Below are 142,038 nucleotides of genomic sequence, written 5' to 3' on the forward strand. Positions count from 1 at the left end.
TTATTTTATGAAAAAATAATATATATATATTTTTTATTAAAAATATTTTTTAAAATAATATAAAAATATTTTTTATTATTTAATTATAATATTCAATAAATAATATATATTTATTAATATATAAATATTTTTATATTTTAATAAGATTATTAAATTTTAAAAAATAAAAAATAACTTAATAAATTTATTTTCTCTAAAAATCATTTAATTTTTTTAATTAAAAAATATTATAAAATCAGTTTAACTGTTAAATCAAATGCATAAAAATTGAAGAAAATGTTTATGCTAACAATTTGATTTAAAAAATTGTTTACAGGACCGAAGCGTGCCTACCTTAACCGGAATCAGAATTTATATGGGTTATCATGTAATTGGAAAAAATTGAAAAACGTTATCGTTTTAACCATCCTTGTCAAGCCACCGTTTTGATTCCAATTCCTTGCATTGCACGTTGAACCAAAACCGGTAGATGATGGTTGAGGTCTTGGGTCTATCTCAAGCCCAGCTCTCTGGTCTTCTTTCTATGCAAACAAAAGGGAAATCTAGCCTCTCTGGTCTTCATTCTATGCAAACAAAAGGGAAATCTAGCCGAAATTTACATTTCACAGTCCATTTCCACTAAAAGCTCAAAATCTTTTGATACAAATACTTGTAATTCATATATAGCGATGGAAGACATCAAGATTTCACCGACGAAAGAGGATAAACAGCCGAAAGAGCAAAAAACTGAACAGAAACAAGAACCTACAACAGAGGAATCTCCCTCACCGCCGCCAACGGAACCTAAGAGAGGAGGAGGAGGATGGGGAGGGTGGGGTTTCTCTCCTTTCTCCGTTCTCTCAGATCTCCAGAAGGCTGCTGAAGAGATCTCCCGCAATGTACGTTTCATTTGTCACTCTTTTTCAGTATTGGCATTGGATTTTTTGGTTTTTGGTTTTTGAAATTAGGGTTTTGGATTTAGATTTTTGGGTTTTTGCTCATGGGAGTGGGAGGGGGTTAGTTTTGTGTCTGATCTAGTTTGTAGGTTGGATTAATGTGGTGGTTTGGAGTCCAGATAGATTCGTTTTGATGCTTTTTTTTCTTTTTATGACGGTTTTTCATTTTGGTCTCGTTTTTACATGCTGTGTTGTGCTTGGTGTAAATGTGGCTATGTTGATTTTGTGGTACTTATTTCTTCCTTAATTAAATGTGAATGTTGAGTTTGTGACTTAAGAACAATTATTATTTAAAAAAAAAATCATATATTGGGACTCTAAGAATCATGCGAGCATCTATCAATGATGAACAATTGTGTTTTTCTTTATGAGTAACGAAAGAGATTAAATTCAAAATGTGGGGTTTTGGAGTTTTTGGAGTTTGCATTCTAGTATTTCATAATTGATCGCAACGCAGTTTGTTTGAATTTCTTAAGAGTGGTTCCATCTGGATGCAGGCTGCAGTGGTTGCAGAGAAGGCAGCAAAGAGCATTGCAGACATGCAAAATGTTGGTGAGGATTCTGAATCCTCTAGGGGGGAGGAAGAGCGAGAAGAATCTGAAAGTGATAAGGAAACTGAAGCTGAAGATGAGACTGACAAACTGCGCAAATCTGCGTTAGATAAATTGGAGAAAGCAAGTGATGATTCCTTTCTAGGCCAGGCAAGTTTTGCTTGTACATTTGCTGTTTCGAATTGAAATGCACCATTGCTGTTCCACTGTGCATATATAGGGTTGCTTTGTATTCTGTACTAAAGGTGCATACCATATGATTGTGGAGGTCGAGTCATTGCTTCTAGTTTTCCTTTACTTGATATTTGCTTGTGTAACTGAATCTTGTTGAATTTGTTTCAAATTAATTCACCTGTTGCAATTCTGCCTTTTTTTCTTAACATCTCTGTTCACCTAGGCTTCGTTGCTTTATTTTCACTAGTATTTAAATCACACCTCTCTCTCTCTCTCTCTCTCTCTTCACACACACACTATTGGTTGAGTGAGAATAATGAGTTTTAGAAAGTGCATATTTTTCAATCATTCTTTGAGATATGCCAGATAAGTTGATTATTTCATGGTTTCCCAATGAGTGGTTATTATTTCATGTTTGCCAATGAGTGGTTATTTTGTGTATGGTCCATACCATGGTATTAAATTGCAGTCGCGGGTAACAAAAACAGGCCTGTAATGTAATAATAACGACTTGGCGCTACGCAAATTTTTTTAAAAAATTTGCGAAGTTTATGAAATGAGTAGATATTGGTAGATACAAGTAAAATTAAGATACACTACTATATATTAAGCATAAAGACATCAAATTAGATGTTATTTTGTAATTAATAATGTATTTTGGTAAAATTAATTCTAAAAAATAGTTCAAATTAGAAAGTATTATTGAGGTAACGCCGTTACCATTACTTAACGGTAAATAATGGCCATTACTGTTACGTAACAGTGATAACGGCCGTTACCTGTGCAAATCAATATATGCCTTTAAATAACTGTCCAACGGGAACGGTCCCTCTAAAACTTGTAAATAACGGCCATTACGTTATGTAATGGCAATTATTTAAAACCATTGTCTGTACTTGCCATTGCAATATGATGCTCTTATTCGCTTGGTTATAGAGTTATTTGCATTCGTTAATTCTATAACCATCACATTGTTTCTTCTTGTTTTCAATGTATGTAGGGTTTGAAGGTTCTTGATCACTCTGTGGAGAATTTTGCATCAGGAGCATGGCAAGCATTAGGAAGTGCATGGAAAGGGGGTTCCAATTTAGTTCAAAAGTAAGTAGTTTTGTAGTTGAACTTATTATTGTTTTGATTATTAATACAAGACAAAATGTATTATAGTGCATACTTAGCAGAGTTTGCTGGTGGTGCCTCCTAATGCGCCTAATCTTTATTACAAAAAGAATTAACTTTATGCAGTCTTAAGATGAGAGAGAAGATGTTTCACAAAATGTGGCTTCTGTCTTTGTTTTTGTTGCTTTTGCAAGCAAGGAAACTTTGAATGAGTTTAGGATGTTATGGCTGCTTAGTTTAAGCTGAGAAGAGCGTACGTAAAAAAAATATCTGTTCCTATGGGATTCTCTTGGGCATTTAAAGTTCTCTCTCCTCTCACTTTAAGATCTTCTGTAGCTTTGTCTGTATCATTTGCTTTTAGTAAATTCAGTTGGGTTTTGCTTATGTGAGGTCTGCCTTGACCTTTGTGCTTTTGCATAACTCTGAACTTGAATAAAAAAAAAAATGAAAACTCTAACATGCTGTAAGGATTAGTTTACCTAGCTAATCCCAGCCATCTATGTAGAAAGAGTCCTCAAGGGATAAATGAAGTGGGAAAATGGTGCAGTGGTTTAACCTTGCAGCTATCTTAAAATTTTTTAAAGAGAACTACTGTCCTTTTGCAATCATTTGTTGGAAGTTAAATGAGTTTCTGATTTCTGGCTACTATTCTTTCCCTTTTTCTTTTCTTCATTTCTATTCTTTCTTTCTTTTCTTTATATAGACTTGAGCATTCAGCTGTGAACCTTGCTGAATCAATCCAACATGGTAGCATACCAGGAGGAGCTGGTGCACCATCCTTACTAGAGGTTAGCATCAACATCATCTTGTTGGTCATGAATGTTGTCATTATTATTTATTTTCACCTTCATGTTGCAGACTGGAAAATCTTTTACTGCGAAGGGAATGCAAGTGCTTGAATATGTTGGCAAGGAGACCATGGATCTGCTAATCACAGAGACTGGTATTGAAGTTGAGAAAAATTCTAAAGGCTCTGAACGAGAAGCTGATGAGGATCAGTTAAATGAGGAAGTAACATTTGATCGATGCTTCTATATATATGGAGGTCCAGAACAATTGGAGGTCACTTTCTTATCGTGTATCTTGAAATTTGTTTGTTGAAATAATAGTAAATATTGAAATTGTTGGACTGTTATGCTGTAGGAGCTTGAGGCATTGTCCAGCCATTATGCCCTCTTATTTAACCGGAGAAAAGCAAAATTACCTTTGGAACTAAAGTCTGTATATGACGGAAAGCTTAAACTTGTTCAGCAAATGTTCAATTTGAGTATTGAAATGGATGAGAATGATACTGAGTCCAGCAAAGGGAAGAAAATAGAGACCGGAACTGAAGGAAGTAGCTATGAGATGAAAAACTTACACGATTCAAGTGTCAACAAAGCTGCTGACATGGCCGCAGGGTAATTTCGCTTTGTACTTAAAATATTTTTTTATTTAGAAATTTTATGTATCCAAAAACTTTTTCAGTTAAATGTGTTCTCATCAGACTTTCGATTCCCATCTCATCAACTTACTTTGTTAAGATATTGGGATCTCTGATGATATTTTAAGTTTTTAACTGTTAACTTTTCTATTTAATGTTGGTCTATACCTTCCAATTGGTCACTTTCACCTGCTAAAGTTGTCTTTAAATCATGGACATTGCTTGTTCAGTTTGTTATTTCAGTTATAATGACATGTTGACAAAGGTTGCTGTGATGACATTTGCAAGATGCTATTTGAGAGCTGAAATTTGTCAGCTTATTGTGATTGATATATGACTGGTTTCCTATGCTTTGTCTTTTGCTGTTTCCTATAATTTACTCTAAATGTTACAGGTTTACAAGTGCCCTAGCAGGACTTACTGCAAATGACATTGTTCAAAGAACTGCTGGGAGATTAGAAACTCTTCACTCAGAGGGAGTTCATGTATGGAGATTTGTTGGATTTCGTGGGAACATTTATCTTTTATATACTTAGTTCTGGTTGTTCTTACTTTCCTGAGTTGGAAAAAAATTGATGAAAATGCATTTTTGTTTGTGCAGAGGCTTTCTGAAATGTGCAGCTCAGCTGTGTCTCAACTTCTGATGCTCGGAAAGTCCATCATATCCACTGCTAACAAAGTGCAGGAAGAAGATGTTGATGGGGATATCGTGAACATTGACTGGCCTGAAGATTCTGTCGAAAAAGCTAAGGTAATCCGAACAAAGGCACAATCCATGGCAGGATATGTTGAAGCAGTTTGCAACGGTTTTGTAACAGGTTAGTTTTGTAATACTTGGTTATCTTAACGATGCTGCTCAGATTAGCTGAACATTTTATACTGGCATGAGAATTGGATTGACCCATATGGTGTTTATTTGAGATTTAGTAAAAAAAAAAAATGCTATTTCAACATCATTAAAATAAGCAACATAACTTCCTGTAGTTGTGAAACTGATTGAATATTAACACTACACAGCTAGATCTGTGCCTCAAAAGTTCTGCAATTTGGAATGTTGAACATAGTAAGCTCATGATTTTGTTAATAAATTTTTGTGTCGAAGATCACACAATAGGATTACAGCCACTTCTGATTGCATTCTGAACTGTGTCAATAAACACTGAACAGAAGTATTGTTATTGGCTGTAATACCTTTTCATTGCAGATTAATTTAGCAATTATTTTCTGATGATAATAAATATTTTTACTGAATCATTTGTGAACTATTTGAAGGCATATGATTCTATGATGTAATGTATGGCTTTAGAGGTGCAAGTTTATATATATATGCATGTCACTTGCATTCTTGGTGGCATTGATAGAATGATACCGACTAGTCTCTAGTGAAGGAGCATTTGCTAAAACTGAGGATCATTTGCCAGTGTGACTTATTTTAACAAATTATTATTATCATTCAGTGAAAAATAGTTGATTTAATCAATTTTTGTTTCACCTATTTTGAGACTCATTGACAGCATGGTCTTTAAGGTTGACAGTAGTTGAATACATCATGTATACAATATACTCAAATGCATAGTTGTTAAAGGCTCAAGGCGCACCGAGGAGCCTAGGGTCCTGGAGCCTAGGCGCAAGGAGCAAGGAGCCTAGGCGCACCATGACTCGGTTCGATTTTTCGGTTTGAACCGAATTTTGCTCACCCCTACTCAAGTCTTACATTACTTAATAGGCTGGTACTCATTTCATTGTTGGAACAGTGCTATCATTATTTGATAATTTGAATGATTATCAAGCCATCATCCTCTCTACTTTTAGACGGGGTCCTAGGCATTTCACATACTTGCAGATATTCCTGATTGATGTATTTGCTTTCTATGTTGGCTGCTTCCTTGATGTGATTTTGTAGTTTTTTATGATTCCATATAAATCTGTTTTCTCTCACGGTAATATATTTCACCTCTGCGTTCTTTATGGAGGTGGTCTTGTATGATGACTATTCCAGTGTCTTGAACGCATGATTTGTGTGCATGTCAACAACTAGAAGCCGATGACTGTAAACCTCAATGTCCGAGAGGCAAAGGACTTGAGATGAAACATTGGGTTTGCTGGCAGTGTAGATGAGGACCTGGGTAGGGACTAGGCCCAGCCCAAGGTTTGAAGTATATACTGTGAACCATTTCAAACCCAACTCAGGGTTTTAAGTTTAACTGTGAACCACTTCTATTCTTTATAAAATATTAATCTTAAATTATAATAAAGCAAGCTTCCTGTTGAAAGTTTGATCATAGTTTATACAGACTGTATCAGATGTGATGATTGATAATTATATGATTGCTTTGTGGTCATATGCTTTATATTTTCACATCAATTCTTCCATCTGTCACTCTTTCTCACTGTTGCTCTACGTTCTGTTCGTATTTTACCATAAATAATGCTGGCAAGAAGCAACTTTATTTGATTGCTTGATTCATGTGATATTGTTCAGGCATTTCTGATGTAGCTGAGGCTTATGTAGCTGCCATGAAGAGTGCTACTGCAGATTCCCATGATAATCTTCCAAAGACATCGATCCATGAAAAAGCTAATACCTTGTCAGAACTTATCCGTACTGACCGGACCACTGCAGTGAGCACAATCCAGGATGGGTTACAATACTTGTCATATGTAGTCACCTCCGCATCTATGCCATCTGCTTGAGAACTCCTTACACTGTCATATCTTTTCAATCATATTTGTAAATAGTTGTTCTATTTTAGGGCGGGTATTTTATTCTGTCTGAAAATGAACTCAAAACAAATTTAGATGAAACAATTTCTTCTTTTAGATATTTGAAGTCTTCAATTTCAATGTTAGTTTCAAATACTAAGCCGTTCAACCGAGTGGGAAAGGGCTTCTGTTGGTGGGTCTGGGGTAGAATATCTTGCGTGCGACTGGGCTTTATTGAAGTTACCTTCGTCCCCTTCTAATCCTAGTCGGCACTGCAGCTCCGGATGCAGGAAGATAAGCGGCGTCCTGAAGATGGAGGCTGTTCTCAAAGATGTGGTCTTTGGTATCTTGGGGGCTGTTGGATGGCGTATGGGGCGTGGGCTTGCTGTCTGGACTGGGTGCTGCTAGGCCTCTTGAACCTTTTTTCTATATTGGAGGTCAGGCCTGTAATGTTTAATCTTATGATTAGTGATGATGATCATTTGCCTTTGATTAAAAAAAATCACGTGGAAAGAAATCATGAGATGAATGGAAAAGGGAAATTAAAAGACCGTTTGGATTTGAATGGTGGATGATACAGGTACGTTTAAGTTGGCCACCTATTTTTTGATGTGAATAAGTAAAATGATGATTAACTTTGCCACCTAGCAATTAAACGAAGATCAAGGGAGGAGATCCATCGAGGCAGGCAACCATCAGGATGTTTTCCTTCTCATGCATTTATTGATGAACGGGACAATGAGATTACAGAATTCAGAAAAATAAAAAAAAGTGAGGTATTATAAATAAAATCAAGTTTTTTTTTTTAATTGAATTCGACAATTATATTTTGTAATTTTAAAATAATTTTAATATAATTAAATAAAAACTTATTATTTTCAAATTGTAAGCTTTACAAATATATCCTCTATGATTTGATAACAGAATTTAAGGCATTATCAATAAATGTTAAATAAATTCAATTTTATCAATTTAGCGGTTGAAATTGATTATAAAAATTCCAATTACCATACATGGTTGGAAATTCCTTTTCATTTCTTTTTCAACCCAAAATAATATAGATTTTATCTTGAATTGGGCTGACTGTGAGTTCGCCCATCTGGATTTGTAGTCCGCATCAAATGTCCCAGATACAAAACCCACATTTCTATTCAACGATTGCCTGTTTCAAATCTCACCTAGCCTAAAGAGGCAGCAGCCATCTCCGTCTCCTTATTCTTTCCGCGAGCCGGATCACCCAGCAACAAAATGTCAGGGTAAGATTATGCAATGCTATTCCACGTTCTGCAGAAAATGCTTGGTTTCTTGATTTAAGCTTCATATATGCTTTTTATTATGCGGATGTAATTTATTGATTTGGGCAGTGAGGAGGGTACCGTTGCTGTTGAGACACCTGCTCCTCTCGGTGAGGCCATGGACTTAATGACTGCATTGCAGTTAGTCCTCAGAAAATCTTTGGCTCACGGTGGCCTTATTCGAGGTCTTCATGAAGGTGCAAAAGTGATCGAGAAGCATGCCGCCCAGCTCTGCGTATTGTGTAACGGTTCGGAAGTTCCCCACTCCTATTCTTGGCCACTCCTATTATTGGCAGTTGGAAAGGCCGTCACAAGCTGTCTCTTGCCCTATGGAGCTAACCAATGTGAATCTGTACAGGTACATGCCAGAAACCTCGAAGATGCTTATTATTTGGGCTTATGCGAGCTTGACAGATAGGGGGAGGCTGACCTAGGGGCCCTGGCCAAGGGGGACCTAGGTGCCGCATGGGGCTAGAACTCCCGTCCTGTGATAATGTTGTAGACACCGCAATGGTCTGGTGGCGCAGGAGGCTACTAGACATTGAAAGATGTACGTGCACTATCTCCACCTGGGATGATTTTAAGAAAGAGTTAAAGAAGCAGTTTTATCCGGAGAATGCTGCACACGAGGCAAGAGCCAAACTGAGGCGTCTATCACATAAGGGGAGTATTCGGGACTATGTGAAAGAGTTCATGGAGACCCTGTTGGAAATCCCGGACTACCTAGATACGGAAGCTCTCTTTGCCTTCACTGATGGCGTGCAGAATTGGGCAAGGTTGGAGATTGAGCGGCGTGGAGCACGAGACTTAGCCACTGCTGTCTCCATTGTTGAGTCCCTCATAGAGCTCCAGAGGCGTGAAAGGAACTCAAGTCCAAGAAAGGAGAGGAACGAGGGAAGCTCCAGCCATGGCAAAGATGGAAGCTATAAACCGTACAAGCCGAAGGAAGGGCACAACAAGGTTCAGAAGGAAGACCAAGGTATGCAACGCCCTCCTCTTTCGTGCTTTCTTTGTGATGGACCCCATAGAGCCCGGGAGTGTCCAAAGAAGAGTAGACTCTCGGCACTGATTGAGGAGAGGGAGGAGGCCCCTTTCCCATAAAGAGAGGCAACCATAGGCTCTTTGTAGTTATGCGCCTTGAAGGTCGAGGGGCAGAAAACCGAGGAAGCTAGGAAGGGGCTGCCTTTTGTCCAAATGAAGCTAGAAGGACAGGAGGTGCTAGCATTGATGGACACAAGGGCGTCTAACAACTTCCTGAAGGAAGAAGAAGCCAAGAGGTTGGGTATCCCATATGAGAGAGAGACGGGATGGTTGAAGGCAGTCAACTCTACACCCAACTTGGTACATGGCGTAGCCTGAAATGTCAAGGTACGCATCGGTGATTGGAAAGGTACCTTAGACTTCTTTATTGTGTCCATGGATGAGTATCAGTGCGTGCTTGGGGTCGAGTTCATAGATCGGGTCAAGGCGATCCCAATGCTATTTGCCAATAGCATATGTATCACAGAGGGAGGTGGTACCTGCATGGTTCCTGTGTTGCGGGGGAAGTCCTCACCATCGAAGACCCTTGCAACCATGCACATGGAAGTGCAGAAGCCATCATCAACCACAACTGCTGTCGTCCATGGGAAGGAGCAGCATGGAAAGGGAGGAGGTACTCCCAAAAGTGGACCAAAGGAGTGTAAGGAGGGAAACACTTCAAAGTTGCTAAAGGGGCATCCACCAAGAAGGAAGGTGGACTGTGCACGAGGGAAGTCAGTAGCCAAGAGTCCAAGGGATGTGGCATCACCAAGGCAAGAGAGTCCAAGGCAAAATCGCTCATGGAGGAGCAGACGGAGGTGCAAAGCCAAGGGGAGAGCTGATGCACCAAGCCACAAGGACGAGGGAGGCACTGAAGCACAGTTGGAGTAAGCCCAAGGCAACCAAGTCGAGTATGGATGGAGACATGGGAGGAGGTCCAAACGACGAGGGCGTCGTTGGGATTGAGTGGGGGAGAATGTCACTCCACAAATGTTAGCTCCCGAAGAGGTCCAATTTTTTTCGCAAGGTAGCCTACGGAGAGAGGTTCAGTGGGCGTAAGTCCTTGCGGGGCAAAGGGGTGGTACGCATTGTGTGGCAGGCAATGCGGGCGGAAAATGAGGTTTTTCGGCTAAACAGGCTCATCGGGTGAGCTGGGGAGCAATTTGGCAAGTGCAGGCCGAAATGAGGTTCAAGCTGCCAAGCCGGGCCCAAAATGAGGTTCACTGTGGGCTGGAGGCCTACTGGCGCCTGCGGAGCATGTTGGGGAGCTACGCGGGCCAAAACGAGGTTTAGGAGGCCTAGCGCGGGCCCGAAGGCCAATCGGGCGTGTGGGAGCAACCTGCAGGTGAGACAGGCCCAAAACGAGGTTCAGAGTGCAAGGCGCGGGCCTGAGGCCCAGACGGACGTGCGGGAGCAGTGGGCAGGCAGCGCGCTCGGAAATGAGGTTCAAACTGGCAAGTGGGCAAGTCAGGCGCGCGCAGGATGCCAGGCGCGGGCGAGGTTCAAACGCGCGCGGAAACTGCGAGGGGCTCACGGGATGCCAGGCGCGGGCGAAATGAGGTTCAAATTGCGTACGGAGGCGTGGAGGCGCGCTGGAAGTGTCGAGCTTTGCGGCGTCGAGCGCCACCGCCCAAATAAGGTTCCCCGCATGACCCGCCAAAACGAGGTTCACCCGCCAGAAATCTGCAGCCCACCAATTTTCGAATTTTGGCCGCCAAAGGGAGTTCCAACTCGGCCAAAACACTATAAATAGGGGTCCTAAGGCTTATTTTCATGCATAGAGAGTTCCACAAAGCTCCTTGTACACTTAGCCAATTTTTAGCTCACTTGTGAAGTTTTAGGCTTATAAAGCTATTTTTCTTGAGTTAATAAAATTACCTTCCCTTTGTCCAAATTCTTCCCACTACTATCTTTTGTTTTCTTTTGTACCTTCTCACTTAGGCATACTTTTGTCACCCTTATTAGTCTATTACATAGACTAAGTGTGTTGGAAGGCTGACTTAGTCTTGGGGGAAGACTAAGGCCGCACGGGTTGCTAGAGTTTGGTGTTGATAAACTCTTAGTCCGTGACAATTGGCGGAGGACTGCAACCAGCCGGACTATGTCAAACTGGTCAAAGGCCTTTGTGCTGATCATGATGTGGGTCTCTTAACTATTCCTAGTCGTAAGACCCTCAGCGAGTGGGCTAGTGTACGTTTTTTCAATTGAAATCTATACGCTTCTTCTTTTATTATATACATTTTTCTAATGATAAACTTATTATTGGCTAGTTAAGATCATAAAAGTTTTTTTTTTCTAATGTTTTTATAACTAGATAAGTAAGCACAAAATGGGAAGTCCATTACCGATCTTGGGGGGCTCCAAATGTGTGCATTGCTTGGTCTTTGTTTTCATATTGGATCTCTCATTGGAGTAATGATTGATCTCTCATTCCTTGTTGACCTTATAATTTGAAAAAAGATATGTTTTAGGTGAAAGGTTTGTGTAAGAATAGACAATGCAACGAAATTCGGCTTCCTTAATGCAATTAGTTGTGATTGTGTTGTACAAATACTATTATCATTATCTTGTTTCAATTTCCATTGCGCAAAAACACTAGCATCCTGTCAAAAGTTCCTAATGTCAAGAGTTAAGACCTTTGTCGGTTGTGTAGGCTGGCACCTGCTATAAGGTGTGTCTGTTGGCTAGCTTTTAGATGTGTGGTTTTGTTCTTGATATTATTTTAAATATTTTCAACTGAACTCTATATTGGTGTTTTTCTTTTTGAATATTATTTTATGCATTCCTCATCAAGTTTCTTCTAACGGTAAAAAGTTTGTTAACTTAGTGAAATCATAAAATGTGTTGGTTACTGACGTCTTGATTTTTAACTGGGAGCAACTAATATATGCTTGGGCTTTCTTTTTATCTTGAACCTGTTTTTAAAGTAAAGATTGACTCTCATTCCTTATTGGCCCTATAATTTGAAAAAAGATGTGAGTTTTGTGAAAGAACAAAAAGTGTAGCAAATTTTTGGCATCCTTTGTGCAATTGATTAACTCCGCCTAAGTAGCTTGCGCTTAGCCGGTCTCAAGTCCGGATAAAGGATAGCGTGAATATAGACTATAGAACAATAGAAAAGAATGTAAATTATACTAAAAGGATTAGATCTTTAGAAGTAAAGGAAGCACTTAAGAGAATGAAAGTGAGTAAAGCCTGTGTACCTGATGAAATACCAATTGAAGTGTGGAAGTGTTTGGGAGATATGGGAGTGGCATAGTTAACTAAATTATTTAATAAGATTCTAAACTCAAATAAAATGTCTGATGAATGGAGAAGGAGTATTTTAGTACTTATTTTTAAAAATAAGAGAGACATACAGAGTTGCTCAAACTATAGGAGAGTTAAACTTATGAGTCATACTATAAAGTTGTGGGAGAGAGTTGCGGAGCATCGACTACGTCATGATACTTCTATCTCTCTCAATCAATTTGGTTTCATGCCCGGTCGTTCAACTATGAAAGCGATCTTTCTTATTAGAAGCTTGATGGAGAAATATAGAGATGTGAAGAAAGATTACACATGGTTTTTATTGATTTGGAGAAGGCTTATGATATTGTTTTAAGAGATGTCTTACGGAATGTGTTAGAACAAAAGAGGGTATCTATTAGGTACATACAAGTATTGAAAGATATGTATAAAGGAGCAACTACTATTGTGCACACAGTGGGAGGGGAAACAAGAGATTTTCCGATCTCAATTGGATTACACCAAGGATTAGTCATAAGCCCTTACCTTTTTACATTAGTTTTAGATGAATTGACGAAACATATACAAGAGAGTATTCCTTGGTGCATGTTGTTTGCGGATGATATTGTTCTGATAGATGAGACACGAGAGGGAGTCAATAGAAAGTTAGAGTTTTGGAGAAGTACTCTAGAGTCAAAGGGTTTTAAGTTAAGTAGAACGAAGACAGAATACATGCATTGCAAGTTCAGTGAAGGCCAAACTGGTGATAGGGAATGAGTTAGTTTGAATGGAGTAGTACTGTCCCAAAGTAATCACTTTAAATATCTAGGCTCTGTCCTTCAAGTAGATGGGGGATGTGAGGAGGATATTAGTCATAGGATTAAAGCCGGATGGTTGAAGTGGAGACGTGCCACGGGAGTTTTATGTGATCGTAAAATTCCCAATAAGTTGAAAGGAAAATTTTACTGTATAGCCATACGACTGGCTATATTATATGGTAGTGAGTGTTGGGCACTGAAAGAGTCGTATGCGTCTAAGATAAGAGTTGCAGAGATAAGAATGTTAAGGTGGATAAGTGGCCATACTAGACTAGATAAAGTCCGTAATAAGAGTATTAGAGAAAAGGTAGGAGTGGTGTCAATTGAAGATAAGTTGAGAGGAGGGAGATTGAGATGGTTTGGTCATGTGAAGCGTAGACATACGGAGTCTCCAGTTAGACAAGTAGAGCACATTAGGTTAGAGGATAGAAAGAAAAAAAGGGGTAGACCTAAATTGACTTGGAGAAGAGTAGTACAACATGACCTAGAAGCATTACACATTTCTGAGGATTTAACCCAAAATCGTTTAGAGTGAAGAAAGCGAATCTATATAGCTGACCCCAAATCTTTGGAATAAAGGCTTAGTTGAGTTGAATTGAGTTGAGTTTGTGCAATTGATTATGATTTTTGTATAGAAGTACAGTTAGTCATAATCTATGGATGTAATATTGTTTATGTTTGTTCATGTTTAGAGATATGCCGTACTAATTGGCTATTTAAATGTATTGATTTATTCTTCACAAAACACTTGCTTCCCTGGTGGTTGGTGTGAGTTTTAAACCTATTCTTGAACTTTCTTGGGTTATGGCTCTAATAGTAGTGGTGCTACTTTTTCTTCTCCCAAATTGAATTATTTGGTGGAGTTGATGATCTGTTATTTTAGGTTATCTGATTTGTTTGCTCAAATGAAGTACTTTTTTTTTCCTTGAACTATTTCATAGTTTTTGTTGGAGTTTCTTTGTTGCTGCACTACAAATCCCATCTCTCTCCCTCACTCTCTAGACTAATTTCTTCACTTTCTCAAACCGGTTATGATTTGGTAATTTTATGTAAATGTCATCTCATGATATTTCTTGGGTACTTACTGCAGTTATGTAAGATTGATTCTGAGGGCAAGGCTAGGAAGGTAGTTGGTTGCTCTTGTGTTGTAGTTCAGGTGTGACAAGTTAGATTCACACCTGAACTACAACACGAGAGCAACCAACTACAACACAAGAGCAACCAACTACCTTTGCTCTTGTGTTGGTTGCTCATCAAGTTGATCACTTTTTTGCTTTTCTCAGTCTCTCAGATAAAATGACAAGTTAGTCTTATCCACTCTTGCTTGTTATGAAGGATTATGGTGAGGAGAGTGAAGCTCTTAGTGTTGTTCAGCAACACATCAAGTCTCACTGAGCAGAGGTGGATGTGAATTTGTAGAGATTATTTTTATTTATTTATTTATTTATTTTTATTGCTTTCATAATACCCTCATTCTTTGGGGTTTTTGTGTTTGCTAACTGCAGTTACTTTTGAATGAGTTTCTTTTTACCATGGTGGAACACCTTTCTTGATGTATGACAGACGGAATTAGCAACATTCTGAGCATTCAAAATTAAAGCTGTGGTTGGTTTTTTTAGATGATAGAATGGAGGTTATGGTTAGCACTTCAATCTGACAAGGAATCTGCATTTGGCCTGCATAGATCCTGATTACGTCCCTAGATAAATTCTATCTCTATGGTTAGCAATCTTTAACTTGTCATATGTGGCCTAACCAAGACATCCAATTTGAGATTATAATTTCCAAGGGCTTTGCACAAGAATGTAGCCCATTCGGTCACTGATTAATTTTTTTTTTTCGTATTTTTGGGGATCAGAAACTATTATGAGAAAAAGATGAGAGCCAAGTGAATGAGGAGGTGACCGAGTCAGAACAGGTTGACAAAGAGGAAGTACTCGCTCAATCGCGTGTGTACGTAGACCCTGTTTTTAAAATAAAATATAGTTTTTATTAAATGAATATTTGATCTTCCTTGAACCTTTTTTTTTTTCCCGTTGTTTTGCCTAAAATAAAACTGGGGTCGCAATTTGAGTAGAAGCTTCCATGCTATGGTCCACCCATCTACCAAAATACCTACTCCTCAAAAAATATTTTTTTCGTATTATCATTTTTCTTAAAAAAAGGAAACTGTCTATATTCATTGAATGTGAATTAAACCTTAACCCTCTTATAAATCATCATATGAGTTACGACCCTTATATTTTCTTTTTTGGCTGAAGTCGTACCCACTCATTTCATTTTCTGCAATTATTGTGAAGCAATGGGAGATATTGATCCATCTTTCGTTCAAGACCTTCAACATAGACCTAATTTTAAAAGCGTAGAAATTGAAGAAATCCCAGTTATTGATCTCTCAGTTTCAAACCCCAGTGAAACCCAGCAACTAGTTTCAAAGATTGGAGAAGCTTGCAAGAAATATGGGTTTTTTCAAGTGATTAATCATGGAGTGCCACTGGAGCTGCGTCAAAAGACTGAGAAAGTGGCCAAAGAATTCTTTCATCAGTCACTGGATGAGAAAAGGAAGGTGAAGCGAAACGAGGTGTATCCTATGGGGTTCTATGATAGTGAACATACTAAAAATGTTAGGGATTGGAAGGAGGTTTTTGACTACTTGGTGTTGGACCCAACTCTGATCCCTGCCTCAGCTGATCCTGATGATAAAGAGCTACGGACTTTGACCAATCAATGGCCTCAGAACCCTTCTGAATTCAGGTACTCATTTCAAATTTTTCATGTTATGGAATTCAATTCAACACTGAAACTAATTGGTTGTAATGATCATGAACAGGGAGATATGCCAAGAATACACTAAGCAAGTTGAAAAACTAGCTTTCAAGTTGCTGGAACTTATTTCTTTGAGCCTAGGCTTGCCTGCTGATAGGTTGAATGGCTACTTCAAGGACCAAATCAGCTTTGCTAGGTTCAATCACTATCCTCCATGTCCTGCTCCACATCTAGCTCTTGGTGTGGGTCGACACAAAGATGGTGGTGCCCTAACGGTACTTGCTCAAGATGATGTTGGAGGACTGGAAATTTCCCTTAGATCAGACGGTGAGTGGATTCCAGTCAAGCCAATACCAGATGCCTTCATCATCAACATCGGCAACTGTATGCAGGTATTATCTTGGCTCATTTTTAGCCAATAGTCAATTGATAATATGAATTTCGCCATACATGTTGGTCTTGGGATCATGGATAGAATATAGACAAGAATTTTTCCATTTTGTTTAATAATCTTGATTACAGGTATGGAGCAATGATCTGTACTGGAGTGCAGAGCATAGGGTGGTGGTAAACTCAGAGAAGGAAAGGTTTTCTATGCCATTTTTCTTTTTCCCTGCCCACTATGTCCAAATTAAGCCATTGGAGGAGCTGGTGAATGACCAAAACCCTCCCAAATACAAAGAATTCAACTGGGGAAAGTTTTTTGCTAGTAGAAATCGTAGCGATTACAAGAAACAAGAAGTGGAAAATGTCCAAATCGATAATTTTAAGGCATCAGAGTAGCTTTAGCTGTTTCAAATGGCTTCTATGTATCTCCCAGAAAATAATGTGTTTTGTGCTATGTTTGGGAGATGTTTTATAGAATAATAGAAAGATGTTTTATAAAAATTGTTCCAGGTTTAGCTTTGCACGTTAATGTATCAAATGCCTATTTGAATGAAGGATTATTGAGAGCCTTGCTACTAAATATTTAAACTTTCCCTAATATTATGATTGTAATACATTTTAAGAGCTAATTACTTAATGCTAATCATCAAACATTGTGGAGCATAATGATAATAATTTTTTTAAGAAACTGTCAGGAGTACTAAATCAAGTGAGCTAAGCAGATTACAGGTCTATGAACATGTACAATTCAGGGTGAACTCAGAATGAAGCAAAAAAGCATCTGGAAGTGCCGGAAGGATCAGAAACGTGAGTAAACGAATTAATCTTTTGTTTTAAGAAAACAAATTATTATTCCATCATTATTGGTCCGAGTTTCAATTTAAGGCTAAAGGGGTCCATCTGCATATGCCAACAAATGTTGCCATAGGAAAGCACAAACGTCTTTTTCTTTGCTTGCTCAGGTAGCCCCATCTGATACCGCACCAAATCCTGTCTTGATTCATTTTGCATTAACCCCTTCTTCACAGCATACGTAAACCGCACATTTAAGCCCCCAACATCTTTTTTCACCAAGAACAAAAAAACCCACTTCCTCAATACTCAAATCCAAAGATCACCATGGGAGAGGTGGATCCAGCCTTCGTTCAAGAGCTAGAACACAGGCCAAAACAGGGAATTATTGAAGCCGAAGGTCTACCCATAATTGATCTCTCCATACTAAGCTCTTCTGATGCCACCCCAGATCACTCTCAAGCACTTGAGGGTCTTGTTAAGCAGGTAGGCAACGCATGCAGGGATTGGGGGTTTTTTCAAGTGATAAATCATAGGGTGTCCATGGAAAAGCGAGAAAAGATTTTCAATGCATCAGGGAAATTTTTTGCTCAGCCTCTTGAGGAGAAAAACAAGATTAGGAGAGATGAAAAGAGAGTGTTGGGTTATTATGACGCAGAGCATACCAAAAATGTTAGGGACTGTGTTAAGAAGTTGACTTAGCTGCTGCACTTCCTATTTAGCTGCTGTAATTTTCTTTTTTCTGTTATGTTTTTTATTAATTGACTTGTTCTACTGTATTTTAGTCATTATTTCCATTTTTCTAGTTAAGTTGTTAAACATGGAGGCATGTTCCATGGTTGAGCTGAAATATAAGAATTTATGTTATATTTTGAGCTGTATTTAAGCTCATTTGCAGTTAATAAAAAAAATAATACACTGAAATATTCTTCTCTTTCTCTGTTAATTCTTAGTTTGCTCCATCAAACTGGTATCAGAGCCCTCTTCTTAAGGGACTTGTGAGGAATTTGAGTGTATTTTTTCCACCAAAATGGAGGCTTCGAGTGCTGAAAGCCCTTTCAATGCCATTGCACCTCCTGTGTTCAATGGAGAAAATTATCAAGTTTGGGCAATCAGAATGGAGGCTTACCTGGATGCAAATGATCTCTGGGAGGCTGTTGAGGAAGACTACCAAGTGCTTCCACTACCCGACAATCCTACAATGGCTCAAATGAAGAGTTTCAAAGAAAGGAAGGCAAGGAAGTCCAAGGCCAAAAACTGCTTGTTTGCTACAGTTTCATCCTCAATTTTCACCAAAATCATGTCCTTGAAAACAGCCTTTGATATATGGAACTATCTCAAGAAGGAGTACGAGGGAAATGAGAAGATCAAAGGAATGCAAGTGTTGAATCTGGTTAGAGAATTTGAGATGCAGAAAATGAAGAAATCTGAAACTATTAAAGCGTATTCAGATAGACTTTTCAATATCGTAAACAAGGTACGATTATTTGGTACTGAATTTGCTGATACAAGAATAGTTCAAAAAATTCTTGTTACTGTCTCTGAGAGATTTGAAGCTACCATCTCTTCTTTGGAAAATACTAAGGATCTATCAAAGATTGGCTTGGCAGAATAGATACATGCTTTGCAGGCTCAAGAACAGAGAAGGCTCATGAGAAGTGAAGGTTCTGTTGAAGGAGCATTGGCTGCAAAGGTGCAAACTAATCAAGGAGGGAAAGGGAAGTATAAAGGAAACAAGAAGGAAGGTTTAGATTCATCAAAGTCTGACTTTCCTCCTTGTAAGCACTGCAACAAAAAGGGTCATCCACCATCAAAATGCTGGAGGAGACCTGATGTGAAATGTGAGAAGTGCCAGAAAATGGGACATCATGAGAAAATATGCAAGAGCAACATTCAGAAGGTTGTAGCTCAAGTTGATCTTCAGCAGAAAAATGTTGTTCAAGTAGCTGATCATGAAGAGGAGCAACTATTCGTAGCTACCTGTCTTGTAGCAAGTCATTCAAGTGACAAGTGGCTCATTGACAGTGGTTGCACCAACCACATGACATTTGACAGGGATCTATTCAAGGAGCTGGATACGTCATTCATTTCCAAAGTGAAGATTGGCAATGGAGAATGTATCGCAGATGAAGGGAAAGGCACAATTGCAGTGGAAACTTCAAAAGGTACAAAGCTTATCCGAGAAGTGTTATTTGTACCTAACATTAACCAAAATTTGCTGAGTGTTGGCCAGCTTCTTGAAAATGGTTTTAAAGTGGTTTTTAAGGGTAATCATTGCTTAATCAAAAACTCAAAAGATGAAGATATGTTCAAAGTGAGCATGAAAGGGAAGAGTTTTGCACTAGATCCTCTACAGGCAAAGCAATCAGTCTACTCTGCAACAACAGTGAATGCAGAAGTGTGGCATAGAAAGCTGGGTCATTTTCATCATAAAGCAGTGGTGAATATGCAAAAGAATGAACTTGTTCAAGGTTTGCCTAATCTTGAAGTTGAACTGCCAGAATGCAAGGCTTGCCAATATGGAAAGCAATCAAGGCTTCCTTTCAAGAAAGCTACCTGGAGAGCATCAGAAAAGCTTCAGTTGATTCATACTGATGTGGCTGGTCCATAGAACTCCTTCACTTAATGGGAGTAAGTATTATCTGCTTTTCATTGATGATTATAGCAGAATGTGCTGGATATATTTTCTCAGGTTCAAATCAGAAGTGGCTGGTGTGTTTTGGAAATTCAAGAACTGGATTGAAACACAAAGTGGCTGCAAAATTTAGACGTTGAGGTCTGATAATGGGAAGGAGTACACATCTGAAACTTTCAATGAGTTCTGTGAAGAGGCTAGAATTGAACACCAACTCACTGCTCCATATACTCCTCAACAAAATGGAGTCAGTGAACGTAAAAATCGTACAGTGATGGAGATGGCCAGGTGTTTGCTTCATGAAAAAGAGTTGCCAAAAGAATACTGGGCAGAGGATGCTAACACTTCTGTGTTTCTGCTAAACAGACTTCCTACAAAGGCAGTTGATGGGAAGACACCTTTTGAGGCTTGTTATGGTTACAAACCTTCTTTAAAAAATTTAAAAGTGTTTGGCTGCTTGTGTTTCACTTATGTGCCTCAGATCAAAAGAGACAAGCTCGACAGAAAAGTTGAAGCTGGAATCTTTGTCGGATACAGCTCAGTTTCGAAGGCTTATAGAGTTTTTCAACCTAATACGAGAAAAATTCTGATAAGCAGAGATGTGCATTTTATGGAAGATGCTAAGTGGAATTGGAAAGGAGATCAGGCTGGTACAATTCCAAGTCAAGATTCAAAATTGCTAGAGCTGTCCGAATCTGATTTGGTTGATGATGAACCTATTAGAGGTACAAGATCACTTTCGGAAATCTATCAAAAGTGCAACGTTGCAGTTCTGGAACCAGAAAATTTTCAGGAGGCAAAAAGAGATCCAAAATGGGTAGCTGCAATGAAGGAGGAGTTAAGCATGATTGAAAAAAATAAAATGTGGCAGCTGGTAAAAAGACCTGATGATAGAAAGGTGATTCGAGTAAAGTGGGTATTTAGAACAAAGCTCAATGGAGATGGCTCTATAAACAAGCATAAAGCAAGGCTTGTTGTGAAAGGTTATGCCCAAATCCCTGGTGTTGATTTTTCTGACACATTTGCTCCTGTTGCGAGTGAAACAATCAGATTCTTTGTTGGCCATTCTTTGCTCAAAAGGGTTGGAAAGTGTACCAGTTAGATGTAAAGCCAGCGTTTCTAAATGGTCTTCTTGAGGAGGAGATTTACGTTGAACAACCTGAGGGTTTGTTGTGAAAGAGCAAGAAGAAGATGTGCATTTGCTCAAAAAAGCATTATACGGCTTGAAACAGGCACCAAGGGCACAGTATAGCGAGAATTGATGAGCATTTGATGCGGTTGGGATTCAAAAAGTCTCAATGAAGCTACCCTCTACATTAAAGGTGATGAGATCAATTTTATTGTTGTTTCCTGTATGTGGATGACTTACTTATTCTGAGGAAGCAACTTGGAACTTGTAAACAAATTCAAGAAAGATATGCAACAGACATTTGAGATGACTGACTTGGGAGAAATGGCATATTTTCTTGGAATGGAGGTTCAATAAAAGGAGAAAGAGGTGTTCATTTGCCAAACCAAATATGCCAAAGAAATTCTGAAGAAATTCAGAATGGATGAGTGCAAGATTGCTACAACTCCTATGGGTAAAAATGTAAAGCTCAGCAAGAAAGATGTAGCGGAAAAGGTTGATGAAACTCTTTACAGAAGTCTAGTGGGTTGTTTGATGTACTTAATAGCCACAAGACCTGACATCTTACACTCTGTGAGTCTGCTATCTAGATTTACGAATTGTGCTACTGAAACTCATTTTTCTGCTGCTAAGAGAGTTCTAAGATATGTGAAAGGAACATTGAAGCATGGATCAAGTTTTGTGCTAGTCAGATTCATGTTCTGCAAGGCTATTCTGATAGTGATCATGGTGGTTCTGATGATATGAAGAGTACTTCAGGCTATTGTTTTAATCTGGGGTCAGGAATGTTCTCTTGGTGTTGTAAAAAACAAGAAGTTGTTGCACAATCGACTGCAGAAGCAGAGTTTATTGCTGCTACAGCTGCTGCAAATCAAGCTTTATGGCTCAGAAAGGTGCTATTTGATCTGAACCTGAAGCAAAATGAAGGCACAGATGTGTTTGTGGATAATCAAGCAGCGATAGCAATCTCAAACAATCCCGTTTTTCATGGAAAAACGAAGCACTTTAATATCAAATTGTTTTTCCTTAGAGATGTGCAGAAAGAAGGTTCTGTTGTTCTGAAATATTGCAAAACTGATGACAATGTTGCAGACATCTTTACCAAACCTTTGGAAAGAAGCAAATTTGAATTTCTAAGGGAAAAACTTGGAGTTTGCAGCATCAAAGCCAAGGAGGAGTGTTAAGAAGTTGACTTAGCTGCTGCACTTCCTATTTAGCTGCTGTATTTTTCTTTTTTCTGTTATGTTTTTTATTAATTGACTTGTTCTACTGCATTTTAGTCATTATTTTCATTTTTCTAGCTAAGTTGTTAAACATGGAGGCATGTTCCATGGTTGAGCTGAAATATAGGAATTTCTGTTATATTTTGAGCTGTATTTAAGCTCATTTGCAGTTAATAAAAAAAATAATACACTGAAATATTCTTCTCTTTCTCTGTTAATTCTTAGTTTGCTACATCAGACTGGAAAGAGGTGTTTGATTTCACTCCGCAGAATCCAATTATAATGCCTGCTTCACATGAGCCCGATGAAAAGGAGATCACTAAGTTGTACAATCAATGGCCGGAGTACCTGAACTAAGGTAAAGAAAATTAGATGCAGGTTCTTCTCGCAAAAACAGCACCCTCCTGCTTTTCTTTTAAGGTAAGTTCTTGAAAACTGGCCAAGAGATAGGATTTAGAATCTCCAACCATTGGAATGATTTAGTTAGTAATATATCTGAAACAGAATTGTCTAACAAAGTGAATAACAATAAAATTTAAGTAGAAATCTTGAAGTTTGGAGAAGTTAAATTTTGATTAATATACAGTAAAATTAAGATGGAATCCGAATATTAGCAATTGCAAATGTTGTTTAGCTTTGTTAATAAGTTTGCAATTTCTTGACTAAACTAGTGAGTTTGGGGGACAAGTTTTTATGCTTTGAATGATTTCTTTAGGCCCAATAATGCATGTAATATTGTAATTCAATGCACTACCAATCTGCCATGACAGGGAAGTCTCTGAAGATTATGCTACTGAAATGGAAAGACTTGCCTTTAAGTTGATGGAACTTATTGCCCTGAGTCTAGGCTTGCAACCAGATAGGTTCCATGGCTTCTTCAAAGACCAAACCACCTTCATTAGGCTCAACCACTATCCGCCTTCCCCTTTTCCTCACCTAGCTCTCGGGGTCGGTCGACACAAGGATGCTGGTGGCTTGACCATCCTTGCCCAAGATGAGGTGGGAGGACTTGAAGTGAAGCGTAAATCTGATGCAGAGTGGACTTGGGTCATGCCAACGCCAAATTCTTACATAATCAATGTTGGCGACATTATTCAGGTACCATATCTCAATCTCTTACATGAGCTTGCCTATTTCACAATATTCAAATAGTCCGAAGTGAGTTGATGCAAATAATTACTCCAACTCAACTCAATTAGAAGACTCAATGTTCAAAACTCAACTTGAACTAGATTGAGTTTTATTTTCCATGCTTGAAACTGAAGCTCAGGATCTAGTGGAACTTTTAATGTCTTTGTTTGTGGAGGTATGGAGCAACGATGCTTACGAAAGTGTGGAGCATAGAGTGAAGGTGAACCCTGAGAAGGAAAGATTTTCCATTCCATACTTCTTCAATCCAGGACACTATACCATCGTGAAGCCCTTAGAGGAGATAGTAAATGAGCAAAACCCTGCCAAATTTAGGCCTTACAATTGGGGGAAGTTTTTGGCCAACAGAAAGCGTAGTAATTTCCAAAAGCTTGATGTTGAGAACCTCCAAATCTTTCACTTCAGCGTATCACAATTAGCTGACTAATAGACGGTGCATTTCCCATCAACAACTAATATTACTACACTTCCTGCAAATGTCATTCTGTATGTAACCAGAAAAGGACTTCGATTCTTGGTGGCATGATGCTTCTTTTCCAAGAGATCCATTTGTATTACTATGCATAGAAGCTACTGAAAAAAAAAAGTATGTTGCAGGTGTTGCGGTATGATATCAATTTGGACTATATATTATGTCAGATTTGGAGTGTAGTAATTGACAAGAATATTGGACTATAAGGAAGAAAAATAATTGATAAAAATTATAAAAATAAAATATTTTTTCCTTGTTTTTCTTAGATGGCAATGCTAGTATTTTTAAGTAAATGTTCGGGCGAAAAGGAATGAAACAAAATCAAACCACTATCGCATCAACATGCATGACTTTCTCTAAATATTTACATGAAGCCAATAAATCAAACTCAATGTAAGATGAGAATGAAAGAGGATTTACAGCATAAGATGTGAAGTAAAAAACAAATAATAATAAATAATTGATTATCTTATTTATCTAATTTATTATCAAAATATGCTATATAATAATTGTAGAAATATTTTTTTTGATACATCAATAAATATGACAAATTCAGATATAAATAATGTCAACAAAATTTTCAAAAAGGAAACAATTTCTTTAGGATTAGAATATTTAAGAAATATAAATGAATATATTTTTATTTACTTTTATCATAACATTTCCAAAATATGAGTTGCTTTACTCCGTCTCATGAAATTTTATAAAAAAATTTCCCCCAAGTAATGTGTATGCAAAATAATTAGCTAAATTTATGAAACTTATATTTTATTCTTAAATTAATAATTTAATACTTACAAGAGTGGAAATTCTAACACCTTCTTCCTCTAAAGATTTTCAACCCATAAAGATCATCGTGAACGCTGGTGAAATTCTATTGTGTCCGTATTGGCCCAGTTAGAGTAGGCCATTCTGGTGAGACGGTGAGGGCTACCAAAATGTCTATTGCACATAAAGTTCAAGTCCATTCCAGTGGCTGTGCAAAGGAACCCAGAAGAAAAATGGAGCAAAGAAACAAACAATTGATGTCAATTTCCCTTCTTTTCTTCCTTGTCCCAATTGTCAACAGGATCTTACCTGAGTATCCAGCACAGAGTCTAGCCATCAAACACTTTGTGCCCTGGTCATGGTATAAAATTGTGGCGCTACTAAAATACTTAGCTGCTTTGGGTATTAATCGATATCCAAATATCACCGGCCATTGATGGATCTGATGGCATCTCTACCGGCATATCAGAAAGTGATCCTGGTTGGTCATGGCTTGTGTTAAATCCAGCATGCTATCGTGACAATGTATCTAGCATACTGTCTAGTATACTATATTCTTTGTCTGATGCAAGTGTTAGTGAGGAAATTATTTTGTCTTGAAGATATTTTGTTTTTATTTTAATGTATTTTCTACCTCATATCTATATTAGTTTGCATTAGTTGGGGTAGTTTAGAATGAATGGAGAAGCTTAAGTTTGAGAGACAAACTTCCTTAAATTATGGAGGTTTGGTTAGCAAACTTTTGACTTTTGTAATGTATTTAGTCTCTATAATGGAAAAAGAAAAATAGGTCCTTCCTTCACCGCGTTTTCTGCTCTCTCTCAATTCTTTCATGATTTTCTCTTTCAATTCCCTACAAGTGGCATCAGAGCATCCATGATCTTTAGGGACTGTGAGAGAGTTTGAGAGAAAACCAGTGAGAAACCACCAAATAAACCACCAATCACTCTTTTTGTTGAAGTTTTTTTCCATCTCACGTGGCTTCTGGTAGCATCATTCTATCACCTCATCATTTTAATGGTGAAAATTACCATGTTTGGACTGTGAAGATGCGAGCTTATCTCAGAGGTTTGGGATTATGGCAGTATGTAGAGTGTTGTCCCAAAGAAAATGACCAAGAGGGGGTGAATTGGACACTTTAGACAATTTTTCAGTCCTTGCTCAAGACTTAATGAAAAATTGAGGCTTTGCACTTCTATGTATATGTATAACTCTGTTCCTAGGATGTAATTTAAGTAATCAATCAAGTTATGCACAAATACTAGCTCATACACAAAATAATTACTTGATATCAAGTGTATTTTCTCACATATAATTCAAAGTTTGCAATATTAGCTCAATAAAACAAATTCTCAACACATTCAATATATAATCAGAAAATCAAAGTGCTGAAAATTAAAGAGTTAAGGGAAGAAGAGAATCAAACACAATGTTTATAGTGGTTCAGCTCTCTTGGCCTACATCCACTCTTCCCAAAGTCCCACTTTGAGAGTCACTCCACTATTTGATCTTTTCAACAGGCAAGATTCAAAGCCTTTATAATATCAACAAGCTTCTCAGGTGCTTGAGGACCTTTACAACGTCTTTGCTTCCCACAAAAGACCACAAGCTTCACAAGGTGCTTGAAAACCTCCCACAAGCTTCACAAGGTGCTTGAAAACCTTCCACAAGTGTGTCCTCACACTTACACAATCTTATATAGGTTTTGGTGTAGAAGAAATCACTCTCAATAACTCTCAAATACATAATTTAATGCTAGAAGATTGAGAGAGAAGATTTGCCACTCAAGCTCAAGAGTAATTGAATGAAAGCTTTAAAAACCACAATAAATTCACTATGAATAAGAACACTTTCATTAGTTAGAATTGTAGTAAATGATGCCTTTTATAGGTGCTTTTCATTGCCAAAAACGTCTGCTGGAGAGTGTGTCCAACGGCTCTTTAATTTTCAAAAAACTAGCCGTTATTGCTTAGAAAGTCATGCAGCAGAGTTGAGTCAGGTCAGGTCATAAAAATAGTTAACTAAAATTTTCACTGGTTAACTAGTTTTGTAAGATAGAGAATTTTAGACATCAAAAATAGTTAACTAATTTTTGCAACGGGTTAACTAATTTCGCTACTGCCTGACTTAAAAATTGAAATTTTGAGTTTTTGAAGAAAGGTTGTAAAAATTATTTTGACCATTCAAAAACCTTAGGAATGATATAAAAACACTTTTTAAACCCTTGAATCTAAAAACAAAATTGATTTTAGGTCTCAAATGGCATAAATTCTCCAATCTTGTACAATGGACCTAAGAGCTTAATTTCTATCATATTTCTTCATGGACTTTGATTCGTCTTGTATTATACAAGATGATAAACTCCTTTTATATCAGCCATGTCAATAAAATAGTCCTTCCATCAATGTCTTTGCATATCATGACCTATAAAATCACTTCAAATACTTATGCACAAAAGGTTAATGTATATTTCATTAAGTTTTGTTATCATCAAAATCAAGCTCATTTTAGCTTACAGGGCCTACAATCTCCCCCTTTTTGATGATGTCAAAACTTAATGAATCTATGAAGATCATAAAAATTCAATTGTATAACTATCTACATATGTCATGTATGCAAGAACTTGCTTTTAGACAAGCTCCCCCTATATGTATGCACATAATCATTAAGAATGTTGAGAAGCTATAAAATAGCTCCCCCTAAATCTAATATTCAAAGCATCTTGAAGATAATAACATGTTAAGCAATTTCCAAGATTAATTCATCCAAGATCAATTCAATCATCATACATAAGATATATCAACCATAAGTCAATCATAAAGGATCATCAACATATCTTCAATAACTTTCCAAAATAAGTCCAAAATATCTACATCAGAATGTGAACCATATAACCACTGATCAAAATTAGTTAACTAAAAATGTACCCAGTTAACTAATATAACCACTGAACAAAATTAGTTAACTAAAAATGTACCCAGTTAACTAAAAACATTCTGTCAGTTAAAAAATTTCCTTATCTTCTCCAGATTTCTCCCCCTTTTTGACATCAACAAAAGGATAGGCTTTCTTCTATTTTCTCCCTAGTTTAAAAAACAAAAAGAAACAACTTTGAAAGTCAGAATGCATATTTCAAAAAATCTCAAGATTTTTCTTTGTTGCTAAGAATTCTGCCACTTCTCCTAAGGTGAGTGGGATCAACAAGTTTGGCTTGTTTCTGCTTCTTTGGGGGTTCTTTTTTAGTTATGGGTACTTGAATTTTTGGAGGAATAGGTAGAACTGATTTTCTGGCTTGTGTTTTGGTTCTTCTAGGTCCGTATTGCATGGGTAAAGAGATGGTTGATTTAGGTACTGGTTGAGAGGCAGTAGGAACAATGTTTGGGTCTTGTGACTGCTCTTCCTTCTCCTTTTCTTGTCTTGAACCATTTCTGCCTTCACTTTTTCCATTGTCACTGCTGCTGTTGCTTGTAGTATGAGATGAGGAGGATTCTCTTGATGTCTCATTGGCAGGTTCTTGTTCTGTTTCTGATGCCTCTTCTACTGATTTTTCCTTCTCATCATTTTTCTCTATTTCTTCAACCTCAGCTAGCTTACTTTCTTCTTGTACCTTTTCAGCAGCTTCTACATGCTCCTCTTCTTCTTCTTCCACTTCAGAAATTTTTACGCCACTTGATCCAGTAGCCTTTGCATTGCGAGGACCAGCAGTGCCCTGTGGGTAGCTTCCAAAATCTCCAAACTTTCCAAAAGATTCACCAAACAGCATTTGAGCCATCTTCTTCATGAACCACTCTTGTCTATCCAATCTATTAATCAACATATCCATCTTTGCATTGTGTTCAGCCATAATTCCCTTCTGCAATTCATGAGATTTTTCTAAAATATTCAAGGTCAGTCCACTCATTTCTTTTATTTCCTTCATCATGTCCAGATTTGCTTTACTGATTTTCACAAAATCTGACATTTTCAGCTTCATTTTCTCTTTCTTCTTAGAGCTTTCCCCTTCATCTATCTTAGAACTCTTTTCTTTCAACTTGCTTAGTGGGATGTCCGATTCTGTTTCAGAATCTGATTCTGATTCAGATTCAATCTCAATCTCAGTCTCTTCTTCTTGCTTTTTGTCTTCTTTCTTACTCCTTTTTCTACCATCATCAGCCTTGAATATCTCCTTAATGGGGATAGGATTGCTAAATTTCTTTTCTTTGCTCAAATCAACTCCCATAGCTTGAAATATAAGAGTCAAAGGCATAGCATATGGCAACCTTCTATGCTTACTAGACTTAGCAATCACTTTAAAAATCAAAAATGGCAAATTAAATCTGATTTTGTTAACCAAGTGCCACATAATGCATAAGTCAAGGCTATTTGCATATGAGTGACTACCACTCCTAGGATTGAGCAAATATCAAATGAAGGATTGTAGAATCCTAAAATTTTGAGGCACTAAATTGATATTGGTCATTTCATTTTCAGGTGTACCCTCCGGAAAAATTGATAATTGAAATGCCTTCTCATCATATCCATCAAGCTTCCTAGAATCTTTGAAGGTTCCAATCCTATTTCCATCATTTGGTAGGTTTAAAACAGAGGCTAAGAAATCAACATCAATAATCTGACTTTTCTTCTTGACTCTCACACTAAAACTTTCTCCTTTAACAACTTCTTTCATACTTCCATAAAATTCTTGAATCAAATAAGGATAATAATATTCATTCAACTCAGAAAATTCCATCCAGCCTTGAAAAGTAAATAATTCTTCAAATTCATAAGGCAAGTCAGAAAATGAATCCCATTTAATGTACCTTGGCTCAAAAATATTTTGTTGCACAAAAGGTTTCGAAGCAGGGGCCTTTTCCATTTTCTTCTTTTTCGCAGAGGGCTCTGACCCAGCAATACCTTTTCCTTTTCTTTTTCTTGCTCGTTCTGCCACTGTCTCTGTTTCGTCATTACTGTTCTCAACTTCAGTTCCTTCTTCTCTTTCTTTTTCGGAACTAGCAGCAGCTTTCATAGCATCACCCATGAATTTTCGAGGTTTGGTAGACACTTGTTTTACCCTTGCCATCGATTCTTGAAAAATTTCAGTGAGAAGTAACGGGTTGAGAAGGAACGGGATTTTACCGTTTAGGGATTTTGAGAAGGAAAATTGGGGATTTCTGGTTTTGAGAGAAATTTGAGGTTTCTAAGAGAGTGGAGAATCAACTTGCAGCAGAGAAATGAGGGAGTTTTAGATTGATTGAAGTGATATGCAGCAGTTACAAAAAAAAAATTTTCAAATTTTGAAATTGTGTACAATTTTTCATGGAGAACCGGGAATCCCTTTTTGCCAAAACCCAATTTTACCCTTTGAAGACATAAAAAGAGCATAACTATGGTCAGGGGTATATTTGTCAAAATAGATTACAAAGAGAGCGAAAATACCCGTTAGAAATAAAGTAATTTTAAATCAGGCGCGTTTTGTCACATGTACACAGAGGCAAAATTAGTTAACTAATTTTGAAACCCAGTTGGCTAAATATTATACAGGTATAAAACTAGACAACTGCAGTGAGAAAGTAGTTAACTAAAAACACATGTACGCAGAATATAGTACTAACAACATATTTAACCAATTTATGCACCAAATTCATATCAAATGCAATAAATATCATTCAATAGCTTCACTCATGCCAAGTTCTCTTCTAATCCTACAAAAGTTTTCCTCATTTAGTGGTTTTGTAAAAATATCTGCAAGTTGTTGTTCTGTAGGAACAAACTCTAACTTAATGTCACCGTTTTGAACATGATCTCTAATAAAGTGATGTCTAATTTCTATGTGCTTTGATCTAGAGTGTTGGACTGGATTTTTAGTTAGGTTGATGGCACTAGTATTATCACACCTTATAGGAACATGATCAACCTTTATACCAAAATCTTCTAATTGTTGCTTCATCCATAGAATTTGAGCAACACAACTTCCTGCAACAATGTATTCTGCTTCAGCAGTAGAAAGAACTACAGAAGTTTGTTTCTTACTATGCCAAGACACTAAGGCATGACCTAGAAATTGGCAAGTACCCGAAGTACTCTTTCTATCCAATCTACTTCCAGCAAAGTCAGAATCACTATATCCAACTAGATCAAATGTGTCGCATTTAGGATACCATAAACCAATTGAGTGTGTGCCAATAAGGTATTTGAAAATCCTTTTGACAGCAATTAAATGAGATTCCTTAGGACATGATTGAAACCGAGCACACAAACACACACTAAAATGAATGTCAGGTCTAGATGCAGTTAAATATAAAAGCGAGCCAATCATGCCTCTAAATAGCTTTTGATCAACATCTTTACCTTTTTCATCCTTTTCCAACTTGACGGTGGAGCTCATAGGAGTTCCAGTACTCTTCAAATCATCCATCTTGAATTTCTTTAGCATATCTTTGATGTACTTGGATTGATTAATGAAGATGCCACCATTGAGTTGCTTAATTTGTAGTCCAAGGAAAAAGGTAAGTTCACCCATCATGCTCATCTCAAATTCATTTTGCATCATCTTAAAGAAGCTTTTACATAGAGAAGCATTAGTAGCACCAAAAATAATGTCATCAACATAAATTTGAATGATAAGCATATCATGTTTATGTGTTTTTGTGAAGAGTGTGTTGTCTACTTTTCCTCTTTGGAAACCATTATCTAAAAGAAACTTACTAAGCCTCTCATACCAAGCTCTAGGGGCTTGCTTCAATCCATATAAAGCCTTAGTGAGTTTATAAACATGATTAGGAAATTCATAGTTTTCAAAGCCTGGTGGTTGTTCAACATAAACTTCTTCCTCAATATAACCATTTAAGAATGCACTCTTAACATCCATTTGATAGAGCATAAAATTTTTATAACATGCAAATGCACACAACATTCTAATGGCTTCAATTCTAGCAACAGGAGCAAAAGTCTCATCAAAATCAATACCTTCCTCTTGATTATATCCTTGAGCCACTAATCTAGCCTTATTTCTAATGACATGTCCTTTATCATCCATTTTGTTCCTAAAAACCCACTTGGTACTAATGATAGAATAATTTATAGGCCTAGGAACAAGTTTCCAAACTTTATTTCTCTCAAATTGATTGAGTTCTTCTTGCATAGCAAGAATCCAACTCTCATCACTTTGAGCTTCATTATAAGACTTTGGTTCAAGTTGAGAAACAAATGCAACGTTACCAAAGTATTTTCGAAGTTGAGCTCTTGTCATCATCTTTTCTGAAGGGCTATCAATTATGTCCTCCTTTGGATGATTTCTATGATATCTCCATTCTTGAGGTAGGTTATCATGATGTGGTTCATCAATTTGGAGTTCTTCAATATTGGGCAATACTTCTTGATCACCTTCTTGATCTTTCTCATTAGCATCTTTATTGTCAATATCATTCCCAAATGCACTTTGGGGCTCAATAGGTTGACTTTGTTGCTTTTGAGTCTCATCCTTTTTTCTTCCAAAAATTTCACCTAGTTCATCATCATCACAAACAATCTTTCTTTCTAAGAAGTTGTTAGTTTCATCAAATATAACATGAATGGTTTCCTCAACTAACAAAGTTCTCCTATTAAAGACTCGATAAGCTTTGCTATGCATTGAATATCCTAGAAAAATACCTTCATCTGATTTTACATCAAACTTTTTGAGATTATCTTTCTTATTGTTCAAAATATAACACTTACAACCAAATGCACGAAAGTAAGAAATGTTAGGCTTCCTCCCTTTCCATAATTCATAAGAGGTTTTCTTTAAGAGTGGCCTAATCATTGCTCTATTCAAGATATAGCAAGCAGTGTTTATGGCTTCTGCCCAAAAATATTTTGGAAGACTATGTTCACTAAGCATTGTTCTTGCCATTTCTTGTAAAGTTCTATTTTTCCTCTCTACAACTCCATTTTGTTGTGGGGTTCTAGGAGCTGAAAAGTTATGAAAAATGCCATTGTTTGAACAAAATTCATCAAAAGATTGGTTTTCAAACTCTCTCCCATGATCACTTCTAATGGAGGAAATGGCTAAGCCTTTTTCACTTTGTACTTTCTTACAAAAAGATATAAATATACTAAAAGTTTCATCCTTATGTGCAAGAAAATATGTCCATGTATACCTAGTGTAATCATCTACTATGACCAAGGTATACGCTTTACCACCAAGACTAATAGGTGTAATAGGACCAAACAAATCAAGATGTAACAACTCAAGAGGTCTAGATGTTGAAATAACATTCTTTGATTTGAAAGAAACTTTGGTTTGTTTCCCAAGAGAACAAGGCTTGCAAACATGGTCTTTTTCAAAGTTAATTTTTGGCAAACCTTTAACAAGGTCATATCTTAAAAGTTTTGAAATCACATGCATACTAGCATGACCAAGTCTTCTATGCCACAACCAACTATCTTCTTCAAGAGATACAAGGCATCTTTCATTTCCATTTTCAATAATATTCGAATCAAGCAAATATACATTTTCACTTCTAGGTGCAATGAATAATGTATGATCATCATGCAAACTTCTAATCTCACAATGTGTAGAATTAAAAGTAACTTTGTAACCTTTATCACATAATTGACTTACACTAAGGAGATTGAATTTCAAACCTTCAACTAATGCGACATCCTTTATGCTTGGATTTTTCCCAATAGAGCCACTTCCAATGATGTAAGCTTTGCCTTTGTCCCCAAATCTCACATGTCCACCACTTTTCAAGGTGAGGTTTGAAAATTTTTCTTTGTCTCCAGACATGTTTCTTGAACAAGCACTATCAACATACCATTGTTCACACTCTTGCTTGCTTCTAAGACATACCTGAAATTTATTGACTATTTCTTAGGTACCCAAGCAAGTTTGGGTCCTTGAGAGTTAGAGACACTAGGAATTGTTCCTTTAGGCACCCATATCCTTTTTACTTTTGAGGAACCTTTCCTTATGGGACAATGACTAACCATATGACCATTTTGGTTGCAGTAAAAGCAAATGACATTTGATAATGAATGAGATGAAGCTTTTACAAAGAAATTTTTGTATTTTCCATAGTGCATGAATCCATCATAACCAAGACCAGATTTTTGATTTGATAATCTTTGAGAACCAAGTAACGTATCAAGAATTTGTGTGCTATTTGTGAATTTAGCTAAATCATTGGTCAAAGATTCCACCTTAGTTTCTAAAATCCTGTTTTTCTCAATGAGTTTTTCACAAGCAATTTTTGAATCTTCTAACTCCTTATTTAGCTCATCAAACAAGAGCATTTGATTTTTATAAAATTTATTTTCTTGTACAACAATGCTCATAGAATCATTTTCAGCTCTTAAGGAAGCAATTTCTTTATTTAAAGCAGAACATTTTTTCTTATAAACTTTGTATTCTTCATATAATTTGGCAAATGCTTCTTTATAATCCTCAATACTAAGAGAGTCAGAATTATTTACCTCAGTGTTGATTTCTCTTTGTTGGGAACTTTCTAGTTTATCCTCTTCTAGAGCCATGAGACAAATGTGTGCAACCTCCTTGTCACTAGAGTTATCACTTGAGGAATCATCACTATCCATCCAGCCAGCAACTAAGGCTTTCTTGCTCTTGTCTTTTGAATTCTTCCTTTTTAGTTTAGGACAATTTAGCTTGATGTGACCAGGTTTGTTGCATTCAAAGCATTTAATCTCACTTTGATCTTTGCTTGTTTTACCTTTGGGAGAATATTTCTTCAGGAATTTCTTATATTTTGAACCTCCCTTTTTGAATGCTTTCTTGAATCTTCTTGTAATCATGGCAAGATCATCTTCATCACTTGAACAATTGGAGCTATCACTTGAGGCAGCCTTAAAAGCTATAGTTTTCCTTAATTCATCCTCTTGGCTTGACTTTAAGGCAATTCCTCTCTTTTTCTTTTCATCATCTACATTGCTCTTGCTCTCGTCATAAAGCATTTCATGAGCAATAAGAGAACCAATCAGGTCATCATAAGCGAATTTGGAGAAATCTTTGGTGTCAAAGATCACCGTAACTTTTGTTTCCCATGATTTAGGTAGTGACCTCAAGACTTTCTTGACTAACTCTTCTTCAGTGAATTCTTTTTCAAGAGCTTTAAGAACATTCACCAGATCCGTAAATCTTGTGCTCATTTCTGAAATGGTTTCTCCAGGTTTCATCTCAAATAGTTCATATTCCCGAACAAGCCTATTTGCTTTTGATTCCTTCACTTGATTAGTCCCTTCATATGTGACTTCAAGTTTATCCCACACTTCTTTTGCAGATGCACAACCTGAAATACGATTATACTTAGTTGCATCAAGTGCACAATGAAGAATGTTTAAAGCTTTAGCATTTGAAGAAACTCTCTTCCAATCAAGTTCATTATATTCATCTTCTAGTTTTTCTCTATAACCATCAGCATGCAATTCTAATGGAATTTCAGGACCTTTAACAATTCTTTGCCATGCTTCAATATCAACAGATTGAATAAAATTTCTCATCCTCACTTTCCAAAAAGAATAATTAGAACCATTAAACTAAGGTGGTCTAGTGATAGAGTGTCCTTCAGCTAAAGGTGTAGGGATACCAGCTGTGTTAGATGTGCCAGCCATTATAGGATCTCTCTAAGGTGTTTAAACCTCAAGCAAGAGAGACAAGCTCTGATACCAATTTGTTGTCCCAAAGAAAGTGACCAAGAGGGGGGTGAATTGGACACTTTAGACAATTTTTCAGTCCTTGCTCAAGACTTAATGAAAAATTGAGGCTTTGCACTTCTATGTATATGTATAACTCTGTTCCTAGGATGTAATTTAAGTAATCAATCAAGTTATGCACAAATACTAGCTCATACACAAAATAATTACTTGATATCAAGTGTATTTTCTCACATATAATTCAAAGTTTGCAATATTAGCTCAATAAAACAAATTCTCAACACATTCAATATATAATCAGAAAATCAAAGTGCTGAAAATTAAAGAGTTAAGGGAAGAAGAGAATCAAACACAATGTTTATAGTGGTTCAGCTCTCTTGGCCTACATCCACTCTTCCCAAAGTCCCACTTTGAGAGTCACTCCACTATTTGATCTTTTCAACAGGCAAGATTCAAAGCCTTTATAATATCAACAAGCTTCTCAGGTGCTTGAGGACCTTTACAACGTCTTTGCTTCCCACAAAAGACCACAAGCTTCACAAGGTGCTTGAAAACCTCCCACAAGCTTCACAAGGTGCTTGAAAACCTTCCACAAGTGTGTCCTCACACTTACACAATCTTATATAGGTTTTGGTGTAGAAGAAATCACTCTCAATAACTCTCAAATACATAATTTAATGCTAGAAGATTGAGAGAGAAGATTTGCCACTCAAGCTCAAGAGTAATTGAATGAAAGCTTTAAAAACCACAATAAATTCACTATGAATAAGAACACTTTCATTAGTTAGAATTGTAGTAAATGATGCCTTTTATAGGTGCTTTTCATTGCCAAAAACGTCTGCTGGAGAGTGTGTCCAACGGCTCTTTAATTTTCAAAAAACTAGCCGTTATTGCTTAGAAAGTCATGCAGCAGAGTTGAGTCAGGTCAGGTCATAAAAATAGTTAACTAAAATTTTCACCGGTTAACTAGTTTTGTAAGATAGAGAATTTTAGACATCAAAACTAGTTAACTAATTTTTGCAACGGGTTAACTAATTTCGCTACTGCCTGACTTAAAAATTGAAATTTTGAGTTTTTGAAGAAAGGTTGTAAAAATTATTTTGACCATTCAAAAACCTTAGGAATGATATAAAAACACTTTTTAAACCCTTGAATCTAAAAACAAAATTGATTTTAGGTCTCAAATGGCATAAATTCTCCAATCTTGTACAATGGACCTAAGAGCTTAATTTCTATCATATTTCTTCATGGACTTTGATTCGTCTTGTGTTATACAAGATGATAAACTCCTTTTATATCAGCCATGTCAATAGAATAGTCCTTCCATCAATGTCTTTGCATATCATCACCTATAAAATCACTTCAAATACTTATGCACAAAAGGTTCATGTATATTTCATTAAGTTTTGTTATCATCAAAATCAAGCTCATTTTAGCTTACAGGGCCTACATAGAGGAAAATAGAGCAACACCTCCATTACGTCAAAATCCAACTGTGAATCAAATCAGGCAACACGAAGATGAAGTTGTTGAAGCTCCAAAAGCTTTGTCCTACATCCACACAGCCATGTTAGATTCAGTTTTCACAAGAATCATGGCTTGTGACACCAATTATGAAGCTTGATAGAAGCTAAAAGTGGAATTTCAAGGGTCTGATAAAACCCGTCAGATACAGGTCTTCAATTTGAGGAAAGAATTTGAGTTGCTAAGGATGAAAGATACTGAGAAGGTGAAGGATTACATTGACAGGATGATGAAAATTGTGAATTAAATCAAGTTGTTGCGAGAAGAGTTGGAAGAGAAGAGGATTGTGGAAAAAGTGATGGTGACTCTCCCTGAAAATTTTGAAGCTAAGATTTCTTCACTTGAAGATACTTAGGATATGTCTCAGATCACTTTGACTGAGCTTTCCAATGTTCTGGAAGCTATTGAACAGAGCAAGGCTTACAGAGAAGAAGACATTACAGGGGAGAAGGCACTGGTTGCAACTTAAAAATTGAAATCAAATGAAGGAGGATCCAAGAATAAGCAATCTGACAAGAAAGATAGGAACAAGAAAAACTATAGGAAGAAAGGGAAAAGGTTTGATAAATTTCCTCCTTGTCCTCATTGTTAGAAGAACAATCACACTGAGAACTATTGTTGGTTTAGACCTGGAGCTCAGTGTAAGATCTATAGACAATTTGGTCATACTGAGAGGGTCTGCATAGCAAATCAGAATCAGCAACAACAACAGCATGCTAAGCTTGCCCAAGCTACTGAAAATTCGGAAACTTATGAAGATAATGCACTTGCTGCTCCTGAAATTCACAAATGTGATGTTTCAATTGAAGCTAAGGATGTGTGAATTGTTGACAGTGGTTGTACACATTACATGTCAGCAAACTTGAAGAGTTTCAAGAGCTTAGATAGAGGTTATTCTTCAAAAGTGAAAATTGGAGATGGTAAACTCATTGATGTTTGTGGTGCAAACTTTTTCAGGTACTAAGCTAATTTCTTATGCTCTTTATGTTCCTAACCTGAATCAAAATTTTCTTTCAGTTGGTTAATTGCTTGATAAAAACTACACACTAGTTTTTAAGGATAGAACATGTGAAGTTAGTAGTCCTACTAGTGCGAAGTTATTTAAAGTAAAAATGAGTGGCAGAAGTTTTCCTTTGGATTGGAAAAACACTCAGATTGAATCTTGTTTTACTCATAATGTTGAAACTTCTTTGTGGCATGAGAGATTTGGTCACACCAATCTCAAAACATTGAAGTTACTCGAAAGCAAAAGCTTAGTTGCTAATATGCCACATGTGATTGAAGATTATGCTGTGTGTGAAGCCTGTCAATTTGGAAAATCTAGTCGGGCTCCATTTCCAGTTAATCAAGCTTGGAGAGCTACCAGAAAGCCTGAATTGATTCACACTAATGTGTGTGGACCAATGAGCACATTTTCTTACAATGTAAGCAAATATTTTCTATTGTTTATTGATGACTATAATATTGTTGGGTTTACTTTCTCTAGTAGAAATCTAAAGTTTTTGGCATGTTCTAGAAGTTTAAAGCCTTTGTTGAGACTCAATCTGGTTCATTGATCAAGATCTTGAGGTCTGACAATGGAACTAAGTATTCTAATAATCAATTCAAAGAGTATTTATAGAAGGCTGACATTCACCATCAACTCACTGTCACTTACACACCTCAACAGAATGGAGTGAGAGGAAGAACAAGTTAGTTATGGATATGGCCAGGTGTCTCTTATTTGAAAAAAGTTTGCTGAAGATTTTATAGGCTGAGGCAATAAACACTGCAGTATACTTGCAGAACAGGTTACCTACCAAAGCATTGGATGGCAAGACTCCATATGAAGCTTGGTTTGGAGTTAAACCTTCAGTTACTCACCTCAAAGTGTTTACCAACATATGCTACTCTTTGTTCCTGAAGCAAAGAGAAACAAGTTAGATCAAAGAGCTAAAAAGGGAGTGTTTGTTGGCTATAACAATGAGTCAAAAGGCTATAGAGTTTTGAATCCCATCACTCAGCAAGTGTATGTTAGTAGAAGCATCAAATTTGATGAAAAAAAAATGAGAGGGATTGGAATAAGATGGAACTTGCTTAAAATCAGCAAAGTTATTTTCAAGAATAGCAAACTATTTTTGAAGATGGTATCCAGCATCCTATAGTTCCAGCTGCAATTGATGCAGATTATGATGATGAATTTGCAGTAAGAGGAACCAGGTTATTGGATGAAATTTATAACAGGTGCAACATTGCTTCAGTTGAACCAACTCAGGTGAGTGAAGCCTTAGAGATTCCTGAGTGGAAAGCTGCAATGGAGGAGGAGTTGAAGATGATCATGAAGAATGAGACCTGGACTTTGGTTCCTAGACCAGTAGACAAGTAAGTGATAGGAACAAAATGGGTTTTGAAATTGAAATTAAATTCAGATGGCACCATCAGCAAGCATAAAGCAAGATTAGTTGTGAAAGGATATGCTCAACAACAAGGAGTGGATTTCTCTGAAACTTTTGCTCCAATTGCAAGGTTTGACACCATTAGATTAATTCTTGCATTATTAGCTAGTCAAGGGTTGAAAGTGTTCCAACTTGATGTCAAATCTACTTTCTTGATTGGTTTTTTGGAAGAACAAGTCTTTATTGAGCAGCCTGAAGGCTTCAATGATGGAAGCAATCATGTGTGTTTGTTGAAAAGGGCACTTTATGGTCTTAAACAGGCCCTAAGGGCCTGGTATTCCAGAATTGATGGCTATTTGTTGAACTTAAGTTTCAAAAGAAGTGTAAATGAAGCTACTTTGTATGTGAAACATCAAAGTAATGAAATTCTTATTGTCTCCTTATATGTGGATGATTTGTTAGTAACTAGAAGCAACCAGAATTTGATTGAAGATTTTAGATTGAGGATGCAGCAAGTTTTTGAAATGAATGGTCTTGGGAAAATGTACTATTTCCTTGGCATGGAAATCTATCAAACAAGTCAGGAATGCTTTGTTTCTCAAAAAAAATATGCTTAGGAGCTTCTTAGGAAGTTCAATTTCAGTAAATGTAAACTAGTTAGCACACTTGCTGTCCATGGAGAAAAATTGCAGAAAAATGATGATTCTATGCCAGCTGATGCATTAATTTATCGAAGCATGATTGATTTATTACTCTATCTCCCAATTTCCAGACCTGACATCATGTATGCTATAATCATTTTCTCAAGATTTATGAATGCTCCATCTCAGATTCATCTTGTGGCAGCCAAGAGAGTGTTAAGATACATTCATGGCACCCTTGATCATGGTTTGCTTTATAGAAGATCTGTCAAAGTCAAGTTACTTGGATTTTTTGAGAATGATTGGGCCGGTTCAGTTGAGAATATGAAGAGCACCACTGGTTATTGTTTTTCTCTTGGATTAGGAGTTATTTACTGGGGAACAAAAAAGCAATCACTGGTGGCATAGTCAACTGCTGAAGCAGAGTATGTGGCTGCATCTGCTGCTGTTAATCAAGCAATATGATTGAGAAAAGTTCTAGTTGATTTGGGATTTTAGCAACTTTATCCTACTGTAATTCTTTGCGACAACAAGTCAGCAATAGCAATGGTAAAGAATCCAGTTTTTCATGGACGAACTAAGCACATTAAGATTAAGTATTATGCCATTAGAGAAGCTAAAAGAGAAGGTAAAGTTTTGTTGAAGCACTGCACAACAGAAGAGCAAATAGCAAATATTTTCATTAAGGCGTTGCAGAAGCAGAAGTTTGAATACCTCAGATCTTGTCTTTGTGTTTGCACCAACACTAGCATCAAGGAGTATTAAATCCAACATGCTATCTGTGACAGTGTATCTAGCATATTGTCTAGTATACTGTGTTCTCTGTCTGATGCAAGTGTTAGTGACAAATTTTTTGTCCTGAAGATATTTTGTTTTTATTTTAATATATTTTCTCCTTCATATCTGTATTAGTTTGTATTAGTTAAGGTAGTTTATAATGAGTGGAGAAGCTTAAGTTTGAGAGACAAACTTTCTTAAATTATAAAGATTTAATTATTAAACTTTTGACTTTTGTAATATATTTAGTCTCTATAATGAAAAAAAGAAAAATATGTCCTTCCTTTACCATGTTTTCTGCTCTCCCTCAATTCTTTTGTGATTTTCTTTTTAAATTCCCTGCGGTGTGGATGGATTGGCAATATCTCAAGCTATGGAAATGTTTTTTGAGAAGATTTCTGTAGCTGTTTTTGTGACTGCCTTGATGTCTGGACCATCACTAGGCATTTCTGCGCTTACCAATGAGGTAATTCTCTCTTTCTTTGTTTTCCATTTAAATCTTTTCTGTTCTCAATCATCAAATTTAGGAATTTTTGTGTCATGTCAATTGGCCACTTGAGTTAGGAAGCAAAACTTAGATCTAAAGATGGAAAAGGAATACTAATAATTTATGTTTATGATTTGAGATATTTGATAATCATGGTGTTTAGAGCTACTTTTTTTTTGAAATAAATAGTTAATATTTTTTTTATTTAACTTAGATTTCAACTAGTAATTTCACAATTTTAGAAAATATTTCAAAAGTTAAAATTCTTAATAAACAATTAAATAGTTAATAATTAAAATTTATAGTTGTAATTAAAAAATTGTTATAAAATTATCAATTATAAATAATCAATTACTATTCATTATATAAAAAGATCAAGTGTTTGCTTATCACTTTATAGTGGATATTTTAATTTTTTTTTTTTTGGCAGACGTAAATTGACTTGTTTCATTTTGTTGGAGTAGATTCAGATTACAAATTGTTATAAAAAAAATAATTTTAAGTTATTTTTATTAAATTTAAAGATTGTAGATTATTTTAAATTAAAATAATAATTTTTATAAAAAATTAATTTTTTTATTAATTTAAATTTTAAGCTAAAATCGGATGAGTCCTTATAAATCATCTTTCATTTAAGATCATATAAATAATTGAGTTAGTTATCGATTAAATTGTTCATCTTAAAGAACATTAGAATTTAAATCATTTTAAAATTTATATTGGTTAAAATGAAGAATAAATCATTTTAAATTTAATAAATTAAAAATCAATTTAAAATTTATTCGCATTAAAATAATTTTTACAATTCTAATTACTCATAGGATGTGGCACTCAAGAATTCAAGAATAAGTAAAAAAAAAATTCCCTATATATATATATATATATATATGTATTGTAGTCCCTGAGTAGGTCAGGTCCTCCACTGGATTAGGAGTTTTATTTACGATGACGGGCCGCCAACCCTCCAACAGCTGCTCGATTCCCGCCCTTTGTTCTTATCATCCATAACGCACAAGCTTAACCCAATTGAGGTCAGAACTTAAACTAATTTATATTTGTTAGTGTGTATTGAAGAAATGGTTGCTGCTTTGCTCTAACTATGGATGATCCAAAGAAATCCACCAAATGAAGTTACAGAAACATTGGGATCTCATCATATGCTAATGATGTCTAAGCCAATTGAGCTTTGGGATCATTTGGTAATATTTGTTTTGTCAACCCTTTAGGCATTTGCTCCATAGATGAGCTTAGCAATGAGAGATTGGTTTTTAACAGTTACCCATTTATTTTTTTTATCTATTTATTGTGGCTTCTGCAGTCACGGAAGCTAGTCATCCATACAAATACATATAAGAAATATAAATCCGTATATTTATATAAATAGGTGTCCATCTGCATATGTCAACAAATGTTGCCATGCGAAAGCACAAACGTCACAAAACTACTAGATGAAATTTGTCTTTCCTTGCCTGGGTAGCCCTATCTAATACGATACCAAATCCTGTCTAGATTCATTTTGCATTAACCCCTTCTTCATAGCATACATAAACCGTATACATTTAAGCCGCTACCATCATTTTCTCCAAAAAGAAAAACCCATTTCCTCACACTCAAATCCAAAGATCACCATGGGAGAGGTGGATCCAGCCTTCGTTCAAGAACTAGAACACAGGCCAAAACTTGGAATTATTGCAGCCGAAGGTATACCCATAATTGATCTCTCCACCCTAAGCTCTTCTGATGCCACCCCAGATCACTCTCAAGCACTTGAGGGTCTTGTTAAGCAGGTAGGCAACGCATGCAGGGATTGGGGATTTTTCCAAGTGATAAATCATGGGGTGTCACTGGAAAAGCGAGAAAAGATTTTCAATGCATCAAAGAAATTTTTTGCTCAGCCTCTTGAGGAGAAAAACAAGATTAGGAGAGATGATAAGGGAGCGTTGGGTTATTATGATACAGAGCATACCAAAAATGTTAGGGACTGGAAAGAGGTGTTTGATTTCACTGCGCATAATCCAATTATAATCCCTGCTTCATATAAGCCTGATGAAAAGGAGCTCACTAAGTTGGGCAATCAATGGCCTGAGCACCCTCCTGATCTAAGGTAAAGAAAATTAGATGCATGTTCTTCTTGCAAAAACAGTACCCTCCTGCTTTTCTTTTAAGGTAAGTTCTTGAAAACTAGCCAAGAGATAGGATTTAGAATCTCCAACCATTGGAATAATTTAATTAGTAATATATATATATTTGAAACAGAATTGTCTAATAAACATGCTTTTAAATGACGGCCGGATTTTTCAAGGAGACGATACCTTTTATCCCGTTATTAGCAGATGTTAAAGTTGCATTAGTAAGGCCGTCCGTTATGCTTATATACTTAAGCACGGTATCGGTCGGTACCTCGACAATTCATGCATGCAATTTTTTTTAGTTTGTGTCTCAGCCTTTCAACTAATATTTATATCACTTTTTTTTCTCAAAATATCACCTAAACTTTTCCTTCTTTCTATAAATTTCTCCCTCTTATTCTTTTTTAAAATAAGATCATTAAATATTTCTATTTACAAATTTTTCAAAAAAAATTACATATTGCCAGGCTGTTATCATTGCATGACCGTGACCATGACCACAATTTAAAACTATGCTAATCAAGTCAATGACAATAAAATTTAAGCAGAAATCTTGAAGTTCGGAGATGTTAAATTTTGAATAATATACAGTAAAATTAAGATAAAATCATATTAGCATGCAAATATTGTTTAACTTTGTTACCAAGTTTGCAATTTGTTGACTAAACTAGTTTATTTGGGGGAAAAGATTTTACGCTGTGATTGATTTATTCAGGCCCAATGATGCATGTAATAATGTAATTCAATACACTGCCATGAACAGGGAAATCTGTGAAGATTATGCTAAAGAAATGGAAAGACTTGCCTTTAAGTTGATGGAACTTATTGCCCTTAGTCTAGGCTTGCGACCAGATAGGTTCCATGGCTTCTTCAAAGACCAAACCTCCGCCATTAGGCTCAACCACTATCCACCTTGCCCTTTTCCTCACCTAGCTCTCGGGGTTGGTCGACACAAGGATCCTGGTGGCTTGACCATCCTTGCCCAAGATGATGTGGGAGGACTTGAAGTGAAGCGTAAATCTGATGGAGAGTGGACTTGGGTCAAGCCAACCCCAAATTCTTACACAATCAATGTTGGCGACATTAGTCAGGTACCATATCTCAATCTCTTAATTCACAAGATTTAGATGATTCAATTCAAATAGTCGAACTGAGTTAATTCAAATAGTTACTGGAACTCAACTCGAGTAGAAGACTCAAGGTTCAAAACTCAACTTGAACTAGATTGAGTTTTATGTTTCATACTTGAAACTGAAGCTCAGGATCTAGTGGAACTTTTAATTAACAAATTTTACCAAATTTTGTAGCAATGGATATGGCTTGGCAAATGTCTTTGTTTGTGCAGGTATGGAGCAACGATGCTTATGAAAGTGTGGAACATAGAGTGAAGGTGAACCCTGAGAAGGAAAGATTTTCCATTCCATACTTCTTCAATCCAGCACACTATACCATCGTGAAGCCCTTAGAGGAGATAGTAAATGAGCAAAACCCTGCCAAATTTAGGCCTTACAATTGGGCGGATTTTATGGCCAACAGAAAGCGTAGTAATTTCCAAAAGCTTGATGTTGAGAACCTCCAAATCTCTCACTACAGGACATCAAAATTAGCTGATAAATCAGAGGGTGCATTGTCCATCAACAATTAATAGTACTATACTTCCTGCAAATGTCATTCTGTATGTATAAACCAGAAAAGGACTTTGATTCTTGGAGGCATGATGCAACTTTTCCAAGAGATCCAGTAGTATTACTGTGCATAGAAATTAGAATAATGTAGAATAATGGAATTTGCTACAATTAAAAAAAGTGTGTTGCAGCTATAACTTTTTTTTAATGCTGAGATATTTTTAAATTATTTTAATTTAATGCACACTCTCTGGTATATCGACTTGCATTTAAAATTTCATGAAGTACTCTTTAACAAAATCAAATTTTAATTGATAACAAAATTAGCCTTTCATATTTAGTGATTACTTCTATTATTACTTTTTTTTTTTTTTTGATAACAGAATTCTTTACCTACTTAAAAAACAAAACCTCATGCCAAACAAAGCAAAGGAGGTTGTACATCATCATAAAACCTAGATGAGAGGGGCTGTGGTGGTCTCTTCAGCGTATCGCTAGCACCTTTCAGAATCTCTCTATCAATGGAGTCCAAGGAATTGCGCGCCAAAGCTCCTCCGTCCTCTTATGCAATGGACCTTCAACAACGATCTATAGCCTTCCTCTCGTACCTGCAAACACCAAGACATGCAGGCTTGAAGCAAATTACATATAACCTAAAAAAGCATATCAATAATGGCATTCTTTCAGCGAAGATCAAATCTGCCATGGTATAAGGACAAAACACTTATCCCATTCAAAGGTATAGAGAGTGACCCACAACTGAGTGACGGGAAGGAAGAGCCACTCCTCCCTGGAAGGGGATGGGTAGCTGCTATTCAACAGTGATGGAGGAACTACACCTTAGGGAAAAGGAAAACTTTCTACGAGAAAATTCTCTCTCTTAGCTTTGTACATTCATGTATCAAATGCCTGTTTAAATGAAGGATTAAGAGCGTACCTGCTAAATATTTACACTTTCCCTAATATTATATTTGTAATACATTTTAAATTCAAGGGCTAAAGATTAAAATTATAATTAAAATCCAAGATTAGTAATCATCAAATTTTATGCACTATGATCATCAATCGTTGACAATTTTTTTTGTAGGATTCAATCATTTACATTTATTTAACAACTAATTACTTACCATTAATTAAGGGTGTACGAAGAAACAGATAAACCGATAAATATAATTAATCCTAATAAATTAAAATCAAAATTGATGGTTTTATATATTTAAATATTGAATATGGTCTGAAAATAATTATAAACTGAATTTTTTATTTGAATTTCAGATTAACATAATAAAAATCAAACCCAAACACTATATATATATATACATGTAAACAACTTTATTTTATTTTTACTAAATAATATATTTTAAATTAATATTTTATTTTTTAATTAATGCATGATAATATGCATACGAAAAATGTTTAATAAAAGTTGAATTATAAAAACGAAAAAATTATTAAAACAAGTAAAAACTGCTTAAATCTAACTCAACTCACTTATTGTATATGTGGTTTTATAATTTAGTTTGTTAGTTTCGATTTGAATACTATTAAAATTGACTTTTTGGTTTAGTTTGACAAAATACATCAAACCCATCCAAATCGACCCATGTACACCCCTACCGTTAATCATCAAATATTATAGAGTATAATGATAATACTTTTTCAAGAAACAATTAGGAACTACCAAATCAAGTGAGCTAAGCAGATTTCTATGTAGACCCAGCCATGGCCAGTTTGGAATTGGAACTGGGTCAATTTAAAGTGGACTAGAATTGAACTAAAACCCATCAAATCAATGTTTGATTCAAATTATAAATTAATCAGAACCGTCCGGTACAGTTTTGGAACCGAAACTAGAACAGAAACCTTAAAGCAAGTTCCAGTTCTGATTTCGATTCACCTTTTCAGTGAAACTAGAACCAACGATTCCTAGCTGGTTCAAACTATAATCATCTCTGTGGCCGAGTCTAGGTCCATGAACATGACCATAACCAATGGTTCTGAGCTAGTTCAAACCAGAATCGACTCCACGGCCAATCTAGGTCCATGAACATGTATAATTCAGGGTGAGCTCAGAATGAAGCAAAAGAGCATCAGGAAGTGCCGGTAGAATCAGAAATTTGAGTAAACAAATTAATCTTTTGTTTTAAGAAAACAAATTATTATTATTATTATTATTATTATTATTATTATTATTATTGCCTTATTGGTCTGATTTTCAATTTAAGGCCAAAAGGGTCCATCTGCACATGCCAACAAATGTTGCCATATGAAAGCACAAACGTCACAAAACCATCAATCGAAATTTGTCTTTGCTTGCCCAGGTAGCCCCATCTAACACCACACTAAATCCTGTCTTGATTCATTTTGCATTAACCCCTTCTTCACAGCATACATAAACCATACATTTAAGCCCCCACCATAATTTTCTCTAAGAACAAAAACCCACTTCCTCATGCTCAAATCCTAAAATCACCAAGAGGTGGATCCAGCCAACGTTCAAGAACTAGAACACAGGCCAAAACTTGGAATTATTGCAGCAGAAGGTATACCCATAATTGATCTCTCCATACTAAGCTCTTCTGATGCCACCCCAGATCACTCTCATGCACTTGAGGGTCTTGTTGAGCAGGCAGGCAACGCATGCAGGGATTGGGGGTTTTTTCAACTGATAAATCATGGGGTGTCACTGGAAAAGCGAGAAAAGATTTTCAATGCATCACGGAAATTTTTTGCTCAGCCTCCTGAGGAGAAAAACAAGATTAGGAGAGATGAAAAGAGAGTGTTGGGTTATTATGACACAGAGCATACCAAAAATGTTAGGGACTGGAAAGAGGTGTTTGATTTCACTGCGCACAATCCAATTATAATTCCTGTCATACAAGCCTGATGAAAAGGAGCTCACTAAGTGCCACAATCAATGGCCTGAGTACCCTCCTAAACTAAGGTAAAGAAGTTCTTCTTGCAAAAACAGTACCCTCCTGCTTTTCTTTTAAGGTAAGTTCTTAAAGACTGGCCAAGAGATAGGATTTAGAATCTAACCGTTGGAATGATTTAATTAGTAATATATTTGAAACAGAATTGTCTAATAAAGTCAATAACAATAAATTTTAAGTAGAAATATTGGAGTTTAGAGAAGTCAAATTTTGATTAATATACAATAAAATTAACTTGGAATATAAATATTAGCAACTGAAAATTTTGTTTACCTTTGTTAATAAGTTTGCAATTTCTTGACTAAACTAGTTCACTTGAAGGAAAAAGTTTTTATGCTTTGAAAGATTTCTTTAGGCCCAATAATGCATGTAATACTGTAATTCAATGCACTGCTATGAACAGGGAAGTCTGCGACGATTATGCTAAAGAAATGGAAAGACTTGCCTTTAAGCTAATGGAGCTTATTGCCCTGAGTCTAGGCTTTCAACCAGATAGGTTCCATGGCTTCTTCAAAGAACAAACCTCCTTCATTAGGCACAACCACTATCCACCTTGCCCTTTTCCTCACCTAGCTCTCGGGGTTGGTCGACACAAGGATGCTGGTGGCTTGACCATCCTTGCCCAAGATGATGTGGCAGGACTTGAAGTGAAGCGTAAATCTGATGGAGAGTGCATTTGGGTCAAGCCAGCCCCAAATTCTTACATAATCAATGTTGGTGACATTATTCAGGTACCATATCTTACTCTCTTACATGAACTTGCCTATTTCACAGTATTTATATGATTCATTAAATAGTCGAACTGAGTTAATATTGTTGGAAAATGGATACTTAAAAACACGTATTCAAGAACATAAATTCTACAATAAAAATTTTGCAGTATGCAGAATATGAAGAACAGAAATTTGGTAGTAATTTGTAAAAACATTAGAGGGAGAGCTAGATTTTTGACATTCACAAAACATAATAAAAGTTTAACATTATTTAATAACAGGGAGATCGGAGATGAGAGAGAAAACACATTTCATCATAAAATAGAGGATTTATAAATACAAACACAATGATTTATAAATACAAATACAAAGATTTTTTTTTTTTTTTCTCATTTTCTTGGCTCCCTCAAACTCTCTTTTCAGCTTTCACCCTTTTCTCTCTGCACACTCTCCAGCACTCTTCTTTTTTATAAGCAAAGGAATGCCTTCTTCAAGTTCATAAAATGCAATTCTTACACTATGCTTAGATATGGCTTTTATAATGTCTTGCACACATATTTCTCCTCCTAATATTCACCAAAAACTCATCAACTCCAACAAATACAAATAATTAATCGAACTCAACTCAATTAGAAGACTCAAGGTTCAAAACTCAACTTGAAATAGATTGAGTTTTATTGTTCATGCTTGAAACTGAAGCTCAGGATCTACTGATCTAGTGGAATTTTTAATGAACAAAAATTTACCAAGTTTTCTAGCACTGGATATGGCTTGGCAAATGTCTTTGTCTGTTCAGGTATGAAGCAACGATGCTTATGAGAGCGTGGAGCATAGAGTGAAGGTGAACCCTGAGAAGGAAAGATTTTCTGTTCCATACTTCTTCATTCCAGCACACTACACCATGGTGAAGCCCTTAAAGGAGATAGCAAATGAGCAAAACCCTGCCAAATTTAGGCCTTACAATTGGGGAAAGTTAGTTTTTAGCCACCAGAAAGCGTAGTAATTTCCAAAAGCTTGATGTTGAGAACATCCAAATCTATCACTTCAGGGTATCAGAATTAGCTGACAAATTAGAGGGTACATTGTTCATCAACAATTAATAATACTTTACTTCCTGCAAATGTCATTCTGTATGGACAAACCAGAAAAGGACTTGGATTCCTGGAGGCATGATGGATCTTTTCCAAGAGATACAATACTACTAATGTGCATAGAATAATTGAATTTTCTACAAATAAAAGAAAAATTGCGTTACACCCATAACCCTTTATTTACTTATTTTTATGCTGATATTTTTTTTATCAACTTGCAATATGAAAATTGAGTTTTTTTTTTTTTTTTCATTAGAGAATTTTAAAGCACACTCTCTTACACAGACTTAATGCAGCTACTATTACTCATAAAATACTATTTAGCAAAAATTAAATTTTAATTGATAACAAAATCAGCCTTTCATCTTTATTGATTATTTTTTGTTATTTTTATTATAAAATTAAATATATTATGTGATATTGGGAGTGTAGTAATTGACAAGAATACTGGACTATAGGAAGAAAATTAGTGGATAAAAATCACACAAAAAAAAAATTCTTTCCCTTGTTTTTAGATTCCGATACTCGTCTTTTTAAGTAAATTATCTGGCGAAATGGAATGAAACAAAATCAAATCACTATTGCATCGACGTGCATGATTTTCCCCAAATATTTCCATGTAAGATCATAAGAGGTAAGGTAAAAAAATAATAATAATAATTGATTATCTTATTTATCTAATTATATTATCAAAAAATGTTATATAATAATTATAGAAATTTTTTTTGATACATTAATAAATATGATAGATTCGTATATAAATATAAATAATGTCAACAAAATTTAAAAAAATAAACAATTTCTTTAGGATTAAAATATTAAGAAATGCAAATGTATATATTTTTATTTACTTTTATCATAAAATTTTCAAAATATTAGTTGTTTTACTCATTCTCATAAAAAAAAATATCAATTTTTTTCCCAAGTAATGTCTATGCAAAATTATTCACTAACTTTAACTATTATTTATTTACGAAACTTATATTTTATTCTTAAATTAATAATTTAATAATTAAATTCTTATCTCACAATATAAGATATCAAGACAGGAAATTCAAACATTTTCTTCCTCAAAAGATTTTCAACCCATAAAAATAATGATAAATGCTATTGAGTCCATATTGGCCCAGTTAGAGCAGGCCATTCTGGTGAGGGCTACCCAAAATGTGGCAAAATGGCCATTAAATTTAAGTCCATTTCAGTGGTTGTGCAACGAAACCCAGAAGAGAAATGAAGCAAAAAAACAAACAGTTTTTGTCAATTTCCCTTCTTTTCTCCCTTGTCCCAATTGTCAACGGGATCTTACCTGAGTCTCCACCGCAGAGTCTGGCAATCAAACACTTTGTGCTCATACATGGGTCATGCCATGGCGCCTGGTCATGGTACAAAATTGTGGCGCTACTAAAATCATCTGGACACAATGTCACAGCCGTCGACTTAGCTGCTTCGGGGATTGATCTACAGCAGGTCAGCAATCTCCGATCGATATCCGATTATCACCGGCCATTGATGGAGCTGATGGCATCTCTCCCGGCACATGAGAAAGTGATCCTGGTCGGTCATAGCTTGGGTGGATTGGCAATATCTCAAGCCATGGAAAGGTTTCCTGATAAGATTTCTGTAGCTGTTTTTGTCACTGCCTTGATGCCTGGACCATCACTAGACATTTCTACTCTCACTAATGAGGTAACTCTCTCTCTCTCTCTGTTTTCCATTTAAATATTTTCTGTTCTCAATTATCAAATTTAGGGATTTTTTGGTTCATGAAGCACGAGGATAGGAGTTATTGGGTGATTAGTGTTTTTATAAAAATTATTAAATTTTAATTTTTTTAATAAGATTTGCTATTGTAGTTAAAAATTAAAAATTTTTATATTAGTTTATTAATTATTTTATAAATAAAATTATCTAATTAATAATTTTTTTTTTAGAATAAACAGATAAAAGGAGAGATGTTTGATGACAAAAAGATAGTTATATGTTTTATGCAATTTTGTTTTTGAGAAATTCAACTCAACTCAACTAAGCTTTTATCCCAAAAATTTGGAGTCGGCTATATAAATTCGTTTTTTCCACTCTGAACGATTTTGGGTTAAATCCTCAGAAATGTGTAATGCTTCTAAGTCATGTTGAACTACTCTCCTCCAAGTTAATTTAGGTTTACCCCTTTTTTTCTTTTTATCCTCTAACCTAATGTGCTCTACTTGTCTAACTGGAGCCTCCGTATGTCTACGCTTCACATGACCAAACCACCTCAATCTCCCTTCTCTCAACTTATATTCAATTGCCACCACTCCTGACTTTATCTAATCTAGTATGGCCACTCATCTACCTTAACATTCTCATCTCTGCAACTCTTATCTTAGATGCATATGACTCTTTCAGTGCCCAACACTCACTATCATATAACATAGCCGGTCGTATAGCTGTACGGTAAAATTTTCCTTTTAATTTATTGGGAATCTTACGATCACATAAAACTCCCGTGGCATGTCTCCACTTCAATCATCCGGCTTTATTTTATGTATAAAATAATTAATAAATTAATAAATTAATTTGAAATTTTTTAATTTTTGATAATAATAATTTTTATAAAATTAAATTAAAATTTAATAAAATTAATAAAAAAATCATACTCAACTACTCAATTTTATAAGTATTACATAAAAAATATTAAAATTTAATATTTTTTATGTAATACTTATAAAATTGAGTAATTGGGTATGATATTTACTAGAAAATTATTATATGGGTTCGATTTATAAGATTCGATCTGAACTCAAATTATAAACACGAGAAATATATAAATATATATATACAATTTTTTCCTTCTTGCAGTCGCTGAGTAGGTCAGTTCCACTACTGGACAGCAGTTATGTATACGATGATGGGCCCAACAACCCTCCAACGGCACTCAATTTCGGGCCAGTGTTTTTATCATCCATAATGTACAAGCTTAGCCCAATTGAGGTCAGAACTTAACCTAATTTGTTTTTTTTAAGCAAAACCTTATTTATTGTATAGAAGAAATGGCTGCTGCTCTGCTCTAAGCACATGTAAATCTCCACAGGATTATGAACTGGCAATAACATTAGTGAGACCATTACGGTTGTTTAGTGAAGAAGACATGGCAAAGGAGATTGTTCTAACAACTGAAAATTATGGATCAGTTCGTCGGATTTTCTTGATTTCCGAAAAAGATGAGGTCTCTAAAAAGGATTTTCAACTATGGATGATCCAAAGAAATCCACCAAATGAAGTTATAGAAATATTGGGATCTGATCACATGCTAATGATGTCGAAGCCGATTGAGCTTTGGGGTCATCTGTTAAGTATTGCTGAGAAAGATTCTTTGACACTACCCTTGTAAATGGAAGATGCTATGCGTTTTCCTCATCCCCCATATAGCAATTTATGGTGCGAAACCAGATTTGCTTTTAGCTTTTTTTTTTTTTTTTTATAATTTGCTTCATTGAATTTCAACAGAAACCTCACAGCTAGAATAGATTTTTTTTTTTCTTGCCTTGTTTGGTTGGGTTAAGGATACATGGATCGGTCTTAGCGGTTTCAATATATTTCGTCAAATCAAATGTAAAAGATCGATTTTAATAGTATTCAAATTAAAATTAATAAATTAAATTATAAAATCACCTAGGTTCAATTTTTACAATAAATGTGTTAGGATTAGGTTCAGTTTGAGCCATTTTTACTTATTTTAATATTTTTTTATTTCTATAATTCAACTTTTGATAAATCTTTTTCATATATATGTTATTATGCATTAATTAAAAAATAAAATATTAATTTAATATTTATAATTCAGTAAAAATAGATAAAAATAAAAAATAAAATAAAATTATTTACATATTTCTCTTTTATATATATATATGTGTCAACTGAAAATCCAAATAAAAATTTTGATTTATAATTATTTTCAAATCATAAATAATTTTTAAATATGTAAGGTTTATCGATTTCTTTTTACACTCCTAAGTTAGGATAAGTAGACTATAAAAAATAAAACTTTTGAGAAGAGTAAAAAAAAAGTCTTATTTAATTTATATTATCAAACTAACTTTTCGAAAAAGTAAAGAATTGAATTTTATTTGTGTGTAACAAATTTACTAATTTATCATTTAATTTGTTATATTTTAAATTATTTAATGAATATTATTATCTTTTATAATTTAAATATAAATTACCCTTTGAAAAATTAGTTTATATATCAATACATTTATATCATATTTTATAAAAAAAAAATAAGTTTTCTGCAAGTGTTTTTTCTGATAAATATATTTCTTACTAAGTAAAATATTTTAAACGAAACGGGGCATTTGCTATAGGTTACAAAATCACAAAAGCTAGTCATCCACTCAATGTAGAAAGCTCGCATTATTTAATAAGAGAAAAGTTCATAACATGGCCAAATTCTGTGCATCTTTTTTAGGCGTGTATTCTAAGTATCAAACCATATAAATTGGTAAATGTAGGAGTGGATTTGGTTCATGCACTCTCTGTTTTTTTTTGGTCAAAAACAGCCCACATGTTCCAATGGCCAAACTAGGGTTGGACGCAGGATTATGTATGGAGGGAGGTGAGAATTTAAGTAGCTATATAATTATTATAATTAATAAAAATTTATAAATTATATTTTTATTAAATAATAATCGATAATAATTAAAAAAAAACTTAATAAAGAAGGTCTATACCTTACTAAGTCAGTACACTAATTCTATAATTCTAACTCATGGTATAAAATGTTGAAGTTAAAAAATCTAAAACAAAGGACATTAAATATATTGTTTTTAATAAATAAAATATTTTATTAATTTTAAATTATTAAAAAAATTTAATATTATTAAGTACACTCATCAAATCTTCACATAAGTAAAAACTTAAGTCACAGAGATTAAAATAATTTCCTTCCCAGCAAATGGGTCGTGCCCATGAGAACATACGGTCCTTGCTTCAGTAATTAAAGTTAAACCTAACCTTTTAACGTAATAAAAAGGAGTGGAGCCAAACTTATATATTTGTGCCTTTGCATGTTGCATTGAACACAAAAAGCAATCTGGTTAAAAAAAAATAAAAGCAAACAAAAATGGAGCAAATAAAGAGAAAACTTTCTTTAGTTTCCTTCATCTTCATTCTCAATATGGTGCACAGGACCCTATCACAGCCTCTTTCTGCTACTCCTGGCAAGCGCTTTGTTCTAATACATGGTGCGTGCCACGGTGCCTGGTCATGGTACAAGCTTGTTCCACTGCTAAGATCTGCTAGCTACAATGTCACAGCTATATGTTGTCTCAAAATAGTCCAAGAGGGGGATGAATTGGATTTAAATAATTTTTCGGCCCTTACTTGCAGCCTAATGAAAAAATTATGGCTTTATTCAACTAGGTGCTCATTTATATATAGTGAAAGTGATATGTGTTTCAATAATGTGTCCCTAAATTTCAATTCAAGCTTCAATCAATATTTATAGCAATTTTTTACATAACATGCGTCACAAAATATTCAACTAATTTCTCAACCTACTCAATATATCTCCAAGTATATCAACTCAATCTATTCAATCAACATTCAATATCATGCATAGAAATTAAATTTCACAAAAGTAAAGAGATTAAGGTTAGAGAAATCAAACACAATGATTTTTATAGTGGCTCGGCTTAACTAGCATACATAAACTCTCTCAAAGAACCCTCTTTGAGTCTTCTCTCCACTATTTGCTCTTTTAATGGCAATAGACCAAAAGCCCTTTACAACTTTTTCAACACCAAGGCTTTACCAAGGTAGCTTGAACCCTTGACAAGTGCTATCTCAAGCACTCACACTTTCAAGCTTCAATAGGTACTTGTACAACCTCTCTTAAATGCAATTTACTGTTTTAACACTCACTCTCACTCAATACAAATCAAACCATAAAGAAGAAATGAGTTGATTTGCCAATGGTAGCTCAAACACTTTAAAGCTCTTGAATGAAAGCAATCTTTTAACTGTTGAACTCATAGGAGTGCCCATGCTCTTCAAATCTTCCATTTTAAATTTCTTTAACACATCCTTGATATACTTTGATTGATTTATGAAGATGCCATCTTTCATTTGCTTAATTTGAAGTCCAAGGAAGAATGTGAACTCCCCCATCATGCTCATCTCAAATTCATTCTGCATAATCTTAGAAAATTTCTTGCAAAGAGATTCTATAGTAACACCAAAAATTATATCATCAACATATATTTGCACAATGAGCATATCATTATGATGCTTCTTAACAAAAAGTATTGTATCCACTTTGCCTCTTTGGAAATCATTTTGTAAAAGGAATTTACTAAGCCTTTCATACCATGCTCTAGGAGCTTGTTTTAAACCATATAACGCTTTAGTAAGTTTATAAACATGATTTGGATACTTATGATTTTCAAAACCCGGAGGTTGTGCAACATACACTTACTCATCAATATAACTATTTAAAAATGCACTCTTGACATCCATTTGATAAAGCATGAAATCCTTGTAACATGCAAAGGCACACAACATTCTAATAGCTTTAATTCTAGCAACCGGAGCAAATGTTTCATCAAAATCAATACTTTCCTCTTGGTTGTAGCCTTGAGCCACTAGTCTAGCTTTGTTTCTAACAACATTGCCTTTTTCATCCATTTTGTTTCTGAAAACCCATTTAGTACCAATAATTGAATGATTTTTGGGTTTAGGCACTAAATTCTAAATTTTATTTCTCTCAAATTGATTGAGTTCTTCTTGCATGGCAAGAATCCAACTTTCATCATTTTGAGCTTCTTCAAAACATTTAGGTTCAATTTGTGAAACAAAGGCAACATTACCAAAATATTTTCTCAATTGTGCTCTAGTCATCATCCTTTGAGATGGATCATCAATGATGTCTTCTAGAGGATGATTTCTATGGAATCTCCATTCTTTAAGTAAATCTTCATGTTGGGGTTCATTCATTTATAATTCTTTCAAGTTTGGCATTTCTTCACTGATTTGATCATCGTTGGCATTATGGACATCTATTGTGGTATCTCCTTAAGTTTCTTCATCTTTGTCATCAATTTGTTCCATTTCTTGACTTGATTTTACATTATCTTTTCCAAACACCTGCTCATTATTATCATCAAAAACATCTTTCCTTCTAATAGAAGGGTTAGCCTCATCAAACAAAATATGAATAGTTTCCTCAATGACTAACACTCTTCTATTAAATACCCTATATGCTTTACTCTTTGTTGAATACCCAAGAAAGATTCCTTCATCGGATTTAGCATCAAATTTCTTCAAGTTATCCTTATTGTTATTTAAGATATAGCACTTACATCCAAATGCTCTGAAATATGAAATATTTGATTTTCTTCCTTTCCAAAGCTCATAGGGGGTCTTTTTCAAAATTGTTCTAATCAAAATTCTATTCAACACATAGCAAGAAGTATTAATAGCTTCAGCCCAAAAATACTTTGACAAATTATTTTCATTCAACATGGTTCTAGTCATTATTTACAAAGTCCTATTTTTCTTTTCTACAACCCCATTTTGTTGTTGTCGACACCATATTTTGGCCGACCCCTAGAATCAATAAACTTTGAAACTGATCCCCAGCACTAAGTCTCCCTTTGCCAGCCAATTACATTTTCGATCTCTCCTTGCCATTTAACCACATTTCCGATCTCTCCTCACAAGGGTTTGAATCAACGCTAAGTCCTCATGTCAGTTAAAGCCTTACTGGTCTCTCAAATCACTCACTGAGCTCTCAAACCCATTGTCGAATCTCCTGACCAGTCAAGTATATTCCTGATCTCTTTTCACAAAAGAAATTGAACTGACACTAGATCTTTGTTACCAGTTTTATTGTCGATCTCTCTTTCAAGAGTTTAAGAATAATCAAAGGTTCCGTTCCGGTTTAATGATGATTCCGATCTTAAATGTTCAAGCCAAATTTCCAATTTTAATCAAGTCCCATTTAGCGTTGGTTCTCTGCCGATCTCGTGCTCATTTTGTTTTCCGATCTCTCACACTTGGGTTAATAATCACTTTCAGTTATTTCAACATACTCAGACAATCAAGTGTTTAATAATTTAGAAATTTTTCTGATCACAACTATTCATCGAACAAAAGACGCATTTCATTTCACTTCATTTCAAGAATTTGTACAAGTCATTCAGCTGGAGGATCGCCCCCAGCCTGATCTACATTTTGTCCGTCTCCCCTCTCACCCTCAACCTCCTCCTCACTCTCCTCACCTTCATCCTCGGGAGCCAGGTTGGCCATCCAGGAGAAGTCCTCTTCAGGGTAACACTTCTTGAGCTCAGCCAGGAGATCTCTGTGGGCATTCACGTAAGCGCCAGCCACTCCAGTCACCATCTCTTCTTCTTTCGCCTTGAGTTCCTCAGTAAGGTGAGCGATGTGAGCAGCTTCATCGGTCCGAAGTGCTTGAACTTCTTCTAGAACACGGGTTCGCTCGGCCAGAACACGAGACTGTTCGGCCAGCTTGTCTTCATAGAACTTCATCCGCCCCTCAATTTCACATATGTAATCCCGAGCGGATGAGAGTTGGGATTGGAGAGAAAACATATCCTGACTCATCTTCTCGACTTCCTTGCCCAGGCGATGAGCTTTCTCCCGAACAATGTGCTGGTTTACCAAGCACTCCACGTTCAGGCTCATGGATCTGGTCAAAATGTTATCAAGAGTATCCGGAGATAGCCTATCCCGGTCTTCCCGAAGGCAAATGGATGACCCCAGGACCTTAGCGAAGCCTGGATTTTCTCGAACCGTCCGGTTCTTCTCCAGTGAAGTAAGCAGGACCTGGGCGCCCCGGGAAAGGGGCCTCACAGGAGGCTGAGAAGGACCCCCCTCGGTGCTCGGAACAACTGGAGGAGGTGGGGGCGGCTCTTCTTGGTGAGGAGGAGATCGGATCACTTCAACATCAGGGATTGGCTGCACTGAAGGTTGAGATGAACCCCCTTGCATCTCCTCAGCTTCATGACCAGGGGTCTGGAGCAGTTCAAATCACTTCATCTCCCATACTTTCCGAGAGATCTCTCTCTTTCGCTTCCGGCTCTCCTTGGAAGCTTCGTCTCTCGCCATACCTGCACAAAGAAAAGGTCAGTGAGATCGCTAAGGCTCAAGGATCATAGATATAGAAAGTACCAAGTCCGAGGTCAGAGAGCTGAAGCCCCTGATCTTGACCAGTGAGCAGCTGCATGGTCCAATGGTACAGTTCAGCAGTTACTGCATCTAAACAAGAGAACTTCTCTTGGCCCGCCTGATCCTTCAGCTCCATCACTATCAATTCTTCCTCCCTATTCAATACGAGACGCTTCAAAATTAAGGGGCCTTGGTGTAGCCAGCTACGAGGGAAACCCTCAAAGCCGTTCAGAATTTTGCTTCTTAAAATGAAGAAGGGATTCTTCCAATTTTTCAGGGAAGAAGGCAGGTCGGTGAAAAGCCAGCAATGTGGCTTCGCCTGGAAGAACCAGTACTCGTCGTCCTTTCGACGGGTTAATCTATGCAGTTCGGCGAACACTTTAGGCGTAGGACGGAATCCTTTAGCTCGGCAGAGGCCTCGGAAGGCTACTAAGATCTGCCACAAGTTCGGATGAACTTGGGCGATACACACTTGGAAAAATTTTAGAACTTCTTTGAAGAAGTCATCGAGAGGGAACCGCAGTCCGACTTTTAGTTGTTCCTCGTATATCATGATCATATCGTTCTCTTCAAAGAAGTGATCGGCTCGGTGATCACCGTGACACCGGATAAGTTCGTATGAATCGGGCCGGATGTTATACTCCTGGCTGAATGACTGCAGGTCGGTTTCTTGCAAGATTGACGGCAGCTCGTCCATAGGAAGGTTCTCTCTCCCTGAAGAAGGCGCGTGCCTTGATGATGATGCTTGCCCCTGAGCTGGAACCGAGACCCTAGGAGGTTCGGGTCGCACGCTTGGCCCAACCACCTCTACTTCATCCGATGACCATGAAACGTGGACGGAAAGTGGGCTTGCCGCTCTCTGACCTTCGGCGCCGCTCATTTTCAAAAAGAAATAAAGAACTTAAAATAAAAGAATGATCAAAACCCTTACCGGAGCTTGATCGGTGTCGGAAGAGCTTGAAAAATCGAGAGAATTTTGGAATTGTTTGCGAGACCGAAAATGGCATAAGAGAGCAACTGGCTAACCCCAACCCTATTTATACTCGTCCGAGCATTTAATGCTCACGATGTTCCAGGCAATGCATCGGTTAGCGGGACTCGCCAGCTATTCTGACACGTCTCTCGAATATTCCAAAATTACATAAAGAGATCGGTTAACTGGAGATCGGCATATTAAGATAAATATTTTGAATAAAGGATCAGTTAAGAGTTGTTTAGTTAGGAACCAGATTGGACAAATACATCAGAGATCGGAAAATAATCAATAAGATGATAATTGGCGAAATAAGATTTTTATTTCCAAAATATATGATTACATTAAAAGGCCGATCTCTAAAGATCAGCAGAACATCCTATCTAAAGGGCCTACGTCAAAGCCCAGATTGTGACTGATCCAAAGGGTGTCGTCGACCCGAACCGAGCTGCTGTCGGAACACCCAATGTGGAGGAAAGCCGCTGTCGGAACACCCAATGTGGTGACAAGCCGAATAAACTTGGAAGAGCAACCGCCAAGGGTCGGCGGAACATTAGCAATTTTCTCGGCCGAAATCGGTTCGTCGATCATACCGGTCGAACGACTCGAGATCGGCACGATCGAGGTCCGCAATCCAGATCGGTTAATTGGTCCAGTTCTCTCACCATCATCAGATAAGGTTATCACGATTATTCGATCACCGGGATCGTAAATTTTCAGTCGGGGAATAAAGTGGTTCATCGGAAAGGGATCAAAAGCTACAAACGTGGCCGGAACTACTGCCGGAGCAGCTAGAACAGGAAAGTAAGAAGGGAGAGAGGAAAATCGAATAAGGAAAGTCTCTTATGTCAGGGGTATATATAGGAGAAAATCGGGCATTTATTACTAAGCAGAAAACAAAGCGGACACTTCGGGAATCAAGGGGAATTAATGCTTTGACTGGACCGGGCCTGATTGAGGAAAGGATTGGAATAATAGAGATCGGAAGATGGGAGACCGGTATGAAAGATCGAAAAAGGAGCGTGTTAAGAAGATCAAAAAAGAAGAGAGATCGGAAGGCAAAGAGAATAAGACAAATCCCAATAACCGTCGTCAGAATCAGAACCAAGGTAGTTAAAGCGTTGCAGACGAAATCTCTACCGCACGCCTGAGAATCGCCCACAATGCTGACAGGTGCCAGAGTATGTCATGACAGTCCTGTACATCCCAATCTCCACTGTTGATCTCACTTGCAAGGATGAGTCCAGAGCCTTTAGATCAAAGGAGAAGACGACAAGACCGGCGCCTTTTATTCCCAGCCCTTGGATCGCCCAGGTCAACGAAGTTTCGGACTGTCAGATTAGAAGAAGAAAAGGACAAGTATCCTGAGAATGATCTCGGCCATTCATTTTGATTCTCTTTAATTCTCAAGCATCCGATCATGTCCTTTGAAATCCTGACCCTCCATTTCCCTCAAAATAAATCTTGACCCTTCATGGAGAGCACCCGGTTCCTATAAATACCTGCATGAAAACTATTCAGGGGGACGAAAAAAAAAATATTGAAGAGGTGGTAATTATAGTGGAAGAACTCTGAAAATTAATTCAGCTCGTTACTCTGCTATTGGAAAGACTTTTGAAACTAGTTTTCTGAAGTATTTTCTTGCAAAAGGGGATTTTTGAATACTGAAACTCCATTTTCAGGCCGTTCATTATCCTGTGACACTCTCGCTGTCTAACTTTTTCATCTTTATTTTCACTCCATTTTAGCAAAGTATCCTTCATTTCACAGTGAACTTTAGTCATCGGGCCATCAGCTCGCCGTCCTATCACGTCTGGTGATTTCGTAGTCGGTTCAATAGATTTGGCTCCCTACAGGTAAGTGTTTATATCGTAGCTTTATCGAGTGTTCTTTTTATTTCACGTATTTCTATTGCTTTTACGTTTATAATTTTTACCGAGTTTACATTTCACGAAGAAAGTTATTCCCGAGTTCATTCCTGAGTTGATCAGTTCGTTCTTTTGTCATTCCTTGTTACCTCTAAATGCAAGAGTTCTAGCCCCGAGCAGCATGCAAGTAGTTGGATAAACTGTAAACAACTGTATCTTAAGCGCTCCTTTAAAATAATAAAAGGTCTGAACAATAAGTCAGGGAAATGGATAAGTTGAATTACTAGGCTAGTACAAAAGGTAATTGGGTAAAACGCCATAAGGCGGAATAAAACCGAATATCAGTTAAATAAACAAAATAGATCGAGTATTGCCCATCAAAAGCTATTGGCACGGCGACCACATAGGAGGTCTGTAGAGTTTGGTTTAATGTCCCCTGTCTAATTCCGAGGTGCCAAAGAGTTAAAAAGAACCTTCTTTCTGATCCTCGGAATCTTCGAATGTCAAAACCCTTAACCTTAGGCTACCACAATATGTAAGATTTTAAGAGGTCGAAAAAGCCCTTATTCGACCCTCGTTCAAGTAAAAAGAGATCGGAGGAGAGTTCTTGTCCGGTCTCAATTCAAAATTTTAATAAATATTTAACAGAGATCGGAGGAGAGTTCTTATCTGATTCTCAACTCAAAATTTTAACAAATAATTTAAAAGAGGTTGGAGGAGAGTTCTTATCCGGTCTCAATTCAAAATTTTAATAAATATTTAACAGAGATCGGACGAGAGTTTTTATCCGATTCTCAACTCAAAATTTTAATATTTAAAAGAGATCGGAGGAGAGTTCTTATCCGGTCTTAATTCAAAATTTTAATAAATATTTAACAGAGATCGGAGGAGAGTTCTTATCCGGTTCTCCACCCAAAATTTTAACAAATAATTTAAAAGAGGTCGGAGGAGAGTCCTTATCCGATCCTCAAGCTTAAAATTTTTTTTAACAAATATTAAAAGAGATTGGAGGAGAGTTCTTATCCAATTCCTAAAATCTAATTCTAATAAAATGACCCTCCTAACACAACTAACAAACAACAGTAACTCACTAAGATTGTCTCATTTACTTATGTATCTGGGTAGTCCGAATTAGTGAAAAATCGAATATTCCTTTTATCAAAAGGATTAACATTTTCATTCGAGCCCTCCTAACTAATTTATAAAGAACGCGAAATTAAATCTACTTACCCTTATTGAGGGACGAGGTGGGGTGCCTAACACCTTCCCCACCCGTTTACGGACCCCGAACCTAGAATCTCTGTTTTGAAGTGGTTTCATTTTAATTTATTTTCACAAATGGTTTTCTTTAGTTTCCCTCAAAACTAAGGTGGCGACTCCTCACTCTTTCCCACTTCGGTGAGTGTTCGTCCAGGCGACCGCAAAATACCTTGTGACAGTTGTGGTGTTCTAGGAGCTGAAAAATTATGGTTGATTCCATGTTTATCACAATATTTCTTAAATAAATGATTTTCAAATTCAGTTCCATTATCACTCCTTATAAATGTGATGCAAAAACCTTTTTCATTATGAACCATTTTACTAAAAGAGATGAATTTATCAAAAGTTTCATCTTTATGAGCAAGGAAGAATGTCCATATATATCTTGAATAGTCATCAACAATAACTAAGGCATATGTCTTCCCACCAAGACTAGCAAGAGACATGGGTCCAAACAAATCAAGATGAAGCAATTCTAATGGCCTAGTGGTAGAAATAATATTTTTAGATTTAAAAGATGCTCTAGTATGCTTTCCTAGTGCACATGCCCTATATTGAAATTCATTTTCATAGTTAATCTTTGAAAGACCTTTAACAAGTTCTTTCTTAGACAATTTTGAGAGTGTATGCATGCTTGCATATCCTAATCTTCTATGCCATAAATAACTAGAATTATCAAAAGATACTAGACATATACCATGATTAGTTTCAAAGTTATTCATGTCAAGCAAGTAAACATTATTAGATCTATTGGCAATGAACAATGTGTCATTATCTAAGTTATTGATTGTACAAAGGGAAGAAGTGAACTTTACCTCAAAACCTTTATCACAAAGTTGGCTTACACTTAGCAAGTTGTATTTCAAACCTTTAACAAGTGACACATCTTCAATGCAAGGTTTGGTTCCAATTGTGCCATTTCCAATTATTTTTCCTTTTCCTTTATCTCCAAATTTCACATGTCCTCCATCTATCATTGTGATTTTTGAAAACTTGTCCTTTTCACCAGTCATGTGCTTTGAACAACCACTATCTATATACCATTTTTCACTTTCCTTCATCCCTTTGAAACAAACCTGAAATTTAATTATTTAGCTTTAGGTACGCAAATAACTTTGGGTCCTTGGGGGTTAGTGACTTTAGGTAAGGTTCCCTTTGGCACCCATACCTTTTTTACCTTAAGGAGACCCTTCCTAAGTGCACAAGAACTAATCATATGACCTCTTTTATTGCAATAATAACATGTGACATTAGGCAAGGAGGATTTAGATGCTTTAATAAAATGATTCTTGTATTTACCATAGTTCATGAAACCATCAAAACCAATTCCATATTTTTCATTTGAAATTCTTTGGTTTTCAAGAAGTACATCTAGAGTTTCTTTTCCTTTTGTAAATTTTGCCAAATCATTTGTCAAGAATTCAATTTTAGCTTCAAGAACCTTATTTTTCTCAATGAGCTTTTCACAAGTTTTTTTTTTAGTTTTTTAACTCCAAATCTAGCTCTTTAAACAAAGCAATTTATCCTTTGTAAAATTCATTTTTTTTATACACATTGGACATGGCAATATTTTGTGATCTCAATGATTCAATTTCTAAATTCATTTTAATGCACTTTCTCTTATAGTTTCTATACTCATCATATACTCTAGTAAATGCAAGTTTAAGTTTCTCTACATTAGGAGGTTCAAGAGAGTTTACCTCATTATCACTTTCTTCTTCCTTTTGTGAACTTTTGACTTTCTCTTCAAATGCCATCATACAAAGGTGAGCAGTCTCCTTATCACTTGATTCATCATTTGAAGATTCTTCACTGTTGCTCTATACCACTTTCATAGCTTTCTTGCTCCTGTCTTCTTTTCCTTTCTTCTTTTTAAGCAATGGACATTTAGGCTTGATATGTCCTGGTTTGTGACACTCATAACATACAATTTCTTCTTTTGAATCCTTGAAACGTTTATCCATGGGAGTATACTTTTTCAAGAATTTCTTGTATTTACTTCCTCCCTTCTTGAAAGCTCTTTTGAATTTCTTCGCAAGCATAGCCATTTTATCATCATCATCACTTGAAGCACTTGAGTTGTTACTTGAGTCAACTTTCAGTACAACTCCTTTCTTTTTATCTTCATCCTTATTTGACTTGAGAGCAATGTTTTTCTTCTTCTTTTGCTCATTTTCAACTTCATCTTTCTTATATACCATCTCATGTGCAATGAGAGATCCAATGAGTTCATCATAGGTGAATGTTTTAAAATCCTTGGTATATTGGATAACTGTAGTCTTTGCTTCCCAAGATTTTGGAAATGATCTAAGAATTTTCTTCACAACTTCGGCTTCCTCAAATCTTTTACCCAGTGCTTTGAGAAGATTGACAAGATCGGTAAACCTTGTACTCATATCCGCAATTGATTCTCCTAGCTTCATTTCAAATAGCTCATAATCTCGGATAAGGAGGTTTGCTTTGGACTCCTTGACGACATTCGTTCTTTCATAAGTGACCTCAAGCTTTTCCTAAATTTCCTTAGCAGATTGACATCCTGAAACACGATTGTATTCATTAAGGTCAAGTGAGCAATGCAAAATATTAATAGCTTTAGCATTTATAAAAATTTTCTTCCAATCATTGTCATCATATTCATCTTCATATTTAGGAACTTTAGCATTTTCTTGACCATTCTTTTGAGGAACATGTGGACCATTTTTAATAATTCTCCATGCATCAATATCTACAGATTGTATGAAATTTCTCATTCTCACTTTCCAAAATGAGTAATTAGTGCCATTGAAGAGTGGTGGTCTAGTAATTGAGTAGCCTTTAGCTAGTGGTGCGGGTATACCAGCAGTGTTGCTAGATGAACTAGCCATTGCGGATCACTCCAAGGTTGTGACACCTTAAGCAAGAGAGACAAGCTCTTATACCAATTTGTTGTCCCAAAATAGTCCAAGAGGAGGGGTGAATTGGACTTAAATAATTTTTCGGCCCTTGCTTGTAGCCTAATGAAAAATTGTGGCTTTGTTCAACTAGGTGCTCCTTTATATATAGTGAAAGTGATATGTGTTTCAATAATGTATCCCTAAATTTCAATTCAAGCTTCAATCAATATTTATAGCAAATTTTGACATAAAATGTATCACAAAATATTCAACTAATTTCTCAACCTACTCAATATATCTTCAAGTATATCAACTCAATCTATTCAATCAACATTCAATATCATGCATAGAAATTAAATTTCACAAAAGTAAAGAGATTAAGGTTAGAGAAATCAAATACAATGATTTTTATTGTGGTTCAGCTTAACTAGCCTACATCCACTCTCTCCAAAAACCCTCTTTGAGTCTTCTCTCCACTATTTGCGCCTTTAAAGGCAAGAGACCAAAAGTCCTTTACAACTTTTTCAACACCAAGATTTTGCCAAGGTAGCTTGAACCCTTGACAAGTGCTATCTCAAGCACTCACACTCTCAAGCTTCAATAGGTGCTTGTACAACCTCTCTTAAATGCAATTTAATGTTTTAACACCCGCTCTCACTCAATACAAATCAAACTATAAAGAAGAGATGAGTTGATTTGCCAATGGTAGCTCAAACACTTTAAAGCTCTTGAATGAAAACAATAAATGAAAAATCAAGATTGGAGTGCAATTGTAAGCTTTCATCAAGTGTAAAATGAAGTAAAGAAGTTGTATTTATAGTCCCAAATCATTTTAAACTGTTTGAAACCTTTTTAGAACGTCATACCCTCTGTTCTAGGCAAAATAGCCGTTATTTTGTCTTTTTGTGCGAAGTTGAGCAACTCTGATCATTTAGCAAACTAATGAAATTTTTGGCGACAGTAGTAAACTAGTTAGCAAACTAATGTTTTAGCAAACACATTAGCAAACTAATATTTTAGCAAACAAGTTAGCAAACTAATTTACCAGATGCCTGTTTTAAATTGTAATCTTTAAAAATCTAATTTAGACCTTAAAAATATATATTCTAATAGCAATATCCAAGGTCATGATGAGAGAAAATTTTATAAAGTAATTAAAAGAAAAATAAATTTTGAACTCCATTTGACTAAAACTTTCATCTATTGTTTTTACATAAATCCTAAGACTCAATTTCTAACTCTATGATTTTCATACCTTTACTTTGAGTCTTAGCTTTCATAATCTTATTCTTTCTCAACTTTAATTCGTCTTGAGATGCCTTTTAGTGCTCTTCCTCCTTTGATGCAACCTCAAAGATTTTTCATGAATAAGATAAAGAATCTACACATTACTTAAAATTGAGTTAGATTCTATTTGAGTTTTGTTATCATCAAAATCAATGTTTATTTTGAGCTACACGAGGTCAACACTATAGATTTAGCTGCATCTTGAATCGACCCACAACAAATTGACGATCTCATGTCAATTTCTGATCATTATAAGCCGTTGAGGGACTTAATGGCATCTCTACCACCCCATGAAAAAGTGATCATTGTTGGTCATAGCTTTGGTGGATTGGCAATTTCTCAAGCCATGGAGAGATTTCCTCATAAAATTTCTGTGGGAGTTTTTCTCACTGCTCTTATGCCTGGTCCTTCCCTAAATGCTTCCACTGTTTATCAAGAGGTATGTTGGTCCATTCTTGTCTGAAATTTTCATTTATGCAAGAGCAATAATTATATGTAAATTATGATCTCATAATTCTTGAAACCATATTCTTCTTAACCATTGAAGTCATCAAGGAGGCAAGGTGATCAACTGGACAACCGTTATACGTATGGTGATGGCCCTAAAAGTCCTCCAACTACTCCCACCCTCGGCCCCATCCAATTAAAATCAAGATTGTATGAGCTCAGTCCAATTGAGGTATGAGTTTTGACATATTTTATAGAAGGGTATTCTTTAAAAACAAAAATGAGATTTGATAAAATCAAATAATGAGATTTTTTTTCCCCTTTATACAATATAAGCAAATAAATGTAATGGAAGTAAATGTAAATGTTCCGACAGTGTTGGCTAATTTGTTGTACAGGATTGGACATTGGCAACCACGTTGATGAGAGCAGCACCTCTGCTTAGATAAAGCACAAATTGTCAAAGAAGACTGTTAACACATAAAATTATACGTTTATTAACAATGTTTACCCTTACATTTCTAACATACACGTAACATCCTTATAAAGAAGTGGTGAAATCAGACATATTTGTCAGCAATTTGTAGTAGAATAGTACAAAGATCCATAGGTTTAGACATCATAACCATATGATCAGATCCAAGAACAGTTTGTGCTTCATTGGGTGGATTTTTCTGTATCATCAACTGTTGAAAATCCTTCTTTATTATCAAATCTTCTTCTGCAATTATAAAGACCTTTCTAACCGATCCATACTTGTCTGTTGTCAGCAGGATCTCCCTTGACATGTCTTCATAACTAAACAAACGTCTTGGCCTTACCAAATATGTTGCCAATGTCCAATCCTGCACACAATTAATTAAACATGTTTATGCTTGTGTAAATTGGTAAATATATATTAATTACTTCTTCTTTATAATTACCTCAAGTGGGCTGAGCTGATACAATACATTTTTCAAGAAAATTGGGCCAAAAAATTCAGTGGTTGGAGGATCGTTTGGGCCATCATCATATGCATAGTGGTTGTCCAGTTCAGGAAGTTGCCCGCTTGAAAACTTCAACAGGCTCGCAAGGAAAACATCAGAAAATGAGAAGTTGAAAGAAAAGAAAGTATGATGGTAGAAATGTTGAATACCTCTTTGAAAAGAGTAGAAATGTTGAAGGATGGGCCAGGCATTAGTGCAGTGAGAAAAACTGCGACAGAAATTTTCTCAGGAAATCTTTCCATGGCTTGGGAAAGTGCAACCCCACCGAAGCTATGACCAACAAGGATCACCCTTTCTTGCGGTGGCAGAGCTGCCAGGAAATCCCTTAGCGGCCGGAGATAATCAGACACCGACCGGAGAGTTTTAGCCTGCTGAAGATGAATCCCGGAAGCTGCCAGGTCAATTGCAGTAACATTGTGGCCGGAAAGTCTTAGCAGGGGCACAAGTTTGTACCAGGACCAGGCACCGTGACCTGCACCGTGTATTAGCACAAAGTGCTTGCCAAGAGCAGGCAGAGGCTGTGGTGGTGGTGTTGATAAAGACTCTTTTCCCATTGTGAGAAGCAAGATAAGAAGGGAAAGAAATATCATTTGTTTCCTTGTTTTCTCCATGTTTTGCATTGATATCACTTTAAGGGAACTTCACTAATTTATACAGGCTTATTATTAAAATAAAGTCAAAATAAAAAATATTTATCAAAATAATGTGAAGTTAAAATTATTTACTAAAATAATATAGAGGGTGAAAAAATGCGAATGCAATTAGAGTTTTAATTAGTAAGTTATCCCATCGTTATAGAGGGAGAAAATATTCAAGAAAATGTAATCAGATTAGTGATTTTATAAGTAATTTGAGAAAATGCTAAAAAAAACACCAATCAAAAGTAGCCCAGCACTTGTCGAAGACTCGTTAATGACCTTGGAGTGAACCAAATGTTACGGCAGGGGAAGTAAACGATGGCCTCAACCCTCAGTGACGATCAAGATATGACAATGGGACCATAAACTGGAGACACCACACGTTACGGCAGGTCAATTGCAGTAACATTTCTGAGTCATGTTAATTAATATGGGACGGGTGACAATTTTGGATCCCTTTGAAGTTCGAAGTGCCACCTTGATCATTGGTAAGAATAGAAAATGGACCGGAGAATGGAGATTGATAATAACATGCATGCCCATATTTCACGCAGTGCTTGCAATTTTGCTATGCATATTCGCATTATCACACCATTTTTATTATGAGAAATTTTTAGTTAGAATTAATATATTAAGTTATTTTTAAATTAAATTATTTTATGATATATTTAGATTAATATGTCATTTAATTTTATTACTTATCTTTTTATATTTATATAATTATAAATAAGCATGAATGATGTGAAAAGATTTAATTGATTTAATTTATAGATAACGTAGACTCTGCCTATAAATTTTTCTTTACTCACACTTCAAGATATAAATATAGTTTAAAATTTTTCTTACCTATACCCAGTTCACCATGAATCAATTTATATGAATCTCGCATGTTTATTTTTTAGATCTATAATGAAACGGATCTAGATATGAATTTTATGATGAGTTTATACTTCAATCCAAATTATATTCTCGTGATCTCATGTTTAAGAAGACATTTTTTTTATATATTTAGTTTTGATTGAGATTTTAATTTGATATTGTTAGTCAAAACTTATTAATTTTAAAAAGATATGTTTTAATAATAAAAATTCATAATCTTGATAAGGAGTCTCATTTTAAATTCCGAAAAATGGAATGAAGGATAGAATTACGAAGTTAATGATGCGTTTCTCTTTTAGTTTTAAAATTCAAATTTTATTAAAAATAAATCAAATTTTATTTGCAATAGATCTGCAATATTTTAATATTAAAATCGAAAACATGGATACAATGTTCATTTGAAAAAAAAAAGTAAAGAAATATTGTGAAGTGATAATTTTGAATTTGCTTGTCATTTGAGTTATTAATCGAGAAAGGTGCTTTTTTAATATATTAATTAAAATTTATTAAAAAATATTTAAAAATTAAATTTAATAAATTCTAAGCATAAAAATATTAAAATAAAAAATTATAAATTATTTTTGTAATAATATTTAAAATAATATAATTTTTTTAAAAAATAATTTGACCATTCAATTGCAATATTATATATAAACACTTTATATTTTTAGAAATAAGTGTTAACTGATAATTGATGATTATTGATTTATGTTAAGTGTTTAGTTATTTTTATTTATATTGTGTTTGGATTGGAAGAAGAAAAATGGCAAAAAAAAAATTAATAATGTTGAGGAGAAAATATGTTTTTTTTTTCTTTTGTTTTGATGGAGAAAAACAAATATAAGAGGAAAAGTTATTTTATAAATAATAAAATTATAATTTTATCTCTAGATTAAGAAATAAAAATTTATGTAATATAAGAATATATTTATAATTTTTTATATTTTTCTCTTATTTTTTCTTTATTTTAAAAAAAAGTAGAAGTGGATAAAAAATTTTTATTTTTTCTCTCAAATTTTTTTTTATTTTTTATCAATTCAAACGTAAATAATAAAAAATAAAATTACTTTATTCTCAATTTTTTTTTCTCCCTTATTTTCTTTTCATCTAAACATAATATTAATTGTTGATAATATATGTAAAATGATATAATTATTAATTTATTGTATTTTACTATGTAATTATTTATTTTATTATTAAAAACAAGAGAGATATTTTAGGGCAAACCTTGATGACCCACCGTTGCGATGATGTGACTGAGCTTTACAGCGATAGAAGGCTCATCTTGCAGGTTGAACGTCTTGAGGTTAGAGTAGTTCCGTGGTATTTACGTGGCAGTGGAGTCGCAGCTTGATGGGTTGCGTTGTGTTCGGGTCAATCAAGAAATCTGAGGATTTAATGAACATGGGTTTGATAATTGATAGATTGCGTAGTTTAAAGAGAATAATTATTAATGTACGCATTTAAGTGTAACATTTAAGTTTCATGTGATAATATTTTTTAAGGTAATATTTAATATTTTAATTATAATTTAAATATTATTTTTTATTTATATTATTTAATGATATAATATTTATATTAATATTTAGAAATTGAGAGAGTCGTTTATAAAAAGTTATTTTTCTTAACTTTTAAAAGTTGAGTGAGTATTTTGATAATTATCAATAAAATTATATCACTATTTTTATATTTAACAACTAATTCAACAGTTATTTTTACTGAATAATTTTACTTTATCAACTATATAAAAATCTAACTACTAACAGCTAGTAAAACAGTTGATAACTACTAAAATAGTTAATATTGTAGTAAAGGGCGTTAACCATTGAAAAAGCATGAGTATTAATGAAGTGAAAAATTAATCTAATCTTTTTAAATATCCAAACAATATTAATAAAAGTTAAAAGTTACAAGGGTAATAATCATCCTTATTAATCTCATACCAAACACCCTATTCAAGTTATATGTTTTTCTGGATTTGTTAAAGATTGTTTTTATCAAATAATAAAAAAATAACACTACATTTTATGAATAATTGTAATCGTATAACTAATACAAAATGCAACTAATAGGTATTTATGAAGAATATTCAACTATTAAAATTTTCACATAAAAAAAAAGATGAGTGAGAAACATATAAATAGGAAATGATCCATAAACTAATTACCTTATGATTTTAGGTTTGATATGGTGTCAAACTCATAACTGTATTATTTTACAAATTTCAATAAAAGATATTTTTCTTAAGTGCCTCTTTGAGTTCTTCAAATCTCTAATAATGTGAGTAGGCCCATATGGAAAAAATTTACATTTTGAGGTAGAGATTTTTATGAATATTCAAGTGTTAGAATTTTCATATCAGAAATAGATAAGGTTTAATGTGATATCAAATCCATAAATATATTATTTCATTAGAGAATTTTTCTTAGATGCTTTGGGCTTCTCGAATTTCTAACAATATTCTATTAGTTTTTTTTTTTTTTTATTAAAGATTCACCAAATATCTTGATTCAACTGTTATATATAATTAATAGGCATCTAAACAATTAAACCAAAAACACTCTGAAGCTTATTTTTAACTTATATACAAAGAACAAAAGTGTCGGCCGTCGTCATACTAGCCAAATTGAAATTAGCTAACTAAAAAAAATTACAACAATAAAGCTAAACTAATTTCATCTAATAGCTTTAATGCAGCTCTTCAACTTTTCTTTCTCTTACTGAGCTTAATAAGGGGTTAGCATATGATTAATTAAATCAAATTGAATTTTTAACTACTCAAATTTTTAAATGATTCTAAAATATTATTCAAACAAAATTGAAATAAAGAGGAAATTGAACATAATCAAAATAAAAAATATTTTATTAGTTTTCAGTTATAATATAATTGATTGAAAAAATATAATATATTTTTTATATGATTCATTAAATAAAATAAAATTATGTTTATAATAATTTTTTTAAATAATAAATATAATTTATTATTAATAAAAGAATAATTAAAAATTAAATATGATTAATGAAATTATAATTAATTTATTAATTAATAAAAATTTATTATTTAATGATTGAATATCAAACTAAAGATTATCGAAGAATAATTTTTAAAATTAAATTTACATTTAATTAAATACATAAACTTATATAATTTAATCATTAAATAATTGTAAAAAAGAAAGAAACAAATTTTAACTCGAAGAATAATTTTACATTTACTATGAGAAATTAAAAAAAATATGCAACGAATTTCCTTAATCAAACATAGAAATAATGTTAAAAAAAATAAAAAATTAAATTTTGCATTATAAACTGAAAGAAGAAGAAACTCTTATTCCAGAATAAAAGATGGATCAATATTTACTGTATATGGAAAAGATGATGGAGATTTTATTTTTCCTTTTTGAAAAGGGAAAAGAATTTAACGGCTTGAATTTCTAACTCACTACTCAATTGTAAACCCATTCACCTGCAACCATGGCCCCAATTGTAGTAAATGTCCTTTCATTTTTCATATTTATTATTTTTAGCCCATTATCTTCTTTTCTTGGGTAATTTTTATAATCTGAACTTTATTTTGTAATTTATTTTTGTTTCTTAATTTTAATTTATGATTAAAAAATCATTGAATTCTAATTATATTCCATAAAAATTTCTCTAACTTGCTGTAACGAGTTTTCAGGTAAAAAAATAAATAAATTTATTTTTTTATCTATTTTCCTCATACACTTAAAAATATTTATTGTTTCAATCATCGTTTAAACCTATTATAAAAATATTAATGTCATTGTAACACCCCTGATTTTTTATATATTATTATTGAGCTGCGTGTAGGTATCCTCAATTCGCGGAAATTCGACAGTTGTCCGGATCTGTGAATTTTCGGCCAGACAGACCAGCTACCGGAAAAGTCTCCGAATTGGATCGAGGTTTTGGCTATCCCACAATTGTCAGGCATCCCGAGCGCGTTCCCGAAGTCGGAATCGGCAAAGGTAAACCCGAACCTTGCTTTTTCGTAATTTTCTAGTGCTTAAATAGGATTAAAAATCCATAAAATATTCGTAGTAGCTTAGAAAATTACGATTCTTTTTGCAATAGCTTAGTAATATTTCTAAGGACCGTGGGGCAGAGTTTTATAATTTTTAGAGCTTATTTGAGCAGTTTTTGCAAAAATGATCAATTATAAGGACTAAATTGAAATTTTACATATTGTGATGAATGATTGATTTGATGGGCCCAGAAGGGGCTGTGTGATGTGATTGAGTTGTGGATATATGGATTGTGGATATAGAAGTGTGTTTTGAGCCCTTTTGCAGGTTGGGTAGGTCCTAGGTATAAGGGAGACTCTACCGGATTTTCGGCACGACTTAGGACGTATTGGGTCTTTTCTTGATTTGTATTGGGTCATTTGTATTAAATAATTGTAATATAACTGTCAGGTGAGCCGGGACAGCCTTCTTCCTCCGCCCAACCGCCACAGTGATTGCCGTCAAGTCTGTGAGTAAAATATTAATTTTAATTGTAATTTCGATATTATTATATGTTCAAGCATGCCCATGCATCACTTATATGCATATTTATGTAGTTAAACTCTAGGCACGATTTATGTTGCATTCATAACTGTTAACGTGCCATGGATGTTGTTGTGGTAATTTGGAGCGGCAGCGTGCGTTGGCGTGCGTGTGATGTGGTGTGGACTATGGACGGGACGGGTAGTCACGCTTGAGTTCTTCGGGACCCGATCCTTCTGGGGTAGTCACGCTTGAGTTCTTCATGGGACCCCGATTTGGTTTATTAAGTGGAAGTCCGAAATGAGTTCTTCACGCACGAGTTGGATTTAAGAGAGTCAGATAGGATCAACTCCCATATATTATGATTGATGTTACAGGGTGCGTGAGTGCTTCAAATTACCTTTTTGTTGTTATGATGTGAAAATATGGTTGCTGTTGCATTTCACTCCACAGGTTGCATTAGTTCTAGATAGTTATAGAGATTATGGTTAAAATTGATATTTTACTCTCTGAGTCGAACGCTCACTCCTGTTCAATATTTTTTCTCAGGCTACAGGAGGATTTTATTGTGGTTAACCTGCTTTTCTCCTTCGCAGGTTGTTTATCAATAGTTTTGTAATTTTATTTACTCCTAGAATTTCCGCATGTGTTAGAAATATTTAAATGATTTGGGTCTGTAATATAAATTGTCATGTGGACCTGTAAAATTATATGCATGTTTGATGGATTGGATGAGGGAGCTGAGCTCCCATTTATTTTTATGCCGATATGAGTATGTGGAGGGTGAGCTGAGCTCTCCAATTGATGATATATTTTGTTTACAGGTCGAGTGAGTCAAAAACTCCCCGTTGAAAGGTCCACTTTATGGTCGGACTCTGTCCTGTTGATTTCTTGATATTGGGCCCAAATGGGCCTTTGAGTTGGGTTAATGAACAGTTAGGCTTACTACGGGCCTCGGGGGCTTTAGGCTGGCCCAGGTCCTAGTGCCGGTCCGGCCCATAGGTTGGGTCGTGACAGTCATCATAACGATTTATTTATTGAAAATGAGGAAAATTTACCTTTTCATTAAAAAGTATTAAAATTACATTTGTATATATCACACTATAGTTTAGAGGGATTTCTTAATATGAAAACCTGTTATTATAGGTTACTGAGATTTTTTGTAAAATGAAATTAAAATTTAAAGAATTTTTAATAATAAATTAAAATTAAGAAATACAAGTAAAACATGACTCAAAATTCAATGAGAGGCTATAAAAATCATCCCCTTTTTCCTTGTACTAGGTTTTGTTTTCAAATAAAAAATATTTCATAGAAATCTCAAATGCAAATAAACTAATTGCCAAAAGGTATCTATTAGAAATATTCAAATATTATAATTCTCATATCGGAAAGAGATGAGATAAATGAATGACATACAAGTAAGAATAACCTATAAACTAATTGCCTTAAAATTTTGAATTTGATATAGTGTTAAGTCCATTAGTGTGTTCTTTCACATTTTTTTTTGCTGATTTTGTCAAAAGTTATTTTTATTAAATAATAAAAAATAACACTATATTTTATGAATAACTCTAATTGTATAGTTAATACAAAATGCAGCCAATAGGTATCTATTAAAAATATTCAAGTGTTAGAATTCTCATATCAAAAAAAATATGAGATAAGTATATATAAGTAGGAAGAAACAATAAACTAATTGCCTTAAGATTTTAAGTTTGATGTAGTGTCAAGCACATAAGTATATTTTTTAACAAGTTTCATTAAAAATGAATTTTTCCTGGTGAGCCAAGAGACTCCTAATATTTTTAATGAAGCAAGAATCACTTTTTTTAAGTGAGAGATTGCTAGGAATATTCAATTTTTATAATTTCAGTATCAAAAATATATTAGAAGAATGAAGGACATATAACTAGGAAGAACTCATAAATCAATTGTCTTAAAATTTTGAATTTAATGTAGTGTTAAACTCATAAATATGTTTTTTCATACGTTTTATTAAAATGAATTTTCTCTAAGTGCCCTCTAAAGGTTGTTTTAAGCTTATATACAAGAATAAAAGTGCCAGCAGTCAACACACTAGCTAGCCAAACTGAAATTAGCTAACTAAAATAAATTACAACAATCAAACTAAACTAATTTCATCTAATAGCTTTAGTGCAGTTCCTTGACTCTTCTTTCTTTTACTTAGCTTAACAAGGGATTAGCATGTGATTATAATTAAATCAAATTAAATTTTTTACTACTCGAATTTTTAAATGATTCTAAAATATTATTTGAAATAAGTTGAAATTGAAAAAAATTGAACATAATTAAAATATTTTATCAATTATCAGATATAATCTAATTGATAAAAAAAAATATAATATGTATTTTATATGATTTATTAATTAATTAATTAAATTTGAATAAAATTATATTTTATAATCAAAATAGTAAATATAATTTATTATTAATAAAATAATAATTACAAATTAAATATGATTAGTGAAATTATAATTAATATATTAATTAATAAAATTTGATTATTTTAATTATTAAATATCAAATTAAAGATAATCGAAGAATAATTTTTAAATTTAAATCTACATTTAATTAAATACAGCAACTTAAGTAAATTAATCATTAAATAATTGCAAAAAGAAAGAAACAAAATTTTAACTCGAGGAATAATGGAGTAAATTTATTTAATGGAGTAAATTTTATATTATAAACTGAAAGAAGAAGAAACATTTGTACGTGAATAAAAGATTCCATTTAATTTGCACATAAAAATTAAAATCACTCAAAATTATAAATAGAATGATAAATTTTTATTTTTATTTGATTCATTGTGAAATCTTAATTAGATTCATTTTTAAAGTGTTTGATTTACATATATAAATTATAGAATAGGAATCAAATTTATTTTCTATTTAATAAAAATTAATTTAAAATTATTTTTTTATATTATTATATTTTTACTTTTTAATTTTAGTTATTATAAGAGAATATAAAAATAGTTTTTTTATATTTTTTAATTGAAATTAATTATGACTATAATTATAATTTTTTCATTTTATTTAATTATAAGTAAAAAATAAAAATAATATTTTTTCCTTTCACTTTAATAATTATATTCAAAATTTTTATTTTTATCGATTATAAGAAAATATAAAAATTATATTTTTTCAGTGATTTAATTTTAATTATTTATATGAAAATATAAAAATGATAGTTTTATATTTTAATAATTATTATAATTGTTTTATTTTAATTAATTATTTTAATAATTAATATTATTTTAATTATAATTATAATTTTTAATTAATTATTTAAAATATAAAAATATTTTCATTACTATAATTATTTTAATTATTATAATTATAATTACAATGAAACATTTAAAGATGATTATTCTCATTTATATATTTTGATTCTCATATTGAAAAGAAGAATGATTCTCTTAATTATGAGAATTAAATTACCTAATTTATGGGAATGAAAATAAAAATAAATGAGTTTGCAAATATCTATAAAAAAAATCATTTTTATTTTAAAAATATATTATTTAGTTTTTGTATTTTAATTTTGTTAAACTATTGAGTCTTTTTGTTAATTTTTCATTATTCATACTATTTAAATTACTATTCAATACCTCTATTTTAAGAAAATTAATTAGTTGATCCCTATATTTTGAAAAAAATTATTATTTAATTTTTTTATTTTAGTGAAACTAATTAGTTAATCCATACATTTGAAAAATATATTTTGGATAAAAATAAAAATTTTACTGTCATGACCCAACCTATGAGCCGGATCGGCACTAGGACCTGGGCCAGCCTAAAGCTCTCAAGACCCGTAGTAAGCCTAACTATTCCTCAACCCAACTCTAAGGCCCATTTGAGCCCAATTTCAAGAATTCAATCGGACAAATTTTGGCTATAAAATGGACCTTTTAACGGGGAGTTTTTGACTCACCCTACCTGTAAACATACCATATAATCAATTGGGGAGCTCAGCTCACCCTCCATATACTCATAATAACATAAAGTCAAATGGGAGCTCAGCTCCCTCATCCAGTCCAACATACATGCATATAATAAGTTTATAGGTCCAACATGGCAAATTATATTACAGTCCCGAATCAAATAAATATTTCTAACACATGCGGAAATTCTATGAGTTAACAGAATTACACAAACATAAATAAACGACCTGCGAAGAAGAAAAGCAGGTTAACCACAACAATAATCCTCCTGTAGCCTGGAAAAATAATGAACAGGAGTGAGCGTTAGACTCAGAAAGTAAAATATCAATTTTAACCATAATCTCTATAACTATCTAAAACTAATGCACCCTGTAGAGTGAAATGCAACATCGTCAATATTTTCACGTCATAACAGCAAAAGGGTAATCTAGAGCACTTACACACCCGATAAGGTCAAATAATACATATATGGAAGCTGATCCCCTATACAGCCCTCTTAATCCAACCTGTGCCAGTGAAGAACTCAAGCCGGACTTTCGCTTGATAAACTAAATCAGGGTCCCAGTGAAGAACTCAAGCCGTGTCTACCCCGAAGGACAGGGTCCCAGCGAAGATCTCAAGCCGTGTCTACCCGTCCTTTCCATAGCCAACACCATACCACACTCATGCCAACTCACGCACACTGCTCCAAATTACCACAACAACATCCATGGCACTTTAACAGTTGTAAATGCAACATAAAGCGTGCCTAGAGTTTAACTACATAGATACATATTTATAAGTGATGCATGGGCATGCTTGAACATATAATAATATCGAAATTACAATTAAAATTAATATTTTACTCACTAAGTCGAACGTTCACTCCTGTTCATTATTTTTTCAGGCTACAGGAGGATTATTGTTGTGGTTAACCTGCTTTTCTTCTTCGCAGGTCGTTTATTTATGTTTGTGTAATTCTGTTAACTCCTAGAATTTCTGCATGTGTTAGAAATATTTATTTGATTTGGGACTGTAATATAATTTGCCATGTTGGACCTGTAAACTTATTATATGCATGTATGTTGGACTGGATGAGGGAGCTGAGCTCCCATTTGACTTTATGTTATTATGAGTATGTGGAGGGTGAGCTGAGCTCCCCAATTGATTATATATTGTGTTTACAGGTCGGGTGAGTCAAAAACTCCCCATTAAAAGGTTTATTTTATGGCTGAACTCTGTTCGGTTGAATTCTTGAAATTGAGCCCAAATGGGCCTTAGAGTTGGGTTGAGGAATAGTTAGGCTTACTGCGGGCCTCGGGGGCTTTAGGCTGGCTCAGGTTCTAGTGCCGATCCGGCCCATAGGTTGGATCGTGACAAATATGGTATCAGAGCCTAGGCCCCAGATTCATAGGGAATATTTGTCTAAAGTGTTGGGAAGAGTTTAATAGGAGTCACATGCGGAAAATAGGGTCCACATTCGTCTTATATTGTCATCTTTGCTTCTAGTTTCTGCTTCATATATTGTGTGTAAATATGAGTCTATAGAGCTGTGTAATATGCAGTTTTGAAATTTTGTGGGCTAATGCTGCTAAATTTCAGGAAAATGCGAAGAAGCAGGAGAGTTGCCACTGTACCAGAACCAAATGTGCCTGACGAGGTGTCGGCACAAGATGAGGTTCCTGCCCCGAGGAGGCGAGGTAAGAGGCCTAGAGCTGCTCAAGTAGAAGAGCAGCTGCCACTAGTTCAGGATCAGTCTTTTATGTCACAGGGTCCCATAGACCCAATGGCAGCTACTCTAACTGGTTTGCAAAGAACCATCGATATGATAGCACAATATATGGTCCACCCTCCCCAACAGCAGCAGTCCACCGCACCAAGGGGGGAACCTTACAAATAGATAATTAATTTTAAGAAATCGGTGCCGGGTACTTATGTTGTGTCAGATGATGCTTATCGATTTTTGGATTCCTGCAAATAGGTAGGGACGGAGTTGCAGTTGACTGATAGGAGGCTCATAGAGTGTGTGCAGCATGTCATGAGGCCTATGCCGAGACAATGGATGAATGACTACATATTACCTCGGATGAAAGGTTTGTCATAGACCCAGTTTGTGGAACTGTTTATCAACAGATTTGTATCAAAAAGTTTCAGAGATCAAAAGCAGTGGGCCTTTGAGGCCTTAAGGCAGAATGGCAGGTCTGTAGATAAATATGCTACAGAATTTCTGGAACTGAGCAGATATGCCCTTACAGCAGTGGTTACAGAAAGTATGAAGGTGAAAAGGTTCCTAAAGGGGCTGGACAGGAGGTATGCAAACCTGGCCATGATGTCTGATTAGTCTTTTGATATAGTAGTTGATCGAGCCCGACAAATTGAGATTAGCTATACAGGAGATGACAGCGGAAGGGCGAAGAAAAATAAAGCAGAGGGTTCTTCAGGTGTTCCCCACATGGGTGCTCCGGATAGCGGAGGCCAAAGTAATTACAGAGGAAAAAGTAGGAACAAGAGGAGTGGTTTTAGACACAAATCTTGAGGATTCAGACTAGGTTACGGATCCAGCAGTGGTCACAGTTCGAGGTACAGCAGTTCTGGGTCTGGTTCAGGATCCTCCTTGGCACCTTACGCAAAGTGTGGAAGAGGACATTCAGGACCTTGTATGATGGGTCCTTGAGGTTGTGTATTGATTATAGACAGCTGAACAGGGTAACTGTAAAGAACAAGTATCTAATTCCTCGGATCGATGATCTGTTTGATCAGCTCCAAGGAGCTAAATTCTTTTCCAAGATAGACCTGCGATCAGGTTACCATCAGTTGAGAATCAAGAATGAGGATGTGTCCAAAACAGCATTCAGGATAAGATATGGTCATTATGAGTTATTGGTGATATCTTTTGGACTCACTAATGCACTAGCAGCCTTCATGGACTTGATGAACAGAGTGTTCAGGCCATTCCTGGACCGTTTTGTCATCGTATTCATAGATGACATTTTGGTATACTCTCAGACCGAGGAAGAATACGTGTGGCGTTTGAGGATGGTGTTGCAGACTTTGAGAGAGCACCAGCTATATGCCAAATTTTCAAAATGTGAATTTTGGCTAGAAAGCATCTCATTCTTGGGACACATGGTTTCTAGTTAAGGCATTCAAGTGGATCCCAAGAAAATTGAGGCTGTAACTGATTGGCTTAGGCCTACAACAGTCACTGAGGTGCGAAGTTTTCTGAGCTTAGCTGGCTACTATAGGCATTTTGTGTAGGATTTTTCCAGGATAGCAGCTCCCCTAACTAAGCTAACTCTGAAGAATGTTCCATTCATTTGGATAGATGATTATGAGGAGAGTTTCCAGAAGCTTAAGGAGTGTCTAACCACCGCCTCTGTGTTGACATTACCGATGAGTGGTGAAGGATATGCCGTGTACTGTGATGCCTCCAGGGTTGGCATAGGGTGTGTTTTGATGCAGAATGAAAAAGTAGTGGCTTATGCTTCAAGACAGCTAAAGAGGCATGAGCAGAACTACCCCACCCATGATTTGGAAATGGCGGCTATAGTCTTTGCACTAAAAATCTGGAGATACTACCTGTATGGTGAAGTGTGCGAGATATACACTGACCACAAGAGTTTGAAGTACATCTTCCAACAGAGGGATTTAAACTTGAGACAGAGGAGATGGATGGAGCTTCTGAAAGACTATGATTGTACCATCCAGTACCACCTTAGGAAGGTCAATGTAGTAGCAGATGCTTTGAGTAGAAAATCTTCTGGCAGCTTGGCGCACATATCAGCAGAGAAGAGACGGTTGATTCAGGAAGTACATGAGTTAATGGATCAAGGTCTGATCTTAGATCTTTCAGATGAGGGGGTATTGTTGGCTCATTTTTCAGTGAGACCAGACCTGTGAGATAGAGTTAGAGTTTCCCAGTACAGAGACCAGCAATTGATGAAGATCATAGAAAGAGTACAGCAGGGTGAAGGTGGTGAGTTTGGATTTGCCAATGATGGCGCTCTTATGCAAGGTTCCAGGATATGTGTGCCCGACGTGGACAATCTCAGAAATGAAATTATGCAAGAGGCACACTATACATTATACAATATCCACCCAGGCTTTACCAAGATGTACCATAATGTGAAAGATAGTTATTGGTGGAATGGCATGAAGAGAGACATAGCAGACTTCGTGTCCAAGTGCTTGACTTGTCAGAAGGTGAAGTTTGAATACCAGAGGCCTTCAGGGAAGCTGCAAGAGCTCCCTATCCCAGAATGGAAGTAGGAAATGATTACTATAGATTTTGTGATTGGGTTGCCTTGTACTATGCGGGGATATGATTCGATATGGGTAATTATAGACCGTCTGACTAAATCAGCTCATTTCTTGCCTGTGAAGACTACATATTCTGTGGCACAGTACGCCTGGCTCTATATTCGAGAAATAATCAGATTGCATGGAGTTCCGGCTTCCATAATATCTGATAGAGGGCCCCAGTTCACTTCTCAATTTTGGAGGAAGTTGCAGGAGGCACTTGGCACACAGTTGAACTTTAGTACCGCGTTCCACCCTCAAACAGACGGGCAGTCCGAAAGGACAATCCAAACACTGGAAGACATACTTCGCATGTGTATTTTGGATTTTAGAGGTCAATGAGATGATCAGCTACCCTTGGTGGAGTTTGCCTACAATAACAGTTATCATTCCAGCATAGGGATGGCACCCTATGAGGCACTATATGGAAGAAAGTGTAGGTCTCCTTTGTGTTGGACATAGATGAGAGAAGCAAAAGTACATGATGTAGACCTAGTGCAATACACTTCAGAGATAGTTCATTTAATTAGGGAACGATTTAAAATAGCTTTCAGCAGGCAAAAGAGTTACGCAGATCCCAGACGGAGGGATGTAGAGTTTGCAGTAGGCGACTACGTATTCCTGAAGGTTTCTCCGATGAAGGGAGTCATGAGATTTGGAAAGAAGGGCAAGTTGGCACCTCGGTATATTGGACCTTTTGAGGTTACTGATTGAGTTAGAGCAGTTGCCTACCGGTTGGAGTTACCACCTAACCTTTCTCATGTTCATCCTGTATTTCACATCTCCATACTCAGGAAATACATACCTGATCCTTCTCATGTGCTACAGCCGGATGTAGTAGAGCTGAAAGAAAACTTGACGTTTGAGGAGCAACCTGTGGCCATAGTGGACTACCAAGTGAGGCAGCTAAGATCAAAACAGATCCCTATGGTTAAGGTTTTGTGGAGGAGTCAGTCAGTGGAATAGTGCACCTGGGAGTCAAAGCGGGACATGCGTAGCAAGTACCCTTATCTATTCAATGTGTAATTCTGTACTTTATTATGCCTTATGTAAAATTCGAGGACGAATTTTCTGTAAGGGGGGAAGAATATAACACCTTAAATTTTAAATTTATTATTTAATGAGTAAATATTAATATTTTAAATTATTTAAATTTTAGGAAATTATTTAAAATTTTTCAAATTTTAGAAATCATGTTCAATTTTCCAAAAAATCAAACTTTGATAATTTTTAAAAATTAATTTAAAGACCACGTGGCAAAACTAAAAATATATTTGGATTATATGAATTTTTCTGAGTTTTTTAGAATTTTTTCAGAATTTTTGGGCCTCGTTTTCGGTCCCAAGGCAGAGTAAAAATTTAAAATTTTGTATCCTGAATCGAACCGGCCGAATCGAACTGGACCAGATCTGACCGGCCTCCCTCCTTTTCTTCTCTTCCCCGCGTGTCCCGACCCTTCTTTCTCTCTCTCCCGTTTTCTCTCTCCTCCCTCCTCCCCACGCCGGCCAGCCACCGCCCCAGCCTCCCTAACTCGCCGGCTCGCCACCTCACCCTTCCCTCCTCGCCGGTAGCCGCCTGGAATGCCGGGAAAGCGTGCACGAAGACCCCCGACGCGCAGCGCACTGCTTCAGCTTCCCGGACAGAATTCGGCCGATCCAGTCACCGATTGGGCAGGGTCTTGTGTCAAACACCATCTACACCTCGAGAGCTTTCCATAGACACCAAGAACACTAAAATCCATCTAGCGGTTTGCCCAATTTTTGTCCGGAAAGTTTTAGCCCATTTCGACTTTTGGGCTAGATTTCTCGTAAACCGTGAACTCCACTAGAAAATCGAGAGTACCAGAGAGCTCCACTGGTCGAGAGCTTCGCGGCAATATAAATTTTGAAATTTTCTGACACCGTTTTTCGGTGGGTCCCATGAAACTTCGTAGTGTTTTTCTGAGCATTAAATGAGCTTAGAAAATTTCGTAAAAATTATATACTAACCCCCGTGTTGTGAGCTTCGTGTAGGTACCTTCAATTCATGGAAATTTGATGGTTGCCCAGGTCTTTAAATTTCCGGCCAGACAGACCGACTACCGAAAAAGTCTTGGAATTGGATCGAGTTTTTAGCTACTCCACCGTTGTCAGACATCCCGAGCGTGTTTCCGAGATCGGAATCGGTATAGGTAAACCCGAACCTCACTTTTTCTTAATTTTCTAGTGCTTGAATGGGATTAAAAATCCATAAAATATTCGTGGTAGCTCAGAAAATTATGATTCTTTTTGCCTTAGCTTAGTAATATTGCTAAGGACCGAGGGGCAAAGTTTTAGAATTTTTAGAGCTTATTTGGGTAGTTTTTGCAAAAAGGGTCAATTATAAGGACTAAACTGTAATTTTACATATTGTGATTGATGACTGTTTGGATGGGCCTAGGAGGGGCTGTGTGATATGGGAGCTGATCCCCTATACAGCCCTCTTAATCCAACCTGTACCAGCGAAGAACTCAAGTCGGACTTTCGCTTAATAAACCAAATCGGGGTCCCAGCGAAGAACTCAAGCCGTGTCTATCTTGAAGGACCGGGTCCCAGCGAAGATCTCAAGCCATATCTACCCGTCCTGTCTATAGCCAACACCATACCACACGCACGCCAACTCACGCACACTGCTCCAAATTACCACAACAACATCCATGGCACTTTAACAGTTGTGAATGCAACATAAAGCATGCTTAGAGTTTAACTACATAGATACATATCTATAAGTGATGCATGGGCATGCTAGAACATATAATAATATCGAAATTACAATTAAAATTAATATTTTACTCACAGATTTAACATGCAACATCTGTGGCAAACGGAAGAGGAAGGTCATTCCGCTCACCTGACAATTTTATTACAATCATTTAATAAATTTGACTCAATACAAACTAAGAAAAAGATCAAAGATGTCCTAAGTCGTGCCGAAAATCCGGCAGAGTCTCCTCTATACCTATGACCTACCCAACTTGCAAAAGGGCTTAAAACGTACTTTTATATCCGCAAACCATACACCCACAACTCAATCCATATATGTATTGTTTGACCTTATCGAGTATGTGAGTGTTCCAGATTACTTTTTTGCTGTTATGATGTGAAAATATTGACGATGTTGCATTTCACTCTACAAGGTGCATTAGCTTTAGATAGCTATAGAGATTATGGTTAAAATTGATATTTTACTCTCTGAGTCGAACGCTCACTCCTGTTCATTATTTTCCAGGCTACAGGAGGATTATTGTTGTGGTTAACCTGCTTTTCTTCTTCGCAGGTCGTTTATTAATATTTGTATAATTCTGTTAACTCCTAGAATTTTCGCATGTGTTAGAAATATTTATTTAATTTAGGTCTGTAATGTAATTTATCATGTTGGACCTGTAAACTTATTATATATATGCATGTTGGACTGGATGAGGGAGTTGAGCTCCCATTTGACTTTATGTATTATGAGTAAGTGGAGTGTGAGCTGAGCTCCCCAATTGATTATATATTGTGTTTACAGGTTGGGTGAGTCAAAAACTCCCCGTTAAAATGTTCATTTTATAGCCGGACTCTGTCCGATTGAATTCTTGAAATTGGGCCCAAATGGGCCTTAGAGTTGGGTTGAGGAATAGTTAGGCTTACTACGGGCCTCGGAGGCTTTAGGCTGGCCCAGGTCCTAGTGCCAGTCCGGCCCATTGGTTGGGCCGTGACATTTACTATGTAAAGACTAAATCTGAATTTATATATTTTTTTATTTTTAATTCCTTGAACATCATTTTTATGTTTCCTCTAATGTGAAATAATTTTCCCTTATCATTTAAAAATTTTAAAAAATTGATTAACTTTTGTGTGTAGATAACTTGTAAAAAGAGAATAACGGAGGAAGAGTATAGGTATAAAGGAGAAAAAACATAGGGAGAGAGAAATAAGATGGATAAAATAAAAAATAAAAGAAGAGAATTAATATGGTTTAGGTATAAAAAATAATTATAGGACTAAATAGTTAGTGGAGTCAAATTATAAGAACTAATTACTGTATTTTTATAAAATATAAGAACTAATTAATTAGTTTTACTAAGTAATGTATTTTTAAAAATATAGAAATTATATAATTAATTTTATTAAAATATAAAAATTAAATAATAATTTCTCCTAAAATTAGTGTTAAATGCTTGAAAATCTACTTTATAGTGTTGATAGTCAGGAATTTAGTTCATTCTTGACTCTTGAAGAAAGAGAGAATTTTGCATAAGCAGCATATATATAAAATCTTTGCAACTATATCAATTATGGAAATAAAATTATATGTTATACTTATTATAATGTTGATAAACATAAAATATTAATTTTCTTAACAAAATTGTATTAAATTTTTATAGTAATTTTTGTAAATGAAAAATGATCGGTAATAGAAAACGAGTAATAGAAATCATATTTATTTATTTACATAATTTGTAAATTTTACGTATATAGACTTTAATTTTAATCCATTAAATCGGATAAAATTTTCATAATGTTATAGTCTAGGTTTTTTTTTTTTTTTTTAGAATTTGGCACCCACTTATATATTTTAAAGGCATTTGGAGATTTTAACAAGAAAACCATATTAATCCATCAATTTAGTAAATGAAAAGATAAAAATTTTTGGAGGCTTTTCAAAAACCTATGAAAAATTGTACTTTAACAAATCTTCTACTTTCTCAAATACAAGGTCAAGGCTTTTAGACCTTGAAAACCTCTTATTACATTTAAAAAAACTCCTCCTAAACGAAGGCTAAGGGCATATTTATATTATATTATTTATTTTATTATTTAAATAAATATATAATTATTAATTTATTATGTTATATTATTTATTTTATTATTAAAATAATAAAATAATTAAAAATATAGTTATAAAATAATAAAGTAATTGTTATTATTGATAAAGAAAAAATCTTATAATTTTAAATTTTTAGATGTAAAAAAATTGTATTTTTTATAATAAATAAGTATTTTATATTATTAATAGAAAATATTTTAACAAAGTTATAATGCAAGGTATTAAGATTATAAATAAAAAAGATAGAATCAAACAATATTAATAATATTAATTTTTTAATTTTATGAAAAAAAATAATATTTTTTAATAAAAAAATAAAATCAAATCAATAATTACTAATCATAAATAATTTTAAAATTAGAATTGATATAAATTATAATTAATAAATATAATATCAATTATCTATCAATTATCAACTCAATTTTTTTAAATTTATCAAATACTTTAATTTATATATTTAAGTTCCTATAACTATCAATTATCTATCATTATTTGACATTTTCAATTTAATTTAAAAAAAAAAAGGACATATCACTAAATTTAAAGTAACACCCTATAAAATAAATTATTGAATAATTCATTATTAACTCTCAGTACACTCTAAAATAGAAAGAATATTTAATCTTTAAATATTAATACAGAGAGTTAAAATTAAAATAAAATACAACTATCTCATTAGATTAATCACCAGATACACACTGGGTGGTACTTTGTTATCTCTATTTGATTACTTGCAAAGCAACCTCTGTCTTTTTTTTTTTAAGAAACCAAGCAACCTGATTAATTTTTAATATTTTTTAATTAATATATTTTAAAAAAATATTTTCTTAATAATAACTTTAACAGCGATATCAAATAGACTTCAAAAATCATACCATACAATCGGAACAATTTGAACAAACAAGTCTTAGAAAACTGGATTAACAAAGAAAGACATCTCCGACCACAAACTGCAAATCTCTCTTTTGTATGTACAAATTGCATGCACAAACCTTCACAAAACCCAGAAAGAAATTAAATTGCCATTTCTTGAATATAACAAAAAGGAGAACAGGAGCAGCATCAGGGTGGTTTGGCAGTTGATGACGAGGGCATGATGGCTTCCCAGAAGACAAAAAGGTAACCAAACTGAAACAGAGAATATGCCATTTCTTGAAGAAACCTGCGGCTTTCATGGAAGAAGACTACCAAAAGGAACAGGAGCTGCAAAAGAGCGGTTTGGGAGGTGATGAGAATTGTTCTGCTCAATCACAATTCCAATTGCTTCAGCTACATCCATGACAAACTTCAAGGCCAGTCTCGTTAGTTCTATGCAAATCTCCAATCTATGGATCACCATTTCTGCAACTCAACTCAAGCTTATTAGCCCTTACTTTTTCTTTTTTATTTTTAAACTCTCTCTTGTTATGTTCTCCACATCACCTCTTACCGGCCTTGCTCTTCAAATTCCAAGACTATATCATACACATGGACACAATCAGAGACTGCAAAATATATGAAAAAAGCCAAGGAGATAGGACATTTTCATTTTGGAATAGGGAAATAAAAGATAAATAGTAAATTGATTCGCTTAATTGCTTTTGGATGAACCCGCGGGACAGATAATCATCGCCTTGCCAATAGTTGAGGAGCATTATTCATTTCATTATTCTTTAAAATAAAAATAATAAAAATTCATTATTAACATGATTTAACAATATTTATTAAAATTTCATTTTTTGGCATTGTGGATGAGTTTCCACGTTTATAAATTCTTTTTGCAAATATATTTAATAATTATTAGATTCACCATAAAACAATTTAATTAAAAAACAGTTGAAAATATATTTGTCATGATATGATATCAAAATATTTTAATTATGATTTTCATAAATATTTTATATTTTAATTTTAATGAAAATATGATGAAATATATATATACACACACTGGTGAGCATCAAATTATGGAGTTACTGAATGATTTTTTTTATTTAAATTTAATTTATTATGAATTTATGATAATATATAATAAAATTTATTTATTAAATATATAAATTTTATATATTTATATAATTTCGTAATGGGCCGAATTTAAAAAAAAAATCTCAAAATGGAAAATTATTGGAGCAGAACAAGTGGGCTTAAAAATCTTGATAAGGGAATATTTTCAGCTCCGAAAGGGCCCACTCCGGAAAAACTTGGGATAATAACAATTTGTATTTATAAAAATAACGGTTGTAGCTATAAAAATCTAAAATCGAATATAAAAGCAATCACTATAAAAGACTAATGCTCTTTTTCATACTAAAGTTAAAGGGGAGGAATTCAATAACATATAAAAAAAATTTTGATTAAATTTTAAAATTTAATTAATTAAATGGAAAATTTTGAAATTAAATATTAAAAAATAGAAATTAAATTAAGGGGCAATGCACATAAAAAATAGAAATTAAAAAAAAAATTGACACAAATTTAAAATTTTTTTTCTCATCTTTTTCTAATTTATAAGACCATAAGCTTCCTTTAATGTTATTTTAGAATTTATGAGAAATTTCTGTTGATCAAATTTTAATTCATTTATTTATCACTAATCTAATAAAAGACATTTTATTGAAATTTTTTTTATCAAATTTTAATCTGAATTATGATGAAAGGTAATAGATATTATTATAATTTATTTTCAACTACATCAATTTATCTCAAACTCAATAATTATTTAAAAAAAAAATTTAAATTTATTTAATTTTATATATTTTAATTAATAATTTATATAAATTTTTTTATTAATAATTTTTATTTTAAAATTTTAATAATTTTATAAAATATTTAAATTTTTTTTAATTCAAATATAATACATAAAACTTTATAAATATTATTATAAATACATATATTTTATATATTTAATTAATTAATTATATAAACAAATTCAATTAATAAATATTTAATATATAAAAGTTAAAGCTAACCTTAAATCAGTCTTTAATATTATTATTCGAACTCGAATCGGCTTGATATTATAATGTAAATTTCATTTTTAAAAAAGTATTATTTTAAAATTTATATAATTAAATTATATTAAAATTAATTTAAAATTATTTTCAATAATATCTAATTAATATATTTATAGTATATTTTTCTCCATAGCATTAATAATTTTCATGAAGACACTGTTAAACCATTTTTTTTTTTCTAGAGTTGGGCCGGATCGGGAGCTGTATACTTGAAAGCCTAGTAGGTAGCTAGGAAAAGCAAAAATATTGGGAGCACAGAACAAAATATTTTTTTTTTTAAATATAAAATTTTAATTTCTTCCCATGTGTAGAGGAGAGCATTTGATCGGTTTAGTTTCGAATTGAACCGAAAATAAAAATTAAAAAATCGAATCGCTTAAAAGTATAAACTGAATCGAACCGATTACTTAAAGAGAATCGAACCGAACCAAATAAAAAAATATTGATTTAGTTTGGTTCCATTGCATTAAATTGAAAATATTAGAATTTTTATTTTTCTTGGCCCGGTTATGCATTTTGGATTTTGAGACTTATGCATCTTGAGCTGAAAAATTATTTGACCCATTTTACTATTCAGTTTAATCGATTTTATGAGTTTTAACCGATAAAAAACCGAACCAAAAACTTAATATGTTTAAATTTTCAAACCGAACCGAACTGATAAAATCAAATAATCGAATCGATTAAATCGAAATGACTTAGTTCGATTCAATTTTTTAATTCACACCGAAAACTACACAGCCTTACCCATATGGGATTAATTTTTGAATAATCAAATCAAGTAAAGAGTCGTTCAACCACTCAAGGGCTATGTTTGAATTATGATTTAAGATGATTTCATATTGGACGGTATGATTATTTTATATGCTTAAAAAAATTATTCTTAAACAGTGATAATTTGATATTATTAAAATCACCAAATTAATGATTTGGCATGATTTACAATTTTTGTTTCTTCATTTTATTCTACATAATATATAGAATTTTAATTATATGGTTTTAATATTATATATTTATAAGATATATTTAATGATTAATTAAAAAATAAAATATATATTTAAAATAATAATAAAAATTATTTTAATAATATTTATATTTATTTTATCATATTATATTATTTTATAAAATATAATACACTACAATATGACATATTAAATTACGTTAATACTCGATTTAAGTAGGGATAAAAGATTATTCTCTATTAATTATTTACGACAGCTTATTCCTTTCTATACTAGCTGTATCCATTTGCATTTTATTAATGAAATTTTACTATATTTATTTAAAAAAAAAATTATTATTTTTTTTAATTTATAATAGAGCGAAAAATCTCTATATTTATCGCAGGGAATGTGAAGGAAAAGTAATCGTTGAAATTTGAAACCGAGACATGATAATAATATTTCAATTTGTACAGTTTGACGAAAAAGCCCCTGCCTACTTCAAATCCCAAAAAACCGCGACACCCTCATCTCTCCATTCATTTTCAAATCTATTTTCAATCTCAGCTGTCCATTCTCCACTTCCCCTTTGTCATTTTGAGTTTAGGCCCACTTTGAAAACAAACGCTGGACACAGAAGAACAAAAATAGTGATGCAGAATTCCAGATGCTTTAAGCTAAAACTACGATCCAGGGAGAGAGAGAGAGAGATGTTTACTGAAATCAAGATCCAATAATTTTCCAGTTTTCATTTTTCAGCTTTTTCACTAAAGTCCCTGAAAAATCCAGCTGAAATCAGCTCTCATCTCAGCAACGGAAAACAAAATTTCAGTAACTAAAAATCTCCAGATTTTGTTCTTCAATTCCTGTTTCAGGTTGTGTCTTCATTTTTCTATTCACTTTTTCTAGTGAGAACAATGCAGAATATGCATTTAGCTATTGAAATTAGAGATCTGTTAGTATTTCTCTATTCATTTTCTCAGGGAAAGATTTTTTTTTTTTTCTATTTCAGGATGTTGAGAGATTTCAAATTCCTGCGCCGGAATTCGGGCAAGCAGAGCGAGGAAATCGAGAATGTGCCTGTAAATCCTAGATATTCATTGGCGAGTCAAGCCAGGGCCGACTCATCTAGGCCTCCATTGAACACGATTCAAGTCCCAGCCCCAATTCTTCACCCTCCTAACCCTAAATTTGAGCAAGAAGCGGTAAACGCTAGAAGTAAAATTGATAGAACACCAGCCAAGCCCAAACCCAAGAACTGTGACTCAACTTTGCCTCCGGATAAATATGGAGGAGTGGGATTTCATACCAAGAACCAATTGGGGTGGACTCAGGGAAATGGGCCTAGCTCCACTCCCAGCGACTCGCGTGATGAAATGAGACCTGATATTAACAACTATTCAGTGCTGCTGAATCATGGGGGCTTGCCTAACATTACTCCAAGGTCGACGAGGAGGCCTACTTCAAGTCATTCTGAGACTAATTCTACACAAAGCACGCCAACCAAGAGTGTTTCTAAGCCTCCGAGTTTGGGGTTTAGGAGTAAGTATGATGGGGTTATTGGAGGAGGGCGTATGGGGAACTTTACTGCATTGTATAGGGGGATTCCTGTATCTAGTGGTTCGAGTACTGCTGTTGTTAATACTGTTGAAGTGCCTCATTTTGATCTCAAAGAGGATCCATCATTTTGGATGGATCACAATGTACAGGTAGTTTCTTTTTTTTGGTTTGATTTGAGGTTTTTGTTTCCTTTGGATATGCCCGTTTCAGTGCCTAGAATTAGTTAGGAGATTATTTTATGAAAAGACTGGCAGTACATATGTTGTCTTTGTGAGACCTGTGGCAATACCAAACTACGTGGGAATTTGCAATGCTGAACAATGTTTTGACTTTAGAATGGCCTAGTATTATAATAAGGTGAATACTGAAGAACATTTTCGAGGAAAGATGGATTCAATTTACTGAGAAAAAAGGTTGCCGGTGATGTTTGAAAGATTAAATTCTGAATTGAATGGTGTAATTTTTGCTCTCTATTTTTGTGGAATGTGATAATTGGATATGTTGCAAGTTATGCTGAAGGTTGATGAATTTATCCAGGTTCTTGTTCGTGTGCGTCCTCTCAGTAGCATGGAGAAGAGTATGCATGGTTACAGCAGGTGTTTGAAGCAAGAAAATGCCCAAAGTATCACTTGGATTGGTCAACCAGAAACTCGCTTCACATTTGACCATGTAGCATGTGAATCAGTAGATCAGGTCTGGTTAGAAAGAAGAAAATAGTTGATTTTACCAATCACACATTTTGTAAGTTAAGCAGTGTTTTGAAATTGTCATTTGCAGGAAATGCTTTTCAGGATGGCTTGTCTCCCCATGGTGGAGAATTGTTTGTCTGGCTACAACAGCTGTATGTTTGCCTATGGTCAGGTAATCTCCCGCGCATAGAATCCTTTTGACATAACGTATGTGGTTCTTCTACTTGCATTTCCACGATGTAAAGTAACTGCCAGTAAGTTGGGCTATGAATATGCGTGATGGCATGGGAAATGGTAACTTGCATGCAATTTCCTTTTTGCATCTTTTCACCTAATTTGTTCGTTTATGTAATTCCATAAACAACACCACTTCAGACCATATTGGTTTTTGACTAAAGCAATGCAGTAAAATCCCGTACTGCTGTAACAAAAGGGGTACCCCTTAATCCTTCAGCTAATTTTATTTATTTATTTATTTTATTATTTTTCCATGAGAGAGTGTGCTTTCTCCTTCCATCGACAAGAGTGGAAAATCTCTTTGTTATTCTACCTTAGCAAAAACCTGGAAAACAGTTTTACCTTAATGGTTTCCATTTTTGGCGCATATTAACAGTCCCTACAATTAAAAGAGCTTGAAATAAATGATGTATCGTATCATAACATTCTTTGGTGACATCCCCATGCAATTACGTATCAAATATAAGTTAACAATAGGGAGTTTGATTGTGCAGACAGGAAGTGGGAAGACATACACAATGCTTGGTGAAATTGATGATTTAGAAGTCAAGCCCAGCCAACGCCGTGGATTGACACCAAGGATATTTGAATTTTTGTTTGCAAGGATTCAAGCTGTATGTACCTTGCCTGATCTTGCCAGTTAACCTTTTGACATGCACTTATAAGCAAACAATTTTTATACCTTATATCTTACAATACATAATGACCTGTGCAATGTTAAAAGTTCTTATATGTAGATTCAACCATAGATATTACATAATACCTTTTTCTTGTTACATTTTTAACTTTCGTTTTTATTCAGGAGGAAGAAAGTCGTAGGGATGAAAGACTAAAATATAATTGCAAGTGCTCTTTCTTAGAGATTTACAATGAACAAATTACCGATCTCCTTGATCCCTCATCTACCAATTTGCTTGTGAGTTTGATCATTTTGAAGTGATTTGGGTTTGGAATGTTTTGAGATACTTTTAGTTATTCATTTTTTCGTTTATACTTTGTAGCTGAGGGAGGATGTCAAGCAGGGTGTCTATGTAGAAAATCTCTCAGAATTTGAAGTTCGAACTGTGAGCGACATTCTGAAGCTACTGACTCAGGTTACCAATCCATATTGTTTTCCCATATCTATCACTTTTTCTTTCTCTTCACCCTCTTTGTGTGCGTGGATGTGTTAAATGAACTATTTTTTGCATCTAGGGTTCTGTAAATAGGAAAGTTGCAGCAACAAATATGAATAGACAAAGCAGTCGGTCGCATAGTGTTTTTACTTGTGTTATTGAGAGCAGGTGGGAAAAAGATTCCACAACTAACCTAAGGTTTGCTAGATTGAACCTAGTTGATCTTGCAGGTTCAGAAAGGTAAGCACGTTACTTTCAAGTTTTAATGTTTGCTGGATTACACATACTCTGCATATTTGAGTGATGTTATTTCTGAATCATGACCTAATTATTGTCAACTACAGGCAGAAAAGTTCAGGTGCTGAAGGTGAGCGTCTAAAGGAAGCTGCAAACATAAACAAATCATTGTCCACGTTAGGGTACTGCAACCATTACCAAATTTTGTTGGCACCCATCAGTGTTTTCTTCCCATATATATATATATTCGTTTTGGCTTAATGCTTTCTGTCAATATAATGAATGCAAACTATCATTTGCAGTCATGTAATTATGATTCTAGTAGATGTGGCAAACGGGAAACAAAAACATGTTCCTTATAGGGATTCAAGGTTGACCTTCCTTCTTCAGGTTAATTCTAATCTTGTTCCCCTATCTTTTTCTGTATTATCTTTTCAGTCATGATGTAACATATGATACACAATGTGATTCAGGACTCGCTTGGTGGAAATTCAAAAACAATGATCATTGCTAATGTCAGCCCTTCTATCTGGTTGGTTCACTTGTTTGAAATCACTATCATATTGTTTCAGCTTTGCCAATTTCTCACAAAGTTACAATGAGGCTTTCTTTAATTTCTACATTTTGCAGCTGTTCAGCTGAAACACTGAGTACTTTAAAATTTGCTCAGAGAGCAAAACTTATCCAGAATAATGTAAGCTTGTTGCTGACTTTCTGTATTCATGTACTACGGTTGACTTCTCCAAGGCATTGATCAGTTTCACTAATTTATGAACTTCATTATGGTCAATAGGCTATTGTGAACGAAGATTCCACTGGGGATGTCATTGCACTACAGCATCAAATACGGCTTTTAAAGGCGTGATATCATATATGACAACTCATTTATTATATTCTTTTTTTTTTGCCAGTGACTTGTACTAAAATTACTGGGTCATTTGTGGAATAGGAGGAGCTTTCTCTTCTAAAACGTCAAAATGTCTTCAGATCTTTGTCATTTGGTTCAACTGGCAAAGATACGACTCAAGTAAAAGATGCTGCTTGCTCTGAAAACATGCATGTAACAGATCAACAGCAGGTTGATGGCCTGCTTGGATTTGAATCAAAAGACATAATTAGAATGTCCACTGAGCAGGTATACTACGTCATTTTGTGTTATGATAATTCAGCAAATAGCAATATAATATGATAATTATATGAAAATGGGACTAATTAACTTTAGAGCTGATACAGATTATGAGCATTTATTTTTATTTAATTAGAAAGTGGCTTCTTTTAAGTGACATGATGAGGTAGACATTTGTTTTACCCACTAATAGGTAACATTTAAAGTGAAACACTGTAATTTAGTGTGTTATTTAGTTGTTGTCGAGATGTTTCCTATCCCTACCGTACTGATTTGAAAACCATCAGCTTGGATGTTGTGCCTTATTTCCTCCATATTAATTTTTAGATTTGGCATGTATTACATATTACTAAAATTAATATCCAAACAGTTGAATTCTTTGGAGACAACACTTGCTGGTGCATTGAGAAGAGAACAGATGGCAGAGACACACATCAAGAAACTTGAAGCTAAAATTGAGCAGTTGAACTGCTTGGTAAATTATTTTACTTATATTGATATATATATTTTTGGAGTGAAGTTTATTTTTTATTTTTTATATTTTTCCCCCTTTCCATTTACCTGTTGAACTGTAAACTCTACCTGGCATTGACTGTTAGGTTTGTCAAAGAGAGGAAGAGACCAGGATCACAAAAATGATGCTCAGATGTCGGGAAGACAAAATTCAAAGAATGGAGTCAATTCTTGGTGATTCATTATCTCAAGATACTTATTTGCTTGAAGAGAACAGGGCCCTCTGTGAAGAGATCCAGTTGCTTCAAGCTAAAGTAGATAAAAATCCTGAAATAACTCGCTTTGCAATGGAGAATATAAGGCTTTTGGACCAACTCAAAAGGTTTTTTCTTTGTTTTTGCATCAAAGTATGGTCTAGATGTTCATTTTTTATTAATTTTTCACTGTGCCTATAATAGATTTCAAGAATTCTATCAAGAAGGAGAGAGAGAAATACTCTTGGATAAAGTATCCAAACTTCAGGAACAGGTTTGCGTGGAATTGGATGCAAAATCAAAATTTTGTTTTGTTTGATTTGTTGTATGGAACCTCTGAAATTAAAATGCCATTTTCTGCAGCTGCCTCATTATCTTGATGGGAAATCTATACGACATAACCATCCCAATGTCAATGGCCAACCTCAGGTTTGTACTGTTACCTTCTTGATTCTTCCTGGTTTTCCTATCTCAACATACATTAGTTGATGTAGGAAGGACAGGAAATAGCTTTGGAGCTTGTAGTTTTGTTGCATTCTCTTTTAACTATTTTTTATGCCACCTGATGAGTGCTAAGATTTTGAAAGTAATGCCAAGTAGCTAGAATTTTTCTTTTTCTTACTGGTTTTATACCTTTTCCCCCTTATTGACTCAGGAATCTATGTGCATCAGCAACAAAGACAATTCTCTCCATTTAGAGGTTGCTACTACTTTCTTAACAAGAAATATTACACTTTTTTCTCCTTGAAATTTTTTAATATATGTCACACTCACTTTCCATTTTTGTCAGTTAAAGAACAGTCTCAATGAGTTAGAGGAGTGCAGGTGTAAGTTAAGTTCTTGCTTAGAGGATAACAAAAAACTAAGTAGGTGAGGAATTCTAGTGCCTTTTTAAGTTCATTTGGAATTCTGTTTTACATTCATTTACATTCATGATGGAATTTTGATTTCATGATCTTTTGTAGAGAAACACATGATCTGCAGCTTATGTTAGACAATCTCAAATCTACTGCCCAGGATAAAGATGACAACGTCAAAAACATTAAGGTAACTTTTAGTTTTGGATTATCTAGGTTCATGAAAAGATGGATACTGTTTTAATATGTCGCACACTTGACAAGTAGGTATCTCAGCTAAGTCATATTTATATCAGTGTGTATATGCTCTTGGTTTTTTCTTTGGTTTATCTACATTGCGCACATCTTGAAGCCTATTCATGATTTTCAGGATCCATCAGAAGCTCTTACTTCTGAATTTGGCATGCTTAGGGGAGTTAAGAATGGGGGGGAAAGCATGCATATTATATCAGTAATGAAACATGCGGAAGAAGTCTTGGATTTACAGCTGCAATTGGATATATTGAAGATTATTCTCGAAGAAGAGAGATCAATCCGTGGTGAAGTAGAAGAAAGGACAGCATGCTTGAGTAGAGAACTTGAACTGGCCAATGAAAAGCTTCTGTTTGTAAGCAAGCAACATGGAGAAGCAACTCATGAATTGAAAGAGGCAAAGTTAGTTGTTGAAGCCCTTGAGTCTCAACAAATACTGACGATAAATGAGATGGAAGACCTGAGGAAAAGTAACAGTCACTATTTGGAGCTTTTGCATGAAAAAGAGTTTGAAATAATGGAACTGAAAGAGCAACTTTCTCGACAAGATTTAAGAGATTATCCATCTGACCGGTTAGATGGTAAGGACTCTATTTTACAAATGAAACTGAAGAGGATGCAAGATTCACTTGAGAAGGCCAAGAAACTGAATATTTGGTACCGAAATGATCATGCTTTTCAGGCAACCAATGAAGAAGAAATGGATGAAGTCCGTAGGCAGGCAGAAGCTGAAACTGTTGAGGTTATTGTTTGTATGCAGGAAGAACTATCCATTCTTCAGCAGCAGGTCCACAATTGCCATTTGAAAGAGATTGAGACTAATAAAGTTGTAATGCTTCTAGAAAATGAGTTGAAGGAGCTGAAGGGAGAGTTAAACCTCTTAACTAAAGACAACAAAGAGTTGCATGGAAAGTTAGAGAGTAAAGATGGAGAATTGAGAACATTATCTGATGAGTGGGAACTGTTGGCTTGTGAAATAGCAGAAATTGTTGCAGATGGGCTAGAGGCACTTACCGATGCCTCTGATCAGCTCAAACATATCTCTACCACCTTTCCACATAAAAGGATTTGGATCTCTGAACAAGTTGGCAGGTTAATTAGAATCATCTCTGAAAAGGAGTTCCTGATTGAAGAACTCAGCAAATGTTTAGAAGACGCAAACAATAAAAGAAGTGATGCAGAGTGTATGCTTAAGTCTTTGAGAGGAGCAGTACTGGTGATCAATGAAGCACATTTACAGGAGTGCAATGAAAAGGAGAAAGAAAATTTTCTCTTGAAGTCTCTGTTAAAAGAGAAAACAACTACAATTGCAGAGCTGGAGGATAAAGTGAAGCTGGCAGAACTTCATGCTACTAAGTCATCAGTTTGTGCGACAGCTGCTTTTGTGATTGTGAATAGGTTTTCAGAATTGAATGTTAATAATCTCAATAAGTTAAAGTGCAAGAATTTACAACCTTGTGACTCAGCAGAGATTAATCAAAGGAAAGATGCCCTTGTCAAAGATCAGGCTGCTTCTATTAACGAGGCAGAGGAAAAAGTCCTTGTATAAATTTTGATAAGGCACAGCAATCAATGGTTAAACTGAAGGTTAGCCCAAAGAGAAAACTGTTGTTATCTTTGGTCTAAAGTTGACGGCTATTCAGAATTGAATCTTCTACTGGAAACTGAAGATGGCAGGGTGGTACAGGAAGCATTTGTCACTCTATTGAAACATCAGGCAGCAGGAATAGCAAAACCTGTGTCCAATATAAGCCCTGCAGTTGCTGAAGAGGCACTTGAACTGATGAAAAATAGACTCGCTTCCCTGGAAAGAGAATGTCTAGATTTAAGGTAAATACATGCACATCAAATAACAAATTTATATGTCATTTGACAGGGAATGCTTCTTTTTTTTTTTTTTTTTGGCAAATACAATTTGTGATCACTATCAAGCATGTGCAATTACATACTATGGTTGCAAATTAACGAAGTTCTAATCTCTATTACAGAACAGAATTACCAAGAAAGAATTCGGTTGTCTGAGAAACATTACCAACAAACTGGAGAACGGATAAGAACTACAAAACTCCGAGAAGAGGCCAAACTCCTTTATTAGACCGATAGCACTAGTTGCCTATGCAAGGAGATGGGTATTTAGCCTTGTGCTAGCAATTATAACAGCAGAAGCCAAGCCAAGCTTTGGATGTGTTCATGTAGTTCTTCTTATTCTGATTCGTCTGATCAAGCTGTGTATCAATTCTTTTCTCAATCTGGATATCATTTTTTTTTTCTTGGTTTATTCTGTATTACCGTGTAAATAAATAAATATATAATTCAATGGAAATTGATAATTGCCATCTTTTACTTGCTCTATACATTCCACATTAAGTTTAATGTCTTGAATTCAGATTTACCTTCTCTATCTCTGCATGGAATCTATAGGATATGATTGAAGGGAAAGTTGAGTAATGGAGAGAAATGTAAAGAGTGATCAATTATTTTAATTTTTTTTAAATGGGTGCAAAAATGTTAAAATTTGGGGTTTGGGAAGGAAATTTGATAATAAGAGAGAGAGCCTTTAATTACTTTCATTACATGCTGCTCAATCGATTAGTTATGAAATACCAACGTTATATTTTGTGTTCAACGACAGAACATACTTGTCGTTTGCATTGGAGAACCATTATTTAATAATAAAACAACATGACATCCCAGACAACATTATCCCCAATAAGGATTGCCAGTGCTGGTCTGTCAGCTTCAAACGTCAATGGAGACCAAACACAGCAAACCTTCTTTTCTTATATATTTATATATATTCGAGAGAAAGAAGAAAAAACGGAAATTTTCCTAGCCCATTAAATTATTGATGTTATTCCTATTCAATTTCTGTCCAAATTCCAAATCCCACTAGGCCACTACAAGAGAAAGAAGAAAGAATGGAAATTTTCCTAGCCCGTAAAATTATTGAAGCTATTCCTATTCAAATTCTGTCCAAATTCCAAATCCCACTAGGCCACTACAAGACAATAATCTAGGGTTTTGGCATTTGTTTGTTGCTTTCTCATGACAAGAATAAATTTCACATGAGTACTTCGAAATGCCGACTTTATTCTTTATTTCTTTCTGATTAAAACCCCAAATTTCATATCTTCACTAAAAGCATCCGATCCTAGGATCACCAACTTCACCTATAAAAGCCTTCTTTTTTGTTCAATTCTGTAGCATTTTATAGAGAAAGATGAGCACTTCAGTTTTCAACTCAGTTTGCTTTGATCGAGGGTGCTTGTGGAAGGTCAGTGCTCGAAATGGGTGGGTTGTAACTTCTATAAGTTTTTTTTTTTTTTTTTTAAATAAATAATGAAAGAGGAATTGAGTGATGCTTAGCAATGTGCATATGAATTCAGGGTGAAGTGAAATTCTCAAAGTTGGGCAAACGTAATGAGGATAGGCTCTATGTTGGAAGATCCACGTTATTGTCTCCCAGAAGCTTGCAGATTAGAAATTCTAAGCAGGAAAAGGATGTTCGTGTTGCTCTTCTTGGAGCTAGTGGTTACACTGGTGCAGAGGTTTGTGCGTTTCTATTTTTCCATTTCCCCCCTTGTTATGTGCCAATTCCGGAAATCAGAAGAACAAGAAAGAACAAGAACTCAGGGAGGGATTCTAGAGAGAAAACTCAGGAATCTTTGATTATTCTTCCATAATTATCCATACAACAAAGGGAGTTACCTTACTAACTAACTGATTTAACAAACTCCAGCTAAGCCATTCCCGTAGCCAATCATTCTCCATTTGCTGTTGAGCTTATCGATTTGGCTTTACTTCATATCACCCCTTTTTTTGGAGGGTGGGTTTGAGGGATGGGAAGCATAGGTTTGATTGTATGGCTCTGTGCAGGTTAATAACCAACCTTTGGATCAGCAGCCGGTGGCTGCATCTGTGTGTATGAGGGCTGTGTTGATGAATTATTATTTTGGACAATAAGGTTAAGAAGTTAACCACTACTGAAGTGAATAGGTTAGTTGTTTATGACAGTGAGAGAAAGAGAGAAGGGAGAGATTTCTTTTTACTAAGTTAGTAGACATTTTATTCTCATGGGCAAAAGAGGAGGGTTTTAGGCTTTTGGGTCCTCCTGGATGTGCAGTTCTTAATTATTGAAGGAAACGGGATCTTTTTTATGATAGAAAAACTATATTTTTGAAAAACAAGAATGAAAATAATTGGCATGTTTTGCTAACTGCAAGTAGGAAAGGAATTTTTGAAAATTTTAGTTAAAATTATGTTGTTTAAGAATATTTTGCATGTCAAATTTTCCAAATTCCTGTTTTGTGATTTTATTTGTTGTAGGAGTTGGTATGGTGATGGATTTTAGTTATATTCATGGCAAATAATTCTGTTTTGGAAAAAGAATGAAAAATTGAAGTTAATCCTTTTTTGGCAGATTATTCGACTTCTTGCAAACCATCCTTTCTTTGGCATTACTCTTATGACTGCTGACAGAAATGCTGGCAAATCGATAGGGTCTGTGTTTCCTCATTTCATCACACAAAAGGTATTGCTCTTCACATGTTCAGTAGAAATCTGTTTGAGGGCATAATGGTGTTTTGTCTATTTTTGAATGTGTGTGTGTGTGTGTATACATGTGTGATGAGTGATGTACTAATTATAGCGAAAATAGGTATGAAAAAAAATGGTAGGGACATACTCTCATTGTGCATGGTTATTAAAGGCTCAAAGCACACTAAGGCACTAAGGGGTCTTTGAGCCTAGGCGCAAGATGCAAGGAACAGCGCGCGCTTGGGCAAGGTGAGGTGCAAAAAAAAAAAAATCCTAAAAATCGAATAAATGTGACTATTCCATCAAACTTCAAATAACATAAAATTAAAAATAATAATAATAAAGAAGCATTCAAGTACTAATATAGTAAAACTTGAATAGTCTTTTAGTGTCTCAAAACTAAAGTTAAGCAATTATAAAATAACTATTATTCAATCTTCATCAAGAGTAGCATCATAATCTTCTTTATCTTCTTCTATGCCTTCATCCTCTTGATACTCATCTTTAAAATCAATATGTTCATTATCTTTCTCATCTTTAAGAACTAAAGGAGTATTATTTACTTTTTAAGTCAGTGGATGATGGTTTTCGTTGCAACATTTTTTTTTTTTTGAAAAAGATAATAAGAGAGTCGTAGTGTTGAAAATGGAAACATGAGAGGTTTGCGATCCTGGGTATGGTAGTTTTATGAGATTTTGGCGACTAGTTATCACCAATAATACTAATTTTAAAAATTTCCTAGGACGTTAACATTGGATCAGGTAGATTAATAAATTTTGAGTTGAGTGGTAGTGGTTTTTGTCAATAGAAGTGCTCGCTGAAGTTGGAAACAAAGAAGGTGCTCCTTTCTAGAGCCTTGTTCTTGCAACAAGGCGCACGCCTAGGCACATAAGGCGAGGATCTAGTGAATATCGCCCGCCTTTCTCTGGTAGAGGAGCTAGGGTTGGAGCCTGGTGAGCCTTGAGCCTGAGGCACTCCTTTAATAACTATGCCATTGTGAGGGTATAGATGCAATTTCCTCGGCCATATGACATTAATATTATTGCAGGGGAGTTTCTACCATAACTTAGTTTTTTAAAAAATAAAATTTACTTTGTCAACAACTATCATGGGATGCATTGATAAGGTCTAATCTAATGATGAAAAAAACAAAGTACAAACAAAGTAAATTAAAAATAAAGTAACCATAAAAGACACCTTATTGCTGAAGAGGTTAAGGAGTTATCAAATAACACGCCTTCTGCTAACACTAAACTATTTTATATTGATGAAAAATTTGACTGAAGTGTTGAATTGAAATGTATCATTGTTTTCTTCCATCAGTGACTCTTGAATTTCTTTCTATTTGCAGGATCTACCAGTTTTGGTTTCTACAAATGGTGCAAGTTTTTCTGATGTGGATGCTGTATTCTGTTGTTTGCCTCATGGAACCACACAGGTTCATTCATTTTTTTCATCTTTTTGAAAGGGAAATTTGTTTACTCAGCCTATTTGTCTTCGTCATTGGTCATTTCATTCTTCTGCAGGAAATCATCAAAGCTCTTCCCAAGTGGTTAAAGATTGTTGATCTTTCTGCAGTATGCTTTGAAACCCACTCAACATTATGCGTTCTTCTTTAGTTCAGTTTCTGGGTATCATGCACCAATTTGAAAATTCAGAATATGCTCATATCACATATTGCTTGACAATATTTCAGGACTTCCGACTAGGAGATATTTCTGAGTATGAAGAATGGTATGGTCAGCCGCACAGAGCACCAGATTTGCAGGTATGTTACTTGTCCATTTCCTGAGTACTTAAATCTGTCACTTGAACTGGGAATTCTTTATTTTTTGTGGTTCTACATGTAGATTTTCTTCTGTGGGAGGACACTGTAGTGCGAGTTGAAGCATTTGTGAATATATTTGGAATTACAAATTTCATAGCAATATCAGAATTTATAACTCTATATTTCTATTGGAGGCATCAAATTTTCAACTATACAGATAACTTACTTGACCTTGAATTCAACTTTGTGTGCCTGTGATTAGATGACTGGGTAATGTGGACTATGGTTCACTTCCCATGTGATAATAACGTGGTAATTCATTTCAATCTTGGTGATAATAACTTGAGAATATGAAGTATAAGCCATGAAACAAGCTCGGTCTCATAAAACTATCAGTTATTAGGAATTTAGGACACATTACCATTTGTAGGCTGATTGCACAAGGGAAGGATGCACTAAGGTAATTTTGGTTTCTTGATGTCAATATATCCTTCTAGAATTAGCATTTAATGTTGCAGGAACTTTGCATGATCGTTCTTGAAATTGTTATTGTTCATTTCCCAAATGCATGCATTTTTAATTTTACTTAGTTCTTTTTACCTGGATCCAGGAAGAAGCCATATATGGTTTGACAGAGATTTTCAGAGAGAAAATAAAAAATGCTCGTCTGGTTGCTAATCCTGGTTGTTATCCAACATCAATTCAACTTCCTCTTGTTCCTTTGATAAAGGTTTGTGTCCCATGCTATGTTTCAATTTATTTCCTAGAGTATGATTTATTAGCTCTCTATGTTAGATGAAGATATTTTGCAAAACCATATTATTTTTCAGTCTAGGTATGTGCTACATCTATCACTAAATATATTTTCAAAAGAAGGCTTTTTGTATGCTTATTTTCTTTGGATTGGACTGAATTATTAACTAGAAACTAGCAAGAGAAAACCAACCAAACAGTAGGAGTTCACGTTAATGACAAATTCTGTGCCCTGGAAATAGTCAAAGGAGTCTAACATGAAACCAATAGAGTATAAGAAACCAATTCTCAAGAGAAATAAATTCTCAGATTTATTAATTTTCAAATTAATTATCAATCATAGAAAAAGTCTACCAAAATACCTAGAGAACTAAGGTATTTATAGTAGAATTATTTATCCTATTAGTATTAGGATTTCGAACCCTAAATAAGAAAAATACAAAGCAAACACTAATTAGGAATCCCCAATCAATAAAAATTCCTAAATAATTAAAAGACTACTTCCTATGTTTCTTTCTAAATTAGGTAGTTCTAAAATCTCTAGAAAACCTTGTATTATTCCCCCATGGTTGAAAAGAACTCAACTCTGGAAAGTTGAACTACAAATAATAATCTAAGAGAGAATGATCCAAAGTTTGAAATTCCTCTTCAATAATCCAAGGAGCATTTGACTCGGAATGATGCCACTTGACAAGATTTCTTCGAAAACCACATTGAGAGGAAGTAACAAACTCATCATCTAGCACGGTTTCAATGGCATCTTTTTGTTGAGGAAGTGATGGCAACTTTGGCACATGTTGACCAGCAGAAACACTAGAAGACAATGTAGGAGGCTCAAAAATGCGTTAAGGTGACAAATCCTCCACGTTAGAAGCATGACTATCATTCATATGATGAGGCAAGTCAAGTAAATATGCATTAGACCAAGTTTTTGCAAAATGGAGGATGGGCCAATGGCTTGAGCATGTAGTTTCTTTAAGGAATTTTTAGGGTCCTAAATAATAAAAAGACTACTTCCTATATTTCTTCCTAAAATATGTAGTCCTAAAATCTCTAGAAAATCCTGCATCAACTGACTATGTTATTTATGCAGGATAGAGTTTCTTTGTTGAGGGTGGGAGGGAGGAGAAACTGGCAATCATATTGCCAAGAAGAAGGGGGGGGGTTGTGAATTGCTGATCAAATTATCTTATATAAAAGTTGAACATCTAGCAGTTATGCATTATCTTTAATAACTTGATTTTATTAGTCTTGAGACATGGGCTGCACTGAATCTCTTTTGATATCTGTGGAAGTACAATCTCTCAAATCAGGCATATTGGACCAATATTTGATAACAAAGATGCGAGATGTATTCATATCTGATAATTATGGATTTGGCATAGCATTCTCTTCATTTTTATGATTTTTTTTTTAATTTTTAATTTTTTTATTTTTATCAAAACATGGAAGCTGTTTTCATCAATGATTTCCTGATGCTGGTGATCTCTGTTTTTCTGTTAGTTACTTTTGAGTGCCTTATTATTTTCTCGCTATTGCAGGCTAATCTCATTGAATTTAAAAATATAATTATTGATTCAAAATCTGGTGTCAGTGGAGCAGGTTTGGGTTTATTTGCTGTATCTTATATCTTGATACACATTATAGCAGTATGTTTTCATTGCTATATTTTTGCATCAATTTCTTCAGCAGAAGTTGATGGCTCATGGCTGGTACATTGTGCAGGACGTGGTGCAAAGGTGGCAAATCTGTATACTGAATTAACAGAAGGAATTATGTCTTATGGTGTTACAAGGCATCGTCATGGTGAATCTCATACATGGAAATTTAGTTTTTGCATCTGTAATATGAATTCATGAATCATGAATGTAATTCAAAGGAATTAAATCCACAGAACTTATAAATTATTTGATTTATTCTATTTCATGTGGCATTGGAACATTTTCTTGGAAAGATTCTTATGATATATGATTTGATGTATCTTGTTAGTTTCATATTCAGTTGTAACTTAAGGCAGTAATATGGATTCTGGTTTTTGAAATGCAGTTCCAGAGATTGAACAGGGACTATCTGATGCTGCAGGTTCAAAAGTAACTGTCAGTTTCACCCCACACTTGATGCCAATGGTAACAGCTGTCTACCTATGTATGTTAAAACTGATTCACTTTGTTTATTTGCTTATAGAATTTTAAAGCATTCTGTGTTTTTTGTCATTCCGTTAGAGCCGTGGTATGCAGTCAACTATATATGTGGAAATGGCTCCAGGAGTAACGACTGAGGATTTGTACCAGCAATTGAAGCTTTCCTATGAGGTATATTTTAATTGTGTTATTTCTAAGCCATTTTTCAAATAAATATTTAGTGTAAAAAATGTTGTAATTGTTTGAAGGTGGTGCAGTTCTCAAAACAAAGTTTAGAAGGCTTTTATATGCTTTGATCAAACTGATCCTGTGCAAACATAGAATTAGTTGCAGCTGAGTTACCATGGATGTTCTGTTCCTATTTCTTTGATAGGCATGACAGCCCATGACTCTTAATGCCCTTGGCATATTTTGTGGTGGGATTTCAAATGATTGTTTTCACGAAGGGCCATCCATGCATTTATTGTCTTGTGTTTAGCAGCTGTTTTCTTTTGTTTAGCATTTGTTGTTCATTCTCAGTTTAACTTTCATCACAGGATGAAGAATTTGTCAAGTTATTGGAGAAAGGAGTTGTTCCTCGCACTCATGATGTTCGAGGTTCTAATTATTGCTACATGAATGTCTTTCCTGATCGAATTTCTGGTAGAGCAATAATTATATCAGTTGTATGTGTCAGTTCCTCCATCATTATGCATAAATATATTCTGGCTTTTAATATACTGTTGTTTTTCTGCATTAACACTGGCTAATCTCTTAAAACCCTAATGCAGATTGATAATCTTTTGAAGGGAGCTTCTGGCCAAGCTGTACAAAATCTAAATATAATGATGGGATTTCCCGAAAATACAGGGCTAAGCTACCTACCCTTGTTTCCTTGACATCTTTTATTCCTCATCCCCAGAGCAGGTAAGCATGTCACCCTTGGTCCCTTACGACACTCTTTGACTATGCTAACTCATGTTTGTGTAATTTACTTCATAGGCTTGCATTTCTTTACATAAAACCTCTAAATCTTCTTCGGGATTCATTATCCTTGCTGAGCATTCAACTCAACCCCAATTGTTTCTCTACTTAATGGAGGAATAATCTGTTTTCCTTGCAGCGTTTTAGCAACTTCTTTGAACTGCTTTATGAGGCAGATCATCTTTGTTGTTGACATAATTCTGATAGATGACTCCATCAGAGCATCCTTTCATTTTTCAAGTCCATTGCATATAAGAGCATAGCCTAGGTTTCTAGCTTTTAATTAAATTGTAAAACTTGAAGCACTTTTCTTAGGAGGCCTTTTCTGTTCTGGTGGAATATTTACTCATTTCCTTCCCTCAAATTGTGATGTTTATTTGTGATAAAAAAAAATTGATTTTTATTTGAATATCATAAATTAACACCAGGGCTGATGCATGCTATTATTACATTAGTTGTTGCAGGTATCATGGAATGCAACTTTTTCTTTCTGAAAGCTCCACTGTCTTGAAGGTCTGGAAATAAGTTAACCGCTGAGTGTTACTAGGAACATGGGCCAACTTCGTAAGATGAGATATGCAATTAGATGATAGAAACTTATCCACGGGAGATTATTTACTTGCCAAAGTTGTAATGATTCCTGCTATTGTCATGGCCCAATTTGTGTTTTTTAATCTTAATTTCATTGGGCAAAAAATTTTCAATCATGGAACCTGATTACAAACCACCTTGTGAGATGGACAAACATTAATCCAATATAAGAATGGGCTAACCAAAAAGAAAACAACGAAATTTGATAATTTTTGCAATTAACTCTTAAAAGTTTATATAATTATTAATTAAATTTTTATATTTAATTGAAAACTCAAATTGATTATATCATCAAAAAATTGTCAGTATGTTTAATGAGAGTTTTATGTTAATTGTCATATTATCACTATATAAATCACATTAAAGGCTTTAATTAGGGTTATTGTTAAAAAAATTATGAAATTTATTAATTTTTATAATTAAATTTTTAAGTTTATAAAATTGTCAATTAAATATTAAAGTTTACATGGTTATCAATTAAATTCGTAGATTTGATTGATATCTCAAATTGATTCGATTATTAATAAATTATTAATATATTTTTTTGGCAATCGACTTTAATTTGAGATTTATAATGTGATTTTTATAGTGATAATATAACAGTTGATGTGAAATTCTTGTTAAATATACAAATAATTTTTTAATAATTGTATTAATTTAATATATCAATTAAATGTGAAAATTTAATTAATAAATATATAAATTTTAAGATTTAATTTTAAAAATTATTAAATTTTAAAATTTTTTTAATAATTAACCCTGCAAGAATACAGTAACATGGCCTACCTTTTTACTGTTTCTTTTTGCTGGAGCTAGGTAGTGTCTGGCGGAAAAAAAAAAAAAAAAAAAAAAAAAATATATATATATATATATATATATATATATATAATTCTTTTAGGGCTGATCACTCGTATAATAGTGATCGGCTATATTTTTGCCTTTTTAAATTATTTAAGGGGATATTTGGTTTATTTGTTGGGTGTAGTTGATAACTGATAGATACCCAAACAGGTAAATTATAATGTTTGACAAGCTTAAAAAAATAGAGCTGATAACTGATGGGCAACTGATGTGATACCCATCAGCTGCTGCAGTTTATATCAGCTATATTTTTAGAGCTGTTTCTCATCAGTTGATAGCTGATTTGGTTTTAACTTTTATTTTGACCATATTATCTTTTTTTATTTAACTTGAAAATTAATATTATTAATATTTTTATTTTTTTCATTTGTAATTTTAACATTTTAATTAACGCATTTCAATTTTAATAAAATATTTTTTATTAATAACATAAAATATAAAATATTTATTTATATCTAAAAACTTAAAATTAATTATAAATTTTAATATTAACAATAATAATTATTTTATTATTTTATTTATATTTTTAAAATTATTTAATTATCTTAAAAAACAATTATTTTCTTATTTCAATAATAAAATAAATGATATAATATAAAAGATTAATAATTATATATTTATTTAAATAATATAATATATTAATTTAATAATTATATATTTAATTTAATAATAAAATAAATAATATAATGTAATAAATTTATAATTTTATATTTATTTAAATAATAAAATAAATTATATGATATATACCCTTATTAGTCATTTCACTTATCAACATCAACAGCTAAATATAATTTTACCAAACACTTAACATAAAAGCTATCATCAGCTATCAGTTATCAGCTATTAGCTAACAGTAACAGCTATCAACTAACAGCTATCAGTTGTATTCAATAGTTAAACCAAACAGGCCCTTAGACGCATACTAGCCTTTATCATTTTCTCAGACCTTGTGAAACCTAACCCTTTGTTTGGATCAAGGAGTTATGGTGGTAAAGAAAAGTAAAATATAATTTTAAGAAATTTTTCACTTGTTTAGAATAGAAGGTTGAGGAATAGAGAAAATTTTCACTTATTTGGAATGGAAAGTTGAGAAACAGGGAGAGTTTTAGGGTACTCCCAAAACCTTCCAATTTCTAATCTTTCAATTTCTAACCCACCAATTTAGTGGGTTGAGAAGAGTTGAAAAAAATTTTATGTTTTGATTTCTTATATTATCCATATCAATTTTAAAAAATATCTAAAATATTCATTTTTACTATAAAATAATAAATTTCATAAAAAATATAATTTTATAATTTTTATATTTAACCTTACATTCCAATACCATTAAACCAAATGAAATAAGATTATAAAATTTTCATTTACGTTACTTTTCTCTCTAATATAAATAAAATTATTATCTTACCTTATTATATCATATCTTTCTTTACCTTACTTATTTTACTAAACATCCCTTCCCTATTTTACTAAACATCCCTTCCCTCGATCTAAACAAAACCCAAATATTGTTTAAAATTTTCAATTCACCTTTTTAGAAAAAAGAGCCAGAAAATGCATCATGGATTTCCTTTGGTTGTCCACTTCAAGGGAATGTGGCTTCAATATCAATTTGTTTCTTTTGGCTATTTGAAATGGTAAAAAGGTCTGAAAGTTGCACTATTACCATTGAAATTGAACTCTTTCAATATTTTCAGAGCGTTTTCCTTATTGTTGTGGAGGTTCATAAAAAAAGGTGATTTTCAAAGTACACTAGCAGATTTTGGGGGAGAGTTAACATACGCAAGCAGACAGACTGTTTTAGTGGATTGAATCCATTATCTCTATACATAAATTGGGGTAATTACACCAATCGTTCTTGAACTTAGAGGCCTTTTCATTTTCATCTCTAAACTTCAATTTCTTAAAATAAAATCACTTAATTTAAATTTTTTTTTTCAAAAAGTCACTTTCACCTGCAAGTTTTCCACTCAACATTGAAACTTTCTCTTTAAAGTTTTTCTCCACTTTATAATCAATGATGATATGAGATTTTGTGGTGGCATGGATTTTTTCTCTGCTCGTCTTGGAAAAGTTGCGACGTATTCGCAAATTAAACCAGAGCCTACTATGAAATATGATTATCGTGATGAGGACATTGCTTCTTTTCAGAGATGGATAAAATAGTAATTTTATTTTTTTGAATTAGTAAATCTGTGACTTTTCTTGAAATGAAATTTAAGTTGAGTGATTTTATTTTAAGAAATTAAAGTATAGGGACAAAAATAAAAAGACCCTTAAATTTAAGAATGATTGATGCAATTAACCCCATATATGGAAAAATTTTACCATTTGACATTTTTTTTAAAAATATAATATTGTTATATTTTTCAGTGAATGCTTTTATTTTTGTCAGATATAAAAATATATATTGAATTAAAAAAGCCTGGAGCCTGATATAAAATAAGGATAAAAAGAGACCAAATCTTACAAAATTACAAACTAAGGCTTAAAAAGGGGCATTGTCTAACAGCTATCCACCCTAAATCAGAGTGGTCCACAAACCACAAATCTAAATCAAACTTTAAAAAACCGATCGAAGTCGAAATCCAGAGCATGCGGCAGAGAGATACACGGCCACCCACGAAATTGGATTTTCCATTGAAACCAAACCGCACATGAGAGCCACAAACAGGAGCTCCCCAAACAACACCCAGAAGGACCCAGTGAACACAGATATTGAGATTAGACATTTGAAAAGAATCATTCAAAAATGAGAGTTAACGTTGATCTCAAGATTAAATGTTCAGTGCATCGATGTTCGTGGTGGCTATGGTTAAAATGAATAATGAAGAGATCTTTTTTTTTTTTAAACAAACGTTTTGGGACAGGTTTTGGAAGACATATCAGTCTTGTTTTAAGCAATAGCTTCCTTTCATTTGTGCTTTGCCTTTTGTTTGAAGTTAGACACAAGGGCAGACCTAGATGCAGAATAGTGGGCCAGTTGACCCACTGAATTCATGAAGAATTTTAAATGGGTTTTCAAACTAAGAATTTTATACATATATATATATATATATATATATATAAGGAAAATTTTTCATCCAAAAATTATAAATGACCCCAGTTGAAAATTAATAATAAAAGTTATCCATTCAAATAAAGTAATGATAAATTTAAAGATTTTTTTTTCTATATATTTGTGTAAAATTTTAAGTCAATTAAATTTATTTATTTTTTAATTCTTATACTAGTTTAATGTTGCTTTTAGTTTCTTTCTATTTCTTTTTCTCATATTCATAAGAGTTATAACCTTTTTCACTCTTTCATTTCTAATTTTTAATTCTTTTTTTTATTTTATATTCATTGGTTTTATCTTTTTTTCTTTTTCATTTTTGCAAGAAATACAATATAAATATTTTAAATCTTGCTTGTAAAATTAATATTAATATTAATATTATTTATTTATAACTGCAAGTATTGAAATAATATTTCTTGCTATAAAAATTTTAAAGAATTGACTGTTGAATCGAATCGAAAATCAATTAAATTATTTAATGATTATTGATAAAAAAATCTTTGATATAATTGATAATTAAGAGGTCATGCAATACTTCCAGAAAATAAAAAATCATTAATAACAATAATGAATTTAAACTTATAGCAAAAATTTATTATTTTATGATATTATTTTTTTAATTTTTACTCTATTATTGTTATATATACAAATTTTCATGCATTATTATTATTATTATTATTATTTTTCATCGGTAAATGAGTAATAAAAAAAGAAATTGACTTCTGACTCCGTTCTTAGTTAGACATATATAAGAGTAGAAAATTGAATTGAGAGAGTTAATGTAAATGAAAATTAATTAAAATTAAATATTTATATTTATTAATATCTAAATATTTATTCTTCTTCATCCTCTATTTAGGGTCAAAGGTAGAATGTAGAGATTTTAAAAGTTTTACATTTATTATGGTTATTTGATTTTGTATAAAGTATATTTTGTTATGCTAATTAAATAATTTAACATAAATTTATAAATTTAACTTATAAAATTTTTATAAAATATTTTTTATAAATTAATTAATTATGAAAATATTATTAATTTAACAAAAACAATAAAATATCTTCATGTTAATAAATACATGTAATATTTTTTAAAACTTTAATAAATAATATTTAATAACTCTAAATTTATTTCTATAAATTTTCAACAAAATTTATCTCTTCGAGTTTTATTTAAAAATATTATATATTTTTTATGTGAGAAAACTTTATTTTTTTATAAGTTAATAAAATTTTCATAATTAATTAATTTACAAGAAAAAAAATCCTTTTACAGAAATCTCATAAAATAACTTATAAATTTACATAAAATTATCTTATTTTTCGTAATAAATTAATTATACTTTATATAAAATTAAGCAACTATAAAATACATTTATTTATTAATATTCAATGTTTTCCTTAAAAAAAAAAATCTTAAAATTCCCTATTTGGGGCCAAAGGTAGAATGTACGACGACGTATTAGAATAAATAAATTTCTATACCAAACGTAAATCAGCTGTAAACAGAAATTGTTTCTTCCCTTTCCTAAGTTTCCTGCCCTTAGCCACTGAACTCGGAGGCGGTTTACTGACTCTGTCCCCGTCGGAAACGAGTCCACAGCCATGGGTGAACCAGAACATGAACAACACCAAGAGCAGAAAGAGTTCGCTGATGGAGGAAAGAGAAAGCTTGATGCTTTCGAACTTGCCAAACAGAGAGCTCAAGAAATAGCCTCGAGAATCGCTAGTGACGCTGACCAGAAACGCCCTCGACTCCTCTCCGAAAACTCGTCCGAGCCTTCATTGTTCTCAAGTTCGGTGTCTGCCCCCCCCTCTTTCCCTGGTAATCTCTGCTTTATTCTTTCTCTTCGTTTTCTAGGGTTTGAGTGTACAATATAGCTATTTATTTTTTGTAAGAAATTATATGCTTTTCATACGGTCAATGGGTTAATGAAATGCATGACTTTTGTTTGGTTGCTTGCGAATTTGCCACTCAATCATGTATTAGAGTTCTCTTGTAGTGGTTATGGTTGTTCTGGTAATTCTTTTAGTAGTTCTTGTTTTGTTAGGGGTCGTTTATTCGTGAGGATTAAGTAATGAGGTGATCTTATGGTTTGAGTTGGCATTTATTGCTTGTACGTGTGTATATATCCCATGCATCAGAACTTCACTTCCTGAATAATAGCTTTGCCATTGTGGAGTATGTTATTCCTGGATATCCAAATCTGAGAGATGTACCCAATTCCAAGCAAGCTATGGAAAAAAGAAGTAAAGAAATTTGAATAGCCTTCCCTTTCAAAATTTTGTTATCCATGAGAATTCCCCTTCCAGTCCTTAACTTCTCCTTCAGTATTGTTTAGTAATAGAGGTACTACATAATGTTTATTATTCTAAGCTATGGCATTAAGGGGTATCCCCAGTGCGTGAGACTTCTTGCTTTGCAGCAAAACTTTATATATGCATTTCTGTTTCCTTTAGCTTTTTTTTTTTTTTTTTTTTTTCCATTTTTCATTTGTTTACTAATCTAAAATTTTCATGCTTTTGATTTGGAGGTCCTGAAGCAAGCTGTCCATTTATCATTTCTATCATTTCAATAATGTCATATCTCATTTTACATAAATTCTCTGACTCATGATTGCTTGGTTAAACTTTGTTCCAGTTCCCTTTGTTGCCCAACCAAGTCTGTATTCACAAGGCACAAGTACGAAAATTACAATTCCTAATGGCAAGGTATTACATTGTCTTGTTATGTCTTAAATATAATGCACTGTCAGTGTCAGTGGACATCCTTGTCTTATTATAAGGTCCTTCTTCCCTCCAGGTTGGTGTGGTTATAGGGAAAGGAGGAGAAACAATAAAACATATTCAACTTCAGTCAGGGGCTAAAATTCAAATTACCAAGGATCAAGATGCTGATCCCCATTCTCTAACAAGGGATGTAGAGTTGATGGGTACTTCAGAACAAATTAGCAGGGCCGAAGAACTGATCTGTGATGTGATTGCTGAGGTGTAATTACGTTCAAATTTTTATTTGTCTCTTAAAATCTTGTTTTGGAAATCCAGAGGATTCATTCTCATTATAATTTTGCCTTTACAAATTGTTGGAACAGACAGATACTGGGGGCTCTGCTTCATCTGCTGTTCACGGATTGAATACGAAGCAATCTGGAGCTGAGCAGTTTGCAATGAAAGTCCCTAACGACAAGGTGAATCTAGCATGTTAAACTTTGGTGCTAGTAAAATGAAAATGTTACTACATTTTTCTAATTTGTGCTTGTGAGTGTTGTAGGTTGGATTGCTCATTGGCAAGGGCGGTGAAACCATAAAGTACATGCAAGGCAGATCGGGGGCTCGAATGCAGGTTTGTAATGACAACATGTGGAAATAAAACCAAAAAGTATGAAAAAAATTGTTCTGAGGAATCCTGAAGCCCCATCTAAAAGCACTTTTTACCTTCTCAGTACATAATTTGACTGTATTGAGGTTTTACTTGTGAGTCTGAGAACTTTGCTCTTATATTGTTGCTGTTATAAATTAGAACAGAATAGATTCATATTCATTTATTCTGTTTAGGATATGAAAGGTAATAATCTGGAGAATAATATGGATTTGCTTTAGGAAGCGAAATAATTCATTATAGACGCACTTCATTAACCATACAGCATTCTATATTTTATGCACTTTAATTGTGTTATTAGGCTGGATCTTGTCAGTTACAAGATTTTAATGAAAATATAGATTTTCAACTATTTATGGTGTGATTTATGGTAAAATTCAACTGCCTGTCAGTCAATCCATCAAGAATGTGATGGTTCCCTGTTGTGCTGGATGGTAAGATATGGGTTGTTGTCTTTTGCCTAGCACCATCTCCCCTTAGATTTTTATGACACTTTCTGTATGATGATCAAGATAAAAGGTACTTGATGGTCATTTTTTATATTAGTTTTGGTTGAATTGTTCTTTATAATAATAATTTTTGAAATAATTGGTCAACATTGTGTTACATATCAGAGAAGAAGACTGAGGCAGAATAAGGGTTAGTTGAATGAGCTGTAAGTGGCAGGAGAATAGTTGTCAAGTAGCTGTCAAGTAGCTAGTTGTATGAGTTGTATTTGGCGGGAAAATGGTTGTCAAATAGCTGTCAAGTAGTTATAAACTCTATTGTAGTTCATTGTAAAGACATTCTGATGCTTTCTCAAGAAATAACAATTCTCTCTCTTTTCTGATTCTTTTTCTCTCTCCCTACTTCTTCTTCCTTCCTAAATTCTTCTAATTCTTCTCTGTTAGGGTTTCACTCCTAACATTTGGTATCAGAGCTTTACGGAGGGGAAACTGAGTGGGTAATTCATTGTTGTAGATCACAACAATGACTAGATCTGTTGTAATAGGTCCTGAGATGGTCAAGTTGGCAGAATTGGAGGAGAAGATGAGAAGTTTCTCAGATCAGACAGAGAAAATGCAGGAGCAAATTAATTAGTCAGCTAGGGATAATGATGCATTGCGAGGGGATGTGAGAGCCTTTATGAGCAAATTGAGCAAGGATAAAGGAATAGGAGATGTTGTTGGGGAAGTTGGTGCGGGATCTGGCATTAGAGAAGCCGAGGATAGGGGACTGTTACCCACTCCTCCTGTTAATCAGCAGTTGAAGGATCAAGAAAGTTATGGAAATAGCTATAACAATGAAGGTGTGAATCTCTTTTTGCCTAAAATTGAATTGGTTACTTTTGGGGGAAAGGAACCTAGGGTTTGGTTACGAAAATGTGTAAAATATTTTGAGGTTTACAAAGTACCTAAGGACCAAAGGATTGGAATTGCTAGTTTGTTTTTAGTTGATAGGGCAGATGCTTGGTTTCAAAAGTGGAATAGAGGGGAAAACCATTCTTGGGAGGAGTTTGAAAAGGGAATTTGTCGTAGATTTGGGGAACAAGGGTTGGAAGATATTGTGGAAGAATTTATGAAGCTTAGGCAAGAAAATTCCTTTGAAGAATATCAAGATATCTTTGAGGATGTGAGGATAAGGATGGAAAGGGTTATGCCAGATTTGGGAGAAGCTTATTTTCTTTCTGCCTTTATTGGGGGGCTTAAGGATGAAATTAGATTAATGGTGAGAATGATGAAACCAGCTACTTTAGTTGATGCAATAGAGATTGCTAGGCTGCAAGAACAGTTATGGGATACAAAAAAAGAATAGAACCTTCAATAAAACCTTCAATTACAACCCAAGATCTGTAACTTCCAATTTCACTCCATATAATTCCTACTCCAAACCTAATCAATTGTTTCCTTACCCCCCTAAACCACCAAATCCAGATTTGACCAGTAAAGCTCTAAATTCTGCTTCTACTACCAGTAAACCAACCTCTATTGGAAGTACTTCTCTTGTTAACCAAAATTCCAATACTAATATTACCAAATCTACTGTCCAGAACAACTCAAACTCCATATTCCAATCCAAACCCTGTTATAAATGTGGAGACAAATATTTTTCAGGCCATCAATGTAAAACTAAGACATTAGCAGCTTTGCAAGTTGGAGAGCAAGAAGATGGGAATGGAGAGGAGGTTTGGCATGAGGTGACAGAGGAAATGGAAGATGTGGGTGATCAAGGAGAACTTGTGCTTTCTGTTTATGCAGTAGAAGGGAGTGAAGGGGCAGAAACTATTAGAATTTTAGGGATCCATAAAAGTAGAGAAATGGTGATTTTAATTGATAGTGGCAGCAGTAGTAGTTTTATTGACAAGAAAGTGGCTGAGGAACTTAAGTTGGAGTTGGTGGATATACCTGCTACAACAATAGCAGTAGCTGATGGGAGAAAATTGAAGTGCAATCATCAGTGTCAGCAGTTTATGTGGAAAATTCAGTCCTATAAGTTTCAATTTGACTTTAGAATATTAGCATTGGGGAGTTTTGATATGATTTTGGGAGTAGATTGGCTTAGGAGCTTTAATCCAGTGCTTTTTGATTTTAGAGCCTGTGGGATTTCCTTTATGAAAGAAGGAAAGGAAGTGGTTTTACAAGGACTGAAATTGCAAAGGGGAAAAGGGAAGGCTGCTGTGTTATGTCATTCTAATGACTTATTTGGAAGAAATGGAGTGGATTTTCAATCTCCCTTACTTTGTATAGTGGAGTCTCAAGTTGGATCATTTTCAGCACCTAAAAAGGAGACATTTGGTGAAGCTGCAGTAGCAGATTTGGGACTGCAGTCTATGTTAAAGAAATATCAGGAGGTTTTTAAAGAACTTCAGCAGCTGCCACCATTCAGAAGTCACAACCATGCTATCCCTTTGCAGCCTAATACACAACCAATTAATATTAGGCCATATAGGTATCCCTACTATCAAAAGGCTGAAATTGAGAAGCTGGTTTCAAAGATGTTAGCTTCCTCAATAATCCAACTAAGTACAAGCCCTTTTTCATCGCCAGTACTTTTAGTTAAAAAAAAAGATGGCACATGGAGGTTTTATATAGACTACAGAAGGTTGAATGGGAAGACTGTTAAGGACAAATTTCCTATCACCATTATAGATGACTTGTTGGATGAATTAAATGGGGCCAAGTACTTTTCAAAGATTGATTTGAGGGCTGGTTATCATCAGATCAGAATGGAGCCTCAAGATGTCCCTAAGACAACATTTGGAACTCATCATGGTCACCGTGAATTCAATGTCAAGCCATTTGGACCGACAAATGCACCAGCCACATTCCAAGCCTTAATGATCCAGATCTTCCAACCTCATTTAAGGAAATTTGTGTTGGTATTTTTTGATGACATTCTTATTTTTAGCAAGGATTGGGAATCTCATTTGCAGCATTTGGAGGAGGTTTTTAAGATCTTGAAAGAGCAACAGCTTTATGCTAAACAATCCAAGTGTTCCTTTGGGCATACAGAAATAGAGTATTTGGGGCACATTATAACTGCTAAAGGTGTCGCTACTGATCCAAAAAAAATTTAGGCTATGCTGCAATGGCCAACTCCAATTTCTGTTAAAGAATTGAGGAGTTTTTTGGGGTTGACGGGGTACTATAGGAAGTTTGTGAAAAACTATGGCATAATTAGCAAACCTCTTACTGATCTTCTCAATAAAGACTCATTTCAATGGTCTGAGAAAGCTCAAGAGGCATTTGATACTCTTAGAAGAGCCATGACAGAAGCACCAGTATTTGCCTTGCCAGATTTTAATCTTCCTTTCATTGTTGAAACTGATGCAAGTAATTGGGGTATAGGGGCTGTTCTCCAACAAAATGGCCATCCACTAGCTTATATTTCCAAAGCTTTTGGTCTTAGAAGTCAGTTCCTATCTGTGTATGAAAAGGAGTTATTGGCAATTACTTTTGCCATTTCTAAGTGGAGGCATTATCTTGAGCAAGGTCAGTTCTTTATTAAAACTGACCATGAGAGCATCAAATACTTGCTGGAGCAGAGGTTACATACTAATCTACAGTAGAGAGGGATTTCTAAGTTGTTGGGTCTTGATTATCAAATTTTATATAGAAGAGGGGTTGAAAATAAGGCTGCTGATGCCCTACCTAGGAGACCAGCAAGACAGGAGTCCTTTTGTGGTACTATACACTCTTCTATTTCCCCTACATGGATGGATAATCTCATTCAAAGTTATGATAAAGATTGCAAAGCAACTCAATTGGTGCTGCAGCTATCTTTAGACAATAATGCTCATCCAGGGTTTAAATTGAGGAATGGTGTTCTTTATTTTCAAGATAGGTTGTATGTGGGTTCTACTACAACTTTGAGGAAGCAGTTAATCGAATTATACCATAATAGTGCTTTGGGGGGACACTCAGGAGTAAATGTGACCTATTTGAGGCTCAAAAAGCATTTTTTCTGGCCTGGGATGTTAAGGGATATCATGGTATGGATTCAACAATGTGACACATGTGCACGATGCAAAAGTGAACACTGTGCTGCACCAGGATTATTGCAGCCATTGCCTGTTCCTACTCAAGCATGGCAACACATTACAATGGATTTCATTGACCACTTACCAAAGTCGAAAGGGAAAGACACCATCCTAGTGGTAGTGTGTAGATTCACAAAGTATGGTCACTTCATACCTTTGGCTCATCCATATACTGCTGCTGCAGTAGCTAAATTGTTCTTGGATAATGTGTTTAAACTTCATGGAGCACCACTTACTATTGTCAGTGATAGGGACAAAGTTTTTACAAGCCTATTTTGGAAGGAGTTGTTCTAATGCATGGCACTACTTTGTCTTATAGCTTTGCCTATCATCCTCAATCAGATGGGCAGACCAAGAGACTTAACCAGTGTCTAGAGGCTTATCTGCGATGCATGGTTCATCTCAAGCCATCAACTTGGTGCAATTGGCTTTCACTTGCAGAGTGGTGGTATAATTCATCCTCCCATAGTGCCATTAAGATGTCACCTTTTGAGGCTTTGTATGGCTATAAACCATCATTCCTTCCAATCATTCCTTCTGACTTGCTCTCTGTGGGAGCAGTGGGGGATTTTTTTACAATAGAGGCAGCAGCTGGATCAATTGCTTAAGGAGAATTTGCAGATGGCTCAGAATAGAATGGTGCAGCAAGCTAATAAGCATAGGTCTGAAAGGGAATTTATGGTGGGAGATTGGGTTTATTTGAAGTTACAGCCTTATAGGCAAACTTCTGTGGCATTAAGACACAATTTGAAGCTTTCTCCTAAGTATTATGGGCCTTTCCAAATCCTAGCTAAGATTGGGACAGTGGCCTATAAGCTTCAGCTACCTCCTACTTCTTCAATCCATCCTGTATTTCATGTGTCTATGTTAAAGAAAAAGTTGGGCAGCAATATTGTTCCCCTTTCTGAATTACCTACAGTGCATGAAGATGCTGTGATAGTAGCTCTAGAACAGGTTCTTCAAACTAGAACCATTACTAGAGATCAACACCATGTTTTTCAAGGGTTAATCAAGTGGTTGAACCTTCCTGTAGAAGAAGCAACTTGGGAAGACTATTCTTTTGTTGTGAACCAGTTTCCATAAGCTACACTTTCTTGGGGACAAGAAAGTTCTAATGGGGCAGTTATTGTTACATATCAGAGAAGAAGACTGAGGCAGAATAAGGGTTAGTTGAATGAGCTGTAAGTGGCAGGAGAATAGCTGTCAAGTAGCTGTCAAGTAGTTAGTTGTATGAGTTGTATTTGGCGGGAAAATGGTTGTCAAATAGCTGTTAAGTAGTTATAAACTCTATTGTAGTTCATTGTAAAGACATTCTGATGCTTTCTCAAGAAATAACAATTCTCTCTCTTTTCTGATTCTATTTCTCTCTCCCTACTTCTTCTTCTTCCTTCCTAAATTCTTCTAATTCTTCTCTGTTAGGGTTTCACTCCTAACACATTGTCAAGCTCTAGTCCTCATAGTCCTCTCATAGTCCATTTTGTTCTACGCTTATAGTCAAACACATGAACACAGTAAGCAATGCTGCAATATGAATTTTGCTCCTCTAATGCTATTAGTGGCCGTCTCATTTCTTATGATATGATTGATGGAATTTCACTTGCAATTTTGAACTTCTTTTTGTGTGTTTTGCATGCAAGTTGTTAAACTTCTTCTTTTCTTCAGATAATTCCCCTCCACATTCCTCCTGGTGACACATCAACAGAGAGAACAGTATATATAAATGGTTCAACAGAACAAATTGAAGCAGCCAAAGAATTGGTTAATGATGTAATCAGCGGGGTAAGTCGTGGTACTTTTGGTTCTCATCTATTAGTGCATGTGCTTCTAAAGATCACTACTTTTTTAGAATGATATGAAAGAATTGGGGTGATCATGTAGCTTTCCTTGTCCATTTATAATTGTCATTTTATTCATTGAATTGTCTTAGCAAGCACAAATACTGAATCATAATAAATATTTTGCTTATTATAGCTCTCTCTTTTTCAAAAAAAAAAAAAAAGGTGTTTTTGCAATATTTTCCAGCCTATTGCCAAACTAGATACTTAAACTCAGGCCATACTTTTTTTTTTCTTTTAAACTTAGCATTTAGCTGAAATAGAAGTTGTATTCTTAACCTAATGCCAATTGAAATTTACACTTCTTCGAGTAGAAAGCAGAATATCCATTATAACAACTCACATGCAATATGTTGAAAGCTTTTTGTGTTTAATTTAGGATGTTTACAATTTCTGGAAATTTGCTTCTTCGTTGTCTCATGCATTTTACCTGATTGGGACTTGGTTTTTTTTCCTGTAGAAACGTATCATAAATCCATCTGGATCTAATAGCTATGCACAACCAGTTTATCCTGCTGCTGGTAGCTGGGTCCAGCCAGGACAACCTAGTATGCAACAACAGCCCCAATATGGGTACGCTCAACAAGGAAATCAACCTACGTCCTCTTCTTACTATGGCAACTACACCCAGCAACAAGTTTGGGATCAGTCAAACCCATCAACCATGTCCCAAACACCTCAGCAAATGACTGGATATGGTTACTATGGACAACAACCTCAAGTGGGATCAGCTCCTCTTATTCCTAGCTATAGCTACAATCAGACACCTCCTGTTGCCAGCAGCACTTATGATCATAGCTACAGTCAGCAGACAGCAAGCTATGGACAAAACATTCCTAGTCAGACTCTATCACAAGAACAGCAGAAAGCATATGCAACTCCAAGTTATGGGACAGCTACTGTGTCATCTCAACCAGATGGTGCAATTTCCTCCCAATCAAGTCAAGTGGCACCTGCATATCCGCCGAGTGCGTATACTCAACCAGTGGCCAACCCTCAAACATACTGGACTTCTTCAAGCTTCACTGGCCAACAACCACCTCAACCAGGATATGATCAAACGGGGTACTCCCAAACTGCTTATGGAGGGCTGCAACCAGGCCTAGTCCCTCCCCCGTCAAGTCTTTATGGACAAGGTGGATATCCCCTTCAGCCATCTCCTGCAGCAGCAAATTATGTTCAGGGGACACATCCTCACGCTTATGGACAGCCACAGCTGGAGACACAACCCCAGTCACAGCCATCAAACAATGGTCATTCGCAGGCATTGGCTTATGGAGCTGAAACTCATGATGGGAACTCAAAAACTGCTGTGCAGGAAGCTGTTCCTTCGCAAAGCTGAATTTCTAGCTGTTCAAAGGTGACTTTTCCATCTCTTCTATTATCCATTCCAGTTCCATCATGTTGCTTTTCGTGAGAGTCCCTTTTGCTCTTGTATACTACATTTTCATGAGGGGTTTACATTTCTAGGCTATAATGTTGGAAAATTTTGTCCTGTATCTTTATTTTTCACATTTAAATGCATTTGAACTAGAAAACAAGTACAATTTGTTGTGTCATTTTTAAAGATGGAACGTCAGTTAGTTTTAACATATTTGGCCCATGATTATGGTTGGATTGGAAGTTTTATAAGAGAAAAAAATCAATGTTTTGTGGTCTGCAGTGAACCAGACTGATTATAGATCAGTTTTCTCCATTGATATCATGTTGTAACTTTAAGTTGCATGAAGGTTAAGCTTTGTGAGTTGGCATTATTTATTTGAGATTATCATAGAGGCTCTGGTTGGCGATGTAATAGAGATGAACAGTGGAACGATTTGGTTATTAGCATAAAAATGGGGACTCTGAATGTCAGGTCCCTTCTCTCTCATTTCTTTAGAGAGAGAAACTCTCTTTCTTTCGCTTTTTTTTTTTTAGAGCGAGAGCTTCAAGCCTTTTCTGCTACCATTTCATCAACCTCCTCTGCCCAGGGCAGAGGAAGGCCCTTCTATCCCTGCCCTGCTTGTTGTATGCCCTCCTTGCAGCTCGGTTGGATTAATATTTATGGTTTCTCTTCAGAGCTGCTTTAGTTGTCTGCTGTGACTTGTGCTTTGTATGGACGAGGACGAGTATTGGTCTTCTAACCTGGAATCAATGGAGAGAGAGCTTTATTAGTTTGCTTCTAGGAGAAGAGAACCTAATGGTTCAAGTGTTGGTGACCTGTCTTGGACCATAGCGGGAGGCACAAGGGCTTTCTCTCTTTATTCTCTATCTTCTTCTCCCTGTATTATGTGATTCGTGGAACCATGATTTGTGCTTATTCTATTTTGAGTGGAACCTGTGTTTTTGTTCGTTTCCGTGTGGGTGAGGATGCAATAGAGTTTCTTTTTCAGGCGAAGTGAGCCTTTTATGTGCTTCAGTTGGGGTTGGATCCCAGCGGGAATGGATGGCCAGCTCAGTAGCGTCTTGCTAATGTAGTTGGCGCTTTGGTGACGGCATTGCCTGTGGTCCAGGGCGGGTTCATGGATTTGGATCCCCGACCCGCCTCAGATGGGTTATTGCTTTTTGGTCCTTCGATCTTGCGTGTTGAGCTGGGGCGGGTGTGTGAATGGTTAATCTGGCCATGGGTCTTGGGCTAAGACTTGTTATTGTCATCTTTGTATTGAAGGGCTCTTTTTTGTAATGGGCTATAAGCCCTTTTATTATAATGAAACTCAGGCAAAAGCTTTTGCTGAAATTAAAGTTTCTCTATCCAGATGTCTCAAGCGAAGGGAACAATTTTTGCTGATTTTATCGCCATCCTAAGAGCTAGGCAACCGCAGAGTTTGGTCCTTTCACAATTGGTAGTCCCCTTCAGATGGGCCGTATGGTTTCTTTCCCTCTTTTTCTTTTGCTTGGGGCTCTTCTGATCTTTCTTTGCGTTCCGAAACACCAGATGAATAAATAAACGACAGGTGCTGTCTATGAACAGATATGAGTATGGATGCTTAACCAGGTTGTGAGATTGCCTTCAGAAACAAAACGCTTTAATTGACTTGGCAAATTCAATGGCAAATTGAAGGTTAAGAACTTGCACCGTTGAACCACTGCAGAACAAATTCTGTGGAAAAAACCAACCGAGAGTGTGGCTGTGAGAATCTGACGGAACCCATTTTAATAAAAATAATGTGTCATCAAAACAAACAAGGTGGATCCGTGGCGCAATGGTAGCGCGTCCGACTTCAGATTCAATGTATCCTTTTTTGTAATTTACAGAAACTCCTAAATTTTAATAAAAATAATAAATTAATCTCTATTATTTGATAATGAATAATTTAATCCACTAAGTAAAATTTCAATAACAAAAACGTCCCTCCTTACAAAATGAGACGTTAATAAAATTAAAATAATAATGATAATTAATAAAAAAAAATAAACACTATATAAAAAGAAAATCCATGTGAATCCTAGTTCTCAAACTGGATTGCATGATTTCCATTCGTATTGTTCGATATTAATTGGATAGGAAGAGAGAATCTGATGAAGTGATGATAATTTTGGTAATGATGATCCGATGGGTCATTAAGATGGATCTGCAGTTATATCTGATTGGCCATAGTTTTGCTATTTTGATTACCTAGCTCTTGTAGAGCCATGGCTGAAAGTGCTAGGCTCTACGAAAGCAGACCTCCAATTTTGCAGCTGACAGTAACACTGATGCTTCCTTCTTGAGTTCCTTATGGTTTCCGTTTTGGTGTTGTAACTTAGCAATTTGGTCATACATGTTATGAGGTTTTTACAATGGATATTGTGACATTTTTCTTTGATTGTGAGATATACTTCATGATGATTCTTCTTATGTTACCTTTGTTTTTTTCTCAGAGGTTAATTTGTATCGTAATCTTGTTCATGAATGCATCCAAGAAGTTTCAAAATTGACACAAGCCAACCTCAGCCGGTAACAAGAAGTTAAAGAACAAATACTAAATCCAACAGGCAGAATTTTTGGATACAGTTAGCTGTAGAGAAACATGATAAAGAGTGATAAAATTAAGCAACACATTAAGACTTTTTTGTAACAATCACCATGTTACAAAGCGTCACAACAGTCTATATATATGTCAATAGGAAGTGGCACTCATATTATTACAGGAGCAGCAGCACCCCATTAAAGGAAATAAATGACTAAGGATGCTTGTACATGGGTTCTCAACTCACATCACAAATTCCTAACTATAAGATTCTCCATTACCAAAGAAATGGTACAAGTTCTTTCCAGCATTTTTTGGCAGCAACTGAGCAGCGCTTTTAATGTTCCTTCCCAGTAGGCATTCACATTGCATATACTATCTCTCCACTACTATCCATGTCAAGTTCAGGATCACTCTCTAGATCCTCCTCCATGTCATCATCAATGTCCAGGCTGCCAGTCAGATATTGATTGAGACTACGGGCACCAGCGGCTGGGATGGTGGCTTCAGAAATTATCTGCATTATTTCATCAATGCTCTGCATGGGCAGATCAGGCTCATCAAACTGGTTGTTCATTGTATTTACATCCATAAGATCTGCTGGAAGATTCTTCAGAAACCATTCGTGGTTCCTAATCTCAGGTATGCTTATCCTCTGTTGCAAAAATGTATTCAAATGAGAAAATTTACCAGCCCATTTTGTTCAAATTCAAATGTTTAATCTAAAAAAACCTTGAAGAGAAAGAGAGAGGAGTGAGAAATTAGGAGGGAGATGAGGTTGATGAAGCAAAATAATAAAAATGACGAGGATATGGATAAATATCATGAGACCGAAGAAAATAGAATATTAATCAAGTAATATCAGTTTAACAGTAAAGGATGACAACCATCTCCACACCACACCACACCACACCCCCCCCCCCCCCCCTCTTTCCTTTCTCTTCGCTCCCTCCCTTCCTGCAGCCAAATTTCAAAATTTTCTTCAGGTTTCTCCTTGTTTTAAAGTGTTTTTCTTGTTTAGTCTTTTGGAGTTTCTTTTATAATATTTGGATCAAATCTGGGGTTCTTCCCCTTCAGTGTCTTAGGTTGATACTAATTTTTCAAATTTGACATGGGATTTATGATTTTTCTTTCACCGTCCTTTGGTTGGTTCAAGTTTTTGCTCCTTGAGAATTGGAAGCGCTCTTCAAGCAGATATGGCAGTCTGAATGGTCCTTGACCAATATCAAAGGAATACTGATAAATAGACCCCTCAGTGTCAACCCAAGGACCAAGGTGCAAAGGCCTTGTGGAAGATTTCAGCTTGAAGGACGATTTACAGCTGTAGTGTGCTCATCTACTAGCTTGTTTGGTTAATTGCAAAATTAGGAATGGTTCTTGTTTTATGTTTTGTGTATTACGTTCTCAATCCTACCAATAGATGGAGAAGTTTCTATTATTCAAAAATTTCAGTCCATTCAAAATGGGGGGGAAAATACAATGTGTTATGTGCTCAGGAGGAAATATTGGCAATGTTAGAAACACCTAACATTCATGTATCTAATCATGTTCTCAAGAATCTAGAAGAGCACACTGACCTTTGCAGGATCAGCCACAAATATTCTTGAGATCAAGTGCTGGCACTCAGGAGATATATGAACATAGTCAGGAATGGAGTACTGGACATTCAAAATTCGCTGCAAGAACCAAAATTTATTAGTCAAGTATCTCAGAAAAAGTGTCATATTAAGCTTAGAGAAAAGTAAATATATCACATGTATTGTCTTGCGAAAATTCTTAGGCTCCTCAGGGTCCTCAAAAGGATATGCTCCCACCAACATTACATATAAAGTTACCCCACAAGACCATACATCTGCAATCTGAATAATAATAAAATAAACTGCAAAACATTAGTATAGATATATCAACACACATGGTCTATATGCATGTTTTAGGGTGACAACAATATGCTTGTTCCAATGGCACAGATATAACTAGAAAATATTATTGTATTATTTTGTTTAGGAAGCCAACTACTGCATCCTCTATGGTTAGAATGATCAATACATTAAAAATAATAGTTTAGAAACAATGTCATAAGACATTTGATATCTGCAGATGAAGTTTCTTCATAAATGATCATCAATGTGATCTCCTCCCTTGACATATTATTATTGCAAACTTATCTCTGCTACCAGTAAGTTCTGTTTTCTCCATATAGTGTCCAGCTATATGGCATTTCCTAGAAACTTGAGAAGGGGGGTAAACTATGCCATGGCAATGCCAAATAAGTGCTGTTGCTCTATTCTATACCTCCAAATGCAGAAAAAATAGTGAAGTAATTTTGCAAATAAGCTAAGACCACTTAATTAGGAAATTTTTTTTTTCCTCTCCCTTTTCACCCTAATAATCCCTTCTAACTAATGTCTAATGGTACATGTGACTTGTATTTCTCAAGCCATTACAGATCCATAAAATTTTTCTTTTTTATTTTTTTTACATTTGCTGGTTGGATAATGCTGTCACACAATGAAAACTTCCAAATTAAAATCATTTTCCTGTTAATCATATCCAAAATATGTGAATCTACTTGTCTTCTTCATCTTTTAGCCCACTGCAAAATCAATTTCTATAAAGCTGCAGCTTTTTGATTGCTAATGGGTGTCATATCTCTCAAAACTTGGACAAGTTAAAGCAGTTGAGGAAAAAAGAAATTTCAGAGAAATTTTCACTTAATTATTGAATTTGGTAATTTCTGGCTCTATATAGGAGTTCTCATTATAGCTTTCTCTCCATGAAATTAGAGTTCTATTCAAATTTCAGAGCTTAATATGTTCATTGGGGGATCTTAGGATGTATTTGCTTTCCTGTATAGTGTTAGGAATTTTCTTATCTAGGACATGCCTCATGAATGAAATCCTTCTCTCTTTCTTCTACATTACTCTTTTTCTTATTCCTCTTTTACATTTTCCTCTTGCTTGTATTTATCAAGCTTAAAACCATCACTAATAATAATATTCATGAGCAGATTAGTCAAATTTGTCCTGCATGAGTTTTTGCAATTTCAAATCAAGCATTAATGATAAGAAGTACTTTTATACAATTTAGTTAATCATATCATGGACATAGTAAATCATAAATTAATTTCAAAATAAGGTATGAAGCCTCACAATAGCACATGCAACAAACATAGAAGTTTAGATGATTCAAAAAATAACATGATTCTTGAAAAAAGCAAAGAAGAAGAAGAACACAAACTCAGAGTCTACGTTAATTTGATAGGATTTTAACCGCATAAGAACACAAACTCAGAGTATACACATTAATTTGACAGGATTTTAACAGCACAAGTTCATATAGGTTAAAACAACTTTTTAATCAGAGAGAGAAAAAGCAGTTATATTACCTTGCCATCGTATTCCTTCTTAAGTAACACTTCAGGTGCAATATATGCAGGAGTTCCAACAGTAGATTTTGGTTGTGAATGGAGCACAGATGACTGTTAAAAGCAGATAATATAAAAGAATACGAACAATTAATGACAGGCGACACCAAAGAAGAAAGCAATATAGGAAGAATTCTTTTACCTTAGAGTAACCAAAGTTACAAAGAATTCTTGTACATTAAACTAATAAGCATACATAAAGAGCAAAAATTTTTGACAAAATCAATTGTTTATCCAAAAGGAAAGATCTCCACATTGCCCACAATCATATAGCCATTCATGAATCGCCTAATGGTTTTGTCTCAACAATTAAGAGCAAAATTGAGAAAGAATTCTTTTACCTTAGAGTAACCAAAGTCACAAATCTTAAGACGAGGTGCGGGGCTTCCATCCAACAACGTATTCTCCAATTTTAAGTCACGGTGACATACTTGCTTCAAAAAGAATAAATAGAAAAGGATCAAACCCAGTCAGTAAGTCAAACCTTCTGGGTGAAGTAACAATAGCAATCAAAGACAGAAACCTTGATTTACTAACCATTGCATGGCAGTAGCTAACTCCCGATATAAGTTGTTGGAAGAAAAAGCGTGCCTGCGTTACAAGCCAAAGCACATTAAGAAAACTTAGAAGACCACTAAAACGAAATCAATAAGTTGAGTAAGAACCTCATCTTCACTGAAGCGGCCTGCATTGCATATCCGCTCAAAAAGTTCTCCACCAGATGCATACTCCATCACAATAGCCAGGTGTGTTGGTGTTAATATGACCTATATTTGCAATATATAAATTATTGATATCCCTTTGAGAAGAAGAAAATATAAGTTATGGCAATTGACAGACCTCTTTGAATCTGACAATGTTAGGATGCCTCAATGACCTGTGGTTAATAATTTCCCTTTGTACATTTTCATCTATCTGTTACAGAGGAAAAAAAAAAAAAAAGCAAGTTAAATTCCAATGTCAACATAGAAAATTTCTACTTTTCAAGGTACTTTTTTGTGGAAAAAAAGAATCTTTTCCCCCTTAGCAAATGAATAATCATTCGCATTCAGATAAGGAAACAAATACTAATTTCCAGATTTCACGGACATCCAAGTTATTTTCATTTTATCCACCAGCAACTCGGTGTAGAATCTTCCAAATAAAGAAAGGAAATCTAAATACAGTGGCAGCTGAATAAAAACTACCAAAAGAATGCTTGCTATAATGTGAAAATTAATGAAGTAGATGCTTTGTTTAGCCACTGAAGCAAACACCTACTAGCCCTTGAACAAGAGCAACCCAACCAAAACACTCCGTTGTGCTAGGAAATGAACTGAAACTTACTAAGTTAGAACAATGAACTCAAAACCTATCAAACACGAATGCATATCAAGCCGATTAGCCAACTAATTCAAGCTCGAACGCCTATCTAAACCACAGATTAAAAGAAATTCAAACAAGCATATCTATCATATCTAAACTTAAAACTTAACCATTAACCAGAAGCTCAATAACCTATATGAAAGGGGAAAAAAAAAAAAGAAAAAAGAGGAAGCAAATTAGACCACACTAACCTTCTCACCTCTCTCGATATACTTGACGGCAACGAGCTCGTCAGTCTGCTTATCTCTCATCAATCTCGCCACTCCGAAATTCCCAGACCCGATATCTCGCACCAGCTCGTAACGGTCACTATCGTGCATAATCGGCATATCCATACCGGGACCTACGGTAACCGCCGAACGATCCATTCTCTGTACTCTCAACCTCTAATGAAAAGAAAAGGAAAACCCACCAAATAAAAAGTTCAAGACAATCAGTCACATTATCATCATCATCAGAGGAAGCCCTGATCGAGAGAGATCGAAGGGAAAGAAGGTTGAGGTGGATGTACTGTTGTGATGATTAAGTGGCTGGACGTGGACCACAGGATTGGATGGTGAAGAAAAAGACCGGAGATGGGTCTAAGCTCGTGAGAAACGCACCAACCCTGATGGGCGTGTATTTTTTTTACGAATTTGAATAACAGAAAGAAGGGAAGAGAGTTGCAGAAGAAAGATAGCTAGCTCGTGAACTTGCTCTATCTTTACACTACATATCTCACAGAGAATTCAACCGTTCCGTTTGGGATGAAGGTTGGAAGGGTCGGTGAGCAACAAAAAAAAAAAATATATATATATATATATATATATATATATATATATATGTTATTTAATTATTATTATAATTAAATATATTAAATTTAACTATTTAATTAATATAATTTTTGAAAAGTAATTTTAATAATAATATTAAAGAGATTATTTTAATATTATATGCTTTCCCACTTTCCTTCCCTAATAGGAAACATGGCAGATTACTCTGTGCATGTACATCGCATGCGATTCACTCTTCTTGGTTTATAAAAAGAAAAAAAATTAATAACCCCCATATTTTAATCAACTAAATAAATTTAAAATAACTTTTTATATTTCCTAATTAAAATTAAGTAAGTTTTCAATTAATAAAATATATTTTTAATATTTTTTCTATATATTATTTTTATTAAAATAAAATTTAAAAAATAAAAGAAATAAAAAAATATGAAAAATAAAAATTATTTAATATTATAAATATTGTTTTTAATATTTTATTAAAAATACCAATTTAATTTTAATTAAAAATTACGTCCTTGTTTATTTTTAGGCAGTGGTCAAAGTCAGCGACGTGGTGATTGAATGACCCAAATGCCCCCTTGCCCTTTTCATGAACAAATAACCAGATGAAATTACTCTTTTGGGCTTTCTGCTTGGATAAGGGTAAAAAAATAAAAAATAAAAGAAAGCAACACTGCTCTAATGTAAATAACTCTAATAAATAATATATTTCTAAAAACTATTATCCCTAATGTAAATTTAAATTATTTTATAAAAATAATATTTATTTGAGAAAACATCAATTTTAAGAGAATATATTTAATAAAGAAAACATTAATTAAAAAAATATTTTTAATTATGTCATATGTATCAAATTAAATATTTAAAAATTATCAATTAAAACGATATTCTTAAAATATGACGAATTATTTAAAATAATATCATTTCAAATAAAGATTTATTTATCAAAATACATTAAAATATTAAAATGCATAATTTACAGCTTGATTTGATGGTTAAAATATTATTTTATTTTTCAGTTTAATAAATTTATAATTTTATTATTTAAAAATAATCATTTATATGAAAAGGGGTGTTGTTCGTTAATTGAGTTGATAATCAAACATGTTTTTTTTTTTTCAAATTATAAAATGTGACATGGTAATGGTAAAAAAAATTAATATTTTATAATTTATTATTAAAATGTGGTAAAATTTATATTTTATAATTTATTATGTTAAAAATTCATATTTTTTAATTTTTTATAGTAAAATAATTCATTTTTTACAATTTGAAAAAAAAAAGAATCTGACTCACAATATAAAAAATATATATAGTGAGCAACTCAATTCTAATTATTATTTTAATATAAGAGAAAATAAACTCAATTGTTTTTTAACAAAATCGGTAATTATTAAATTGAGCCAAACAGAGTAATATTTCAACAAACCTTCAAATTAGCCCAACGGAAGAATAAATAAATCATGCATTTCAGTATTGTGTTGTTTTCTAGATCCTAAAGGTTAAACGGCGAGGGGTTTGAGATGATCTGTTTTCAAGGAAGCTGTGGATCGACTATTCTTGTATGAGATGCTTCCTAGGGTCCTATTCGTATTTGGCTTGGTGATTTGGATCAGACTCGGGGAGAGGCTACAAAGGAAGGCAAATCGGAGATGAGTTTGGCGTTTGATATTGTGGTTGCTGGTTGCCCATGGCTAGAGGAGATTGAGAAGCCATGGCTCCTACTATCCTTCACTCCCATTCCAGAAGCTTTGAGTCCTATTTCCTTCAAGAGATTTCTTTCCATTTGCAAGGGTGTGGGTTCTCAATGGCTTGGATAGTTTGGTACTGGGAGATGTCTCTTGGCTTTGCAGTTGTTCTTCCCTATCATGTCTTCCGATGGACAGTTTTTCCTAATGACGGTCTTTTTAGGTTTTTGGCAGTCTAGGGTTTGACTGTTTAGGGTTTTGGGCTTATTCTTGGACATGTGTTTAGGATGGGACTTATTTATAATTCTAGGCCTTGAGCCTTGAACTCTGTAAGCTTGAAGAATAGAGATGGACAAATATTGTTGGCTGTTGCCCTCAATCATGCAGCCATTGAGCATAAGTGCTCAAACGAAAAATTTAACAAACACCCATCATTTTTAACAAACAAAACAACAATTACAAGAAATTAAGAGCTGAAGCAGATAGAGAATTATTTTTTTTCCCTATCTCAATAATTGGCGCAACACCATGTCCACTACTTTCATGGCCGCGCCTCCACCGCCACTGCAGTCACGGTGATGGACATAGCAATAACATCAACTAAAAGAAACATGGAAGTAAAAGAATGAGGCATGCAGAGGAGAGACAAAAAGGCTGAAAGCAGTAAGTTGACCCTCATCTATAAGAGTACATATGCAACTATTTATAAATACAAAAAGTTTTATATAGAGCTTTTATTATAGTTTTATTTTTTGTATAAAGTAAATTTTATTTTATAAATAATTATTTTAAAATAAATTGATAAGCACAAATAATTGAGAGAGTATTTAGTTTTAATTATTTATTTTTAATTTTTTATTTAAAATACACTTTTAATTTATAAATCAATTAAAAATAAATAGATGAGTATTTGATAATTACTTAAAGTTCTTTTTAAAGTAATTTAAGTTTTTTTTTATTAAAATTAATTTAATTTATTAAAACAATAAAAAAGAACAGTTAATATTTCATTTAGTAGTGAAAAAATTATTAAAATAATATAATATTAATATTTTAAAAAAATTATTAAGATACTTAATGAATAATAATTTTAAAATCATTTTTTTATCTATAAATTAAATTAAAAATAACTTTCTATTTGTAATTATAAAAAAAAAAACACTATTTGGCTAACGTATAATTCTATCCAAATTCCTTCCGGGAAGTAAACCCCCCTTGCTTGTCCTCGCCGGTGACCAACCGAGAGCCATGTTTCTGGGCAGAACCCAAGAGTCCGCTCTCACCGTTCTACACAATTTTAATAATTCCCTCGTAAACCCTAATCCCCACATAACCCTCACTCTCCCCATGCGTACTTCCCTTTTCTCATCTCTCTCCTTCCTCCGCTCTTTCACTATTTCCCTCTCTTGCCACCACCTCCATCTCTTAACCCGGCAACCCCTCTTCCTTCTCCGTTTTCCCACATCCTCTCTTACCCATCACAATCGTCTCCCATTTCGGAGTCTAAAGTGTTTCAATATTTCCACTGAACAGTTGGCGTGCGAATCCCATTCTCCTTCCGCATATGAAGAGAAATGGGACTTCTCAAGCCACATCGACAACGAAACTGACATTTTTAAATTCGACGATGATCCGGGTTATTCGGGCGCTGGTGGAGATAAGAAGCACATGGATTCACCGGCGCTTGAGGTCAGGGAGTTGGAGGAGTTGCCGGAGCAATGGAGGCGAGCGAGATTGGCCTGGCTGTGTAAACAGTTGCCGGCGCACAAGGCGGGAACTTTGGTGAGGATACTTAACGCCCAGAAAAAGTGGATGAGGCAGGAGGATGCTACCTATGTTGCGGTTCATTGTATGCGCATTCGCGAACACGAGGCTGGGTTTAGGGTACTTCTTTAAGATTGACACTTCAGTTTTGATTCTGTTACAGCATTGCTAATTTAATCATGTTAATTTTATTTGCAAGACATGTATATGAGCAATTAATAAATGGGTAGTTTACTGGTGGAGCAGTGCTAGTTTAGGTTACTTGCATTTGGAAATTGGGATACAGGTTTGTGAATGAAGCTGTTTTTCAAAATGATATGCAACTTTTTGGAAGTTCAAAGCCAAAATGAATATATTGATTTTCCTTTGACTATAAAGCTGAAATTTCTTTTGGCTAGCTAGAGTTCATAATAAATATTTGGAATGAAGTAAGACTAGATGCATTTTTTTGTTGAGAAATTTTTTTGGTTGTTTGTTAGGTGTACAAATGGATGATTCAGCAACACTGGTATCAATTTGATTTTGCTCTGGCTACAAAGCTAGCAGATTACATGGGCAAGGAAGGAAAGTTTGCAAAATGCAGGGAGATATTTGACAGTATCATCAATCAGGGACTTGTGCCTAGCGAGTCCACATTTCACATTTTGGTTATTGCATATCTTAGTGCACCAGTACAAGGCTGCTTGGAAGAAGCATGTAGCATTTACAATCGCATGATTCAGTTGGGTGGTTACCAGCCGCGACTCAGTTTGCACAATTCTCTCTTTAGAGCTCTTATAAGCAAACCAGGAGGACATTCAAAACATTATCTCAAGCAGGCTGAGTTTATTTTTCATAATTTGGTGACATCTGGACTTGAGATACAGAAGAATGTTTATGGTGGCCTAATTTGGCTACATAGCTATCAAGACAACATAGATAAAGGAAGGATTGCATCACTAAGGGAAGAGATGAAGCAAGCAGGAATAGAAGAGGACAAGGAACTGCTTTTATCTGTTCTGAGAGCTTGCTCAAGGGAGGGTGATGTGGAGGAAGCAGAAAGAGCTTGGCTCAAACTCCTCAGGATTGATGGTGGTCTCCCCACACAAGCTTTTGTGTATAGGATGGAAGTCTTTGCTAAGGTTGGAGAATATTTGAAATCTTTGGAGATATTCAGGGAAATGCAGGAGAGTTTGGGCTCTGCTAGTGTTGCAGCGTATCATAAAATCATGGAAGTGTTATGTCAAGCTCAGGAAATGGAATTAGCAGAATTGCTTATGCAGGAGTTCATTAAGTGTGGTATGAAGCCCCTTATGCCAGCTTTTATTGATCTGATGAATATGTACCTTAATTTAAATTTGCATGATAAACTGAAGTCAGCTTTCTCTGCATGCCTCGAGACCTGTCGACCAAACCGGACTATTTACAACATATACCTGGATTCTTTGGTAAAATCCGGTGATCTTCACAAAGCAGAAGATACCTTCAACCATATGTGTAGTAATGAAACTGTTGGTGTTGACACCAGATCATGCAACATTATTCTAAAAGGGTACCTCTCTTCTGGAGATTATATGAAGGCAGAGAAGATATATGATCTGATGTGCCAGAAGAAATATGATATTGAGTCCTCATTGATGGAAAAGCTTGACTATATACTGAGCTTGAGCAGGAAAGAGGTTAAGAAGCTTGTAAGCCTCAAGCTAAGCAAAGATCAGAGAGAAATTTTAGTGGGATTGCTGCTAGGTGGTTTGCAAATTGATTCAGATGAAGAAAGGAAGAAACACAAGATTCGGTTTGAGTTCAATGAGACTTCTAGCACACATTCTGTTTTAAGGAGACGTTTATACGGCCAATACCATGAGTGGTTACATCCCTCCTGTAAGCTTAGTGATGGTAGTGGTGATGTATCTTACAGATTTTCTACTATCTCGCACTCTTACTTTGGTTTCTACGCAGATCAGTTTTGGCCAAAAGGTCGGGCCATGATACCAAATCTAATCAATAGGTGGTTGACACCACAAGTTCTTGCATATTGGTATATGTATGGTGGGCACAGAACATCATCTGGGGATATCTTGTTGAAGCTTAAAGGAAGTAGGGAGGGGGTGGCGAAGGTGGTTGAAAATTTGAAAGCGAAATCTCTCAATTGCAGGGTGAAGAGAAAAGGGAGAGTTTTTTGGATAGGCTTTTTAGGAAGTGATTCCACATGGTTCTGGAAACTTGTGGAACCTTATATTTTAGATGATTTGAAAGATTTTCTAAGAGCAGGTGATAAGACCTGGGAGAATAATGCAGCTGAAAATACACACTTTAATAGTGGATCTGATTTTGATGAGGGGGCATCTGAATGCAGTGATAATGACAATTCATAGGGGACTTGTTTTATGGATATATGATTGACCATGTATTTCAGTGCTTCATAAGGACTTCGCCTCAGGTTTCCTATCCTAGCATGAAAAAGATTTGATTGCCATTTTCTCACTTTCTATGTCTCATCCTCAGAAAACACTTTGTACATACAGAGCCAAGTTATGTGATCAAACCAATTGATAAAAATTTATAGTCGAATGGCATTTATTGCCAAGTCTTCTTCATAACCTAAATATATTTAGTGGGTGGATACAGAATCTAATCTTTGGGCTTTTGGCTTCTTGGTAGATGGGCTTGTAAAGTAAGTCCATTGAATCATTTCACTTTGACGTGGAAAGGATTAGTACAGGGATGTCTGCCTTGTGTTGTTGCAGGAGCCGGGGAACATAAGCCCTAGAAAATTTTCATCCCCAGTTTGAATCCATTTCTTCTCATCCTCTCTTTGTGGGTTGAGTATGAAAGGATGCATCTCTGAGATAGTGGGATGAGTATGAGGAATATTATTTATTTATTTATTTTGTGGATGGTGTAAGAAGACTACATTTGTCACAATATATCTAAGGTCACTTACTCTGAATTGGGAGAATTTTTGTTGAATTGAAATATTCTTGTTCACGTGAAGATAATGTGAACTTTATGATCATGTCTTGACTCTCATCAATTTCAAAGTTGAATCCTTATTGTTAGCCCTATCTTCTGCTGAGATTTGCCGACTTAGACTTTTTGGTTTTGCTCATGGTCGTGGAGGAAGAATTTCTCATCATCTTTATCCTTTTCTGTTTATTTCTTTATTTTAAAATCCTTCAAGTCTACTTGCTAATTATTTTTTCTTCTCTTTAATTATATTTGCACCACTGGTTAATTATTTTATTATTATTAGCATTTTTGTTCTCATTAATTATTTTTTAATTCTTTATTAAATTAATAATAATATATACAAAATTAAATATAAAGAATCAAATCGTATATTTACACAGTGGGATAGGGAGAAGTTTACTTTTGCCGGTTAGGGAGGGAAGTGGAATTTGGATTTGGGATTGGAATCGAGAAAAGATGAAAAATGTGGAGCACAGCGTTTTGATAATTCGATATTATGGAGTGGGGCCCATCAATATTCGTTCTGAAGAATGCACCGCCGTTCTTACGCGGCGAACCGGATCCTACTCTCACCATATGATCGGCCACATCATTCCCGCCCGCCTTCCCCGGCCGTGCTTATCTTCAATCGCAATTTTGAAGCAAAGATTTTATTCTCTCTACTTTGTTAAAAATTTGTGTCGTTGTCTTTGTGCAAATTGAGCTGCGAAGAGAGATTTGGATTCCACAGTTGAATAGATTAGTCTCTTCGGAGATGCTGGCAAATGCATTTCTCCAACTGCGGATGCTCTTTTCATGGTTCATGATGGGCACACGGTGGTCATGCAAATTTTGTCCATAGATGAATAAATCAACCGTCAGAAGAGAATTTGACAGTCAGAATTAATAACATGGTTATATGATAGGGTTTTGATGCTACCGGCAAGACCAAGATGACATGCAGACCTATAATAAGGAAAAAAAAAAATGAGGTGATTACTCATTTTTTACATTTCTTACACCCTTCCTCTATGTCTTTTGTTTTTAAGGCAACTGCCCAAAAATTTTCTTTTTTCTTTTTCTAAAAAAATAAAATTTTATATGATGATTATTTATTCTTTTGTTTATCTAAGATATATTTTTATATTTTTTTTATTTATAATAAATTCAAAAATTAAAAAAAAAGAAAGATAAATTATATAAAATTTGAACTCTCATGTGTACCCCTCAATCACTATATTCAAAAAGTTGGTATAAAAATAATAGAAAATCATATAATAAATTAAAGGTGCATAATTGTGTGTGAATAAATATGGTTAGCTTTTAGAATGGCAATCCCAAGGTGTATCCAATTTGAAAAACTTACATATGAAAAGGTATATTTGCTTTTCTCAAAAGAAGAAGCAACTCGAGGGAAAGATACTTATCTCATCACAATTATAACTTTATGTTTGAGAATTTTATTGAGTTGATGCATGTAAAGTATAAATGTCCATTGATCTTTTGAAAAGAGAAGCACATTTTACTTGGCTTCTTTAATTTTCTTTTGGTTATATACCAAACTGAAATGACTATTGTTGCCTCCCTTTTTATCTATCATAATTTAGTCTTGGGAATCGCCAAGTTTTTCACTTTCTTTTTTGGTCCCTATCTGTGGATGTGACTGTAAAACAAGACTTGTAAATTGTAATATTATATGTATATATATCGTACTGTAGAAGATGCGCATGGAGGACTTTTGGCCACTTTCATTATTGATTTTTCTTTAAAGTTGAAGAAATTTTGCACGAAAGATGAATAAAAAAATCAATTTTTTAAAGAGAGAATCAATGTGGAAATTAAATCTATCTCTTGACTAATTATAGGGTATTTGCATTCTTATTCATTTCATTATCTTGAATTTGACAATGTTAAAAATATAAAATAATTTTTTGAGTTTTTTCTTTACAAATTAAATTTTTATATTAAATGGTTTGTCAAAATGTCATTTGAGTCTATTAAATTCAATAAAACATGTCAAAATCTTAAAAATATAAAATTCTCCTTAAAGTTTTTTTCTTACTGACGTCACCTATAATTCTCGAGTTGGAGAATGGACTTCAGATGACCTACAAACAAGAAGAGATGTGAAGTAGATGATTATATCACTTATAAATTTAAACTTTTAAATTGAGTAGTTTTTTAACATAATTAATATATTCAAATGAAGAATAAAGTTTAATTATAGTGAAATTAAAATTTTAAATTTGAACTTATGAAATGATTAAAAAATATATAAATATATAGAACTCATATATTTAATAAGTAAGTTTCATCATATATCTTATATATTAAGTTGACAGTGAATTGATTTAAAGAATAAGAATTTATAGTAAATGTAGTCTAGTTGAATGGTTGTGGAGCCAATAGACATGCATTATATGAGAAAAAAAAATGATATGACATACCATAGGAAAATCATTGCAAGGGTCTATCTCAAAGAGTTGAAAAATGAGGGTAAAGATGTGAAAAGGGGAGATGGAGAAAAATGATGATGTTAAAGAGATGGGGCCAAGTAAGTGGAATTCTTGCAGGGACCAAGCCATAATGCTTACTCAACAACTCCTAAAAGTAGACAAAAGTCACCAAAAACCCTAAATGACAAGAAGAGGCTGAGAAAGGAGCAAAAATTGGTAAATTTGCATACCCTTTCCTCTTCCATTATTTAAAAAGATTCCATCTTGACAAGGGCAAACAAGAATTTGATGGGGACAAAAGATACCCTCATAAGAAGGGTCACACAAATGGCATTAACAGGGGACATTGTCATCACGTGAAAAGATGCTTTAGTGGTGATATGGATTTGTGTTTGCCTTCTTCCAAAGCCCTTATATAAGGTATCTTGATTTGTTCTTTGGATTCAATCAAATTGGTTTGTAACTTTCTTGAAAGTGAATGAGAATTGGCCCATTCAGTGAATCTTTTGCAATTTTTTTTTTTTTCTTTAGTTTGTGGTATTGGATGAACCACTATTGCCTAAGATTTTTATCTTTGCTTGCTTCCAATTTCTCATAGCAAAATTGCTATGTTAAAATATTGGCTTAAAACTCAACTTTATTTCTATATTTATTAGAAAAGTTTAATTTAATTTTTTTACATTTTATTTAAATCAAATCAAAAGTTTCAATTTAAATTTAATTTAGTTTAAAAATATAAAAATTAAGAAATTGAGTTTTTTTATTTTGGACTTAAATACAAAAATAATAAAAAATTAAGAAATTAAGCTTCTTACTTTTTATTTTAAAAAATCATAAAATTTAACCCATAAATTTTATTTTTTTGACCAAATTAATTTTTGATTGAAATTTTTGAATTAATTTAAATAAAAAGTTAAAAATATACTAAATTGAACTTCCTTTATAAATATAAAGGTGAAATTAAATATTTTATCGTCAAATATTTCTTTGATTGTTTAACCTAATTTAATCTAATAATTAAAGACATATTACTCACGTTGATTGTCTAACCTAATTTGATTTAATAGTTAAAGGCATATTACTCACTCAACAAAATTAACTTCAATCTACTACTCCGCAATCCTCTAAAAACAAA

The 142,038-nt window shown here is 34.4% G+C and overlaps 12 protein-coding genes and 3 pseudogenes across 21 annotated transcripts; 13 read left to right on the forward strand and 2 right to left on the reverse strand.

Moving 5' to 3' along the window:
- The first annotated feature begins 395 nt into the window (after positions 1-395).
- On the forward strand, positions 396-7,023 carry LOC110637459 (uncharacterized). 2 transcript variants are annotated; one of them, XM_058140377.1, is made up of 9 exons: positions 396-878; positions 1,433-1,636; positions 2,661-2,758; positions 3,480-3,564; positions 3,635-3,838; positions 3,920-4,176; positions 4,594-4,684; positions 4,801-5,017; positions 6,199-6,490. In XM_058140377.1, exons 1-9 carry the CDS (start codon positions 669-671, stop codon positions 6,204-6,206), a joined length of 1,374 nt encoding a protein of 457 aa, XP_057996360.1. In that variant the 5' UTR covers positions 396-668; the 3' UTR covers positions 6,207-6,490. The 2 variants fall into 2 exon arrangements, with proteins under 2 accessions (XP_057996360.1, XP_057996359.1); XM_058140376.1 differs by lacking the exon at positions 6,199-6,490 and adding an exon at positions 6,682-7,023 and having other exon boundaries at positions 398-878.
- An 868-nt stretch (positions 7,024-7,891) lies between these two features.
- Positions 7,892-15,330, forward strand: LOC110637467 (40S ribosomal protein S12-like). 2 transcript variants are annotated; one of them, XM_058140988.1, is made up of 5 exons: positions 7,892-8,158; positions 8,267-8,555; positions 14,354-14,419; positions 14,599-14,664; positions 14,769-15,330. In XM_058140988.1, the coding sequence occupies exons 1-4, from the start codon at positions 8,151-8,153 to the stop codon at positions 14,656-14,658; spliced, it is 423 nt and encodes a 140-aa protein (XP_057996971.1). In that variant the 5' UTR covers positions 7,892-8,150; the 3' UTR covers positions 14,659-14,664; positions 14,769-15,330. The 2 variants fall into 2 exon arrangements, with proteins under 2 accessions (XP_057996971.1, XP_057996970.1); XM_058140987.1 differs by having other exon boundaries at positions 14,599-15,330.
- Positions 15,331-15,477: 147 nt separating this feature from the next.
- On the forward strand, positions 15,478-16,996 carry LOC110637460 (protein DMR6-LIKE OXYGENASE 1). The gene is made up of 3 exons (XM_058140986.1): positions 15,478-16,017; positions 16,094-16,421; positions 16,552-16,996. The coding sequence occupies exons 1-3, from the start codon at positions 15,566-15,568 to the stop codon at positions 16,810-16,812; spliced, it is 1,041 nt and encodes a 346-aa protein (XP_057996969.1). The 5' UTR covers positions 15,478-15,565; the 3' UTR covers positions 16,813-16,996.
- A 144-nt stretch (positions 16,997-17,140) lies between these two features.
- On the forward strand, positions 17,141-23,982 carry LOC110637466 (protein DMR6-LIKE OXYGENASE 2). The gene is made up of 4 exons (XM_058140989.1): positions 17,141-17,890; positions 22,434-22,543; positions 22,937-23,293; positions 23,502-23,982. Exons 1-4 carry the CDS (start codon positions 17,536-17,538, stop codon positions 23,769-23,771), a joined length of 1,092 nt encoding a protein of 363 aa, XP_057996972.1. The 5' UTR covers positions 17,141-17,535; the 3' UTR covers positions 23,772-23,982.
- A 567-nt stretch (positions 23,983-24,549) lies between these two features.
- LOC110637461 (methyl jasmonate esterase 1-like) lies at positions 24,550-42,407 on the forward strand (annotated as a pseudogene).
- Positions 42,408-42,553: 146 nt separating this feature from the next.
- Positions 42,554-45,027, forward strand: LOC110637479 (jasmonate-induced oxygenase 2). Its single transcript, XM_021787591.2, has 3 exons — positions 42,554-43,121; positions 43,910-44,237; positions 44,492-45,027. The coding sequence occupies exons 1-3, from the start codon at positions 42,646-42,648 to the stop codon at positions 44,789-44,791; spliced, it is 1,104 nt and encodes a 367-aa protein (XP_021643283.2). The 5' UTR covers positions 42,554-42,645; the 3' UTR covers positions 44,792-45,027.
- A 2,211-nt stretch (positions 45,028-47,238) lies between these two features.
- Positions 47,239-49,671, forward strand: LOC110637462 (protein DMR6-LIKE OXYGENASE 2-like; annotated as a pseudogene).
- Positions 49,672-50,698: 1,027 nt separating this feature from the next.
- LOC110637463 (methyl jasmonate esterase 1-like) lies at positions 50,699-52,948 on the forward strand. Its single transcript, XM_058140990.1, has 3 exons — positions 50,699-51,194; positions 52,347-52,478; positions 52,579-52,948. The coding sequence occupies exons 1-3, from the start codon at positions 50,739-50,741 to the stop codon at positions 52,876-52,878; spliced, it is 888 nt and encodes a 295-aa protein (XP_057996973.1). The 5' UTR covers positions 50,699-50,738; the 3' UTR covers positions 52,879-52,948.
- Positions 52,949-54,441: 1,493 nt separating this feature from the next.
- LOC110642109 (methyl jasmonate esterase 1-like) lies at positions 54,442-67,830 on the forward strand (annotated as a pseudogene).
- A 24-nt stretch (positions 67,831-67,854) lies between these two features.
- LOC110642104 (methyl jasmonate esterase 1) lies at positions 67,855-68,993 on the reverse strand. Its single transcript, XM_021794051.2, has 3 exons — positions 68,517-68,993; positions 68,305-68,436; positions 67,855-68,226 (listed from the first exon to the last, which is right to left on the reverse strand). Exons 1-3 carry the CDS (start codon positions 68,985-68,987, stop codon positions 67,942-67,944), a joined length of 888 nt encoding a protein of 295 aa, XP_021649743.2. The 5' UTR covers positions 68,988-68,993; the 3' UTR covers positions 67,855-67,941.
- A 22,957-nt stretch (positions 68,994-91,950) lies between these two features.
- LOC110643550 (kinesin-like protein KIN-12D) lies at positions 91,951-100,516 on the forward strand. 2 transcript variants are annotated; one of them, XM_021795966.2, is made up of 23 exons: positions 91,951-92,273; positions 92,411-93,107; positions 93,496-93,651; positions 93,736-93,819; positions 94,379-94,498; positions 94,687-94,800; positions 94,886-94,978; positions 95,079-95,239; positions 95,344-95,418; positions 95,539-95,626; positions 95,710-95,768; positions 95,867-95,930; positions 96,030-96,095; positions 96,186-96,371; positions 96,733-96,837; positions 96,962-97,197; positions 97,274-97,343; positions 97,433-97,498; positions 97,725-97,769; positions 97,860-97,939; positions 98,035-98,116; positions 98,297-100,008; positions 100,167-100,516. In XM_021795966.2, exons 2-22 carry the CDS (start codon positions 92,412-92,414, stop codon positions 99,725-99,727), a joined length of 4,077 nt encoding a protein of 1,358 aa, XP_021651658.2. In that variant the 5' UTR covers positions 91,951-92,273; position 92,411; the 3' UTR covers positions 99,728-100,008; positions 100,167-100,516. The 2 variants fall into 2 exon arrangements, with proteins under 2 accessions (XP_021651658.2, XP_021651659.2); XM_021795967.2 differs by having other exon boundaries at positions 100,172-100,516.
- Positions 100,517-100,891: 375 nt separating this feature from the next.
- On the forward strand, positions 100,892-109,046 carry LOC110643551 (probable N-acetyl-gamma-glutamyl-phosphate reductase, chloroplastic). Of its 5 annotated transcripts, none has more exons than XM_021795970.2 (14): positions 100,897-101,452; positions 101,565-101,726; positions 102,599-102,709; positions 104,066-104,152; positions 104,241-104,291; positions 104,411-104,482; positions 105,093-105,212; positions 106,777-106,837; positions 106,961-107,041; positions 107,282-107,361; positions 107,458-107,547; positions 107,913-108,041; positions 108,147-108,282; positions 108,795-109,046. In XM_021795970.2, exons 1-13 carry the CDS (start codon positions 101,399-101,401, stop codon positions 108,252-108,254), a joined length of 1,206 nt encoding a protein of 401 aa, XP_021651662.2. In that variant the 5' UTR covers positions 100,897-101,398; the 3' UTR covers positions 108,255-108,282; positions 108,795-109,046. The 5 variants fall into 5 exon arrangements, with proteins under 5 accessions (XP_021651663.2, XP_057996330.1, XP_057996331.1 ...); XM_058140346.1 differs by having other exon boundaries at positions 108,804-109,046; XM_021795971.2 differs by lacking the exon at positions 108,795-109,046 and having other exon boundaries at positions 100,892-101,452; positions 107,896-108,018.
- A 5,272-nt stretch (positions 109,047-114,318) lies between these two features.
- LOC110643540 (uncharacterized) lies at positions 114,319-125,850 on the forward strand. Of its 3 annotated transcripts, none has more exons than XM_058141033.1 (8): positions 114,319-114,393; positions 114,424-114,668; positions 115,485-115,555; positions 115,647-115,832; positions 115,936-116,031; positions 116,115-116,186; positions 122,404-122,520; positions 123,037-124,168. In XM_058141033.1, the coding sequence occupies exons 2-8, from the start codon at positions 114,449-114,451 to the stop codon at positions 123,916-123,918; spliced, it is 1,644 nt and encodes a 547-aa protein (XP_057997016.1). In that variant the 5' UTR covers positions 114,319-114,393; positions 114,424-114,448; the 3' UTR covers positions 123,919-124,168. The 3 variants fall into 3 exon arrangements, with proteins under 3 accessions (XP_057997016.1, XP_057997014.1, XP_057997015.1); XM_058141031.1 differs by adding an exon at positions 125,312-125,850 and having other exon boundaries at positions 114,341-114,668; positions 123,037-123,936; XM_058141032.1 differs by adding an exon at positions 124,949-125,306 and having other exon boundaries at positions 114,341-114,668; positions 123,037-123,936.
- Positions 125,851-126,556: 706 nt separating this feature from the next.
- LOC110643529 (serine/threonine-protein kinase SRK2E) lies at positions 126,557-132,073 on the reverse strand. Its single transcript, XM_021795935.2, has 9 exons — positions 131,486-132,073; positions 130,770-130,844; positions 130,595-130,696; positions 130,467-130,520; positions 130,271-130,363; positions 129,891-129,983; positions 128,260-128,364; positions 128,083-128,181; positions 126,557-127,160 (listed from the first exon to the last, which is right to left on the reverse strand). Exons 1-9 carry the CDS (start codon positions 131,660-131,662, stop codon positions 126,867-126,869), a joined length of 1,092 nt encoding a protein of 363 aa, XP_021651627.2. The 5' UTR covers positions 131,663-132,073; the 3' UTR covers positions 126,557-126,866.
- A 2,824-nt stretch (positions 132,074-134,897) lies between these two features.
- On the forward strand, positions 134,898-138,557 carry LOC110643528 (pentatricopeptide repeat-containing protein At2g15820, chloroplastic). The gene is made up of 2 exons (XM_021795929.2): positions 134,898-135,639; positions 135,999-138,557. The coding sequence occupies exons 1-2, from the start codon at positions 135,004-135,006 to the stop codon at positions 137,871-137,873; spliced, it is 2,511 nt and encodes an 836-aa protein (XP_021651621.2). The 5' UTR covers positions 134,898-135,003; the 3' UTR covers positions 137,874-138,557.
- The last annotated feature ends 3,481 nt before the right edge of the window (positions 138,558-142,038 follow it).

Source organism: Hevea brasiliensis, chromosome 18 (assembly GCF_030052815.1).
Source record: "Hevea brasiliensis isolate MT/VB/25A 57/8 chromosome 18, ASM3005281v1, whole genome shotgun sequence".
Classification (NCBI taxonomy): Eukaryota; Viridiplantae; Streptophyta; class Magnoliopsida; order Malpighiales; family Euphorbiaceae; genus Hevea; species Hevea brasiliensis.

Coding starts and splice junctions, on each gene's coding strand:
- LOC110643528 (XM_021795929.2), top strand. CDS start 135,004: ATGTTTCTGGGCAGAACCCAAGAGTCCGCTCTCACCGTTCTACACAAT. Junction 135,640..135,998: donor AACACGAGGCTGGGTTTAGG/GTACTTCTTTAA, acceptor GTTGTTTGTTAG/GTGTACAAATGGATGATTCA.
- LOC110643529 (XM_021795935.2), bottom strand. CDS start 131,662: ATGGATCGTTCGGCGGTTACCGTAGGTCCCGGTATGGATATGCCGATT. Junction 130,697..130,769: donor ACATTGTCAGATTCAAAGAG/GTCTGTCAATTG, acceptor TTGCAAATATAG/GTCATATTAACACCAACACA. Junction 128,182..128,259: donor ATTTTCGCAAGACAATACAT/GTGATATATTTA, acceptor TGGTTCTTGCAG/CGAATTTTGAATGTCCAGTA.
- LOC110643551 (XM_021795970.2), top strand. CDS start 101,399: ATGAGCACTTCAGTTTTCAACTCAGTTTGCTTTGATCGAGGGTGCTTG. Junction 101,727..102,598: donor GTGGTTACACTGGTGCAGAG/GTTTGTGCGTTT, acceptor CTTTTTTGGCAG/ATTATTCGACTTCTTGCAAA. Junction 104,483..105,092: donor ACAGAGCACCAGATTTGCAG/GTATGTTACTTG, acceptor ACCTGGATCCAG/GAAGAAGCCATATATGGTTT.
- LOC110637460 (XM_058140986.1), top strand. CDS start 15,566: ATGGGAGATATTGATCCATCTTTCGTTCAAGACCTTCAACATAGACCT. Junction 16,018..16,093: donor CAGAACCCTTCTGAATTCAG/GTACTCATTTCA, acceptor GATCATGAACAG/GGAGATATGCCAAGAATACA. Junction 16,422..16,551: donor ACATCGGCAACTGTATGCAG/GTATTATCTTGG, acceptor TCTTGATTACAG/GTATGGAGCAATGATCTGTA.
- LOC110637466 (XM_058140989.1), top strand. CDS start 17,536: ATGGGAGAGGTGGATCCAGCCTTCGTTCAAGAGCTAGAACACAGGCCA. Junction 17,891..22,433: donor TACCAAAAATGTTAGGGACT/GTGTTAAGAAGT, acceptor TTGCTACATCAG/ACTGGAAAGAGGTGTTTGAT. Junction 22,544..22,936: donor ACAATCAATGGCCGGAGTAC/CTGAACTAAGGT, acceptor GTAATATTGTAA/TTCAATGCACTACCAATCTG.
- LOC110637463 (XM_058140990.1), top strand. CDS start 50,739: ATGAAGCAAAAAAACAAACAGTTTTTGTCAATTTCCCTTCTTTTCTCC. Junction 51,195..52,346: donor TTTCTACTCTCACTAATGAG/GTAACTCTCTCT, acceptor TCCTTCTTGCAG/TCGCTGAGTAGGTCAGTTCC. Junction 52,479..52,578: donor ACAAGCTTAGCCCAATTGAG/GTCAGAACTTAA, acceptor AAATCTCCACAG/GATTATGAACTGGCAATAAC.
- LOC110643550 (XM_021795966.2), top strand. CDS start 92,412: ATGTTGAGAGATTTCAAATTCCTGCGCCGGAATTCGGGCAAGCAGAGC. Junction 95,931..96,029: donor CAAAACTTATCCAGAATAAT/GTAAGCTTGTTG, acceptor TATGGTCAATAG/GCTATTGTGAACGAAGATTC. Junction 98,117..98,296: donor ACAACGTCAAAAACATTAAG/GTAACTTTTAGT, acceptor CATGATTTTCAG/GATCCATCAGAAGCTCTTAC.
- LOC110642104 (XM_021794051.2), bottom strand. CDS start 68,987: ATGCAAAACATGGAGAAAACAAGGAAACAAATGATATTTCTTTCCCTT. Junction 68,437..68,516: donor TTTCTACTCTTTTCAAAGAG/GTATTCAACATT, acceptor AGCCTGTTGAAG/TTTTCAAGCGGGCAACTTCC. Junction 68,227..68,304: donor ATCAGCTCAGCCCACTTGAG/GTAATTATAAAG, acceptor AATTGTGTGCAG/GATTGGACATTGGCAACATA.
- LOC110637459 (XM_058140376.1), top strand. CDS start 669: ATGGAAGACATCAAGATTTCACCGACGAAAGAGGATAAACAGCCGAAA. Junction 4,685..4,800: donor TTCACTCAGAGGGAGTTCAT/GTATGGAGATTT, acceptor TTGTTTGTGCAG/AGGCTTTCTGAAATGTGCAG. Junction 5,018..6,681: donor TTGCAACGGTTTTGTAACAG/GTTAGTTTTGTA, acceptor GATATTGTTCAG/GCATTTCTGATGTAGCTGAG.
- LOC110637479 (XM_021787591.2), top strand. CDS start 42,646: ATGGGAGAGGTGGATCCAGCCTTCGTTCAAGAACTAGAACACAGGCCA. Junction 43,122..43,909: donor GAGCACCCTCCTGATCTAAG/GTAAAGAAAATT, acceptor TGCCATGAACAG/GGAAATCTGTGAAGATTATG. Junction 44,238..44,491: donor ATGTTGGCGACATTAGTCAG/GTACCATATCTC, acceptor TTGTTTGTGCAG/GTATGGAGCAACGATGCTTA.
- LOC110643540 (XM_058141033.1), top strand. CDS start 114,449: ATGGGTGAACCAGAACATGAACAACACCAAGAGCAGAAAGAGTTCGCT. Junction 114,669..115,484: donor TGCCCCCCCCTCTTTCCCTG/GTAATCTCTGCT, acceptor ACTTTGTTCCAG/TTCCCTTTGTTGCCCAACCA. Junction 122,521..123,036: donor TTAATGATGTAATCAGCGGG/GTAAGTCGTGGT, acceptor TTTTTCCTGTAG/AAACGTATCATAAATCCATC.
- LOC110637467 (XM_058140987.1), top strand. Junction 8,556..14,353: donor ACCAATGTGAATCTGTACAG/GTACATGCCAGA, acceptor TACTTACTGCAG/TTATGTAAGATTGATTCTGA. Junction 14,420..14,598: donor GCTCTTGTGTTGTAGTTCAG/GTGTGACAAGTT, acceptor CTTGTTATGAAG/GATTATGGTGAGGAGAGTGA.